The 128469-nt window shown below is 53.4% G+C and overlaps 2 protein-coding genes across 3 annotated transcripts in view; one reads left to right on the top strand and one right to left on the bottom strand.

Annotated features, from left to right (window-relative positions):
- LOC119105753 (UNC93-like protein) overlaps positions 1 to 9116 on the bottom strand; it is a 23395-nt gene extending 14279 nt beyond the window's left edge. The window contains exon 1 of the mRNA XM_037229249.1: positions 9006 to 9116. The gene's annotated coding sequence lies outside the window, so the exon portion shown is untranslated. The remainder of the gene's footprint in view (positions 1 to 9005) is intronic.
- Positions 9117 to 50549: 41433 nt separating this feature from the next.
- LOC119105747 (laminin subunit alpha-2) lies at positions 50550 to 121692 on the top strand (the record flags this gene model as incomplete). 2 transcript variants are annotated; one of them, XM_037229236.1, is given in 46 exon segments in its annotated part: positions 50550 to 50820; positions 69913 to 70001; positions 71710 to 71904; positions 72562 to 72804; positions 73564 to 73824; positions 74027 to 74260; positions 74610 to 74771; positions 75429 to 75584; positions 76453 to 76593; positions 77030 to 77287; positions 77698 to 77802; positions 78002 to 78138; positions 79025 to 79250; positions 79628 to 79845; positions 80838 to 81046; positions 82176 to 82282; positions 82724 to 82904; positions 99073 to 99179; positions 100329 to 100512; positions 101533 to 101672; positions 102266 to 102357; positions 102775 to 102907; positions 103409 to 103549; positions 104751 to 104861; positions 105781 to 105954; positions 106452 to 106624; positions 106854 to 106988; positions 107612 to 107726; positions 108127 to 108267; positions 108631 to 108827; positions 109696 to 109889; positions 110346 to 110584; positions 111490 to 111601; positions 112177 to 112475; positions 112790 to 112954; positions 113348 to 113508; positions 114492 to 114630; positions 114994 to 115092; positions 115362 to 115488; positions 116080 to 116256; positions 116869 to 117023; positions 117253 to 117417; positions 118121 to 118275; positions 118513 to 118689; positions 119708 to 119809; positions 121616 to 121692. In XM_037229236.1, coding segments are annotated over 46 exon segments (7387 nt in total), but the record flags the coding sequence as incomplete, so codon positions are not given.
- Positions 121693 to 128469: the final 6777 nt, after the last annotated feature.

The raw sequence follows: 128469 nt of genomic DNA on the forward strand, positions 1-128469 counted from the left end.
GGTGCGCCGACTCCACCTCGCCAGGGAGCCCCACTGCCGGTGCCCGCTCCGCCTCATCCAGGGAGCCCCTGCCGGTGCGCCGCCTCCACCCTCAGCCAGGGAGCCCCACTGCCGGTGCGCCGCCTCCAGCCTCAGCCAGGGAGCCCCACTGCCGGTGCGCCGCCTCCACCTCGCAAGGGAGCCCCACTGCCGGTGCGCCGTCCACCTCCCAGGGAGCCCCACTGCGGTGCGCCGCCTCCACCTCAGAGCGCGAGGCCAGCGGCCTGCCCGGCGGGAGGCGAAAGGAAACCGGTCGGCAAGCCCCTGCTGCTAGTATGAGCTCGTTACTCCGTGTCTCCCCGGCTGCAGACCTTCGGTTGTGCACATGCATTCACCTGCAACCGCAAGATGTAGGCGACGGCCTGGTGTCAGACGTTCTGGCTTCGGTTCAAGGATGCCATCAGATGGGCAGCGGCCGGGATTTTGAGGCGCAGTAACAGCGGTGATGTCGTATGTACGTGCTGAGCGCAACATGCCGCTTCTTCGGCGTGGGGATTGGAGAAATAGGCTGACTTAGGCAGCTTGCACATGCCGTTCTGTAGGGGGATAGGACAAGGCGCCAAAGAGCCTCAAGGTGCCCTCTGTCGCTCTGTGAGAGATTTGCATAACTTCCCCGGCCCCAGATACAAGCCCAGTGTCGCTTGGCTGTAGGAGTATATTCTCCTAATCTCTGGTTCTCCGAAACCGACAAGTTTCCTCCAAGGAGACCAAATGGGCTACGTCCAAAGAAGTCACCACATCTGGTCGAACATATAAGGATATGCTTAGGGCGGTATACTCAGTCGTAGAAGATAGTAATACGTTCAGTATGTCAGAAATGTTATCACACAAAATGACTGCCCATATCGACGAACATTTCCCCTGAATGAACTGAATTTGAATTTTCTGAAGTTTCCTCCGAACGCCTATGTTCTTCTGAACACGTGTTATCATGTTCTTACTTAAATGCCCTAGGTACGCCTCTAGTAGATACGTCTGAAAGGAAATAGTAGCTGCACATCCTACACTACCGTCTCAATAATGAGACGACTGAAAATATTCATTTTCTCTCTGAAATGTATTTCTGTGTGTTAGAAGTGAAAATGCCCGAAACCAATGGAGGCAAAATGCATGCCGTATGAGAAATACCAGATCAAAATGCTGCATTTTTTTAGACCAACAGCCAGCATTAGGCAGGCTGAACATGGCACGGCGTTGGAGGCCTTGAAAACTCGTCGCGAGCATGCCCACCCTTTCTCGTCTCAGTGGCTCCACCATGTAAAGTTGCACAGATCTCTGTGATAACGTGTGCCTCCATATGGCGGCCTTATGTCTTTCGCTGTTTGACATTTTAGTCGAAACCTCTTCATCGGATGAATTTTTTTCTAGATCAGCGTGCGCGATAAGCAGTGCTCGCTACACAAGCTCGAAGCCCATTATCCGATCGTGAAAGTAGAGTTCAAAGGCAGAATTGCCCAGCTTAAGCTTGACACGCCACAAAGCCCGGCACGGCCCGTCCGGATCCACAAAGCCCGGCACGGCCCGTCCGGATCCACAAAGCCGGGCACGGCCCGTCCGGATCCACAAAGCCCGGCACGGCCCGTCCGGGTCCACAAAGCCGGGCACGGCCCGTCCGGGTCCACAAAGCCCGGCACGGCCCGTCCGGGTCCACAAAGCCCGGCACGGCCCGTCCGGGTCCACAAAGCCCGACACGGCCCGTCCGGGTCCACAAAGCCGGGCACGGCCCGTCCGGTCCACAAAGCCCGGCACGGCCCGTCCGGATCCACAAAGCCCGACACGGCCCGTCCGGGTCCACAAAGCCGGGCACGGCCCGTCCAGGTCCACAAAGTCGGGCACGGCTCGTCCGGTCCACAAAGCCCGGCACGGCCCGTCCGGGTCCACAAAGCCGAGCACGGCCCGTCCGGGTCTCAGGGCCCACCTGACCTTCAGCGCGGCTGCTGCCACCGGCCGCGGGCCATCCAGTCAGGCACAAATAGCGAACCTTTAAAGCGGCTCGAACCTACCCCACCGCAAGTGTGTTAGCGGAAGGCAAACGCCCTAAGCAACTGGGCTATCGGGATAGACAAATTCCCTCTGTTAATATATCAACAAAATATGCCACGCAATTGAACGTTCCCATTTCAAAAGTAATACCATTTTGTACTACCTAAATTTGGTATTGGGTGCGAGTTTTCAAAATGACTCACAACTACAGTGGCTGAACCGAATGGACAGTGAATCATGATTTTTAATTCCATCAAATGCTTTCTCGTCAATAATTTTGTCACGTATCTCGAGATAGTATGGGGACAAAACCTGCCCCGCACGTTGTTGTGCTAACGACATCGCGCAGTGATTGGGCTTCAGGCAAGGTCGGGTCGCACCTGGAGGTCGGATAGGGTCAAACAACTATTCCCTCAAATGTGCACTAAATGGCACGCCTTTCGGTCAGAATGACAATAGGTGCTCCGTTGAAGTGTTTACAAATTGCAATGGCGGCCTTTAATGGCCTGTGGCATGCGATCATCATTGAGATTACATCCTGCCCCGTTGGCTAATTTCCAAATTAGAGCAGCGTTTGGACAACGTACGGAACGATATACTTGAATATTCCAGTCCGCGTCGTGTTAACAGCATAGCAAAAAAGTTGCCTTAAGGGAAACATGTCATACTAGGCTATCTGCGAACGTCTCTCTATTGTCTTGTATACGATCGACATAATTTCCTGGTTGAATTAGGACGTTCATTTCAACTTATCGTAATGTCTCATGAAGATGTCGAAAAACACTACATGCCTATAAGGTGGGTGACTTACGAGCTAAGGGCACCCGAGTTTGACTTCTGCAAACTTCATCTAATGTGTCAAAGCGTTAGATATTGAGGAGGCAAGCAACAAGGAAAATCGGTGCTAAAATAACACCAATGACGTAATTTGAACCCAGCCCGGTGTTATTTGCTGAACAACATTTAAACGGTGACAAGGTTGGTGTTGTTTTAGGGGTATTGACGTCCTAAGAATCTGGCACAGGACACTCGGAAATTATAACAGAAAAGCAGAGGAAAACGCCAATGGCACGAAGTTTGTCACATTGCAGTTAACTCGCATGTCTACTTAGCTACTATCATGACCATTATCCGATCAACTCCGCAAAACAAAACACAGCTGGCCGACGTAAAATGAACATTCCACGGCCCGATTAGAGCTGGCGTCGGACAAGGACGCCGACCGGGCCGCCTGGCAGCGCGAGGAGCCGGCTCGACCCGCCCGCTCCCCACTCCTGCTCACCACAAACCGGACGCCATGGGCGCACCAGCCTTCGGCACGCGGGGAGAAATCCACGTGCCACGCCGGTACCGTCCGCCGAGAAGTCGTGCCTCTAGAGAATTTCAAGCCCGTGGTAACACAGGTTTGGATTTTCTAACGACGATGTGCGCTTTGGTATATTAAAGTTTCGAAGGTTACATTACCACAGTAATGCTGGTGTGAATTGACCCCAAACTAATGTTTGTCAGTCTGCTGCGTGCTTGCTCGAACATTGTTAAGTTGCGCTGAGTAAGCTCGAACTGTTGCACCAGATTGGCTGGCGAAAGCAAACCACGTGGACTTGAAATATGCGACTCGCGGTGATATCCCCTCCTGCAGTCACTCGGACTGAGCGCGTGCAAAATGGGTTGTGTCCCAACGCACCATTGCAATGGAGCGTCGGTTTTATGACCTGTCATAACGCGTTGAAATGTCCAGCACTCCATCACTACTGTATATGGCCACGAGATTCGAAAAATGTCCCAAAGTTCAGATTGCTTGGTAATGAGTCCAGTATTTGGCCTACAAGCCTTGCTTGAAGAGGACTTTGACCGCAAAACAACCCTAAATGACAATTCTTTCGGACACCTTCGCATTCCAACTGCTCACAAACAAGGGCACATCAGGTCTGCTTTTAGGAACGTTTCACTTATTTGTTGTTCACACTGGGGCTCAGTCTTGATGTTGTCTCTGCGCCTGGTTATCCCGGTTTCGACCCATGGGCTAGTCATCATCTTGCCAGCTGAAAGCTACCCACAGCAATTATTCGGTCCCACCGCGTTACGCCATCATCTGTTGGTGGGGTTAGAGAACAGTCTTTGCCAGTGCTCACCAGAAGAATATTACATGCGCTGAACGATATTTCCTCTTTTTCTTCAGCTGATTCCATTGTGCGTTTCAGCGCCGTTACAGGGGAGACACTTATGACCCTAGGTTTTAGTTGCATTTATACACTTTGCACCTATACACCACGAGTCTATCCAGGCGAGCCAAGCGACGCCTCGTCGTCTGCAACGTCTAGTCCTCAACGTCTCACCACCTATCCGGCAGGCACCTGGATATCGACGTTCACATAATGCCTTGATAGCGACCCAGGGAGCGGTCGACCAAGATTTCGCCCAGGAGGGGGCCAATTAGGGTCACAGGGACCCTGCTAGTCAAGAAGACCCCTCTTCATGGCCTTAGGTACTATTTTTCCTTGGGGGATCTTTTGGGAATCGGGATTCTATTTTACTGCCTCGGTGGACGTTTTTATGCTGTAGAAGCGCGTCGCGCGTTTTAAGCTGCTGAATCATACTGGGACCCGTGCCTCCAGGGGGTGGCGAGACGCTGCCCCTTGGTCGACCATTGGTTATGAGATTCTTGGCCCTGTGGCCCACAGATTTTCTCGCATCCTTTCCAACAGCCATCCATTGTGTCGGCCACAGTGTCATCCCAGCTGTGGATAGGCCAGGGGCCGAGAGACACGCGCGGGGTCGACCACCAGCGTTCAGAGGTGGCACTGGGCTGGACCTGAGACCGCCGCCCGGCAGCCGACAGCACCAGAGCTACTCACTGGCTGCCAGTGCACCAGTGCGCCGGTTCGCCCGGCCTTCCGTCTGCTGTTGTGCAGGACCTTTCGGCTGTCGTAAGATCGGCAAGATTGCTAAGCGCGTGACGGGGCCCGGAGCGGTATTAGTCAGCGGTGTCCGCCACGGGCGGTTTGCCCAGCGGCAGTGCGGGCGGATCTTCCAGCTGATGCAACAGAACGTTTTGTGCCGACAAAGCCTTGATTGGCATCCTTACGCTAGACAGACGCAACTGTCGGGCGTTGTTGGCCACAGAGGTTCGTTGAACGGAAACAGAGGAGATTAATGCCATAAATGTACCGCTTGGTCCCAAAACCGACCATTTTCTTGAAAGGAGCTTGTAGATAGCATTATCTGAGATGCTGCCAAAAATAGAACCTTCCTACTTTGAAGCAGCAAATCAGCTTACGGAAGGAAGGGCAAAGGACATAGTCGTGTTTTCCCTGGGAATAAGACCAGCAAAGAAATGTAATCGCGTTGTCTCAGGACGTGCAGTCCTCCACTGATGGTCTCCACGCTGCCTAAGGATGAGGGGACTCACTCCAGGTGAGCTCACGATCCGTTTTGGAGTCACAAAGTCCAAATATGCCAGCTTAGGTAAAGATTAGCGTCGAAGGAATCAATGATGTTTTTGTAAACATCATTGATTATCTTGACCCGCCACTACCTGAGGCATTGCAGGCAAACCACTACGTCTTTGAGTATCGGGTATTATTGCCGCCGCGTGTCAGATCTATCTGGCACGTCAAGTTCTGAAGATTAGGTAAAACAATCTTCAGATCTTGTCAAGCGATGAAATTGACACCTCACTGAAGAAACAGTTCATATATCTCGACAGGCCATTGGTCATTAGGCTAGCAGTGAAGTCTCGCATGGGGATTTTTAGGATGATTTTGCGGGGCTTTTGGCATAGCCGGTCACGTGAGAAGCATAAACTAAAGGATCTCTGGCCGAGTTGATCAGAGATGTAGATTGTCACTTAGCTTTTTTCAATTCAACCATTATAGTTTGGGATGCCAGGTGGCGGGTGGGCAGGCAACTGGGGTTGTATGGGGGAGGGGGCAGGGGGGACTTTCCCCAGTCGGCCGCTGGCTGCAGAACACTTCAGACGGTTCCGGTTCGAAGGTGATTTGTTCGTTGGTAGGCGGTTAACTGTGGCGAAGAGCCTGATACAAGTCCGATACACAGCGTGCCTACCCAAATTAGAGCCAAACCTCTTACGAAGTCGCTCCTGAAATTGCACAAAAAGCTTTTCCACCTATTCATGCAGCACTATTCACAATGAGTAAAAAACGCATAACTTCACGAGCAAACTTGCCAGCTCCCTTTACGAAACCTGTGCCCGCTGCAGAGAATCTCACTATCACAAAGTATATCTTAATACTACGCCAATAGAGCCACACAGAGTGCATCAAACACCCGGGCCGGCTTAGCGCCCTTCCCACTCCCATTTCCAACACGTATTAGTTTTTTGTTTTGTTAGAGGTTCAGCGACCCGTCAGTCACGTTTGACTACTTACGCCTAACTCACCGCCATCCGCACACAAAGGCGCGTCTGCATGTACTTCGCGGAGCAGCGCCTAGACGCAGAGGTGCCGCATAACTCTTCCCTAGCCCGCAGGTATACAAGTATATATATATATATATATATATATATATATATATATATATGCCTGTATATGCACGTATACATATACACACCTGTATGTCTATTCATATATGTATTATGCATCTATATATATATATATATATATATATATGTGTGTGTATATATACATTAATTTGCCCGTTCATAAGGGGCAAGTTACATGCACCAACCAGTAGAGGGCGTTAACGGGCATTGTCTGTGTGGGTGCTCAGGCGTGGCCCACTGACGGTTGCCACGCCTGAGCACCCACACAGACACCGAGAAGGGTCCCGGTGCGGGCTGAGTCTCGGTGGTGGAGAACTCCGACATGCATGTAACCAAACCCCACCACTCTCTCCTCTCTTTAATCCCATATCCCTGCAACACCCCATAGCTGGATGAAAGGCTTGTTATTCCAACCCACGGCAAACGCCAAAGGTACCGCCCCATTCCCGCACGCCCCGCCGGACCCCCACAATGGAGCTCCGCGTCCGGGTGCGGCGCAGGGCCATGCGCCTCCGAGCCGTCATCGCCACCAGTGTATGCAGGCACGCGCGCCGGCGGCCGCGCCGGGCCGCGCGAGGCTGAATGCGCAGTCTTGCACGGGCTGGCGGCCGCGCCCGTGCCCGTGCACCTGAGCAAGGCCGGCCTGGCTAACGGTCGCAGGGGGCGGCGCCTCGCGGAGAGGAACGCCGCCATCACGAGCGGGTCTTGTTTTGATGGCGTCTCAACAGTGGGACGCTTGGTTGTGAGACGCTCTGGTTGTATATCTACACAGTAACGTTAGTAAATCGGTCGCAATGCACTGAGATGAGTTCACTAATTCGAGCAGTCAGGCTACAGCATGTAACGATATTCAGAGTCGTGAACCGACTTTGAGCCTCCGAACATACCACGGTTTTGAGCTCTGGCTGCTGCTAGTCCAGCCCGACATGAGGTGGTTGAGCTGTACCAATGACCGCTGTATAATTAGCCAATTAGTCCATGCCCATGTGTGCCTAAGTTACCTCTGCATTACACTTCCCAGCAAAAGCCGAGATCATTTTCCATAAAATGTCATGCCATGACGAGCACGCTTAGGCGATCAAAGCCTGCCAGTCTCCGGACGGAGCCGCATCAAGCCACATTTTTGCAGCGGTGACTTATGTCTTAGTACTAACACCGCAACGCTCAGAGACCGTTAAGCAATGGTTGATTTCTCTGGAGCAAAGTCGTTTGCTTGGGTCAAAAGGTGGCACTGCTGGCTTAGGTCAAAGAGGCTGTGTGGGGCGTCCACTGGTCCTGCAGCTTGCCACTCAGCCGACGCCAGCTGCGTATTGTCCAGACTCCGACTTGTCTGCCCCACTGCACCTTCAGCGCGCGCCAACTGGACCACCAGTACACGTCACCTACCTCAGGGCCATACCCACCCGGCTGGATTCCAAGCATCTGGAAATCCCTCTGTCCGGCCACCGAGGCGGCCGGCCGTTTCGTGCCAGTCGCTTCATGGAGACAGTCGGTGATGCCACTGGGAAAGCCGCCCCGCAGCGTAACGCGACCCGCCCACATCTCCACGGGAATCACGCAAACAGACGACAGCCCGCGCCAGCGGGGCACCCTTCTGAAGCGGGCTCCTTAGCATGCTGAATTGCTGACGCTTCCGGCCGTGCGATGTTTCGTATGCGCGACAGTGCGTCGCGAATGTGCTTTCAGCTTCGTGCTGTCGTTATTGAGCAACTTTCAAGACGGAAATGCGCAGTCCGGCTGGACATGCGTCACAAAATGATCGACGCAGAGGAATATACGTAGTGAGAAAACGACACACGACGCACTGCGGCTGTGGGGCAGCGATTGAGTTTCGATTAATGACGTCAGCTTGAAGACGACGCGCAATTTAAGATAACAGGTCCAAAGTAAATTTAAAAGTGCGAAACGCGAGGCAATGAAGGACCTGATAGGGGCGGAGGGAAAGGAATACAAAAGCCATAGATGGATGAGAGAAAGAGAGGAAAGAGGAGTGCGAGAGAAGCAGGAATGAGGAGGTGGAGGAGAGCGCTCCGTTTTCTACATCGTGCAGCCTGCTGTTCACTTTTGCCGTTTTCATCCACCCTACTCACTCCTACGCTGCTACTGTTATGCAGTGCACTATATGTCGCCCTCACATTTACGGCATGCAAGCATGAGAGCATCGGTGGTAAATGACAACCCAATTTTGGCATGAACATATGTTTGCATATTGCTATCAATTCCCTCGAAAATATGCCAGTCTATATCAGCTCAAAGTAAAGTTTGCTTTGAAATCTAGCAACAGCCAAGTTGCCGACATCAAAAAGAGCATGCCGTGCACTAAATAACGTGCGCAATCCCTAAAACAACATTTGTGTCGAATTGACTTGGGGTTGGGCATACAAGCTTCGTCTTTGGCATCAGCTGCCGCCCAACTGTTCCGTGCCCATTCGGCGCACCTCTGCCCTGTACCGTGTTCCCTACAGCGGGCAAATCGACTGACCGTGCGTCGGTGCGGGATGCGTCACTGCCTTCAAGTGTCGGTCTCCGGCCGCTCTCCCACTCAGCAGCGTCACGCACGGCCGTCCAGCTTCTACTGCGCGGCCGCCGCCGCCGCCGCCGCCGCCGCCGGCGCCGTGAAAGTCACCCGGTCGGACGGGCGGCTGGCGGGGAGGCCGCCGGCCGACCCTGGCCTCGTCGGCCACTCAGGTGAGCAGGACGTGCCGAGGGGCCGGTCCGGCCTCCCAGCCCCGTCAGCCGCGGCGCCGCCCTTGCACAGGCACATAGCTGTGCTGGCAGGCAGTGCGCCGGCCCGACGCCGAGCCGTGGAGGATGTGCGGATCAGCAGGTAAAGCTGATGAAGCGCGGCGCCTCGTCGCGCGGGCTGTCGCACATTGGTGAGCTCTGGTAGCTCCAGGTAGTCTGACGAGGACGCACGTCACACAAACAGCCCTGTGGTGAGGCGGCTCAGGTCGCCCCATCGCTCCATGGCGGTCAGCTGTGACGGGTTCCCTCGCGCGACGGCGGCGGACACCTCGGCAGGACTTTAGGGAGCTCCTGACTCCTGTCGAAGGTTAAGCCATGGCAGGCTTTAATCTGGGACCTGGAGGTCAAATATTACCATCCCTCGGTCCTGGACTGAACTCATGTCTATGTAAATAATAACAAGCAAATGTTTTATGAATGAGAATAAGGCAAACGCAGGAATTAGGACATGAACACATGAACATACGCATATTACATCGGCCAAGATGTAAATGCCAGTTGTTCAAAACTGACTTTAAGGGAGCCTAGAAGGCATCATCATAAGGAAGCATTCGTCCTGTTTCTGTGCGTTTTTTGATATATCATGAGAATTTTGCGTCTTTTTTCATGATCACCAGCTCGAGTTTTGGCTTTGCGCTCGGCCGCATTTGACTTAACTCTTAAAAGGTTTTACACTGGCTGGATGGATTTCTGGGATCAGAGCTGAAGCTGAGCAGTGCCTGCTGTCTGAAGGGCCTGAGCACTGTGATCCGATCGCGCCTTTCAAGGTCAACGGCAGAATCTGGTGGCCAAAGTTGCAGGTGCCGCACGGCTCGGCACGGTCCGTCCTGCTCCCTGACGTGTCCTGGTTTTTAGCGCGGCTGATGCGGTCGGCCGGAGACATATCTGGCGTCAAGGACAAACAGCGAGCGCCTAAGGCGACTCAAACCCACCCCACCACGGCTGAATGGGTCGGAGGGCAGGCGCTCTAACCAACTGAGTCATCGGGACAGACGAACTGCTTTACTTTGCCGTGAAAATTAACAGAACATGCTCAACGCATGTGTTACGCGGCTGTTATTTACGTGGTTACGCAGTAACGCCGTTGCTATTTACGTAGCGTAACGGTACTTTGATGACTTTTTTCGAGGTGTTCATTTCTCCTCTGTGTCAGTGGGAGTGGATAAGAGGTTGTAGCTGCTACTGTGTTCATTTCTCTTCTGTGTCAGTGGGAGTGGATAAGAGGTTGTAGCTGCTACTGCGTTCATTTCTCTTCTGTGTCAGTGGGAGTGGATAAGAGGTTGTAGCTGCTACTGTGTTCATTTCTCTTCTGTGTCAGTGGGAGTGGATAAGAGGTTGTAGCTGCTACTGTGTTCATTTTTTTTTTGTCAGAGACGGAAGTGAGCGTCTGTCTATTGGCGCATGTGGCGTTCGACAGTTGAAGTCGTTGGCTACCCGAGAATGAATTAGCCCGCAGTGGCTGGACTTACTGATGAGTGGGTCTTAGTGGCGAACGGTTGCAACTAGAGGTGCGTAAGTGAAAAATGCGACTGAACAAATTTACAATGCAACTTACAAAAAACTTAATAGAAAGCTTCCATGAAATGCGTGCGTAACTAGGAAATGTATGTTGGCTTTAACTTGGAAGGCAAGTTACCGTTTATAAGGCCACACTGGTGGAGTCTTTCCGTACTGTTGGTTCATTTTCTTCTCCCAAAATAGAATGATAAGTAAATACGTTCATTTTGGAGTTCTATCTGGTGACCACGTTTAGCTCATCCACCACAGTTTTTAATCTACGTTAACATTTTAAGAAGAACAGTTTTTTGAGGACTCCAGCAGGTACCATCTCGGACAGATCTTTGAAGTTGTTTTCCATGGTGTAGGCATGGAGGATTATAACCATAGCAGCGCAGGAGGGCATCGGGCAACACCGCAACGACTCACTTCAAACCTCCAACTGTGATTGTTTTGCGTTAAAAATGAAAACGGCATCCGTCTGTATAAATTAACCGTATTCATATGCACCTTACCTCAGGTAGTGAGACCATGAATGGCTAGAAGAATATGACAGATTTTCAAAAAGAGCTGCATCATTATTTGACATGAGCTAACACTCAACGTGAGCACGTGGTTAGCATGCGTCACCTGTCAGAGAGAGGCAAGCCGCTCACTATGCGAAGAACCGCTGTCCTGCCGCCGCACGCACCGCTAGGGCCCAGGTTCTGATCCATGCGGGTAGAACAGTCCCAGGTCTGCGCGTAGGCGTATGCTTGAAACACACAGTCAAGATCTGCAGGCTCCCCTCGTTTAGGGGCCAAGTGCACGGCGGTAATAGCTTGCACGTCACACATTTGGCGACAAGTAGTAAGGTGCCAGCCATCCAGCGCAGCAGACATGCGGTCGTACTTTTGGAGGCCAGCTACTACTCTGGTAGCAAAGTTAGCTACTTTCAGCGGTTGGTGACGCTAACAGCTGACCCCGTCCATAAACTGAAGTGCGATGTCTCACGCGCGAGATGACTAGACCCAAGATGGTCAGCAACACTCGTGGGAGGGAACAGCCATGCTAGCGTCACCCTCAGGCATGGCCACCGGCATGAACGCACATGGGCCTCCAGCTGGTGAGGTTTGGCTGATGACAACACTTGCTGCAGCATCCAGAGCATTCGATAGCGGCCTCCATCTGGTGACGCTGAGAAAGCAGTGGTGCTGCGAGCACCTAACTGCTCCAGTCACCACCCGCATCGATTCAGCACCCCGCTCCCACGGCTATCGGGACCGTTTTGTCGATATTTCCCATCTCATTTCGTTATCATTGGATAACAATTTAGTTTTTTTGCAGCGCTTGGGACCAACACATTGATGTGATTTTTGCTTTCTTAGAACGGCTCCACTACCAGGAGGTCGGAGAACCGGTTCCTTAATGTCTGCAGGATATCTTAACACCCCCACCTAGTCCCAAATTCTAGTCCGTGGGCTTTATACCGCTGATTTAAGATCGAACCCTTTGGCTTAAGGATTCACTTAAAGTCTTGACTAGACTCTATCGTGCGGTACTTTTGAGATACTCCTTGGAAGGCCAGGGCGGAGAAACATTCGGAAAATGGGAAGCTGAGCAAAGCCGCCTTTTAACCGCTACTCGTGCACTGCCCAGTACTTAAAGGTTTTCAAAAAGTTAGGGTTCAAAGCTTTCCATAAAATATTTCTAGCTACAAACTTTGCCAATTTTTCATAGTTTACGGTCAAAAGTACTCCGGTGTAACCTTACCAAAAATAGTATATATACATATATGAATATATAAATATACGTATATCATTCCGAACGATATATCGCCTTCCGCAAATGGCTATCCCTCCTTTATGTCATGTGGACAACTCAACTGCGTCCGAGCAACGGGACGGCAATGAGCCACTTCTCACGAGGGGGGGGGGGGGGGGCAACGTTATCAGTTCTAATCCCGATGGGTGCGCAGGATCCCACTGTCCCGCTCCCAGCAGTCTCAGCAGTCAATATTTTGACTGAGGCACGACATCCATATGCAGGCCATTGCGATTACATTTTTTTTCACTAGTATGAAAGCAGATGTTCGCTTTACAACATGCATTGCCCTACCGACAGAGGTGAGAGAGCTCGAATGATCGATGATTTGAATATGTTTTTGACGACTGAAAAAACAGATTTAGGTGCAACTACTGCTGACGTTACGCCGCGAGTAGCCATCTACCCGAGCATAGCATTATCATTTCTCTAGTTATCCTGATGACATCATTGCTCGAGTTATCGTGCTGCGGCTTCTCCGCCTCATGACGCGGCCCGTTCCGACAACCGGCTTGCCGAGCCAACACCAGTGAGCGGAGCAGTGGCTACTTCGCTGCGCGCGTTGCGCCCCCAGTTCGACGAGCCCGACGAACAAACGCTCGGTTTTACCAAAGCGTCCTCGGTCCTCCGCTCCATGCGTCATACGGAGCCCGATCCAGAGGGCAGGCACGCCCGACCTTGCTGGATGAACGGGGAACTCCAGCCTGGAGAGCGGTGCCGGCCGGACAGCGTGCGTCCCCCAGCCCTGGCGGGGCGCTCCGCCGCAGCACAGAGCCGCAATGCCTGACGTCAGGCGGTCTGTTTACGCCGCGTGACGTAGCCGGGCTTCCTGACGCTTCCTTTCGGATCCGCTCGGCGACGTGAGCCCGGGGAGAGGCATGCCCTGCTCGGAGACTGCCGCAGAGCCCGGGGAGAGGCATGCCCTGCTTGGAGACTGCCGCAGAGCGGCCAGCAGACCATCTATGGGCCCTATTTCCTACCCCTGTTGTGGACGGAGTTGTTAGGTTCGGGTTCGGGTTCGTCCGCACGTCTGAACACACGAATGCAGGGAGGTCGTTTTGATCCGACCGATCCTGCCGGTGGGAATGGCACGTTGACGAAGTTCTCTATGATCTGGTGTCTTGGAACATGTAAGGTCTCTGAAGTAATCCACCAACCTTTCGACGTTAATGCATATAGACCGTCGAGGCTAAAAATGAAAGGTTTGGCCACAGCGAGGGATTTTGCTAGCGGCTGTTCGAGCCACCCACGGCACCAAAATAAAAAAGCGTAGACTCCCTGCCTATTGAGGCAGTAAGCTGGATTGACCTACGGGATTTCGTCACGGGGACGAGCTGACACTGGGGTCAAGGGGGCGAAAATACAAATATGCATGCATTTAAAAGTTAGCGGAATGCAGTCAGTTAGCTATCAAATGACCACATCGAATAAATCACCGGCTTTTTACACCTGGCATTGGTTCATTCGTCCCATTCTATCAGACGATAATCGTGAGGGGCGTTACTGGATTTCCAAGCGGTTTTACCAACATATTGAGGGGCTCGTGAATTGAATGATAATAAAATCGAAACCTGGTCAAATATTTATATTGAGCTCTTGCTTGCCTGTGCAAGTCATCCTTTTTTAGAAAGCATCACCGAAAAAGACCATAACATCTTCTGAGCATACGCTATCGCAGTCTAGGAGAAAGAGCACCGACGCCTTGCGTTGCAGTATCCATGGATCGCGCGGGGTCGGCTCTTTTTGACATGCGACTAACACCCGGCGGCGGTCAGCGTGCCAACATGAATGACCATGCATCGGATATTTTGAGTGCTTTATGAAATCATTTCTTTTACGTGGAGAAGGGATTCCGGGCGGTAGGTTTCAGCAACGGCGAAATCTCTGTTGATTGTGTTGCTATCATTGCCAATTCCGTTGAAAGAATCAACCTCGAAAATGCACAGGTGAAATTCCTGGATCCAAACCTACAGATGCATCCGAACTCAAAAACAGCATTCCAACAGCGATGAATAGGGGTCTATCGACTGAAATGGCTCTCCATGACCTGATTTAGGCCTCTCCTTGGAGAAATCCTGGCTACGCCAATCATCGTTATGCCTCAATAAGTTAGTGGCTCAGGGTGTGAACGTGCTCATATTGCATGCAGGCAAGCTTATAGTGGGGAAGCAAGCTAATAGTGGTATGCTGATGTTCAACAGGCCTTGCCAGTCGATTGCTGGCTTTGACGCCAAGTGGCGCCCTCGAGTCTGACTGCTGACCGCCGTCTGGTGGCCGAGCTGCAAACGTAGGCGTGCTGTCGCCGTTAGGCAGAACCAGGCCCACGAGTCCATGTCTTCAGCCTTCAGTCTTTCACTTGGCGATTGGCTTGTCTCTTCTGTTGAATATCGCACACATCTGCCCTCGCCTTATTATATATTCGTGGGCCGGGAAAGGGCTTTCCAGAGCCAATCATGATCTCGAGAACGCTGCACGCTAGAGAGAAAGCGAACATACTGTTGAAAAGCCTGCGTCGCGCAAAACCCATCTCGCAGTCAATCCAATCAGTTTCATCAGCCGACTTGGCTAGACACTTGCCCTGCTGCGAGAGCCCGCTCCGCTCGCAGCGATTCGTCACCGGGCTCCATTTCTCTTCATCTTTATCGCTGCTTTTCGGTTCGTGCACCATTCAAAACACGCGATTTATCACTTAAGTGTTATATTGCCTTGCTTTTTCCGTTCAGTGAGAAAGCACGGTGAGCTCAAGACGAGTAAGACCGACTAGGACTCGAGCCCGGGCTTTGACACTGATGCTCCTCTAGAACCCTCGCGTCACTCAGGCTCACTCCATTGGACCGCCCTTTCCCGCCGGTGTCTGGATATTCTACGGGCGCAAAGATCTTGGGCTTTAAACCCTGATGAAATCCTGTATCGGGCTCTTGGGTTGGAGGGCACCAGAATCTTCATTTTGGGGAGCCAGGACTGTTATTTCCAAGAGGTGATAAATCCAAACAGGGCATTTAAAGGGCTGAATCTGTGTCTGTAATGAACATTAAGTCGGTCAGGGACACGCTCGCTTGACATGGACGTAGGATGAACACCGAATGTCGAAGGGCCTCTCCGTTGGTGGGGGTCCTCTTGACATTGAAAGGAGGCATGAGAAATGAAAACGCAGCGGTTTATACTCACAACGAGGCAGTGAAAAGACCGTGTGCCAGCCAGAGGCCCCCGGTACCAAACGAAAGGCTCTCCGTACCATTTCAACCAGTGGTCGATAAGCCGAATCGGTGTATAGGTGCCGATTTCTGGATTCCATTCACCGGTATGGAATCCTTTTGTTTTTTGTTGTTGTTTTTTGCGTCAGTGAGGGTCCTTGCGGCGATCCGATGCCAAACGTCCCGGTCGGAGGGCCTGCTGGATCACGGAGGGCATCGCTGCGGTGTTCGATGTATGCCTCTAAGGGCCTCCGGATCGCCCAGGGCGACCGGATCGACTGGGTCAACCGGTCCCCTTGCGGTCAGAATGGCAGCCACTAGGAGCTCGCGCTGAGACAGAAAGGCCGATGTCCGGGATTAACGCAGCGTTTCGCAATAGGGAGTGTTCTGTCCGTTATCGAGATATCATTATGACTTGCAATGCAGATAATGCCCATCTCATTTTTTTGCGTACTAATTGACGATTCAAAACTCCACGGTTAGCCAGTGTTGCATGATGAGAAATACGTGGAAAACACAAGCCTAATTATATCGCGTACGGCACACGCACAAACTAACCTCAATTGTGCAAAATTCGCTAATGTACGTGCAAGGCATCATTTGCATCCCTTCGTCCCACGTGGCGTCACTAACACACCACAGCTCGCGCATAACGGTACAAACGATTACACGATAAGACAAATATGAGTGGATGAAGGTAATCTGTTTATCGGCATACACATTTCTCACTTAGCTATAACGTGCACACACTTCATGAGAAGAGCGTGGAAAAGAACTCATAAAATGTTCGGGAACTCTGCGCAATGCTGCGGCTATTTTTAAACACCAGACGCTATAATCTTCAAGGCCATCTGGCTACGGAGGAGCTAATAATGTATGATGCAATTAATGCTAATAATGTAACAGCTAAGCAGTAAGGCTGAAAATGGCATCACCGCGCTGCGTAGGTCTGACACCCCAAAAGAAGAAAAGGTACAAATCACATCTTAACACGCGCCCGGGTGGCCGGCTGGATACCCTTCGCTCGGGGGGAGGGGTCAATTTAACTCCCCTGTGATCTCGGGAACTAAGAAAGTTAGAGACACCAAATTTACCGGCAGTATTGGCCTGCATGCGAACTCACTTAGGTCAAAGTTTGATCTTCTTAGATCATGGCATTAGGGTCAAACAAGGTCAAACAAGGCGAAATTCCAGGTTGGTCTCCAAAGTGCCCTCAGAACCTAGATAGCTGTTCATAAGCAAAATATAGCATGCCTATCTAAGGTCAGTTACCTGGTCTGACCTTTTGAAGGTCACGGTGACCTGGCTTATACAAGACTGCTATGATTTCTGCTTATAAATCAGCGACAAATATTACGCCAGGCAGTATGTTTCTAGAAAACAAATTGTTGGCCTGGATCATTGTAGGTCAATGATCTATTCTGGCCTCTAAGAAGTCCATGGAAGATGTACAAGGCGGCTTCTGCTTTCAATAAATTCGAAATGAGCACCGGAAACTATCCCATTCAGCAAGCCCTAGAGTGATAAACCAGACTGGTTTTGACCTTGTTCTGACCTTTATACCTGACCTTAGGTCAATTTAGTTTGCTCATTTAATTGTTGTTTTGCCTTAGAAAGCATCTCAGGGATGTGTGGCTTTGTCTAACATTCCGTTGTTGCATCAGATTGAACGATTTCTTAGAAATTGCCTTCGCTGAAACCATAGCCTAACTTTGACCTCCATAGGTCAGCGACCTTACAAGGTACATCCAAATTGTCGTATCAAACGATCCGCTATTTCATTGTGTACAGCTATGGAAAATTTGACGCGGCTACACCGCGCCGCTCGGAAACCATTCAGAAAAACCTTCGGGGGGGGGGGCAATTTGACCCCCCACCCGAAGGCGTGTTAACCAAATCGTGTCTACGAACGAAACCAAAGACCAAGCCAGAAAGCCCTGCACCAACCAAGCAAAGAACTGGGGTTCGCGCGGCCCCACTCGGCCGGCCAGCTGTGCCTTTACTGGGCTTATCCTTTACAACGTGTGATTGCCCAGCGGTGAAGCTGTTAACGTCAAATGCGCCGCTTTTTATAGCTGCGCTTTAACACTTCCAACGGAGTTCAATAATTAGGCGAAGCTGATGTCAGTCGTGGAACAATATTGGGTAAACCAAAAACCAAGGTAGAATAATGGGGGAGGGGCGATGTTAACATGCGCTCCCGTGTGGGTTAATCTGACCTCCCCGAGGGTTTTTCCGGAATAATTTCTGAACGGTGCGACATTGTGGCGCCAAATTTGACGTATTCGTCGACAATCGAACAGTGGATATTTTAGCATCAGAAATTTAGGTGTACGGTGAAAGGTCACTGATCTACGGCAGGTAATATTCAAGCCATGGATTCATCTAAAACAATTCCTAGGGAATCGTTCAATCTGCTGCAACAACGCAGTGTCTTTCTGACAAGTAGGTTTGGAATACTTTGAGTTGCATTGCATTTCGTTTTGTTCAGATTAGTTGCAAAGTTATCATGAATGGGTAGCTGTTGGATTGTATCCAAGTGGGTTCTCGACTTAACTACGTGTAAAAGTGAATGACCTACAGTATGGATAAGGGTTAAGGAGCATTGTGCCGCAAATCCCCATGAATATGGTTAGAACTCAGCAGATGTAATATGGGATAAGCAGAAACTTCAGCTTTGTTTGAAGCACCACAAATAGATTGGTAGATATGACACCAAGTGAGAAATGAATGAAGTAAAATACATTAAAGGGGTAGACAAAAGGTTAGGTTTATAGCAAATTATTACTTTTGAGCATTCCCACTATAGAACAAAGTCTGGGAGTAGTCACTGAAAGCTTATCTTACGCCCAGCAGATTGAAATACGACGAAAATGTTCCTTCATTTTTTTCATTCCATCATTCCAGCGAGTTCATAGCAGAAAAAGCAAATCGAACCTGACTCACGTCGTAGTAGCATTTTTAGACTTAAGACTTGAATCCAATCTGGACTTTGATTGCTTCATACGCGCCTGGGTGCCGGTTGAATGTTCACTGTTCGGGTCGGAGGGATGGGGTTGGAAAATTTATTGCTAGAGATATTAAATTCACAGGGTGGGTTGGCCTGTGTGTACGCTCCCCTTGTATCAAAATGCAAGGTTTCTATGCAATGAATTTTGGGTCAAATAAGGTCAAGCAAGGCCAAACTCCAAGTGGTGCTCAAAATGCTTTCGAGACCACCCCCATACAACCGCTTTGGATCTTGATGCCTTTTCTCAGCAAAAGGTCACTGGTGCTAACTGCAAGTCAGTGACCTTGTTTGGCCCTCAGAAGTTCATGATGACAAGAAGCCTAAAAGCTTGTGTTGTTCCTTAAATTTTAATAAGTGTCAACTATGGCATGTTTCTAAAAATCGAATGTTGATCTTTGCCATTTTAGGTCAGTGACCTACTCAGATCTTTATTAAGTCCATGGGAGATGTCTATTGTGGTCCCTGTTATGAAAATTGAAATGAGCATGAGAAACTATCTCACAAAGCAAATTCTCCAGTAAAAAATAGGTTCTGGTTTCGACCTTCGTCTGACCTTCATAGATGACTCAATGTCAATGGAGTTTGTCGTAATCACAACTTCAATTGTAAAATTGTCTTAGAAGCTATCCCAGAGATTTATGGATTCGTCTAACACTCCGTTATCGTATCAAATTCAGCGATTCCCCGGTAATGCATTTCGCTAACAGCAACGGTTTGACTTTGGTCTGCCTGACTTTGGCCTGGCCTGACTTAGGTCGGAGACTTTACAAGATACACACAAATTTCTTATGCCAAGAGATCCACCACTCAATTGCCCAAAGATCTGAAGACTTGGAGTGACCTCGCCATGCCGTTTGGAATACTATTTTTGAAAAAATTTGGGGGGGGGGTGCGAACTGACCCCACCCAAGCATTTGATAATTGTCATCGAGTTTTAAAGGCGCGTCAATTGTCGTGGTTGCTTGCACCCTGCTGAGTAGTTTTTCAACTTTGTGGCCCAACTTTTAAATAATCTTGCTACTTGGTGTTGAAAATGTTGCGACGGTACCACCGGTGACTGAAAAGGTACAACGCCAGCAAAAGCGTGTCTGAACAGACCGAGCAAGCCTACTGAAGTCCTAGCAAATTCGCCATTAGTTGACGTTAAGATTCGCTCGGCCTGCGTCCTTGCTCGTAAAAAACACATCATTGGGCACGGATTGTAGTAAAAAGTGCAATACGTGTCGTGAAACCGTATGTGACATCTCAGGTTTTCAGCCGTGCGAAGTTGCGGTGGTTCTGATATGACAACGTGGTGTGCAATGTGGTCACCGGTTCTGAAGCCACCCAGATGCGCGGCACAGTTCTCGATCGACTGGCACATCAGCTGCTCACTTCCTCCGCTGGCAGGATCGGATCACACAATCGAGAATCTCGACTAGGGTTAGCAGGGAGCCGCCCAGCATGAGGCCCAGGCTGCCGCCCACCTCCGCCATGAAACTGCGGAACGGGTACTCGTCGATCTCGGTGATGTGCACCTCGGTGTCGGAGAGCCAGAGCTCCAGGGAGGCCACGCTCCGGTTCCTGAGCCACGGCACGTCCAGGTACATGGTGGTCTCGGCCATGTGCCACTTCTCGTGGTACGCGACCTCGTAGTGGTCAGAGGTGCATGGAGGCTGACACTGGCAGCCCTCCGTCCATTGGAGGAAGCTGTTCTCCGCGATGCCGAGGACCGTGTCGCGACTGGCGTTTCTAAGCTCCGCCAAGCTTCTGCAGGACCGCGTGCCAGGTGGGTAGTAACTAGGTACGATCCATGGGACTGAGCATGAAGTGCTGTTCGCATTCAGTACGCTAAATATGCACGTCCCAAGACACCACTCAAATTCACTGAGGCTTGACGACTCGAGGCTACATCCGTTCGTGCGGGGCTGGCGAGTGGTAGTTACACGATTCAACTTTAAAAGATGCTTTCGGCCCGGGTAAACCCGCACGCGGCTCGCCTGGCCCGTAACTGCTAACAAATCGCTGTACAATATGCCTTGTTCGTGGAAGTACACCCACCACCCATCGTGTTCAAAATCCTCCAGAGCTTCGTGTTCCCGCAAATACAGGATAATTTGTCCGATGGTGAAGCGCTTGGTGACCGTCTCGTTGGCGCTAAACGTGGTGCACATTCCATTTTGTACACTTGTTTTTTGTCGATAGTTCCCTGTCTGGTCGCATGGATTCCCGGCCACCTCACATTTGGCCACCATATCCTTCCACTGGTAGACAGCCTTGCCGTAGAAGTCGTCCACACCGTCGAAGGTTGTCCAGTTGAGCATGCTGAAGCCGTGGTGACGCCAGTCTGACCACGTGGTGTTGTCCAGGGCGTGGCGCAGCACCTGTCTCTTCTTGAAGGCGTTGCCGTGGCAGACGGTGATGGCCGGCACCCTGATGTTGGTGACCACCTGGCGGGACCAGGTGCGCATCGTGCCGCCGGCCGAAGCCCGCTCGATGCACTGCTTTAGCTGGAAGGACAGCCAGGCTAGCAGGCTGCTGATGACCAGAAGCCAGACGACGCGCCGCAGCCAGAAGGCCCCTGTTAAACGCAAGAGGTCATGCGAGTTTGATGCACTGAAAGGGATTTTTGGCCTTTGAACAGTTATCACAAAAGGACGAAATATGTTTGAAATACGTTGGAAATAGGTCTGCCATTTGTTTCACGATAAGTTGGGGAAACACGAACATTACTTTCGGAGAAGATACGTAGATACGTACTCGCGGCTCATCGCCGGCGTGTGGGCAGCTTCCGGGGCAATGATGAAGGGCTGTTTGGATACCTATGTTTAGTGACATCTGATGGATTTTACTCGAGATCTTAGTATCTCCTTCCGGAAACAGGAGTGCATTGCCGCCTGTTATCAACGTTTCATCGACAGTTTAAGATGTTTCGCATGATGTAATTTTGGCAGGCATAAATGAGGCAACACTAAGACAAGCATATAAGTGGGGCCTTTCGTGTGGTACTGAAACAGCGACAAGTCATTATCAAAAACATGGATGTCTTAGTAAGACCTAGAGGATCACGACGTCCTATACGACTACCACTCAGCTGAACGCCAGGTGGCGCACATCTCTTCTGGGTAGAAACTGGGTATCAAGTAAGGAGCAGAGCGGGGAGCTGTAACTGAGTGCGCTCTACTCCTATTTTACAGCGATAGCTTCCTTGGTCCTGCCAGCCCAGACATGAATGCGAGCCCTGTTGCGCTTACAACTAACTCCGACATGCATCTTTCCCACACTGCATCACGGGGCTGCCGGGGAACGGGACCTCGGGTAAGGAAATATCGTTGGAGATATTTAATGTGGGCGGAAGCTCATGACCAGTGCTGATGAAGAGAGCGGGGGGGGGGGGGGGGGGAATGCAAGCTGCTGATCGCCATCACAGTACTTTAAGGAGCAATTATTTCGCGGGGTGCAAATTTACCAACGCCATAATCCTGACGCATACTCATCGCTTCTCTGCAGTCGCTCTCCCAAATGCCGGGAAATGAAGAACATTTAGGTTTTACTTCACAACCAAAAACAGAGGCATTCGCGCACCAGCATGACACACTCCACATTAATTTTCGCTCTGATCCTGCATTGCGACCGGGAGGTAATGACAAAAGTCATTCATTCGGTTGTTCATTGCTTAAAGAAACAAGAGCGGGTCTCTTCTCTCTGCCTCTCTGCAACGTGTGTTCTCTCTGTCTCTCTGTGTCTTGTGTTCTCTCCGTGTCTCTGTGACGTGTGTTCTCTCTGTCTCTCTGCGACATATGTTCTCCTTTCTGTTTCTCTGTGACGTGTGTTCTTCTCTCTGTCTCTCTGTGACAAGTGTTCTCTCTGTCTCTCTGTGACGTGTGTGGTGCTCTCAGTAATCAAATAGTGCGCAGTCGGTACACGTCACACGAAAAAATGCCAGCACACCTCAAGAAAACTTAAAAGTGTTTTGTTAGGAATGCGATCCCATTAAACTTAGTCCACTGATGAGTATCAAGTGCAAAAATCTATCGTTGCCAAGTGTGGACACAATTGCTATGATACATAACGCTAACCACATAACTATTACTGACGCACGGGTGCGTTGAAGAAGACCACAGGTACCGATGACGAAGACCACAGGTACCGATGACGGAGAGCGTGGGTGCCGATGACGGAGAGCGTGGGTGCCGATGACGGAGAGCGTGGTACGGTGGGACGAAGAGCGCGGTGCCGATGACGCAGAGCGTGGGTGCCGATGACGGAGAGCGTGGGTGCCGATGACGGAGAGCGTGGGTGCCGATGACGGAGAGCGTGGGTGCCGGTGACGAGAGCGTGTGCCGATGACGGAGAGCGGGTGCCGATGACGGAGAGCGTGGGTGCCGATGACGGAGAGCGTGGGTGCCGATGACGGAGAGCGTGGGTACCGTGACGGAGAGCGTGGGTGCCGATGACGGAGAGCGGGGTGCCGATGACGGAGAGCGTGGGTGCCGATGACGGAGAGCGTGGGTGCCGATGACGGAGAGCGTGGGTGCCGATGACGGAGAGCGTGGGTGCCGATGACGAAGAGCGTGGGTGCCGATGACGGAGAGCGTGGTGCCGATGACGGAGAGCGTGGGTGCCGATGACGGAGAGCGTGGGTGCCGATGACGAAGAGCGTGGGTGCCGATGACGGAGAGCGCGGGTGCCGATGACGGACAGTAGAGCTGACGGATTCAGAGCTCAAGCACATTTGCCCTATAGCGCTCATTCTCGTTCGCTACATCTTAAAGGACTATTCACCCTTGCAACTGACGACTTTTGGCTGACGGGGGCACGTTGCCTTTGTTGCCAGAAAAGCCACCACGAAAGGTCGGGATCGAACAAAACGGCATGTTGCAGAATTTCTTACCGTTGGCCAGTTTATTTGAGTGTATTGCCCCATCTCCAGTCGATGGTTAGATCTCAGTTGACTGTCTTTTGACATATGACCTTTCAGGTGGTGTGCTGTGCGGTGTCGAGGCACACACACACACACACACACACACACACACACACACACACACACACACACACACACACACACACACACACACACACACACACACACACACACACACACACACACACACACACACACACTCGCACACAAATACGCACCCACAACCACACCCCACACACCCCGATACACCCATCCACACCCACATCCACACCTTCACACAAACGTAGCCATGACCTGCTTTGACACGCCGACACAACACTTCATCACGGGCGTTAGCCTACTACTTTTCCTCGTCACAACACTGGGCCCCCTCAGCTTCAAACCACCCGTAGCAACCCTCACTAGCGAAGTCCGCTCCTCTCCCGTAATGAAACGAAGCAACCACCAGTCGACACTGTCAGTCTCCTTCCAAGCAGATGGGCCTCCAGTTTTGCACGCGCTCATTGGGAGACGTGAGGTAAATTTAGTTGTGCACCGCACTCTCCGAAAGAGGACTTTCTCCCATCCTAGTATGTGTTAGATAGCGAGTAATAGTCATTTGTTACCTTAGAGAAAATGGTACCGACATTGCTTTGAGGCAGAGTTACTCATTTCAGATCTGTAGCCGCTCTATTGAGTTTACTCCACCTCCCAAAATTTCAGCGCCGTGTAAAATTCGTTCAGAATTACTCCGGAAATTCTTGGGAAGTCTGAACATCAGATCCGCCTTATGAGCGCGGCTTCAGACTCTAAAGCCACCCTCATGGCCCATGACCCATAGTCTCATTCCCTCAGACTTTGACGCCCCCCTCATGAGGTGGGTTTAATAGTCCGAAGCATCCAACTGCAGCTCTTACACAGGAGCTGAGCCGAGGCTGGGGCCATCGCACTGAAGGCACTGCAGTGCGCTTGAGGATCCTCCCAGAGCAGACTTGCCTTAGCTTAGATGTTTCACTCCTCCCCAATTCGCGCGACGATCGTTTACCATCACCCAGCTCTTAAATACGCATGCGTCGCTCGCTAAGGGACCGTGCTTAAAGCCAGTGGAAGCGCGTCATCTTACCTGGGTCGCATACAATTGATAGTCCAGTTATGCTGAACTGGCTGGTCCGATGACCTTGGTTTGTGTCCGTCGTGGTCTGCTCCAGCCGGCCGCCTCTGCTGGCCTCTCTCTGCTGGCAACAAGAGCAGTCCTGATCTATGGCGGAACTGTCCGCTCAACAGTTCAAGTATTCTGCCTACAAGTTGTTCTATCAACACACAGAGATCAGGCACGTCGAATGCGGTTTTCGTGGGTCACAAAGCACATGCTGTGGAATGCGGTCAGTTTGACCGCGTTGTTCGTGTTTTTAGACTAGTATATTTGTTTCTACTTTGCTCGTTCCAGTTATGTGTATCGTATGGATTTTAGGCCTTGAATAAAATGACTAGATCCATTCTGAAATGTTAAGTTGAGCCATCCGTATCCAGCTCCGTTCGTACCCGGCATTAGATCCCTTTTAACGTTGGTTGGCGTACTGCACAAGGTTGGCCGGATGACGACTCGGACACGTCAGTTCGCCAGTGCTCAATTTGCTCGTCAGTTTGCTCCATTATACGCCAGTGCCTGTCCACCGGCCTGTCACACGACTTACGCCGTGATTTATGGAAAACTGACCTATAGGCACTTTGCTTCTAAAGCGGTATGCCACTTCTTCCACAGTGGTTTTGTGCCGCTCGATATCACTGTTCTTTCCGGGCATGATCTGACCAGGCATACTCCAAGGGCTCCCCACCATCCATGTTCAGGCTTCTAGCTGAGACCACAGAGTCGATTAGGCTCCGTTGGAATTACGACATGCGTTATGTGCCGCCGTCTTTAGTGGCTTACATCATGTTTATCAGCACAGATATAACAATGCGCTTAGCCTCCGTTCTAGCCCCTGGCTATCCGACTGATAGAGCTCCGAAGACACTCAACGCTACGCCACGTCATTTAACCTGATGTATTTCCATCACAACCGAAGCATGCGCAGACCGCCGGAGCATTACGACAAAATAAACAATCTAGGCAGGCACATCACAATCTTGCGCATGCCAGCGTCATCACCTTTTGAGCTGCGTCGCCGTGCTGGTCCGCCGTTTCTGTGTGCGGCTGGCCGTCGGGCGCGCTGGGCGCCGGTGTCGACCTCCGGCCCCAGGCCCCTGCGGCCGAGCCCATCGGTGCTGTGGCTGCTCGAGTGTCGTGTCGTCCAGGGTGTTCCACTGAGGCCGCGCGGAGCTACTGGCGCCGATGATCCGGGGCGGGCTCGATTCGTCTGCCCTCGACGCGGCTTTAAGCCCTCCAGGCGCGCCGTTCGAAGCTTGCAAATAAATAGAAATCGATAAGGCCGAAGACCGCACCAACTTTCAATGGGCATGCGGGTTTAAATTAGGGCTTTGCAAGTTATGGTAGTTTGGTAGTGAAAGCCCGCGCCTCTGAGTGATGGGCGGCCACCACCACCAAACGGTAGTCGTGTCGCATCGTTGCGCAAAGTACTTGTTGCTTGCACGGTGTCTGCTGTACCACAGCTAAAAGAGATCTTGCGCCAGGTGGCACGATCGATGTGTTCTGAACAAACCCGGCGTGTTCCGACCGCCGTGAATGGATGACGGCCGCAGTCCATCCATGCCTTCAGACGAGCGCAGGCATCGAGCGGTACGGTATTATCCGAACACACTGGTCAGGAAAACGTACATAGGTGCAGGGGAGAGCCAGAGTCTTGGCAAGAGGGGCACAGGGTTGATAGAGCCCCCCCCCCCAAAAGCCGGAAATGACCCCTCTGTTATTGACGACATGTTATATATATATATATATATATATATATATATATATATATATATATTACAATGTCACCTCTTATAACTGAAATGTAGGCCACACGCTACCGCGAGGTCAAGTTCTGCCTCGAGTTTACAGTAAGTAAATTGACAAAAGTATGCATTGAATGCCTGCATGAAATAAAATCGCCGGCACTCTTTATTTCATAATGGTTCAGTAAACTTTTTTAAACCGATAGAACTTAGAAACTTAGCAACATTTCTATCTGGGCTGTACAAAAATAGCAAAGACTCCGTGAGTGTAGACTGCAGATCGAAGCGGGTCAACGATTCATATTAACGAGGTCAGCCCATGTTTGTCCAGATATCTTCAACATTCTGTCAGAATTTATAAGTCGATGCGTTGCATATCGCATAAGATATGCAACGTAGTTTTGAGCATGCGCGCTCGCATGTCTTAGAAACAAAAGACTCGACGCCAGGCGTTGCAGTTGGTTTAGGCCGCGCAGCTTCAGTTTCCCGGACACGCAGGGGTTCACGCAGGAGCGATAAACACTGCACAATTCGGCACCCGTCGCGCAGGTTCAAACGTTTTGATGGTGTTGGCTTCACTAGTCGATTCTGCAAAATAATGAACATTCTCAGCGAAACACGGGATGGCCTTGTGCATTTTGAACCCATTTCGACCCGCTCCATTCAGCGCTAATGAGACCCATTATGTTTTGCCGGTAAAAGGACCCCCTTGAGTAGAATACTACGGGACACATTGTTGTTCCCGATTAAGAGCTGATGGGCTATTCCGTTCCACCGCGGTGTGTTTTCCGGCCGTCATTCTGGTGACGTGGGGCGGCATTCCCCGGCCGATCCAGAGGCCTTTAGAGGACTACACCATATCACATTGGTCCGCTTCCTGACGAGGGAGGTCTTTGGACTTGCGCAGCTGACCCCGGACCGACTCATGAACCGTCATTAGCGCAACAACATCGAGGCCCCTTGTTGACACACAATGCTCTGTAAGGCACTGTGGATACGGAATATGAAGGATGGATACGGATACGTCTGAGGATACTGAAGGATACGAAAGGATACGGAAGCCCGACCAATGTAAATCGCGGGCCTTACCCTGTCTCTGCTTGGGAAATGGGGTCCCAGAGCCCAGACCAACACGGAGTCGACTGTTCGTTGTTCGTGATGTCTGGCCGAAAAAGAGGAACGCTCTGTCTCAGAGGTACCTATCGGTGCAAGAGATAATCTTACTGATATTTGAGATCACAGCCCTATGGGCGGGATCCTTAATGAGACCTGCAGCCAGCACTTTGGACCATTCAGCTATCCTATCGGGACCCTGATCTTTGGTTTCGCGAGACCCTTCGGCCCTCTTCGGGCCCCCTCAAACACAGTTCCGACTCGGCGTACTTGTTGCCACGGGACCCCTGTACGGTACTGTAGCCCCTAACCGACAAAGGATACCCTCATTGTGTCAGGAACCCCGAACGTTGCAAATCACAGACGCCAGACTCGTTTCTGCTTGGGAAATGGGTCTCGAGTGGTCAGACGGACATAGAGCCGACTCTTTGGTGTTCGTTGTCTCTGACCGCCTTAGACGCCCGCATTGTCTCAGGGGTTCCTAAAAGGGTGCAAGGGGACCGTTGGCTGATATTTCAGGTCACGACGCTACGGGCCGCGATTCTTTATGTGACCTACAGCCAAACCTACTTGGGGCCCTCATGCCCTCCAACCGGGCCTTTGACAGTCGGTTCCGGTGGGCTGCCCGGGCCCCTCTTCGGACCTCATCAAGCCCTTTCCTTGGTCGGCCCGGGGCCCTTGCGAGCACGGGACCCCTGTTAGGCGCTGTGGGTCCTGACAAATACAAGGCCCCCAACCAGTGTAAATCTTTGGCCCCAGTTTTACAGCTGATTGGAAAGTGGGTCCTCAGGCTCATACCGAGACGGAGCCGACCGCGTGGTATGGTGGTACCTGGCCAGCATATAGGCCCATATCGACTCAAGGGGTCCTCGATCGGCACAAAGAACCCTCTGACCGTTATGTGAGGGTCCGTCTTTGCGGGTATAAGCCCCTGAATAGGACTCCGACTAGGCCTTTTATGCCCTCAGACCCTCTAACCGGGCTCTTGATCGTCGGACCAGATGGTATCTCTAAGTTTTTGGGCCTCCTCGAACACTGCCTCGGGTCGAATTGGGACCCCTTGACAGCACAGGGCCTCTGTTAGGCACTGTGAGGCCCCGAGCAATGTAAATTGCTGACTACGGCTTCGTCCCTGCTTGGTAAATGAGGCCTCAGGCCCATGCCGCCACTGATCCGGCTGTGCGTCACTGGTGGCATCTGACCGAAAGATAGGTCCTTACCGACTTCGTGGGCCACTGATCAGCGCACAGGGCCCTCTGGCTGGCATTTGAGTGCCCGGCACTGTGGTCCGGAGCCCATGAATAAGATCCCTGGCCGGCTTTTCGGGCCTTTAATCGTAGGCTCCGAGGGGCCCGAAGGGCTCTTCGGAACCTGAGGGGGAGGGGCACGTGCCCCCTGTGCCCCCCTGCCTGTGCAGCTGCATAGGTGAGGAATCATGGCGACTGACGGCTTCTATGACTCATCCATCAGACCAACATCTTTTTTGCAGTGAAGCGTTGCTGAGAAGTGAGATAAAATGCCGGCGGCTGTAGGAAGCAAGTTTTCTGGTGCAGACGGGCGCATCCCAAATTTCATCAAGAAAGGGAGCGCGCTTCACTGTGGTGCACCCTGAAATTGGAGCCTCACCCGCTGACCAAAGTCTCCGGATTTTGAAAACTTTATGTTTATATTTATATTGTTTGATCCGTACGTTATCTTCCGCTGCATTTGGTGGTGGCTAGCCAAAGTATGCAGACATTTACATGCCGCGCGTTTAGTTTTGTTTCCAGAGTCTAATAGATCCTATTATTCTGAGCGAAATATATTGAAAAAAATACGGCAAAACACGTTAAAGATGGCTCCCAAATACCATTGAGCGGAGGCACGACAACCCGACTCGAATGACCAATCATGAACAACTTACGTATGACGAAATCAGCAGAGAGTTGCGTTTTCAAAGATTTCACTTGACTTTTTCAAGGATTTGACACACAATTTAAGGAATTATTGATGCCAACTAATCGAGGGAGGGGGATCAAAGGGCAATTGCAGTAATTTACGGCGTCACGTTGTCCAAGTTCATCCGTTATGTCCTGTCTTGTTACGCAATTTTGTAGACCAATGATCTGTTCTGAATCAGAATCCACAGTTTCATCAATTTTGCCTGTTTTTCTATTCACCACCTCTCACCCACATTATAGATTTATACTAGCAGCTGTGTGAATCACAGATTGTGGAATCATTTTATGAACACCAGGCCATTGTGGCATGGTGAGTAAGAAAACTACTGACCGGGCTGCATAGGGAACCTTTTCTCTTGTCCATCTACCTGTGGCTTCAGTCAGCAGTCAGTCAGCTCACCTTGCGGGCTTAAATCTTTCATGCATCACGTTTCGGAAATGGCAAAAGGAGTGATCTGACAATACCGCCATGACTCAGATGAGACCAATCAAGTCCTACTTTGAGGACGAGTCTTCTGGCAACAGAGCACACACAGGAGAAGACGAAAGATTACCAGAAGATTTTGTATCGGTCATATGCTGCTAACTCATAAGTTTACTTATTTACAAGCTCGCCCATGGTGCGTACTTTGTGACCGTCCTCTCACAATAAGGGCATGCCATTCCCACGTACAGAATGCATTCCGTCATAGACTTTCACTCGACCACATTGGTGCCAGAGCGCAAAAATCCCCCTTGGATAAATGCCCTTCCATCCAGCGATAAACAATATGACATTTTTCATCCACTTTTCACATTTCTTTGGGCAACAAACATTTCCGATGGAGCTTAGAATAGGTTTCAACAATAAGTGACAAGAATAGCGTATTGATGCATTGATTAATTCTAGGCCCTTTGAGTTAAAGCACCTGAAATCAAATCCAGTAAAAAGTGACTTCATATCGCAGCAACTTGCTCGTTACAATATTTCACCGATGGAAGCCTCACTGCACGGCACAGATTCAGCGTTAACGCATGGTAAAGCACCGAGCATCCGTTTTGCATCATACATCTGCCATCTGCCTTCCTCAGCTCTGCTGATCGCAGCAAACAGGAACTCGATGAAATCTGCAGGTTCCATCTGCCCGTCACTCAGCCAGATGTCTCAGGCGCCGCGAGCATCACGGCCGCCGTTTGGACAGCGCTCGTTACCTACAAGCGCGAATCGATCGACTGCGAGAGTGATGCCGCCTGTCGAGAACACGTCAGAGCGCGGTGATGTCCCTCGCGCGCTTTTAGCGAAGGCTGGAGCCGGCCGACCCCTATTTCTGCCCCATCAATCCAGCCGTAGCGTCTGACTCCTCACTCGGTCTGTGGGCTGGCGCTCCTCGCCACACTGCCGCCCACGAACCACCTCGAGGTCACGAACTTTAGGTCATGCATAGTGTTTTAGAATCCTTTTCAGCAAACCAGTCATTCCGCGAACAGAGACAATCATCGTTTGGCAGACATTTTTGTTGGGCCTGATCTCTACCGAGATGCTGATCTTGCCCCAACGCGGTCGTAGGCTTCCATGATTTTTGCTGAAGTTTTACAAGTATTCATGTTCAATTTAAATAACGCACAAAGCATGCTTCCCATGACCGTTAGCTGGTAGCCATAGCCGCCATGCTGCTCAAGGAAAAAACTGTTTGATGAATTCTTATAACGAGAGCTAGAAAAGCCCTTGCTCAAAGTAAGGCCTGCTAAATTATCAAGACACATTTTGAGGAGGCAGAGTTGTCGAATTATCAGCTCGCCCACCCCCCTCCCTTACATCAATCAGGCGTTATATATCTGCTTTTACAAACATCCAGTAAAACTTCAGTTCAAGTTTGTTGCGGTGAACATGTCGATGTGAAATTCAGTGCAGCTCAGGCGATATTCATTTGCACAGCTGCACGTGACAAATAAGACCCCAGTCCTGTCGACATCCTCTTGTGAGCATCTGACGCATTTCGGTCCAGTCGACTGGCTCATTCGCACTGGTCAGATCTATCTCACAGAGGTGGAAATCAGTACTGGTGGCACGCCACCGGGCCGGACGGGCCGCTTGTGTCTGTGACGCCGTGACTTGTCACGTGACGTGAACAGCCGGGGGTTTAGCTCGCGCTCCAAACGGCCGGCTCGGTGGGATCATAACACTGGCTGGCATGAGCACTGGAGTCGGCTGGTGCAAGACAGCATGCATTCCGAAATAAACTTTGTTCCGTGCAGATAAAACACCTGCCACTGCGGACGGATTCATCTCGATAGCGACCTCTCCCGAATAAGTATCTAACCACATCCGAACCTGAAGTCCGTATGATCCGATGAAATTACCATCACACTTAACTTCCTGGTAAGCAATCTCCGATAGCATATAAAGCCGGCGAGGTAGTCCGCTTCCTTAGCGTGCCTGTAAAGCTGACCTATCCTGATTGGAGCTCAGGTCCGGCGGAGCCTAGCTGAGAGCGTCCCGGCAGTAGCGCCGAGGCGCTGAGAGCGTCCGGGCAGTAGCGCCGAGGCGCTGAGAGCGTCCTGGCAGTAGCGCCGAGGCGCTGAGAGCGTCCTGGCAGTAAAGCCGAGGCGCTGAGAGCGTCCCGGTGGTAGCGCCGAAGCGCTGAGAACGTCCCGGCAGTGGCGCCGAGGCTTCATCACCCCGCCGCCTCTAGTCCCACCACCTGAACAGGGCCACCACCAGCGGGCAGTAGCGCCGAGGCTTCATCACCCTGCCGCCGCTGGTCCTACCACCTGAACAGGGCCACCACCAGCGGGCAGTAGCGCCGAGGCTTCATCACCCCGCCGCCTCTGGTCCCACCACCTGAAGAGGGCCGCCACCAGCACGGACGTGAAGACCGGCTGCCTGCCGAGAGTGGAGGACAGACCAGGTATCTCGCCGAAGAACCGCGAACCATTTCCATGCCGCCAGCCGTGACTAAAACAGTTGAACGACTCGTGCCCTGCCAGATAAGCGTTTATTCCGAAAAGAATCATTTGGTTTCGTCGGTATCGGTGCAGTTCAGTTTATTTCGTAACCGCAATAAACTGAACTGAACTGAACTGAATTCGCAGAGTGCGAGCGTGCGCGGGGATACCCCGTTACTTCGATCACAAAGCCATCACAGTACGGAGCTTTGAAGACTGCGCGTTTATGTACCATCAATAAACACAACACTTTTTCACCTGTAGCTTTTGTTGATATCAAATCTCATCAAATACACGAGCCAATTGCGCACATAACAAGATAATTATAAACGCATTCGTTCCCTACCACCGACAAAACATTCCACTTTTCTACAAATTTGTCTACCGTTTTATTTTTGTAAGCAATCGCTTTTTAGGTCCGAAAATATGTTTAACCTGACACAGCACATCAACTGACAGAGTGGTACGAGACCACATATTCACAGTTATATGTGACCGTGTCTCTTGTGTTGGTCGCCCCGTTCCTGGCCGCGCGGCGCGTCCTTTCCGCTCGGCGGTCGGAGGTCGCGGTGCCCGGGGCGCTGTGACCCGGCCGCTGATTGGTTCTCGGCGTGTCGGCCGCTTGGCAAGCGACCTGCGGCCCGGGCCCCCGTACGCCAGGAAAGTTAAGGACGGACGTGGGCCCGGTGCGGACGTGGCTGTGGGCAGATGTGGGCAGCAGGTAATGCAACCACAGTTCGCTACGCTTATGGGATTTGTATATAATTCCTCCCTATCAAGAGGAACGTATCGAAAGATACATTTCCCTTTCGAGACTCAAAAATAACAGTGGACTGTGAAATATAGCAGGTGCCGAACAAGACAGAGACCATGAGTGGACGCGTGTGGCCTTACCCTTTAAAACTGTGCGTTAACGATTAACCGGCATGCAGACAGACAAAGTCTCTGCCTTTCCGTTCATAGTTTCATGATAGGGAGTGCATCTTCATAAACTACCCGTGCTTTCTGGCAACGGATTATCAACCGTGTTAAATTAAGCTTTACATTTTTATATTTGAGAACGATTTAGAGCGTACAAACTACGCAGTGCACAGGATACTATCTGCAAGGTCATTTCCAGGACCTCGCAGACCACCTACCGAAGGAATGCTGTGCACATCTGTCCACGAACATGCTTGTAACAATGGCGTAGCGACATCCGTCACATGTGTTGATTTTTAAAAAAAATAATTAAGGGATAAGGCATCAAATGCAGGAAATATTGCGCCAAAGTAGCGAACCAGAGTACAGGTCGCTCTGCGCTTTCTGAAACAGCTCGATTCAGACTTAAGGCATACCTGGGTCAGTTCATCAGCTGACTTACGGAAAATAAACAAAGTAAGAACGTGCACACATTGATTCACTACCACTCATCAGTTGATAACGCAAGACTGAGACAGCCAGTCTGCCATTGATGGAAAACACGGTACACAAATGAAAAGTAATTCTATCATCACCCAATTCATTGAACAACATAACCAAACCATGTACTAGTGGTATATATATATATATATATATATATATATATGCTGTCTTACAGCTCGATATATATTGTATATGCAGTGGCCGCCATTCGTCCGGGTTATGCACATGCACGTGAGAAACATCTGGTTACCGCTACGCTGAGAACCAAGGTGCTGACGAAAACTATTAGGAGGAAAACGTGGGACTTTAAATCTGTAAAGGGTGATTAGAAGCAAAACTTCGCTGTGCATGACTAAAACACAAAATGAGCCCGAATATTATTGCAAATGTTTTAATGCGAGTTTGTGCTGGCTCTTCTTGAGAGCAGCAACCTATAATCAGGAGTGTGTTGAACTCATTTGGCATTACACGAAATATAGTTAATTTACAAATTCATGCCTTTTGCAAATGAAAAGCACGTTCCATAAGCACACTCCAGCACGAACTACATCGAAAGGTTCACACACACACACACACACACACGCAAGCACGCACGCACGCACGCACGCACGCACGCACGCACGCACGCACGCACGCACGCACGCACGCACGCACGCACACACACACACACACACACACACACACACACACACACACACACACACACACACACACACGCACGCACTGTACATATATATATATATATATATATATATATATATATATATATATATATATACTAAAATGCACCAATGTAGTGTATCAATTCCAATGCAACATCGAAGGCTGCAAACTTCGTCCCATACACTACATTGGTGTGACCGCAACGACACTCTCACGACACCTGACAACGCACTTACGTGACGGGGCACCTCTGGACCGCATGCGACATGACATTGACACAACAACTGACAGACAGCACTGACATTTTACGGACGTGCAGTGACAGAAGACGCCTTCAAATTTGGGAAAGCATATTCATTAATGAACTCTCTCCGGCCTTAAACAGACAGGCAAATTTTTGCAGAACTCTTGAACTACTAGGTGGTGGGCGGTGAGCACTTCTGATGTGATTGTGACAATAGTGTTCCCATTGTGTTTTTGTGATGTTCCCATTATGGGTGTTTCTTACATGCATGAAAATGAAAGTACCAATCCGTGTTACTTCAGTTAGTTATGCTTCATTTATGTTCACCGTACCAAAAGATGTTTTCCAACAGAAGTGCACGATTTTTCATCCTTTAAAACTCAAAACTTATTTGTTGTCCAATTCAGTCTTCTCCGAAGATGAGATAAGATCTCGAAACGTTAGAATGGAAGCAGTGATGAATATATGAGTAATTTTGTGCGAACCATCTTTAATCTAAGCGATGACGCCAAGTCAAAGGCCCGGAAACTAGAACGATGCATCAAAAAGCTCGTCAATGCTGAGTCAGCAGTTATTTTTAATCAAACATGCATCAAAGAAAGAATTCTGCCAAAATATTCCAACATAAAGCTACATGACCAGGCAGTTAAGAAAGAGGGTTTTACCAAAAGGTATAGAGAACGACTTGTGAATCACCAACTGCAGCAAAAGAAGACGGCCTGTGAAATCCTGAAAAGAAAGAGAAAAGTTTTAGAACAAGAGCTACAAGTATGTTGCCCTGAACATGAACTAAAACAAAAGGTACTTGATGAACTCGACGTGATTGAATGTGACGCTAGACGTCTTACTAGAAACAGAATCGTGAAAAAGCTCTCAAGGCTCCATGGTGGACAAATAGTATTACCGGAAACTGCCGACGGTTACATCAATTTACCTCAGCATGATCTTACTGAGGAACAAAAAGAGGTGCTTAATCTTGGACTTAATTGCCACGTGTTGTCCAAATATGACAAACTTAAGAAGAAAGTAGAACTAGAAATTATTTACCAGGATATCTTGAATTTGGAAAAAGAGAACAAGGTTACCGTGGACAAGGATCTAAAGAACAGCTTACTAGGAGAGAGCGCGAACAAGCGTGGAAATGATAGGAGCAAGATATTCGCGGAAGGACGGCGGCAAAGGAACTTCGAGAAAAAAACATCATCATTCGGCGAGCGGACAAATCATCACTCTACGTAATACTTGACAAAAAGGAATATCATGAGAAACTAAACTGCATCTTGAACGACGACAAGAAGTTCCGGCGCATCACAAAAGATCCAACAGACAAACTCAAGACCAAGCTTAACAAACTAATCACTGCTGCCAATGCCGCTGTTGATGGCATACACTTTTCCAAGATAACGGGTGAATTTGCGCCTGGTTATGCTTATGGGTCTGTGAAAACTCACAAAAACGGCAACCCCCTTCGTCCAATAATCTCACAGATCCCTTCACCAACCTATAGAATTGCAAAACGTCTTAATGGTCTTCTGTCCCCATATCTTCCCATGTCTTACAGCTTGTCATCAACGGATGAGATTATTGATATAGTGCGATCTCGTCAACCTAGGGGCCTACTAGCCTCTCTAGATGTTGAAAATCTATTTACAAACGTGCCCATTGAAATAACCATATCCATCATCCTTGACCGCGTCTACAATCAGCCTAAAATTCATCCTCTCAAAATATCAAGAACAATTCTTCTTCTTGAACAATTACTGAAAGCCTGCACGTTGGAAGTTCCTTTCGGCGGACCTGATGGCCGAATGCATTGCCAAATTGAGGGTGTTGCGATGGGCTCACATCCAGGACCTCTATTCGCTAATTTCTTTATGGGACACGTAGAAGCCGACATACTACAAAATGACGACATAAGACCGGACATTTACTGCCGCTACGTAGACGATATCTTAGTAGAAGTTAGGGACATTGACCAACTAGGACATCTAAAAAAAACCTTGAAGAACAGTCTGGCTCAAAATTCACAACAGAGCTAAGTGTGCAAAACGTAATTCCCTTTCTTGACGTGGCTGTCGATGGACAAGGACAACAATTCAAAACGACTGAATACCGAAAACAGACTAACAACGGACGGTGCTTAAATGCTGACAGTGAGTGTCTTCGACGCTGCAAAATTAGCGTCATAAGGTCCTTTCTTAGACAAGCATTTAAACGCTCTCTCTATGAATACTCTACAGATCTTTCAATGCAGTTCGTGCTGGTGTGTTCAGATACAGCATGTTTTATGCAATATATATATATATATATATATATATATATATATATGCACATATGATATACCAGCATACCCGTTCTCAATTTGTTACATACACATTGTCAAATGTCAAAAGTACTTTATAATGTAGACAGCAGCGATACCATTTTGAGTACCTGTGCATGTACGGTATACTACTTTCTGGCCACAGGAAACCATCGCACTGGCCACATAGACCCGGCTAGCAGTTCACATCTTTTGTTTGGATGGTTTTATAGGTTTGACCTATGTTGAACGCAAAGGACTTCTAGATTAGCTTTGAATAACATTTTTGTGTTTGGGATAGTTTTGTCCCACAGCTGCACTTAATAAAATAAACTTAGCAACACATTCTGAAAGACTAACGTTGCTGTAGGCTATTGGTAGGCCAAGTTTGAGCGGTGACCTAATGTGACGTGATCCCTGTTTGGGGGGGGGAGGGGGGGGGACAAAAATGGTCGGAATGGGCTCCACACAGTCTAAGCGCTTATTTTTGTGCCCTCAATATCTGTCTTGACATGTTAACATAGGTTTGAACGGTATCGATCGGAACGACCGTTTCGGCCTTTCGTGACCTCTGGTGACATTATAGTTAACCTAAAGTCAAACCTTGATGTGCATTTTGCATAATCTGACAAGATCTTTAATGCGGTATCTTCGTTTTTTTTTTCTCACACGGCGTCTGGAAGTCGGAGATCCCCAGGGGAAAGTCCACTCCCCTCTCCCCTAAGAGCGTAGTTGTCTCACACCCCCGGCCGGGTGCGGCTTAACGTACGAATTAAAGCCCAATAGCGTTTAAAGGTATGCGCCTATTTCAGAAACGTCTTAATTTTCATTTGCCCGTTGACCGCCGGCCGAACGTAGCCGCAAGGTCCACGACGGGTGACCCACGAAGACTGCAACGCCGGGCTTCGGGTTTTTTGTTTTTAAGACTTGCAAGTGTGCATCTTCAAAGCTATGTCACCTAACTTTTCTCAACGATCCATTCTAAGTGAAGGTTGAAGATTATTAAATGATCATTGGTTGGCCATGTTAAAGGGAATGTTCAACGTTTGAAGATATTTAAGCAAGTATCAAATATGTTAAAATAAGCTCACTTATAACTAATGACATGCTTCCAAGTGGGAAAGGCTGCTCTAGGGGACACAATTTATCGGTTTAGTAAAAATGCTCCTCAATGCGTCATTTTTAATAACGTCGTCGCACTTTGCACAGCATTTGATGGAGAGCACTTTAACGGCCGCTTTATGTGAAAATTGATACGCTCACTTACGCCAGCTATGAATGACTCGACAACTATATTTTTCCTGGCCTTGATCGCCGCATGATCCATAGAATGGAAGAATTTGAATGCCTTTATTATGGCGTCATGGATGCCTAAATGACTTTGAAATAGTCTTCCCGAAAAAGTATGCACATCTTTTCGTGCATGAGGTGCAGAAACTAGAAACGTTTAGGTCCTAAGAAGGACAGGGCTACGAGCTGCGCCAAATGATCTTTAAGGAGGCTATTTCAGTTTTAAATCCCATACAAATGTGGAACACTCTCTTTAATACAAATTTGTGACTCCATTTTGATCCGCAGTCTACGTTCACGGGACCTAAATATATCTGTATAAACCAGAAAAAGTATGACAAAGCCCCCGAGACCTGTCTTTGTGTAAAGACCATTGTAACATGCACGTTGTAAAATGTGTAGCTCCGGTGAATGATTTCCTGCAATCATTTAACGTCGGCATCCTTCAGTTTATCTTAACTTTAAAATGTGATTATGATTTTATTTCCGGAAGCTTCTGGCCTTTGTTCCAGTTGAAGAGGGAAGAAATGCGCATCAATCGAAGAGAGATGTGCATCCTAGAAACCAAGAGGACTATGCACGTGCCAGAACGATTTTTTACGGGGGTCCTCATCAGGGGAGAGTCAACCCTGCGCCCCCTCCCCCTTACCAAGACTCCGGCTGCGCACTTGCCCCACCAGTATTCACAAAGGTAATGACAAAACAAAAGATGTGCCTACCGAAAGTGTAAGTGCCAAAAATGGGTCAAAAACTTTGCTTAAGTTAAGGTGGATAGCTCATAATGTTTGCATAATGTTTACATAATGTTCGGGAATGGACGGCATGGTTGGTCGCGCACGACAATGTATAGAGGGCACCAGTATCGCTTCAGAATGACCCTTCGCTTCGCTTCAGACGCTTCACGCTGCGATGGCCAGAATGATGCGTGCAGGCGCTATAGCCGCGTCCGGGAGAAACGATGTTGTTTCTCTAGTGCATACTAGATTTTCTGCGGCTGCGCTGATTAGACACAAATTATTTGCGCTATCGGAGTCTGCTTTCAGATATGCTATTCAGCGATATTCGCTTGCACTCCTATTTTCATAATAAGAGCAAGGCGTTTAAAAAACAAAAACCAAATTATGGCAGATAAGATATGTTTGGTTCGATGGTGATGGGAATGACCATCACCACGGGAACCAGCATGGTATTAAGTAATCAACATTGACAGAGAGAAAAACTGGATTATTAGGTTGATCATGGTGGCCTCACACATGACATTGGCTAACATCTCATCAGCAGGCCAAGCAGGTGTAAGCATCAGCCCGATATGGCACCCAGTTCTGCAGAAAAATCCACAAGTATCCAAGAAATAAGCGACATCAAGTTCGGACACCGAAACATTGTTCTTCCCCGTTAGCTCTGTTGACAGAACACTAGACTCTCAGTCAGGAGATTCTGGTTCGAATGCTAGCAATTCTAAGGAGAGAATTCGGGTTGTGACGCATTCGTGGCTGGGCGACATGCACCATGCAGTCCTTCACGGGACTCCATAACACCTGATGACGTCCGGTGAGTTAACTGACAGAAACGTTGCGTGCATGCTAACACACCAAGTGAGGACCATCGTCCGAGCAATTATTCCATCGGTGAAAGCAAGACGATATTTGTATTAATCTTGAGAAGCGACTGCACGAGCAATATTGAGGCAATCCTCGGGGATAAGCATAACATAAATGAGGTTTAAAATTCTAAAATATCTTCAGTCGCACCACTTCATCTTGAAGTGGCGCGATGACCCGCACCCATGGTCCCATAACCAGCCTGGCGGTCAGCAGGCGGGGCTAGTGGTGGCACGAGCCTCTTGAAGCCTCTCGAGTTCTGACGCACCGGTCAGCACCCGGTCGGTGACTGGCAAGCTCAAAGAGCAGCACGTACGCCACACAGCGTTGACTTTGTGCAAAGAGAAGGGGCAGACTCTGGAGTCGCTAGGTACCGCCTCCCAAATGCAGGGTTGCAGGGGGCCGTGCAGCGACTCGAGGAGCCACGCCGAAGCGGTTAGCCACGCCGCGCAGTGTGCACTTGCAGGTTTCCCGCCCGGCAGAGAAAGTCGAGAGGCTCTGTCCGCCGTCCCGCAGAGAAAGTCGAGAGGTCCTGTCCGCCGTCCCACAGAGTAAGGCGAGAGGTCCTGTCCGCCGTCCGGCAGAGTAAGTCGAGAGGTCCTATCCGCCGTCCCGCAGAGTAAGTCGAGAGGCTCTGTCCGCTGTCCCGCAGCGTAAGGCGAGAGGTCCCGTCCACCATCCCGCAGAGCAAGGCGAGAGATCCTGTCCGGTGGCGGAGAAGTTCACGGCAATGTTGAGCTTGCCTCTGAATCGCTCCTACGGCGAGAAACGCTGCAGGTGCACCACAAAGTTACACGTAGGCTTATGAGTCAAGAGGCTTATGGAGCACCTTTAACGGTTCCGACATTTGGAGCACTGATTTTGCGCCTCTGCGAGGCACTCCTCTTTAATAGAGGTCGAACCACGCCTGCAACTACACCTGGCCCGCCTCGGACGGAGTCAGCGGGCGCGGGTCTCAGAACGGGTCGAACGTCACCGACGCGTGACCACACTCCGTGCAGCGCACCGCGGACGTGAGCTGTGCGACGAAGGTATCAACTAACTTGCCGTTCTTCAGGAAAGGAAACGCTTCCAGGCCTCCGTTGACTTCCGGCTGCTACCGCCGAACTTGTTGAGGTAACCCGGAACACCTACAGCTATCACGCTGTTCACGGTTGGCAGAATATTAGCTTCGCTAAAGTCAGTGCAGCAGACAGGCTTTGAATATGGACTGCAACAGTAATTTGTCCTTTTTTAAGACACGCTCAGATGGGGGTCAGTTTGAACGTGTGAAGGTTTTCCAGAATGATTTCCGAACGGCGGAGCGTAGCTGCGCTGTTCTTTAACTTTACCAACTTTACACAGCTGTAGGTGATTGAATAGCGGATATTTTGGTATAAAACACTAGATGTACCTTTGTAAGGTCTTTTGATCTATGACAGGTTAACTTCAGGCCGTGACTGTCAGTGAAAACCAATGTCACTGACCTCAAATGAACACAACTGACCTTTTGCTTAGAACAGGTATCTAGGTATACGATAGGTGTAAGGAAAGGTCTGAGAGCACTTTGGACACCAATTTGGAGTTTGCCATTGCTTGACCTCATTTGATTCCAATGTCATGATCTAGGAACGTCAAATATAAAAAGTGGGCTTACATGCCGGCCAACTCGCCCCGTAAATTTGGTGTTTCTAGCTTGCTTGGTTTTCGAGATTTCAGGGGAGGGGGGTTAACTTAACCTCCCACGCAAGCAAAGGATATTTCACCTGTTCACCTGCGTGTTAATTAAAGCGCTTAATCCCATCCCGCTGCCTTCCCGTGGTTCCACTGTCTCATTGCTACTAGAAACGAGTTGCGCTCCTCCTCCCAGACAAAACATATCGAATGCTTCGCATGACCGGTTTTCAGTTCAGAGCACTTACCATGTGGAGCTTGTCGCAGGTGCCGGGAGCCTACCATCCGAAAAGACAGCAATACATTGTGAATTCAAAATGGTTGTGTTGCGTCAGTGACCTTCAATGTACCAGGAGATGCTGGTTTAACGACGTTGTAGTGCTAAGCAGCAATTCAGCGGCCATGGAAGAGTTTATTTTCGACCATAACGTATATTTTATTACAACAACGAGTGATGAACTTGACGAGAGTGTAAAGAGCGCCGCCACAAGAAATCTTGCGAAGGAAGTGGACGTTGCGGTCCATATTGGGGCCGACGATGTGCTGAATCATAGTGCAGGTTGTGTTCTGGAGAGCATGGACAGCACTGTCAACCATGCAAAGTTCTTGAAAAATATCAAACGAGTCTTCATCTGCTCGCTTAAAAGAGATGGAACAATGGCATTATGGTTTATGAAACAGCAAAAACCGTCATCAGTGCATTCAGCCAACTGTGTGCCACCCATGGAGTAGGATTCATGGATATGCGGCCGAGACTAATGTCCTACGTTTTTGAAGGCCTGAACAAGACAGATATCTTATAAACGTTTGAAAGCGCCAGAAAAGTATCGCAGCATATCACCAGCCAAGCGCTTGGTTTTTTAGACTAGATCATAAGTTGATCTCTAGTTCTGATCAGTTTCATGAGAACAAATCACTTGACTCGAAGCCTTCCGGAAATTTAAGTTTTCTTGCAGCCAACGTGGATGAACTTTGTACAACCACTAAGCAAATTGAACTTGGCATGATGCTGCACAAGTACAAGATAGGTGAAGCAACAATCACAGAAACCCATTTAGACAAGACCGTCCATGACAACCAAATTTTCCAAGCCGGATATGAAGTAGTACGACGTGACAGAAACTTATTGGCGGTCAACAAAAGTAAGGGTGGAGGAGTCACCATATACATGAAAAATAACTTACCATACACAGAGCCCAAAATTGAAGTCCCGGACGAGCTGGAAGTTTGCTGGAGCATCATTCGACCTTTGCAACCCGACAGCATCATAGTAGCTGAAGTCTACCTCCCTCCTGACGCATCAGTCTGTCGCCTGAAAATGCTATCTGACCATCGTCTGGAAACACTTGATTGTCTTCGATCCTCAAGGCCAAGAGCAAAAACTGTCTTGGTGGGAGACTTTAACAGAACTTTTGATGTATAATTATTAACGCGTCAACTGGGTCTATTGCAAATAGTTATGGAACCCACTGGAGGTCCAGCCGTACTGGACAAGATACTGACTAGTTTTGATTCTCCAAGCTCGCCACTAAACCTATCACCCACAAAACTATTGGCACGACAGACCACAAAACTATCTTATGGTTGGCTGCAAAACAAGTAGAACAATCTCAAGGCTATCGCTTTGTCCGGTCTTTGAAGGACTCATCCATCAGAAGTTTTGGCAGATGGATTTGCTGCCAGGACTGGCAAGATATAATAACAATAAATGATATAGACCAAGCTGCTGCTCGACTAGAACTGCTACTTCAAAATGCTTATGAGGAGCACTCCCCTGAAATTAAATACAAATGCAAGACAAGTGAGCCTCAGTAGTTAACAAAGCGCCTCAAAGAACTGATAAAAAACGCAATAGGGCGCACAGTCGTCATCAAATGGACAGACTACAAAAACTTAGGGCCAAAGTAGGCCTAGAAATTACAGCTGCGAAAACGGCATGGTACAGGAAACGAATCCAAAGAATTGCTTCTGACGGAAGAGGGTGCTGGTACAGACAAGTAGCCAGCTTAACCAACCAAAAACCAAAACCATGCAGCATTGATCTTGCGGAAGCCAATGACGATAAATCAAAAGCGGAATTAGTAAATCATTTTTTTCAGAAATATGCACAACGTATGGGCCGCTGCGCACAGAAGAGCTTCCCTGCTATCTGCCTGGCGATAACATTCCTGCTGAGATGCAGCCGTGGCAAGTTGCCTTTTAGCTATCGCAGTTGAGTAAAATATGGCTGTACCCACTGGACAACTTCCAGCGCGACTACTAAAGGAATTTTCTGTGGAACTGGCCGCACCACTTACTCGTATTTTCAACCAGTCATTGTATGAAGGGCGCGTGCCATCGGTGTTGAAGAGAGCAACAATCACCCCTGTGCCAAAGAAAACATCTCCCAAGTTGCCAGGAGATCTGCGACCGCTAAGCCTCACATCGACTTTTCGCAATGTTTTGAGAAAATATTGCTCCGTAAATTCTGGCGGATATAAAACCAAGCATAGATAAGCGCCAATACGGAAATATGAAAGGCGCCTCAACGTCACGCTATTTAATTAGGTAGTTGCATGATTTGCTGACGGAGTTAGACGAAGCAGATCAATTATTTTCTATGGTTATGTACGATTTTAAGAAGGGATTTAACCTCATTGATCACACAACAGTTATCCAGAACATGCTTGCAATGGGACTTCGCTCCGGGTATGCAAAGTGGCTATGCTCGTTCTTGCAGGACCGATAGCAGCGGGTCAAGATGCCAGATGGAACCATGAGTCGTTGGAGAACCATAGCACGCGGTACTCCGCAAGGCACCTTAGTTGGCCCGGTTGCTTTCCTGACAATGGTTAACAGTGCCGCTGCTGATATTGGCAACCGACTGAAGTATGTAGACGACCTTACCATATACCAGGCGTGTCGAATTGACCAAGTAGATCGGCACTGCCAGTTGCAAGAGCATACTGACAAGATAAGTGATTGGGCAACGGCAAACAAGATGATATTGAACACGGACAAGTGTAAAGTCATGCATTTTTTCACAGACAAAAAACCATTAGCACTACCGGACATTATGATTCAGGGCAGAAGCCTGCCGACTGCATCAAAGCTAAGCTCTTAGGTGCAACAATATCGAATGACATGTCATGGCAGGCACATGTGGATGAGGTTGTAACCAAAGCATTGAAAGCTCTATATATGCTCCACATAATGAAGAAGTACCATCCACCACAGAAACAGCTTGTTCGTGTGCATGTTACTTACATCCGGCCATTGCTAGAATATTGTGCACCGGTTTTTCATGCGGCATTCACTTCCAAGCAGACGCAACACCTTGGGAAAGTGCAGGAGAGCCTTGAAAATCATCTTTGGCCATTCGGAAAAGTACTCGCACATCTTGCAACGCTTGGGCATGTAAACCCTCGCTGACAGGGGAAAAAAGCTATGCCTAAGGCTAGGAAAACAAGTGCAAACGTCTCCCATGCATAAAGGTCTCCTTCCGAAGCAACGAGTGGCGATCTCCGGCAGAAATACCAGGAGCGCAAGCGCACTCCAAACGTTTTGCTGTTGTACGCGACTGCGCAAATCAAGTATTCCCCATATATCCACTCTTATAAACACAGATATATTGTATTGATATATTATTGCTTCTTGAAATAAACCGTCTCTCTCTCTCTCTCTCTCTCTCCTCGAGCGAAAAAGGGAGAAGAAGGAGAGGGAGAGAGAAGAGAGGAAGAGCGAGGAGAGAAGAGAGAGAGATGCAGAGAGCTGAGCAGAGAGAAGAGAGATGAGCAGCGAGAGACTCGAGGAGAGATCTCTAGAGAGAGAGGGAGAGAAGAGAGCCTCCCGAAGAGAGGAGGAGAGAGCAGGCGAAGAATACTCTGAGAGAGGAGAGAGAGCAATTCTCGAGAATGCTCTCCCTCTCCCTCTCTCTCTCTCTCTCTCTCCTCTCTCTCTCTCGCTCTCTTCTTCCACTATCTCTCTCTCTCTCTCTCTCTCTCTCTCTCTCTCTCTCTCTCTCTCTCTCTCTCTCTCTCTCTCTCTCTCTTCTCTCTATCCTCTTCTCTCTCTCTCTCTCTCTCTCTCTCTCTCTCTTTTATTGACGGTGCTCAATGTTATTGATATCTAGCATTACAACATCGTTTTGCCAGTCCTCCTGGCATATCAATAGTTGTTGACGCAAAATGATAACTCTGAACTAATAATGCGGAAAACCAAGAGGCATATATTATAGGCAAAACAGGCATTTATTTTTTATATCAAGACAAGAGTCAATACAGCTCACCAGATAATTTTCGCTGTGATCCGTTTGCCAGACAGGAATGCGGAGGACTTCACTTGTCGAACAGCACTACAACCGTACCGCAGCAGGCTGTGTCGGCACAACCGTACCGCAGCAGGCTGTGTCGGCACAACCGTACCGCAGCAGGCTGTGTCGACACAACCGTACCGCAGCAGGCTGTGTCGACACAACCGTACCGCAGCAGGCTGTGTCGACACAACCGTACCGCGGCAGGCTGTGTCGGCACAACCGTACCGCAGCAGGCTGTGTCGGCACAACCGTACCGCAGCAGGCTGTGGGCACAACCGTACCGCAGCAGGTGTGGGCACAACCGTACGCAACTGTTGGGTCAGGCTGTCGACAACCGTACCCGCGGCAGGGCTGTGTCGGCACAACCGTGCCGCAGGCTGGTCACAAACGGCGCACAGGCGTGTTGACACAACCGTGCCGCACCAGGCCGTGTTGACACAACCGTGCCGCACCAGGCCGTGTTGAACAACGTGCGCACCAGCCGTGTTACACACCGGCCAGACCCAAAAGACCGTGTCGACCACCGTGCACAGGCCGTGTCGACACCACCGTGCCGCACCAGCCGTGTTGACCACAACCGCCCGCCAACAGGCACGTTGTCGACACAACCGTGCCGCACCAGGCCGTGTCGACGCAACCGTGCCGCACCAGACCGTGTCGACACAACCGTACCGCAGCAGGCTGTGTCGGCACAACCGTGCCGCGCCATGCCCTGTCGACACGACCGTGCCTCACCAGGCCGTGTTGACACAACCGTGCCGCACCAGGCCGTGTTGACACAACCGCGCCGCAACAGGCCGTGTCGACACAACCGTGCCGCACCAGACCGTGTCGACACAACCGTACCGCAGCAGGCTGTGTCGGCACAACCGCACCGCAGCAGGCTGTGTCGACACAACCGTACCGCAGCAGGCTGTGTCGACACAACCGTGCCGCACCAGGCCGTGTTGACACAACCGTGCCGCACCAGGCCGTGTCGACGCAACCGTGCCGCACCAGACCGTGTCGACACAATCGTACCGCACCAGACCGACCCTCCATGGCCAGTTGCCAGCTGGTCGTTCCCTGTTGGTCGGACAAAGCATTGCGTTGGCTCCAGGACTCGCACTTGGCATCGCTGGCCATCAGTCAGCACGTTGCTCTCAGACCGGGGGATACGCGGCGCCGGGTGTATTGCACTGCTCATGCTACGCCTATGCTCCTGTTCCCAGATTAGCATTGTAAGCACAGATTCAAATTAAAGCGGTCCAGAGCCCTTTATAGATCCAAACAATCCAGTGTGTACAAACTAAATGCCAGTTTAGTTAGTCCAGGCAGGTCCCTGCCTGCGACAAATCTTCTGCGACGCCCCAAACCACACAGTCGAAATCGTGGCCGCGGGTGTCCACGGCAAACGATCCTGTTTTGGGCTACGCTAAGTATTGCTGTTGGTAAAGCATCTCTTGTCTGAGACACAGACAGCGGGAGCAGCCTTATATTCACTGATATTGGGGTAAGACACTTCTCGCGCGCCATCTTGAGCAAGAAGCCGCCAAGGAATGCTTCTATTAACGATACAAAGTTATGCATCTTGGGTGCGCTTGTCCCAAATTGGCCGGTACCTCGCTTGTTTAGGTTTTAGCATGTGCCACAATTGCGTTCGATTTGGATCAATGTTCAAGCCATTATGTTTCCTCACAGGTCCACGCGTGATTACACGGCATAGTTAAGTACGTAACAGAACCGGAAAGGCATTATGGCGGAGTGGTTAGCGCATTGGACTGGCACGTGTTGGCGGGGGCTCGGATTCCCACCCCGGCTGCATCATAGCCCCTCAGCGCTGATACGTCCAATGCCGTCGTTGGCGTTCCATAAGAAGGTGCGTGCTGGCGTACGTCGTGTTGCCTTAAAGGGAGTGTTTCCACATTTATATTGGGCTTTGAACTGAAATAGCCATCTTGAAGACCTTTCGGTACCGCTCACAATCATGCCCTTCTTAAAGCCTAAGCCCCTCTAGTTTCTGAGCTACACACACCCGCCAAAATGGGGAAAGGTATGTCGGTGAGAGTATTTTAAAGTCACCTTGGCATTCACGATGTCATAATAACATCATTCAAATCCTGTCATTCCATAAGCCGCGCAACGATCGAGGCCAAGAAAAACGTGATTGTCAAATTGTTCGTATCTAACGCTCGTGAGCGCGATTTCCAGATATAGCGGCCGTCAATTGGCTCTCAATCAATGCTATGCAAGCTACGATGACGTAGTCAAACAATGACACTTTGAGGAGCGTGTTAACTAAACAGAGAATTGTGTCGTGTAGTGCAGTCTTTTAACTTAAAAAGTATACCACTAGTTATAAGAGAGCCTGTTTCATCATGCTTGATGCTTGCTTCAATATCTTTAAAATTGAAACATTCCCTCTAAACACAGCATAGCGGAACCGTCATCCCCGTCGACACCGACCATATGACCTCCAGGAAGTTAGGGGTCAACAGCGAGATCACGTTACTTCGCTATTAAAACATGGAATCCAAATATGAAAATGGTCTTGTACTCGCCACCACTTTCAGGTACATGGCAACGTGACCCTCTCCGCTTCGGCAAAGTGACCTCAAATGCTCACCGTGTAGCCTCCTGGAAAATGTGGATCAAAAATGATGGCGCACGCCCAACTTCGCCATTGCTGTATCGAGCCAAGTTTTGAAGAGCCGTGTGCTCGCCGTGACGTCAGATGCATGCGCCTCCGACCTCCGACCTCCGACCTCCGAGCGTACTGACCTCCGAATGTCACCCCATAACCTCCAGGCGGCGGTAGGAAAAACTGGTCACGCATAACGTCGATGATGCACTGGCTTTTAAATCCAAAGGCGACCACGAGCGCGCCATGGCGTCAGGTGTAGGCACATTTGGCAATATGCGCGCGAGCGCGTCGGCCACCGCAGCGAGCAACTCATCGTCAATCCCGTGTTACTCACCGGCCTCATCGGCGATGAGTGCCAGCTGGCCAGTGCGCGCGCCCACCGCACGTCACCCGTCTGAAGCGTCGCCTACCCCGGGCAGGAGCTAGAGCAGGAGTAGAAACAGGAGCAGGAGCAAGAGTCGGGCCTGTAGCCAGAGCAAGAATCAGGGCCAGAGCCGGTACCGGAGCTCGGCCGGTGGCTCCACGTCAGTGATGCGCACGTGGTAAGGATTACGGCGGACAAGGAGCTCAACAGCCTTCCGTGCAGGATTTTTTTTTTTTGGTGATACGTTTTCTGAATAGTTCCTTCTCAGAACGCTTTAAACCGGAAAATTAATTATTCAACTAATACGCATGTCAAGAGGTTTGCGCAACTTGAATATGCCAACTTTGTTTCTGAGAATATTCCGATGGGAAAATGATGACTCATCCAAATATCATACACAAGTCCGGTTATTTTTCCAATGTCATACGACAAACTAAAATAATGACGGGGACGTGACTTTTGGTTGTTTAATAATGGTCCCTACCACTGTTCGTTTTGACCTTCAACTGCTGGATGAGACGCCAATTTTGTTTTGTTGGAATACTATAAATAATTGAGGAATGGTGACATAACACAAAGCTTAAGCTATTGGGTATTTTTTTCTGGCAGTGGCTACATTTTTGACCCACGAAGTGAATGTAAATTATATAAAACCTAAAAGATATGAACTGCCGCTCGTCAACATATGATAATCTAAGCCCGTTTAGAAACACATATTTGGAGGAATTTTTGTTTACGGGCCCCGGTTACGAACCCCTCCCCCTTAAATCATTTTCACAAGTCAGCACCTTCGGACAGACGCCAAATTTTGCCTCCTAGATCAGCTCTTTTATCCTAAAATTCATTTGGCAATACGTTTCAGCAGAAAATGCCTGAATTGTTTCCTTATATGATGCGGTCTTTTTCACTTTCATACCAAACCCACGTTAATCTATTTTGCAGACATAAGTCTTCAACTGACCTTCTTGCGCCACCATTCAGCTCGCTGAGGTCTTGAAATTACGAGAGCACACTATATGCGGTCATCGGTGCGACCAAGTTTCAGAGTTTTATCTTAACCGGGTGGAAACTGCGCCGAAAACACTTTTGTTTCTTCCCTTTCCGCTGAGTTCAACACCGTCAACGAGACGCTCCGCTCGGAAGGCGGAATGGACGTGCGCGGCATTGTAATAGGTCATGCAACATGCATCAAAGCCACAAGAGCACTATTAATCACTTTTGTATGGCGCTCCAAGACGCGCTCATTAATCAGCTTGTCAATGACGCGTGTCTAGCAACTGATCTTATCTAACGTCACCAGCCTCCGGCTGAGTATGATGTACGTTTTCCGTGATGTTTAAAGTGCGTCGCCCATCCACCAGTGTCTGATAGCTCAATCACATCCACCAAACACGCCCCGCTAAACGATCCGCTCAGAGATTGCTGCGGTCTTGTTGGCCATCTTCGGGCGCCGCGTGGCGCGCAGTGCGGCGCGCCGTCCCACTGTGCGGCCCAGGTGAGAGTGCGGGCGGCGGCCGCCTCGAGAGGTCGGCCCGAGCCGGCGCGCGCCGTGCCCGCCAGCCGCGTCAGTCTCGGACACGCCCCGCACCGGGCAGCGCGCGCCGGCACCGGGCACCGCGCCGCTCCTCCCGTGCGTCGTGTTTCGTGCCGTGCGCTCCGCGGGCTCGGGTTACCGTGCAGAGGTGCAGGGGCACATCGGTGCTGCGTCACCGCCGCCCTCAGGTCGGCCGCGTGCCGCTGGTGGTCTCGCGGGGGGCGCGGGAGCTCGCCCGTGTCGAGATGGGTCGCCGCAGCCGCTGCGCGGCACTCCTGCTGTGCGCGGCGCTGGTCACCACACAGGGCGTCGCCATCAGCACAGGTGGGTACGCTCCGAGCTCTCACGCAGCTCTGACGAGCGCGCGAGAGCACGCGCGCCCACGATGACGGTCACGGCCTGCCGTATTCCATTTAATATGTCCGGTGCAGGGAATTGATTCGATACCTGGCTGCACGGAATAGTGCAGCAGATAGTGGAGAAGGTAAATAGACATAGCTGCCTGTAAGAAACGGCAGAAGAAAGGGTGACAGGCGGTAACAAAAACTAGGCGCGTGCAGAGAAAGAGGGAGACAAAGTGAGAGGGAGAGAGAACCGATAATTATAGATTGGCCAGGGCTGTAACCATGGAGAGAAAGTCACGGAAAGCGCTGAAGAATTCGTCGGCGCATTTCGTCAATAACATGGCGAGGATTCTGGTTGCGTGTTTCCAGTTTTAAACGGCTGCCAGGTGGAGGCCGAGAGGGTTCGCAGCTGCGAGGCGCCAGGGACAAAAGGTCCGTTTTTGTCCGTCTGAGGAGTGGGCGAAGAGGCGGAGAGCCTCCTCAGAGGGTCACAAATCGGACCCAGGTGACGCCTGGGCGACAGGCGGACGTGGCCTCCAGTCGCCTGTGTCCCGTTTCATCGCGTCCCACGCTCCCACCCTGACCTGTCGCGTGGAATGTGTGACCCAGGCAGTTGGACCGGAGTGGAACAAAGCTCAGCTTTCTCGCTGGACATTCGTCTAGAGGCAAATGAGTTTTGCCCTGTCGCCCACGGCTGGTTCGCGTAACGTTTGTCCTCGGCTGAATTCAGATCACGTTCCTGTACACCACCCTCCATTCCACTGTTTGATCAGATCACTCGAATGGCGCCGATCGCTGACCGCGGATGAATTGAGCTAACATGGAGTCGTCTTAACCAGCGAGCCAAAGTGTGCAGTAGTCTCTACGGTGCCAGTCTCAGCCTGGTGCACGACTGCAGCGCGGTTCGCTGCCGGGCGCCTGTCACGCCGCGCCCGCCCCGCCCTCCTCAATCAGTGATCGGGGTGGAGGACCCCGGAACAGGGCCCGGTCGGCGGCCGACCGGGCGGGCCAGGGCCCCTGAGGCCGCCCCGGCTGGGAGAGGGCGCCTATCCCCGGGACGTGCGGGGCGTTGTGGGTTTGCAGCAAGAGCGCCGGCCGCAGCGGCGAGGCGTAGTGGCGGCGCTGCGGCCCCTATAGTTGGGCTACGCCGCCGGTGCGTCAGATATCATCGCTCGAATGCGCTCACTGTCGTGTCGGGAATCGGAAGGAATCACGTGGGGGTAGCTATCTGCCTCTGATGTGAAGCGGAATCAGCGAGGTTGTGCATTCGTCACTGGGAGAAATATGTGATCGCCAGAGCTGGATTGGCGTTGGAAGAAAGCATACGCGCTACGGTAAACTCGCCACAACTGTTCCGCGCCTGTAAGGGTTGTGGCTCGGTGTTCTGAAAAATGTGCTGCTTGCTCGTTCTGTCATCACCATGACATGTGCAAAGCAGCTCTCGACCAGCCAAAAACAGTCGCTGCCGTCCGGAGCATGGAGGTCTAATCGACCGAATTAACATGGAGCCGCTCGCGAGCCTGGGGTCATCGGTGCACGCCCACTGGCCCGTGTGCAATGCTGCAGGAACCGGTGCAGTGGAGTCGGGAAGAGCTGAGGTGACCTATCTGTTGTAGTGCCCGGTGTTTCAATATTAGACGACCGCATAGCTCAGAACTCAGCGGGGCAAGTTATAATGGGTTCGATCGAGTCCAAATAAAATTGGTGATAAGACTGAATTACTCCGAGGAGGTGCGCATTTGCCTGACATTCTTCAGAACGGCGGAAAACATTTGGATTGTGGATGGTTAATCTCGTGTTCAACTCTTCCTCAACGCCTGCTCAGAATCCGTCCTATGTTTACAGAATCCTTGTCTGGCAAAATCCTTTACAGGATCCTCACCTGGACTACGGAAATCGATCTGTGAGACACATCTGAATGCGATCGGTCTCCGTCCGTCCATTTCGATGGCCCAGTTGGTTAGAGTGCCTGAGGCTTCGAGTCGTTTTAGGCCCTCGCTGTTAACCCTCGACTAAAATGGTCAGATTCAGTCAGAGACAGAGGTCCGCTTGACTGCAGTGGCCTGTGGGCGGGTCACAGGTCCCCTGAAGGTCAGCTGACGTCATAGGGTAAGGTGGACTGTGCTGGACATAGCGGCCAACTTTCAACAACCAAACAACAGCCGAATTTTCGCCGCACACCGTGTCGTTGATCTTGAATTTTACTATCGAATTGGAATGGTAAGGCAGGGTTAGGTCTCACCTGCCAAGCACTGCTTAGTGTGGTCGCTGAGCCTAGAAATTCATCGGATCAAAAGACTCGGACTAAATCTTTTTCAAAGTTTTGATTGTCCAAGATGTGTACGGGTAATCAAAATGTAACACGAAGCTTCCCTCGTGTCAGGTATTCGATGTCCATAGTGAGACAAATATTTGTGCATACCAACGCATGAACCATTACATATCATCCTTGGAATTTTGGAGCTTCCCAACCTAGGAGGCAGTGAGAACAACATGATATTAAAGACAACTGTTAAGCGGAAAGTATGGATATGTGCGTACTTACAATCAGAGACCTACAGTGTGAGTTAAGTTCTGCTTTAAATTTATCCTGTAATTTGGATGTATATTTTTAGCATGACTGTAATAAACGTGAAGTATAGTGGAAAACCTTTACTTATGTTGATGAAATGTGGCAACAAAAAAAGAAAGCCAATATATTTCGCTTTGTGCTTCTCCAGGACTAAAAAACAGGCGTAGAAAGAACAGAACTCTTTTGAAACATTTGTCGTGCGTGCAGTCCTTTGCTGAAATTCTAGTTTCGCTGACTTTCAGGTATGCATGAGGCACTACAACCATAAAGCATGTGCATATCATGGAAACGACGGATCAAATAGCCATAAAATATGGCACGTCATCGGCGTCATCTTAACCTTACAATCATTCCGTTTGTTTTTTCTTCTTTCTCCTCCCCACACAGAATGTTGACACCGCGTGGAAATGTTGATAACCGTTCTCAAAACAACGGCACAAACAGAAACGCGCGCGCGCACGATCTGTTCGCCATGAAGCAGCGAGATCCAGTGATAGTGTCGCGTTGTTTGTGTCATGTGGTAGTGTTCAGAGGGTTTTTGACCAATATCCAGGAGGATGTCGTAATGTTCAGGGTTTGGCCTTCTGTTTCGCGTTGTCTGGTGACTGTGATTTTCGTTAGCATCATATCCTTGTCTTGTCCGCAGCATTGTTGCGCGGGCCATTCTTTGGCACTTTATGTTGGGGAGATGTGCGTTTTTTAAACACTCACCTTCTGTGAGTACTCAAATGTGAGGGTTATGGCTTCGATGACGTCCGTAAATATGATTGCTAGTAGCGATGAAATGATGTTCCCACAGCTATGCCGTTTTTTCCTGAAGTATTTGCTGTTTATTTACGGCACAAACAATCTACAGGCAAAAACACAATGAGGAAGCAGTTCAGATTTGAAAAGAATAAGCACTCCTTAAGATATTAAATCCCACCTTCGGTGAGATGTGAGATCCTGAACTGTTCAGAGGGATGGATGTAGGAACAGAGGGCCGGGGGGCATGGACCCCCGCTTTTCAAGGTTGGGGGGGGGGCAGCGATGTTAACCGCCCTACCCCACTTTTCAGATTAAGGCTGTGTTTAGCTTACGTTTGCATTACATTAAACATACATGCCGATTTACCTAGTTCACTAGCCATCTTCCACAAGATGCGTTGTCTTTTTCGTTCGCTCATTGGCCATCGCTTAACGTCACAGCCGCGAAACCGGTGCCGCACGGCCCATGGAGACTGCAACGCCGGGCGTCGAGACCGTTGTTGCCATGGCTTGCGAAAACACACGTTCAAAACCAGATCACATGGTTTTTTCGATAATCAATTCTGACTGAATCTTAGAACATTTTAAGGCGAACATAGATTAACTATGTTAAAACAATTTTGGGACCCCATTTCATCCACAATCTACGATCAGGGGTCCTCAGTATCTCTGAAGAACACATAGAAACATGGAGCTGGAGTCTTTGTGACAATTTTTGAACCACCTGCAGCGATCACGGATAAGGTTGTGTCATGATGATGTGAGGGTTCTGTGCTGCTCTGGGGCCAACTGCGCGAGTCAGAAGGCCTCCCGTGTCAGGGAAGGGTACAATGTGATCTGATGTATCCTTCTTGAGGTGTCCAGATCAACCAGGAGATCCCGCCCCGTGTCACCAGAATGACAGCCAGAAGACACTTCGCGATGGGACGGAATGGCCCTTCAACCCTTGGCCGGAAACGGTCATGTGCCGCTGATGTTAACTCAGGGGGCTCCTTGCACGAAAGAAAGCAAGGAGTTGCAAATTTTTATAATAGAATGGGGTCTCATTAGTGAAAAAATTACACCAAAAGGTTTGAACATGCCCGCCCGCAATCTCGAGAGAAAGGACAACAATGGCCAGAGTTACATCTTCCGTCAAACCGAACGGCGTGGGCCACTGCGAGCGTCACCAGACGACGGACGCCGTGTCAATCTGTCTTCTGGACAGATAGATAGCTACAGAAACACGAAAAATAGAGATTCTACCCTACTCTTTCAGTTTTACCACCAGATTCCAGCACCACTTCGTGCTGCTTTAAGGGCCAATCCGTTCTTATCATCAGTCTAAAAATCGCACACGTGAAATATATGCCCAGCCTGACTTCTGAATGTGAGGTTTGATGTCCTGAAACGTTCGAAGGCACTTCTTTCACTTTCGTGCAGTCGTTGGCCGCGACTCAGTAATCGCTGCTGGGCCAAAGTGGCACGGCTTCGGGTGACTGCAACGCCTGGCGTCAAGGTTTTTGTTACTAAGACTTGCGAGTGCGCATGCTCAAAACTACGTCGCATGACTTGTATCACTAATTGCTTTAAGTGTTTTAAAGGTAATTATTTCAGAAGCGTCATCAGTTTCGTCCACCGGTGGGCTACGGCTAAAAGTTAGCCACTGGGCTAGACTGAATGTTGATCACTTTCAGACAAACATGGATGGGGCATGTTAATGCACATTGCTGGCTACTTCATGTACAATCAAATTTTCATCTTCAAATTTCGGTTAAAGACATCCATCGACGGTCTACCTTCGCAATGTCTTTAATGTCTGTAGAGCCCAGACACAAATTCTGACTAAGCTTCTGAATTTTACCGCTTTAAAAAGAGTCCACTGAACCATTTTGAGTTAAGGGCGCTGGTGGATTATTCCATGCGGTCGTTCAACGCCTGCTTTTTGCAGTTTATTGACTTCAAAATACAAACAAAACTGATCTCACGGTAGCTTCTGGTTTCTGTTCTGGTTACAAGATAGAAATGACAATAGGACAAAGAAAACCGTGTCTCTTGCTAACAAGTAAGCTGTGTCCGGTGATTTTTTTCTTGGGGGGGGGGGGATCATAATAAAAGGCGCTATTGTCATCCCCGGGGTTCCCCCTTGGCGAGGCTCTATCAAGTCGGCTGCGTTGAATGATGGGGCATTGAATGTCCGTTGGACCGATTCATACCCAAGGCAGGCAGCTTCCCGGGTTTTTTTCTGCGGTGGTGTGGCGTAAAGGAAGATAATTCGGGATACTGTTGCAGGTGTCCAACATATGTTTTATACACCACTTAGTAGTAAAGCTGATTCAGAAATATGCAACAAAGCAGCCATACGATCAATTCGCAGTCAGCCATGCGGGAGACAGCTGGGCCAGGGTAGTGGCCACCGACGGCGGATGTTAGCAGTGCCCAGATAAGGGATATATGACAAAACGGCCTTCATTCTGCGCGTTGGTTTTTAAAGGAAAATCTCCAGTTTTATGGCTTTATCACATTTTTCGGCAGTTTCGAGTTCCCAAATTTGTTTTTGGCCTAAAACGCTTGGGGCAGGTCTTATCTCTTGAAAAGCAGCTAGAATAATGAAGGCGCATGGCAAATCTGTCACATTGTTGCCTTAGATTCACTTTCAAAATTCTCACCAGCCTATGCCTGGGCCATATTTTGGCATCTACCCTGTGGACGCAGATGCCTCTCAATGACCCAAAATGCCTACCCGTTCGTGGAATTTTGCCTCCCCAGGAAATATGATGTTGAAATGGACGAATAATCTTGGGAAGCTTTACTTGCCGATTGACATAGATGATTCGAAAAGGCAAGATTGTGAACTAGCGAGAAAGAGCTCTAGATCCATATCTACCATAGCGGCCATGACATTTGAATAAAGAGCGATAACAACCTCCATCTGTCCCCCCTTCCTTCCCCCCGGTCATCGGGCTTGCTTTCCAGGAAAAGTTCCTGAAGTACGCACTGAGCTTGGCCCCTCCACTTTTTGAAACGCCCCTTCGCCTATGTTTAGAGGACCATTCTTATTTTTATTCTTTGCATTGCGAATGCGCTCGTTGAAACGATCCATAACCGTTCTACGTATTTGTTTCGCCAATGCACGTAGAAGTTTGACATTGTGGTTGTCTTTGATTGTATGGTGAGAATGAATGTCCTTTTGTCTCGTAAAGCTGATAGATTACCATATAAACGGTATTTCTGGTATATGGCACCTGCCGCTTAGTCCTGCCGAATGGACACGGGTGGGTCAAACGCCTCCTAGGTGAGGTGCCGCGCAAGTGTCCTCCCACTGGACCGTGCCAACCGAAGGGAAATCCTCGATTGTCTCACTGCTGCTGTTATCTTCTTGGCTAGACTATCATCGATTACTGGGGGCTACGTATGTGGCTTCCGACTTGTTGGGATAGGCCGTGATTGAACACGTATTTTGTGGCGCATTTTTAACTTATGTTTGGCGGGTATCCGGTGGAAATAGATAACTTTTTAATTTTGAGCAACTCCTGGTTTTGAGCTGCTGGTCCGGAACTAGACTGTTTCGATCTCAGCATCTGTGAAGCTAGGACGGACTTTTTGGTGTGAATCGGGCGGGCTGAGGTATATGGGAAGATAATGGACGCAGCCATGGACTTATGTATAACTCTGTTTCGTATATCCCGTTTTCATTGACAGTGACGAGTATGTCAAGGTGAGGTATCTGACTATGAGATAAGATATCACCTCCTGTGGGAAATTTCAAAGCCGATTTAAAACTATGTGTGTGTTTGAATTAGTCATCCAGGGATTTTGTACCGAATGTCCGAAAATGTTTTCAGTATACCTTAGGTAGAGAATGGGATGAGATGTAGACGTGGATATAAGCAGCATGGCTTCGATGGCGTCCGTAGATATTATTGCTAGTTAAACAACAATGCTGTTTTTGCCTGAAGCAACTTTCGTGTATTGTTTATTTAGGTCATAAACGGTACACAGGCAAAAGCCCAATAGGGAAAACAGTCCAGGTTTGAAAAGAATAAATACACGACGCACACGCAGGCAAAACACACGAACAAAAAACCTGACCATGCACACACATGCACATTAGAGTCACACATGCACCTTACTTACTCAGGCACAACGGTCATCAAAAGAAAGCTCCAGGAGTGCCGGCGAACCTAAACAAATAAGCTCGAACGATTTTGTTGGCTGGAAAAAGTGAGTTGAGGTAGAAGCTGTAGAAAACGGTCGCAGGCAACGGGTAGACGTGTGACAAATCTATTTTTAACAGTGATGACTCTTTCAAATGGCTGGTGTAAAAGACTGGTATGTCCGGAATACCGGACGGGTGTATCCAGGCCGGACAGTGATGTTACGTAAGCGCAGTCCAGCCTGTGATGATATACGTTGTGTACAAATAAGATGTCAGATTGTAAAGCGTGTCTCGATAGCTGTCGTCTTGACATAAGCGAGAAGATTCTCACAATCCAGTGGAGGATACCGGGACTGGGTATTCGAACCCAACCACATGGGAAACGCTGCTCAAAACATAAGGTAGTATTCTGCACACATTGCTTTAGGGTTTTTCGGATATCTTCTTGGTTTATGCCGAATAAATCAATTTTGTGTTCATGCTTTGACATTAGGCTCATAGTAGGATATATCGCCTCATGTATGAGGAAGTTGCTGTATTAATTAGCTGCATTTGCCGTGAACACGTTGGATCCTGATGTGTGGCCAGAGGTGAACTGACAACTCAGTCGGCTCAGATAATTGTGGGAATGATTCAGGTGATCTGGCACAAAAATAAACATTTGGTTGGTAATTTGTTATAAAACTACGTCAATTTGTATAGAGGATCATTGCAAGCTGAAACAATAGGTCTTAGGGGATTTCTGTTTTATAAGTTTTCGGTAACCCGTACAGCTCTGCTGTTTGGGAAGACCTTGGAGTCATGGGTTGACCATATTGTCATGAACTTTCCCAAATAAAACCTCAGCTGTGTTTTTTTTGTGGCTGCTTGAAAGCTTTTGGTACGACTATTGCCAATTTATTCATATTCCTCTCTCATAATACTTGCCTATTCTGTGTATTGTGGCCAAGGTAACATAACAAAACCTTTGCATTCATCCAAATTCTTGACAAGTTTAGTCTTCTTTTGATATATGAATATTATTTTGTAGTGATAAATATATGTTAATGTTGATAAAGATGGTTCGTATTTTAGGGTGATAATAACCCACGTCTCACGCAAAATGCAATGGCCGCCTTTTTACGCAATTAAATCTGCCATTTAAGTGTTAGTTGCATTGATTTACTTTTGTGCCATTGGTACACTTTTGTGCTTGTCACACCATTCCTGATCGTAAAATGGGCACAAGTACTGTTGAACCTGCTTACCAGAGAGACTGGAGCCATCCAAATCAAGGACTAGCGAGCAAGTTGGCGGGTAATTAGCACCAAGCCGTGGCCCACATTTTGTCCGCGCGACCTCGCGGTGATTTCGTGCCGACTCTGCGGTCCGGCTGATACTGAGCTTATGCTCCTGGTAAAGACCTCATATTCGTGGTACTGAGCTCATACTTCTGGTACTGAACTCATACTCCTGGTACTGAGCTCATTCTCCTAGTACTGAACTCATACTCCTGGTACCGAGCTCATACTCCTGGTAGTAAGCTCATGCTCCTGGTACTGAGATTATGCTCCTGATACTGAACTCATGCTACTGGTGCTGAGCTCCTGCTCCTGGTCAGCTCCCGGTGGCCCCGTAGGCGTCTGGCGGAGATTTGGTCGGTTCCTGACGGGTTTGTGGCCAGCTAGCGTTGACCGAATGGTCAGCTCGGCTGTTCACGAGACTCTGTGACCTTAAACTTACCGTTACTCTTGCCGTCTGAATGTTTATATATGTAAAGGGGCCGCGTATGCCATCGCGTACCGCTTCGTTTACAGCTGTCCACCGTCGAGCTCGCGATATTTACGTCTGTCTGAATGAGCCTCAGCTGGCGACCGGATTGCAATTTGTTCATGGACATCGGAGAACATTCTGCCGAAGTCGATAGACTCCCCTCCAGTCATATCCCTTTACGCTTCGCTCTTTCACGGTTTGACAAAGTGACATTTGTGTGGCTGTAAACGTGCAAGTTTTGTTGATCTTTTCCTGCTGATAAGAGCCTCGCCAAGTTTTCAGGCGCATACAGTGTGATGCAGCGATATAAACCTGTATGGAAACTTAGACCGGCTGTGTCCATTTCTTTACCTGCGGAGTCTTCCTTCGGCAAACCTTCACCATGCTCAGCGGACACCCGTCTGCAAGAACTGATGTGCTGTTGCAACCTCAGTCATTTGTAGGACATTATCATGCTACCCTCAGCCATTATGCCTCCATCGCCGAGTGCATCGTCACTATCTAATATTACGCCCGCTCTCCCGTGCCTGTTCGGAGCTGTTTCGTTGCACAATTTTCCCTGTCCCGCTTTCGCTGGCTCCAGCACAGCCTTTTAAGCAATGCGCCATTAGCGTCACTCAAATTGCCGCACCGTCAGCTGACCGCTCGACATGACAACACCGTGTCGACACAAGACACGGTGTCATCAGTTGGCGCTGCTGACTGTGCACCGTACGCCCGAGCGACAGCTGAGACGCCCCCGGGCTGTGGCCGACACCGGGGACAGCTGTAACCCGGACGGCGCCACGTGCCACGGGCTCTGGCTCGCCCCTCGCGGTGGGCGTGATGAACTCCATGCGCGTGGCGCCCTGGCGCGGAGCTGGAGCTGCCCTGGCGCGCAGGTGGAGCTGGCGCGGGCGCGGGGCAGCTCCAGCCGTCCTGGCGCGTGCCGGGAGCTGCTCTGGCTGGAGCTGGAGCGAACCCGGGTGCGGAGCTGAAGGTGGAGCTGGACATTCTGTCGAGCGCTGGTGCACATAACATCTAATTTCTGAACTTGATAATCGTCTCCATGGATGAGGAGACTGAGCTGATGGCGGAGCGGGACTGACCGGACGCGGCCACGGGGCTGGAGACTTTGCGTGATGCGGAACACCAACCAAAGCTGAGCAGGGCAGAGAGCTTCGTAGCAACCGTTGTGCGCGGAGCCGAAGGCATCCAGAAAACCGTTAGGCTTCTCTGAGGTCACGGGAATGCCTATGGATTATCCGACAGGCACGTTTTCGCGCATTAGGTAGACGTGGACTCCCCCTCTTCCTTTCCCCATTGGTTCCTGCGTGAGCTCCAGCTGTTGCTATTTGCTCTTTGTTCGTAGGAAGCATCGTATGCGAATCACACATCACCATACAGATGTTTCTATCGGTGAATCTGTCTTACGTACTACACTGGGATTGACTTTTCTACTACCTTCTCACAACTTAATGCGTAACAAATGGTGCAACAAACACTCTTTAGATGTCCCCTGGCTGTCATGAAGCCGCCATTGTGTATGTAGCACATAGTAGTACATAGGAGCATACTACGATCCTGCACTGTGTTGGCATTTTGATTGTAAGAAAGCATGCCAGTACAAAAATACAGCTTCATAGCTGTTTCCAGTCAGTCAGGAATCGTACAACGTCCTGTCCTAAAGTCATGCGTACGTAGTGAGGGCGAATTTATGTGGTATGCACTCACCTATGGATGCTTGCATGAATGTCACGCCTGGTATGGTCCTCGCCTGCTATGGTCTTCCACGGCTGTCAGTCCCAGCTCGCATTCACTATGTGCGTGACAGCCTGCTGGCCCACGAAACGGTAAACGGCGCCACAAGTGCGTGTGCATGCGGAACAGTCAAAAGCTGCGTGACCTACAGCAGTCGATGCGCCGTGACGCCCCCCTCCCCCCCAAAGAACACTCAAAAGCTGCATGACCTACAGCAGTCGATGCGCCCTGACCCCCCCCCCCCACCCCCCCCCCCCCTCCCAGAACAGTCAAAAGAAGACATATGATTGACATCGTCGGTCCAGCACGAAAACCACAGAAACCGGCTGATACGCTTTTTAAAATGGAATGTGAAACGCCCCCGCCCCCCCCCCCCCCCCACCTACCTGGGTACACCGCTGCTGTAACCCCGATACACAAACCCCTCTCCCACCTACCTAGGTACACAGCTGCTGTAACCCTGATACAGTAATCTCTCTCCTACCTATCCGGGTACACCGCGCTGTAACCCCGGTACAGTAACGTCCAGACACGGCTCGTTGTTCAGCCGTCGCTGCGCTTGGCCTAGCGAATGGAATGTCGCGCCCGTGTTCGTGACAGTGCATTTGTTGACTGGAGCAAGGCCGCACCGCAGGACGGTGACGGCATCAGCTGTCCTGTGGCGCGCTGAAAAGTTCGAAGGGCTTTGCAGTGCTGAAGAACGGCGGAATTCGTCCCGGATCGCGCCTGGCTTGTAATCGCATACATGTATATGTGCGTTTACAGTGGAAAGCACACACAACAAGACTTTGATGCGATGGGCAAGCTTTGGCCTCGTTTCATTCATGGAAATTAAACCACAAGATGGTCCTCTGAACTTGACACCAGGCTGTGTCGTCATCAACCGTACCAACTTAAACCCGTAACATGGATCCGATCATATTAAAATCCAATTGGAAAGCGGCCACATTAAGTTTACTGTAAAACCTGTGTCTGGTTTAAAGCCCCTCCCCATTAAGCGTAGCTTGAGACGAATAGGCCAGGTCACGAGATCCCGAAGCGTCATCCCTCGCCTCTCGCACCGTCCCTTGCCCTGATCGCCGTGAGCACCAGTTCCCGTCGCCAGTCCGGCGCCATCGGCGGTGACCTTTGTCGCGGCCGGCTGCAACCCCAGCCGTGCCGCACTGCCGCTGCCGCCGTCGCCTCCCAGGTCATTTACAGCCTGTGCCGGGCAGCGGCGGCCGCCGGCCGGCGCGCCGTCACCCGGTGCAGGGCATCGTGCACGGCCCGTAATCCACACTGGCGCGCGTGTGGCGCCGCGTGCACGGCCGGTCCCCGAACCCGGCGGCGGCGGCGGCGGCGGCGGCGGCGTGACCTGCCCGCGCTCCGCGGCTCCTCGCCGCCGCTCGTCACTCGCCGCACCCATACCGGGGCCCGCCGGCGCTGCTTCTCCTGCCGCCCGCGCCGAGGCCCGCCGGCGGGCCGCCGCCGAGGCCGCCGGCGCCCGCTCAGCTGCGGCGCGGACCGGCACCGCTGGGTGCCGCTCCTCCTCCCGCCCGCGCCCGGCCTGGGGGAGAGGGCTGAGACGCGGGACCGCCTGATCGGAGATGGGATCGGATTCTGTCGGTTCGGAGCTGCGCGGGCAGCACGCGGCATTGTCCGAGCTGTTTGGCTTGCCGGCGCGGTTGCGGTCGCGCCCCGGCCACGCTCTGGACTGTGTTCCAGGAGCCCCGCCGGCCATCAGCGGTGCGATCTGACGAGCGGGCGGCTCCGGTCGGACCGCACAGTTGGACTCCCGGCGCCCGCCATTCCAGGCATTCCTGGTGAGGGTTGGGTGGGCTGGAGCCGCCCGAACGGTACGCAGGTGGACCGAGACCCGGCCGGTCCGACCCCGACCCGGCCCGGCCAGGGTACACTCGGAGCGCCACGCGCAGGCCCCGGCCCCGGCCCCGGCCCCGGGCCGACAGCAGCCGGGGCCGGTTTTTGCCGCCGGTAATGGATAGCAATAACAACGGACGAGCGCGATCGGACGTCAGTTCGCCGTTACTGGCGGTGAGTCCAGGCGACAGACAGGCGGACAACGCCGCTCTGGACCGTAAACAACAAGGGCGCGACAGTGGCGAGGAATGCAAGGCGTCCGACCCGGGTTCGGACAGTCGGCCGGTGACAATCTCGCCGACCATATGTGCAGTCAAAAAGCCGACCGCAGCCTATTGCTGGAAAATGCCACTAAAACCGTATCCAGATTCATGTGGCATGGCTGCAGCAGATTTGGATGGGAAGTCCATCTAAAATTGGCTTATCGTCAGCTTACGCCTTTTCATCATATCGGAGGAAAGCTCGACATCACAGTGGAGCAAGCGTATCGTCTATCACGTGAGTCGAGGTGGCCTGATGGCCAGGCCTGTCATAGCGCAGTCAGTGATGCGGGGGTCGCGAGGTCGGATGGCGCTGCTGTGCCTTTAGGTAGCAACCCCCGGGGGGCACGGACTCCCCTTGTGAAGTCAAGGCATGCATTAGCATGTGGATTATAAATGCTAGCTCTTTTTAAGAGCTAGCAGTTATAATCTCGAGGTAAAATTCCATAGATTGAGTGCATACGGTATTGTTTTATATCATTTAAAGGAATCGCGCGCTCGCGGTGTGCCAAACTGAGTTGTCGGTGAATATCTGTGAGATGTGTCTCTCCCCCCTTGTGAATTCCTGCATACGCCCCTGGATGGAAGCGTCACCAATGCATTTATCGGTGAGACATGCCATCAGGGTGACCTGAACAAAAATTGTTTGATGGTAAGGTAAAAGCCACTCATCTCGTTCGTTTGGCATGAAGACGTGTTTGTGCTTGGGCCGTTTGACCTCTGAGTCAGATATCCACCTGAACTCACACGGCACCAAAAAAGGCAATGCCCAGGGACGCCGACCATCCCTTTTACATCGATACATGAGTGAATTCTCTTAAAAGCCATCGAGGCCAAAGACTAAATGTCCCTCATGTGAGCGTTGAGGTTTTGATGTTCAAGTGCCTTTTGGTGCCTTATGACGTTTTCCTTCCAAAGTCGACGGAACCGAGGCGGTAATTGCAGGGCCAAAGCACACCAAAGGGATAGGAGCTCCATCGGCTTTGTCGATGCACTATGGATATATCCCTTGGATCAGGTAAATAGGAAGAGCCCACTCGGCTCTTCTGTCATTTGATTCCGGACCATCCAGCTGATGGTCGCCTGCGTTTGACCGCTGGCGACCGTGAGAGGCGGCCCGTGCTGTCGCGGGCCGTATGCCGCAGACCTTTCACGCCGATGTGGTATGCGTACCGGGCGAGGTCGGCGGCCGACCAGCGTATCCTCAGACGGAGCCGCGCTTCCGGCGACGCGTCGGCGGCCGACCCTCCCCCGGCAGCTGGCGGACGCCCGGCCGCGGTCTGAGCCGCGCACGTGTGACACGCTCCTGTACCTGTCCTGGGCGGTTAGGCCGCCGCCGCTCCAGCGGCCGCCGGCCGCGGGTTACTCACGCGACCGGCTGCAGCGCCGGCCACGGCCGCGGCCGACCCGGATCGCTCACCGACGGCCGAGCCAGCAGGGGGGTGCTGAGTCTGTCGCGAGCGAGCCGGGCCCCAGAGGTCGGAAGCGCGGGGGGGGGGAGGGGCTGGCGGTGGAGGCGGGAGGCGGGGGAGGGGGGGGGGGGGACTAGCGGTGGAGGCGGAAGGCGGTAGGTAGTAGAGACTAGCGCCGACCGCCGGCGGTGTTTTAAAACATGCACGCTGCCAATACCAGTTTCTTGCGTCAGAGACCTCAGAGGTCTCTCTTAATGCTCGCCGAGACTCGGCATTTCGCCAACTCCGATGCCACAGCGGGTTGGTTGGTGCGACCGCCGCTGGTTGTGCACCCAACTACTACCGCGAAAATACAAAGACGGAACGATTGGCCTTGCACGTAATCCGCGACTATGGTAACGTCATTTTGCAAGATTTCTTTATGCTGACCAGCCATGTCATGTGAAACAAGGTCAAACCACATTTTCGTCTTCTGTACACGGCTTTTGCGCCTGTCCGCAGAATAAAGCTGTTACAAGTCCAAGTGTACCTCCTTAGCTTTCAGGAAATGTGAGGTCATCTGATGTGACTCCATGACCTGCATGTCCGTAGAAAAAAGCTGTTACAAGTCGAAGTATGCCCCCATTAGCTTTCAGGAAATGTGAGGTCACTGAGGTCCCTCCGTGACCTGTCATAACCTTGATCTTGGAAAATAGTAAACATAAGATATCGATGTCTGGCGATGATATTGGGTTGTCGTCAAGATCTTACTGCCCACTATTGGTGGTTTTGAAGCGTGCCCCTTTTGTGAAATCAGTTTTGGGCGGTCCTTACACCATCGCTTGCGCTTCAGTCATGAAAGTTCCAAACATAGCGTGTTTGCGGACTGATTTGGCGAGATTTCTACGCCTGACCTGATGCCACTTTGGCTTAAATGGTCCTAGGAAAGGTGATAAGCAATGATGACGTTAATGATTTGACCACTCGGCACCTTTGGGACACAAGGCGCATTGGCATATCTGATGCACAAAGAGCAATGCTCGCAATGCTAGCAATGCTTCGCGGAGTGTCAAATCGTTACATATTCGCCCCTAAGAGCTTTGAGGGCTTGAAGTTTAGAGGACTGGTTTTGCAATTTTTTAACCCAAACTATGATTCGTTCCATTCCCGTGCATCTAGCTGTCCTGGAGATGCTTCCGAAAGCCGGCCTTTGCACCAAACCGTCACCAATGGCCGTTAACTGTCGCCTCGCCCTCTTCTGTGACCTGCCCGTGATTGAGTCGCCGCCGGCCGCTCCAGCTGACCGGCACGCTCCGGCCCGTCACGTGCCCTGTTTATCCCCGCGCCCCCTGCTGTGACCTGCCCGTGACTGAGTCGCCGCCGGCCGCTCCAGCTGACCGGCACGCTCCGGCCCGTCACGTGCCCTGTTTATCCCCGCGCCCTCCGCTGTGACCTGCCCGTGACTGAGTCGCCGCCGGCCCGCTCCAGCTGACCGCCACGCTCCGGCCCGGCACGTGCCCTGTTTATCCGGCGACCTGACGCGGCGGAGCGGCGCCGACAGCGGGGCCGTGGCCGGGCATGGCGGCCGCTGGTTATTCGGACTGTGCTCCGGCCGAGCACGACCTCGACAGCCGTGCGCATGCCTATCCGGCCCCGACTCTCCGAGGCCACGGTCGCAGGTCTTGGCCACCCGGGCGGACTCTCGTGTCGTCCTATGAACTGTTTCGGTCGTTAATTGCCGTTGTGGATCATGTTTTCTGGGGGCCCGACCTCCCTAGTCCTCGTGAGGGTGTCCCAGCCGTTTGTGGGCGTTTGGCTATTTTTGGGAGCATGTAAAGGCGGCTCTTTTGTTCACATATACTTTTTCAGTGCGTTATAACGCACGACAGAGGAGGTGGTGTCATGAGAAAAACCAATGCATAAAAACGTGCAATGCGTACCTTAAGTTGCTCAAACTGAGAACCGAAAGAGTCGCATATGAAACAATTTTGTCGCGATGTGATTCGTACCTAAGGCCTTAATGCCGGCTTAAATTATGTGGAATAGTCTGGCATACAAGAAAGCTCGTTTACAATAAGTCGCTGCTTATCGTCCACAAATATAACAGATGTGCTTATATTTGTGCCAGGTATCGCTTGCCAAGTATTGGAACATGCAGCTAAAATTCATCGGGCCCCTGTGTTTTGAAGGACTGCCCGGCGTGACCAGACGTGATATGAGAGATGAGAGCCAATCCTGTTCATAGCGGCGACACCGGTCAAAAAGTATGACGTATTCAGCAAAAGTTTTTGACGTAGGCAGATGCACAGTTTATAGCCTGTGGCTATGCATGCGTATCCAACGCTGAAAACAGCGCCTGCGTGAATGGACCAATAGCCCCGCGATGCTAAACGGGACGCTTTAAACACGTGTACTTCTTATCCGTCTGCAAGGCTGTCTGAAACTTTAAGGCTACTGGAGTCGCAAAGGAAACGACGCAATGACAGAAAGCTCTTGCAGGTTCCAAGAGACAGAAGCGCTAAAGGTTGTTTAGTTTCTTCTCAGATGTGCTCTGTCTGAATTGGAGTGATGCTTATCTGCCCTTTACCGTGGTGATCACCGCACCGGGCACATTGTGACAGGGATGCCTGGTGAGGTCATGTCAGGGGACCCTGATTCTCGTCTCGGGTCGGAACTTTTTGTGGGTCCTTGGTCTCTTATTAATCAGACGTATCCGATAAACTAAATAAACCTGCATAATGTACAATGCATGATATATGATACATAATCATACCAATTAACGAATGGGTTACGGCCATAAGGCGCCTGTGTGTCCCCAAGCCCTACCCTCTCCCCCACCCACTGCCTGACGCTGATCTCTGTATGAACTGCCTTGAACTTCACAACCGCTTGATTTCCCCATGATCGATTTAAGTAACGTCGTTTGAAGTCTATTGATGGATTGTAATTCCAAAACAGTCTTGAGCATGAATATTCCCTGATGCCTGTTTCCCAATATAACCACAGTTTCAAGCAATCGTTCTTGAACTATCGTTCCGGGTTAGTTCTTCGGACCCAACTGAGCTCTGAATCCTGCTTCACTTCACTCCATTGACCATTCCGAGCTCCAGGCGAGGAGCCTGGGTGCCTTGACTGATCGCACCGATTTGAAAATTCGTCTTCACTGGACTTAAGCGTACTACCTGATCTCGCGTGGTCCAAACGTTAGCGCGGCCGTTCACTGAAGTTAAATACCCGTTGGTGGGGGGGGCAAGGGCTTCCACTGATGTTCTGCTTCGCAACATACATGATTTCTGGATTCTGGGTCTCCTGTGGGGCCGACGCCGGCCATTGCTGACGTGTGTAAACATTGCTGACGTGTGTAGACTTGCCCTTGGTAGAGGAGTTAAGCAAAATCCGACTCTATCCTTGGCACGCACGCCTTCGCGACTTCGATCCAACAGGGCTTCTGCCGATACGCTCTAAATCTTGTCCGGGTGATATATTTGTAATGGGAGTCGGTGCTTCGGTGATATCAGCCTTGTTAATAAACCAACAATGCGTTGATTGCACCATTAGGTAGCTTTTAAAAATGCCTTTAGAACGGCTAGAGCAGTGAGCGATCCCGCCTGGCATCGGCGGAGTGCAGACCAAGCGCGGGGCCCAAATTAAATAGTTCACACTGCTAGTGATTTATTCAGCTGCAAGACAACCGACAGCTCATAAATCATCAATCCATTAAAATATGACTGAAATTACACGAAACATGGTTGCTAATTAATTGGGCCTCGGCAGTATGACCGGCCGTTTTGACGTTGATGCCTTCGATGAATGATTGCGGCGCTCGTGTTGGTTTTGAGAGCGAGCAAGCCTCAGAAGCGGGCAGGAGGGCTTCATGCTGAAGCTGTGTCGTCAGCGGTGAGGGGCAGCTTGACTTGACTTGGGCCGCTTGCAATTAGTGCCAATTCATGGCATGCAAAGAAAACACGTCTGTCAGGGTCTCATTAGTGGGAGTTTCCTGAATCGATGCCAGACGGCAGATAAGATGTGTCGAGCGATCCCATGCATTTCGTGAAGTTCATAATTGTTGAGTCGTCTTAATGCCCACAAACTGATCCGGGACTAAACTGATCGGGCGGTCATTTCTCTAATGATCTGTGTCTTATTGCGCACCGTCCACGAGTCACTGGATCATTATGCTGTGTACGTTGTCATGCCTGCATCCGCAGTAGACTAGCGCACTTGATAAACCCGTTTCATACGGCAGCCATTGAGACCAGGGACTCTAAAAGAACATCTGTGTTTTGGCTGCAACCTGAAACGTGAAAAATTCGATCTGTTACCTCTTATGTTATCTATTAATTGATCTTAACCGATCTCTTAAAGGGATCTTTTTCGCCAGCGCATGTTGTGACGGCGCGCACGCGCAGCTGACCGCGAAGAGTGACTCCCGCCCGCCACTGTGTCCGGCGCCCCGTCGAGCGCTACAAATGAGCAGCGGGTGCCTCGTGCACCGTGCACTCATGCAGCTTTTGTAAACTCCTTTTGTTGGCACCATTGCTGAACAACAGGAGCTGAAATGCAAGTTCTTAACATCGGCACACACCATGTTTACATGTTTCGCATGTTGGCCGCAGGCTCGGAGGCCCTGTATCCGAACATCTTCAACCTTGCTCCGGGAAGTGACGTCAGTGTGAACGCCACTTGCGGAACAGAGGCCAGCGAGGTGAGTCAGCCCCCCCCCCCTTCCCCTCACCCTCCCCGGCATCCGCCGAGATGACCGAGTGTTGTGTGTGGAAACATCCAGGCGAGGAAGTGGAGCCCGGCAGGCGGCGGGCGTTGCACAGCAGACTGCTTTAGCTGGCCACAATATGTGCCGTCCCGACTGCCTCTACGCAGACGTACTGGTCGCTTCAGACATATACCTGGTGGCAAATAGCTGTTCCTAAAACGCCTTCTGTGAATGACATCGGAGCCGCAGCGTCCACGTATTTGGATGCGTCTTCCGTGCCATTTTCAAGGCGTTCCGGAGTATTACACGCAAAGCGAGTGTATAGTGTGCACGGTGCTCCGGTGCTCGCCGGCTTAACTCCAGGCTCGGGAGCTAGTCGGTGCGTGGCCGGAGATGCTCTGCAGATGACGGTGCACACGATACACCCGTGTCGGACACGCCGACACGCTGTAAAGCAGCTCTGTGCAAGGCTGACGGGCGCTCCGAGCGCCGGCGCCAGAGACGCCGCCGCCGCTCCGACGAGGCCCGGCGCGTGGTGGTCCGGGAGATGCCGCCACAGATAGGACGGTAGCGCCCCGCGCCGACATCTGTCCCGGCGACAGGCGCGGCCTCAGGCGACGGGCAGCTGTCTCTGACGCCTTATGTCGGCCCTGTCACAGGAGCATGGCTCCTGGAACACACTCTGGTGTGAGCTCGGGTGTGAGTGCGGGCGTGAACGCACGTGTGAGCTCGGGTGTGGGCTCGGGTTATGAGCTCGGGAGCTCTGGTGCGAGCTCGGGTGTAAGTCCGGGTGTGAGCGCGGGTGTGAGCGCGGGTATGAACGCACATGTGAGCCCGGTTGTGAGCTCGGGTTGTGAGCTCGGGTGTGAGCTGGGGGATGAGCTCTGGTGTGAGCCCTCTGGATCGGGTTTGTGTGAGCATATGTTACTGTCTTGTGTATGTCCTGGCCTATGCGTGATGCGTTTCATGAGTACGTCTGGAGGAAACCTTATGCCAAGTGCACATTGTGATAATGTTTGCGCTTCATCGTCGGCACGCCTACACACTGTAGTGGAAACTGCCACCGTCAGTGGCGCGTAGGGAAGTGATCGATGTTCCGTGGAACGAATGTGTGGCAGGATGTCAGTTTGGAAACCGAGGTGTCAGAAGGGCTTGGAGATCAGGAGCGCATTTGCCATATTCTCAGCGTATTCCGCGGTACGTTGACGGCAATTATCGAGGGATCTAGCGCGCTCGCTTGCGGACGGCCCGCTACATTCCCTGGTAGTCAACCCCGCGGCTTCTTTCCTGATGTACGTGCTACAACGAGGATCTTGCTCCGATTCATACATCCCGACTACGTCTGCAGTTCCTCCTGCGGCCGCCCGTTGCATGTCTGCACACGCTGCGCCGCTTGTCCTGGCCGCCCGGCGGATCTGATAGGCGGTCGACTGCGGGTGTGCGGCCGCTGATCGTGACCTTTGCGATACCCGCCGGGTGTCGCGATCGCTGGTCATAGTCAGACCGTCCGTGTGACACAGAGGACTCAATCAGCCTCAGTAGAACTGCCAGGATACGGGCAGGGCAGGGCAGGGCAGGGCAGCGCAGGGCACGGACAGGACAAGACAGTATACGGCATTTTTGATGAATGTGCTGTTGACGTGAGAGCCAGACGAACAGCGCTTACCATCGTGTTCTCTCACCACTGCGATTCTCCCACCAGACGTTCTGCGAGCTTTCCAGCATCGTCTACATGACTGACGACGACTGCCAGATCTGCGACGCATTCAGCAGCGATGCCGGCCGACGCCACCCCATCGAAAACATCATCGACGGCACTGACGCCTGGTGGCAGGGCCCGACACTGGAGCAGGGCATGCAGTACCAGTGGATCACCATCGAGATCGATCTGAAACAGGTGAGGCTTCTCGCTTACGCCTCGCAGGAATCTGTAAGCGTAGAAAGTCTTTCTTATGAAGGGCTCCTACACTTATTGCAAGATATCAGCAGGCCGAGGGCTCCGGCATCTTATAGAACCCGCCGCACGTTCTGAAGCCCACACATCTAAGCTCAATGTCCTGGAGCAGAGCGGAACCAGATCACACGCAGTGGCCTGACTCAGGCTGGCTGGTTTGTCATCCATGAAGTCACCGTCTGATGTCACCACGTGTGATGTATTGTTCAAACCAACCGCAAACTGCTCGATGCGGCCGAACCACTGGCGGTCATGCCCACACCGCAGAGGAACATGCTCAGCACTGCTACAAACAGCGCCGCCAAAGCTATTTTGAGACCATCGCCTTGGTTCCGTCATTGGGAAAACAAGCTCAAAGGCGCGTGCGATAGCCCGGACAGTGGCACGCTGCTTTTAATGCACATCATCAAGATCAAGACGCCACTTGCGACCACGCTCACGCACTTCTACACTTGTCATGATGAGGGATTAATGTGGGGGGGGGGGGGGGGGGGTAAGCAGTATCTCCACCAAGAATCTCCTCAGCCTGGCATGCGCTGTCAAGGACTTCACGGAGTGCACCTTTATCTGAGATCGTCCTCCTTGTCCCGTGCTGCTCAGGAGTACGAGGTGGCGTACGTGATCCTGAAGACGGCCGGCTCCCCGGCGCCGGGCACGTGGGTGCTGGAGCGCTCGCTCAAGGGCGACATCTACGAGCCGTGGCAGTTCTTCGCCGGCAGCGACTCCGGCTGCCGCGACCACTTCGGCATGAAGCCCACCTCCGGCAAGCCCAAGTACCGCTCGGCCTCGGACGTCATCTGCACCAGCTACTTCTCCAAGTTGAACCCGCTCTCCCAGGCAGAGGTGGGGCTGGTCGGCGAGCATCTCGAGCATTGGATGACCGTGATTACGGAGTTCCTGCCCCCGGGGCTGCAGGCGATCTGCTTATGCACCCTTTGCCGCGTTACAGACATCTTGATGCTGTGCTTCAACTATCTGTCCTGGCAGGTGACAGCAATCTGAGCAAAGACTAGGCTGATTTTATTGAAAGCGCCTTGGCTTGACTCACCTTAAAGTGGTTGAAACACATGTAATATGGCGTATGCGTATGTCGTTAACTTGCGGTGACTTATGCCAACGCTGCCTTGTGGTGTAATTTGTATAACGTTAATTTGTGATGTAATTTGCCAACCTTGTGTGAATAGTCAAAGTTTTTGCCGTGCGTAACCTTTAGCCGGGAAAGAGACTTAAAGCGCTGTGACAAGATACAAGCTATATGTGAAGACACGACCACTCTGTCAGGTAAAAGGATAGCAACGCTTTCGCCAGCCCCAACCTTATTTGCTGCGTAAGCAAACTTCCGCCGTCTAGTGGAGATCATCAACCGCATGTGCTGAAACAATACGGGAGGCGGAATGTATGCTTTAGAAAAGTATTCCACATCATAGAAGAACAATATCTGGGCTGTCTTACTCCGTGGCTTTATCCGTTTTAGATCACGTGTTGTCCACCAAACCTCATCTTGTACCTGAACAAATCCGGTTTCGGCCTGCGTGGCTCCCTGAAGTGCGCCGCCGTCAGGCGGTGCGCCTGGCTCGTCTGACCGGCCTCGCCCTGCTCCAGATCTACGTGCCGCTGATCACAGGTCGGCCGACCTCGGAGAGCCCGTCCGCCGAACTGCTGGAGTTCGTGCGCGCCCGCTACGTCCGGCTGCGGCTGCAGGCCGTACTCTCGCTCAACTCGCACCTGCTGGCGTTCTCCGGCGGCTACGCCGAGCCGGACGTGCTCCGCTCCTACTTCTACTCGCTCCGGGACGTAACCATCGGAGGACGCTGCGCGTGCCACGGGCACGCCGAGGAGTGTCCCCTGCAGCAGGAGGACGGGGTGAGTGCATGTCCCTGGGTGCCCGCCGGAGAGGGAAGTGCTGTTTCTCGGCATTGTAGTTCCTTCGAACTTTATTACCATTGGATTGCGTGGCCACGTTTGGCTCACAAAGGTCCTATAGTTCAGAGTATTTGTTTAAGGTCAAGAACTAGGGAACGCTCCAAGACTCTAACCTGTCTTTCTTCGCCCTCACCATCCGCAGACGCGTCAGTGCTTGTGCACCCACAATACGTGTGGCGCCACCTGCGACGAGTGCTGCCCTCTGTACAACCAGCGGCCCTGGTCGCCGGGCAGCGCGTTCCCTGGGACGTGCGAACCATGCCAGTGCTACGGCCATGCCGACGAGTGCTACTTCGACGACGACGTGGCCAGAGGGAAGAAGAGCGTCAACATCGCCGGCCACCACGAGGGCGGCGGAGTCTGTCTTAACTGTCAGGTGACCGACGACGGGGGGCAGCACGGCGCTGCATTAGACGGGAAACACTTCGAAATGCTCGTCTTCGCTACCGCGAAATGGGTATAATGTGTGGCCGTCCGTTTAATGCAAGATCGGCGGAATTTTACCACTCTAGTCTATGTTAATCGACCTTTTTGCTCATATTTTTGTTTTCGTTTTGGGGGCAGACGCTATTGAACCTTTTTCAAATGTTTGACAAGTTATTATGCACTTGAAGAATTCGCTTCCCGATGTAATTTTTTATTTAATTTCCAATTGTGACATGTGAATGAGTTAACCATGGTGAGTTTTCTTGCCTTGTCTTGACCTAGCAGCACTTTGTCGGTAGCATTTCACGGCCGGCATCAACTGCGAGTCATGCCTGGCGGGGTACTTCCGTCCGGCCGGGCTGCGGCCCGACGACCCTCAGCCGTGCCGGCGCTGCCAGTGCACCGCTCCAGGCGCCACCGGCCTCTGCGTGCAGGACGACAGCCGGCTCACGGACGGACAGGTCAGTGTACAGCCTGATCACAGACGGGACAGGTCAGTGTACAGCCGGCCCACGGACGGACAGGTCAGTGTACAGCCGGCTCACGGACGGACATGTCAGTGTACAGCCGGCTCACGGACGGACAGGTCAGTGTACAGCCGGCTCACGGACGGACAGGTCAGTGTACAGCCTGATCACAGACGGGACAGGTCAGTGTACAGCCGGCTCACGGACGGACAGGTCAGTGTACAGCCGGCTCACGGACGGACAGGTCAGTGTACAGCCTGATCACAGACGGGACAGGTCAGTGTACAGCCGGCTCACGGACGGACAGGTCAGTGTACAGCCGGCTCACGGACGGACAGGTCAGTGTACAGCCGGCTCACGGACGGACAGGTCAGTGTACAGCCGGCTCACGGACGGACAGGTCAGTGTACAGCCAGCTCACGGACGGACAGGTCTGTGCCATCAAATTCTCAGTAAAATTAGTCATTTGTTAACATTAGACCAGTAACATCAGTTTCTGGTGATGATAGCCAACACAGTTTTCTTGTTGTTGTTGTTTTAGGGTCAGAAATACAGGCAAACTCACCCGTCCGCACCTTCCCGAGATCCTCCCCCCCCCCCCCCCCCACCTAGCTGACCAGCGCACGTGACAAGTTTGCCTCCTCTTCACAGGTTCCAGGGGCCTGCATCTGCAAAGAGGGGTTTGCCGGCGAGCGGTGCGACCGGTGCGCGCGCGGCTACCAGAACTACCCCGAGTGTGAGCCGTGCCCGTGCGACGAGGCCGGCACTCTGGACGCTGAGTGTGAGGGCCAGAACTGCCTCTGCAAGGTGGGCACCCGCTTCAGCAGTAGTCGGTCACAGATGTCGCCTCGGTCATTCGTCGTCAACAGTACGATGAGACCTATGCCCCGTGTCTAGCAAGCTGAGCTTAGTGGTGTGATCCTCGGCGTTGTGCCTAAGACTTCCGGTCATGGGGCTGGCACTGGCACGCGAGGCTTACCTGTGTGGAGGCGATCTCCTCTTTGTTGCCGATCGTCAAGCAGTGCTCTTATGATCGCGGCACACAAGCCGACTTTTACAGAAAGCTTTGAAAAAATCACAACTCAACTAAGTCAGTAAAGCAGTCTCATTTGTGAACCCCACAGCTCCAGCAAGCGGTGTTCTCTTCATTGAAACCCACACTTCACCATTTATAAACGCATAGCACATGTGTCACTGGATCCGAGCTGTCCATTCTGAGGTAGGCACCGTGCCCGTCCCTGACGCACCGTGACGTCATCAATATCTCAGACTCAGCACCTGCCGCGGCGCGATGCTGCGTCATCACGCCTGCGTCATCATATCCTTACAAATGCACCTTAATCCGTTCGCTCTCGACGATGACCATGACGTCCTAGCGAATCACGCAGTGGTTCTGCAGAGTGGTTCAGAGTGATCCACTGGTCAAGTTTCTCGCTTCATTTCCCATGCGCATACTCCAAATCGCTCGTCCCTCGATGCGTCACGGTTTCACGCACAAAGCTCATGCGCCGACGCCTTCGGCCAGCTCGTGGGTGTCTTGCTATGAGTTCACCGCCGCGAGCTCATCACCTGCTGTGGCACAGCTCCTCACGATACGTGAGCGCCGACGTGCCTGGCTGTGGCCCAGCTGCACACGAGGGCTCCACCTGTCCTGACCTGACTGGCCCCTCCACAGCCTCACGTGCGCGGCCAGCGCTGCGACAGCTGCAAGCCGGGCTATTATAACCTGCAGGCGGACAACCCGGACGGCTGTACCGAGTGCTTCTGCTTCGGCCTCACCAGCATCTGCACCAGCTCCTTCCTCGGCGTCGAGAACGTACGCTCACCGCTGCCACCTGCCGGCAGTGATGTGTACAGGCCAATGTGGAATGTCCTGATCTCGCTGCAGTTAATACATTTTGGTAAATGAACGACTAAACTGTTGCCCCTGTCCCACACAACGCCACGTCAGGTGTGCTTTGATTGCACGCCATGATTTCTGCCTCTGCTTTGATTACATGCCATGATTTCTGCCTCTGCTTTGATTGCATGCCATGATTTCTGCCTCGCTTTGATTGCATGCCATGATTTCTGCCTCTGCTTTGATTGCATGCCATGATTTCTGCCTCTGCGAATCTGGCGTTTGTGACATTGTGATTTGGTAGTAACCTTCAAATACGTGTGGCCAGGTGAGGTTGCTTCCTCTGGGAACGTCGACATTGCAGGAAACCGAGCACGCAATGATGTCACACTCACTGCGTCGTTGTTGCCAGGTGACGACGATCGTGCCGTGGACAGTGACGTCACTAGACGGCTCGATGGAGGTACAGCCGTACCTGGACGGCACCACCCAGCTGGTGGCCAACGACGAGATGTCGGACCTCAGCGGCTACTACTGGCAGGCGCCGCAGGAACTGCTCGGTCTGCGCGTCTACAGCTACGGCCAGACGATGCAGTTCGAGACGTCCTGGGTGGTGCGGCGAGGTGACACAGCCGGCCGGCCTGTGAAGGGGCCCGATATCATTCTGGAGGTACGGACACGCGTTCTGGCCAAAAGTGCTCTCAAAGTGCGTCGTTGCGCTGATGTTCTCTTGAAGCAAATCGGCAGAGACGTCCCGCTAAGACTGGCGAAGTCATGTAATAGCGGGTGTTTAGTGGTATGACAAGAACGATGCTTTTACGTTTTGTGCCGCATTGTTTACAAGGTCTAGATGCTGATTTTGTTCCATAGTTTTGTAAGCACCTGGCCGTCTCCTCCCACTTTCCGTGCTCCCCTGAGGTACTCGTATTCACGTGAGCAGGGTCGTCACGGGAGCACGTGTGTCTATGTCGTCATCTGTGCGTGCGCTGTCCGTCTGTTACGGCGGACCGTATCGGCGGCCCATGGCGCTCGATGCCGCTGTTCGGACGTGCTCGGCGTCCGACACCGTCATCTCCACAGGGGGCCGGCTTACGCCTCGGCTACGGCCACAACATGTACCACGGAGGCAGCGCCAGCATTAGCGCACCGCTGAACGAGAGGAGCTGGTACCGCATGTCCACCAAGGTATGCCAGCTCTCCACCGGTCTCAATACGATCACAAGCATAGTGCGCATGCATCTTTCCACCAACGCATGAAACAAGCTGCTACAAACCTAGTCTGGCCAAAACCCACGATTTAGCAGTCTCCTGCCTATGTCATTTGTTTGACAAGTGAGTCGTATGTTGACACCTTATCTCCCTGACACACTGCGGCGACGGCCAGGTGAATGACATAGTGCGCAAGAAGCGAGAGAAGTACGTGCGAGGTCCGGTGACCCGGCGGCAGCTGATGCGCGTGCTGGGCAGCATGGACCGCCTGCTGGTGCGCGCCAAGTACCACAGCGACCAGATCGAGGGCGGGTGAGTGACCAGATCAAGGCCGAGTGAGTGACCGATCGAGGACGGATGAGTGTGGGGGTGAATGACCAGACCAAAGGCGGGTGAGTGACCAGATCGAGGGCGGGTGAGTGTCCAGATCGAGAGCGGGTTAGTAACCAGATCAAGGACGGGTGAATGTGAGGATGAGCGGCCAGATCGAGGGCGGGTGAGGCTGCATGACCAGATCGAGGGCGGGTGAGGGTGAGTGACCAGATCGAGGGCGGGTGATTGATCAGACCGGGGGCGGGTGGGGGTGAGTGACCAGGTCGAGGGCGGGTGGGCGACTAGCTCGAGAGGAACGGGTGAGTAACCAAAGATTGAGGGCGGCCGGATTGGGGCTTAGAGTGCAGTGATGGCTGCATTGCATAAAAAACTGCTGATGCCTCTTACAAGGAAATTTAAAGGATCTGTGGTGATGGGAACGTTGTGCTCGCGCGGTATTGCGTCACAGCTACTCTGTGTGCCCGCATTTCAAGACGATACGATGCGAGGCACGAGCTCTGGCATTGGCCGGATGGACGACTTACAGAGCGCCCGTGAGCGCGCGCCAGTTTTGCGTTATGCGCACTTGCGTCTGCATGTAAGAGTGTTTGCATCCAACTCCCCACGTGCCACTTGTATGCACCACTGAACAGATGTGTTTGTCCAGTGTTTGGCGTACAACCGGCCATCGTAGGTAACATTACATGAGTGATCGCACTAGATATGACCCCACAAGCAAGGTGCTCGCATTCGCCTCCTCCCCCCCCCCCACACTGATCTGCACGAATTACCACCATGCCTCCCCGCCGTTCGGGTTCTCGCGTTCGAGAGCGCCGCGACCCGCGTGTTCTCTCACCTCCGTCCACCGGGGCGCTGCCGCCACCAGGCTGCACGACTTCGTGCTGAAGATCGCCTCGGAGAGCTCCGTGAGCTCGGAGCGCACCACGGCCGTGGAGCAGTGCCAGTGTCCGCCCGGGTACGCTGGCTACTCGTGCGAGCGCTGCGATTTCGGCTACCGCCGGCGCAACGGCACCCTGTTCCGCGGCGAGTGCGTGCCCTGCGACTGCAACAGCCACGCGGAGAGCTGCGACCCCTTCAGCGGACAGTGCGGGGTGAGTGGGCGCGCCGGCTCCGGCAGGTCCTGTCGCGCCCCGCGGCCGGAGCTGACCCGGGCCTGTGCGATATCAGATATTTGTGCTGTGTGATAATGGGCCGGTTACGAGCTTCGGCGATCTTCTGTATCTTTCCACTATAATCGTGCCATTTGTGCGATATCTAACCGAAATCGGTGTAGGCTTTAAAGCCAAAATGAACGATGTCCCCGCAAGCGTCACAGCGAAACAACGAGAAACCGACTCCTTTAACTGTAGAATGGGTCCATGACTTCATATGCACGTACGCCAGCCCGACACTTCGCCCAGGACAGCGTCCTCACACCGCCACAGATGCTTCAGCTCCACGTTACAGCCGCACTGCGTCTCTGCCTCAGGCGTGCCTTCATAACACGATGGGCGACAGCTGCGAACTGTGCGCGCCCGGTTACTATGGTAACGCTCGCCGCGGCACACCGGACGCCTGCCGACCGTGCGCCTGTCCGACCGAGCTGGTCGGCGTCGACTTCACGCCCAGCTGCGAGGCGACGCCCGGCGGCGAGGACTACGTCTGTACCAGCTGTCCACCGGGCCACGATGGCGACCACTGTGAACGGTGAGGCGTCCAACCGGTCCCCGTTCCCCTCCCCCCCCCCATCTCTGCTGTCCACCGGGCCACGATGGCGACCACTGTGAACGGTGAGGCGTCCAGCTGGTCTCCCCCCCCCCGTCTTCCCCTCTGCTGTCCACCGGGATCACGATGGAGACCACTGTGAACGGTGAGACGTCCAGCCAGTCCCCCCCCCCCCGTTCTCCCCTCTGATGTCCTACAGGTCATGATAGCAGCCACTGTGAACGGCGAGACGTCCAGCCAGTCCCCCCCCCCCCCGTTCTCCCCTCTGATGTCCTACAGGTCATGATAGCAGCCACTGTGAACGGTGAGACGTTCCAGCCAGTCCCCCCCCCCGTTCTCCCCTCTGATGTCCTACAGGTCATGATAGCAGCCACTGTGAACGGTGAGACGTCCAGCCAGTCCCCCCCCCCTTCTCCCCTCTGCTATCCTACAGGTCATGATAGCAGCCACTGTGAACGGTGAGACGTCCAGCCAGTCCCCCCCCCCCCGTTCTCCCCTCTGATGTCCTACAGGTCATGATAGCAGCCACTGTGAACGGTGAGACGTTCAGCCAGTCCTCCCTCCCCGTCCTCCCCTCTGCTCTCCTCCGGACCTCAATGAAGATCACTGTGAACGGTGAGGTGTCCAGCCGGTCTCCCCCTTCCCAGCCCCGGCCTCCCCTCTGATGTCCGCCAGGCCACGAGGATACTTCTGCGAACAGCGAGACGTCTGGCCGGTCACCCTGTTCTGTTGTCATTTTCTTCCGCTGTCTTACGAAACGCCAGCTTATCTGCTGATGTCCCCAGCTGAAACATTAGGGTCTCCTGCTGTCTGCTGTTTAGGGCTGAAAGCAGGTGACACCAGTCCTACTTGTTGGATTCTGACCAGCAGTTTCATGAGCCTTAAGTTCGCTATCCGTGCGCCAGCCTTCATGCGTCGCTGTGATATACTATGGCCGGAGCGCCGCGCTGCCGCTGACCTAGGACGTGCACCAGGTGCGGAGCGGGCCACTACGGCTCGCCGCTGGCCCCTGGCGGCGGCTGCCGGCCCTGCCAGTGCGGCGGTAACGTCGACCCTTCGGACCCGGCCGCGTGCGACCCGCTCACCGGCGAGTGTCTGGCCTGCCGCGGCCACACCGCCGGCTGGCACTGCGACGTCTGCGAGGACGGCTTCTTCGGCGACGCCGCCGCCCAGCAGTGCCGCCGTGAGTGTCGCTCCGAGTGCCGTCCCGATTGCCGCTCAGGGTGCCACTGCGAGTGCCGCTCCGAGCGCCGCTCCGAGTGCCACTTCGAGTGCCGCTCAGAGTGCCGCTCAAAGCGCCACCCAAAGTGCTGCCCGAGTGCCACTCCGAGTGCCCCTCAGAGTGTCGCTCAGAGTGCCACTCCGAGTGCCACTTCGAGTGCCGCTCAGAGTGCCGCTCAGAGTGTCACTTCGAATGCCACTCCGAGTGCCGCTCAGAGTGCCGCTCAGAGTGTCACCCGAAGTGCTGCCCGAGTGTCCCTCCAAGTGCCCCTCTGAGTGCCGCTCAGATTGCCACTCCCAGTGCCACTTCGAGTGCCGCTCCGAGTGCCACTCCGAGTGCCGCTCAGAGTGCCGCTCAGAGTGTCACCCGAAGACCTCCATAATGCTGCTCGAAGTGCCATCCGATAGCTCCTCCGAGTGCCGCTCAGAGTGCCGCGTCAGAGTGCCACTTCGAGTGCCACTTCGAGTGCCACTCCGAGTGCCGCTCAGAGTGCCGCTCAGAGTGTCACCCGAAGACCTCCAGAATGCTCCTCGAAGTGCCACCCGATAGCTCCTCCGAGTGCCGCTCAGAGTGCTGATTTGAACGGCGGTACCAGAAGAGTGCTGGTCTCAGTGTCTCGTAAAGAAATTCGCGCCATTAGCAGCGTTCAGTGAAGCCAAGTGGATACCCAACCCTCCTCGAATGATTAGCGCACATGCAAGCAGTTTTCTGCCCAAGTTACCAGCTGCATTAGCGGTTGCACACCTAATCGTATGTGGGAAAGTAAGTACTAATTTAGACCGATGAAGTGCCGGACTTTGGCGTCGCTTGCTTTACGTCTACCAGATTCGGCTTTTTTAATTACTACCAAACCTCGACACTAATATTGCGTGGAAGCAGGATACTTTTGACCTATGCCTAGCACCAAAAGTATCTAGAAAATGTTCAATGGCCGTTTTTTACTGAACTGAATCTGAGTGAGGTGCCGTCGAACACAGTGTTCTCGCCAGTCTCTTCACCCCGCGCTCTGCCGTGCTTGCAGCGTGTGAGTGCATGTTCTGCCACAGTGTTCTCGCCAGTCTCTTCACCCCGCGCTCTGCCGTGCTTGCAGCGTGTGAGTGCGGCATGTTCGGCTCGACCAGTCCCGTCTGTGACCACGTGACAGGCCAGTGTCCCTGCAAGGAGCGCTTCATCGGCGAGAAATGTGACCGCTGTCAGGTCAGTGGCCTCGCCGTCCCGGCTCGGATCTAGGTAGCGCTCCGTTCGATCAGTCAGGTGCCAATTGATCTTGTTTTGATTATTAATGGCATTGGAAACGTATCCCTGCTTTCAATGAATGTCTCAGGGAGTATACTTGTACGTTTGCTGGCGATCGTTATGCGTCGTTTTTGAGCGGTCTGATCTTACTCGGTCATGGCATGAGCTGGGGCTGTGCTGGGGCTGGTTCAGCGCAGATTGCATTCTGCGCTGAAAAATGTTCATGCTTTGATCAAGAACAATTTTACTCTAACGTTGCCAGGAAACATCGAGCGCAGATTGTTTACGCTTTTGTATTCAAGCATGCTAAGCCAACACGAGTTTCACGAGTGCTTGCGTGCATATACCATCCTTTATTTCTTCCTAAGCTGCTCGGCTGTTACCAGTGCGCGCTGCTCGCAGAACCCGGGTGGCAACATCGAGGCCGACTGCCTGGAGTGTTTCTGCGACCTGGCCGGCAGCCTGGGCCCGCTGTGTGACCCGGGCTCGGGTCAGTGTCAGTGCCGCGCCGGCGTGGAGGGCACCAACTGCAGCCGCTGCCTGCCGGACCACTTCGGCTTCGGCGCCGAGGGCGGCTGCAGAGGTGAGTCGGCGGCGCTCTGGCTGGTGTCGCGGCGGTGGTCTGGAGTGTAGGGGCACGTCGACTTGACTGGTCGCGCAGCGCTGGTGTCGCGGCGGTGGTCTGGAGTGTAGGGGCACGTCGACTTGACTGGTCGCGCAGCGCCGGTGTCGCGGCGGTGGTCTGGAGTTTAAGGGCACGTCGACTTGACTGGTCGCGCAGCGCCGGTGTCGCGGCGGTGGTCTGGAGTTTAAGGGCACGTCGACTGTGACTGGTCGCGTGGCGCCTACACCAGCCTCCCCTGTGAAGCCTTCTCCCACTTTGGAGGTTCATTGCGTCCTCAGGCCAGCTCCGCCTGTGGAACTGACTCGTGCAGCCTGGTCAGTCATCGTCATAATACGACCCCATCTATTGACACTTCACCCGGCTCTTCAAACACAAATTGTTTCCAATCGCAAACTGCTCAAGATAATTCAGACGAATCCACCTCTGATGCCGTAGGCAGCCTCGGTCGCACCATAAAAACAACGTGTTTTGTTTGAAGGTCAGTGGCTGTTGATTGCCCTTTTAGCTTTCGAAATCAGTCCATTACTTCTTCAGACTGAGAGGAACTATAGCCCACTGCCAACTACTCCCGGATGGCTACATACCTCGGCCAGTGCCGGGCTAAATGTAGGTGCGCTCAGAATGCACGACAGGGGAAGTACAACGCAACTTAACAAACAACGAAATCAGGTCCACATGTTCCATATGAGAAACGTTCGGGGGTTTGGAAAAACGACAAACATGACCTGTCCCGTGTAAAAGAACTTGCGAGTTGCGGCCTTGTGAGGTCGGAGGTATGCGTGACGAGCTTCATCCGATCGTGTATTGCAGGAGTGGTATTGTGTCTCCATCCTCATTGCCTTTTAATAATATGGATCAGCTTGAACCTGTCCACTTTTGAATGTATATTTCAATGCATACTACCTTCACTTTGTTTGATATCGCCTCCCTTGTTAGTTCCCTTAATTAAGCTCATGACAAATTTTTATTTTAAGTAGTCAGGGTAAATCAGGTCACAAGAGACCAGTTGTTCTCACTCCAAAGTCTTTACTATAATACATTCCGAAATAAAAAAGGGAGCCGAATCGACCCCTAGACAAAATTAGCATATAGAGAGCCAGCCGGGAATGGCTGAATTAATGCCAATACACTTCAACCCATGCCAGCGGATTAAAACATGATATTTTAGTGAACGGTAACAGATGCTATGCATTTCGTCGAAACAATTGGGAATTACAATAAGCATGCAGGATGCATAATACAATGCTGTTCATGTTGGCATAACGCAAACAAGAAGCTTTCATGCATACATAGAAAACATTCAGGAAACGTGATAACAATTGAAAACACAGTCATCCTCAATAATTGAGGATTGGGGGGCACCATTTTTGTTTGAGCGCACCGTATGTGACGATAAACTTTCGACAGCGTGCTGCTTCTGGATCTCCGAAGGGAATATGTTGTTGGATTCTACAGCTAAAAATCATAGACCATAAAACCTATAAACCGTAAAACCCATAAACCATACCATGCCACAAAAAACTATAAAACCATTATCCCATAAACCATAAGGACCACAAAGGACCACTACACTGCGCAGTTGGAACCTTGCCCTCGCGTGTGCAGTATGCCATTGTGCACAGTCATTGGCTTTCATGGGTGTTCCTCTGTCAAGCTATCATATTTTATGTTGTTTACATTTTGAAGTCATAATATTGGAATGACGACTGTTTCGGGCGTTCCACTTGTGACATGCAAACAAATGCATGTATCCTGTTAAACCCATGTCATGCCCCGAAAGGATCGCCCGAAAGGTTACATGCGATACCGTGTTACCGCCCACGAACGCTGTGCGCCGTGGTCACCGACGCCGGGGCGTTATGGCCGCTGCCGCTGCCGGGGCGGTGCACTGGGAAACGCCGCCGAATTAATGGCTCTGTTTGCCTGCAGTCGCAGCCCAGTTCCATACAATGGGGCCGTCCTCGCGCACTCCGCACACAATGCGCGCCCGAGTGGGAACCGTGGCTCTGCTCGGCGTCCCCGCCCTGCAGATGCCGCACCTGTGACGTCAGCGTCCGGGGCCGCGCCAGGAGAGCACCTGGTGTGCGCTCTGCCTTCAGCTGCACCGCTCTCGGCGTGTGTCAGTGGTCGCCGCATTCGTGCGAGCTCGCTTGCTCACCGGCTGGAGATTCCAGTTGGTGTGATATTCAGCCTATGTCGTGACGTCCAGGATATTCGGGACGTCGTTAACAGTTCCAGGACGTCGTTCACACAATTCCAGGACGTCGTTCGCACAGTTCCGGGACGTCATTCACGCAATGCCGGGACGTCGTTCATACTATTCTGGGATATTGTTCACACAATTCTGGAATGTCGTTCACACAGTTCCGGGACGTCGTTCAATAATTATGGGACGTCATTCACACAATTCCGGGATGGCGTTCACACAGTTCCGGGACGTCGCTCACACAATTCCAGGACGTCGTTCGCACATCTAGACGTTAGTAATAAAAAAAATAAATGCAAGGACAAGTTAGCATGAGCGCAAACTGTCAAGTGCTGGGCCATGACTATTGGTCCATGAAATGCACCAACAGGTAGAGATCGGTAGCCTCGATTAATGCTAGACACGTCCAGCTTTTGTACAGCTGCGATAGGCGCTTCCGCGAGGTGGTATTGTGGGCGAAAAAACCCACCGCCGTCAGACAGGATGCGGTCAGTTTGCCGACGGATTGGCCATCGCGCGGTCGCCTTACTCGTATCATCGGTCAGATAGTGCTTTGATTGATGATTGATTGATAGTGCTTTGATTGATGACTGCCAAGACTTTTGTAAACCGCTAACTACTCCATGTTACTTGGTGCATACGAGAAGAACGATGTCTCCAAGTAAAGGTATGGTACGTTTTCTCCAATGCAAATTGAGATAGTTCCAGAAACAAGGTCAAAGTGGTAGAAGTCCAAAAATGGTCGCACTTTTCTTGAAACGATTTCATCCGCACAAAATAAAAGTCCTAATTTCCCGGTGATGCCACCGCCACCTTCTGCATCGTCAGCTGATGTAACGCTGTCCATGTCTAAGATACCAACACAAATAACTCATTTATTTATTTAACGTGCAATTCTAAGGTTTTTAATTATCGTTCCACTAAGATATGCTTCTACAACATTACACCGTTGGATACATAGAATACGTAATTTGATCTAAAATGGGTGCTGGTGCTTCCAGAAGAAAAACACGACCAAACAAGGCATTAAAAGCAGCATTGAATAAACTGTCAGTGCTTTTCAGTTCATGATAGTTCATTCGGCTTTTTCATAAGCCGATAGAAGTCAGGCGCTTTGTCGGAATTTTAGGACGTCCTACAGAGATATCGAATGTGCTGCAGTGTATTTAATAATGAAGATATGTAACACAGCTTTCAGCGTATGCGCTTGCGGTCTTTAAGGGTAAAAACCTTAACACCCGGCATTGCAGTCTTCACGGGCTCCCACGGTGTTGGCCCCGCAGCTAACAGGCGGCGGTCAAAAGGCTTCGATGCACCGGGGAGTGTAGTGTTTCTGAACCCTTCATAAAAGCGATGCGCTAGTTTGGAGAGTACCGAGTCGTAGATTTTACTGGTTAAATTTTCATATTGATGCCTGAAACGGTTTCATTTATGGCACCCAGAATCCTTGATGTGGCGCCGAGATGAACTATACTGAATTCATATTGCCGTAACTGCTACTCCATTCAGGTTAACCATGATCATCATTGTAAGGATTATTAGTTTGAGGTTTATCAGTATTATCTGGATTAACCTCAGGATTGCAGTCTTGGAATGTACGTACCAATCTTAACCTTGAACGGTGCGAATAGCTTTAAAAGGAGAAACAATGACTCCGGGAGGCCCCATTTTTCGACGCTCGGTCATTTTCGCCGCCGCCGCTCGCCGCCGCCGCCGCCGCCTAGAAACAACTGTGCCAGCCAGCGGTGCTCGGCTCGATGGAGACTGCAACGCCGAGCATCCACGTTTCGTTCTTGAATTGCCAGCGCGCGTGCTCAGAACTGGTGTATATGATTTTTTAATTCTATTTTCTAAAAAATGATATTCTTCCTCAAGAAAACGTGCGTTGGCCAGGTTCGTGCAAATATTTGCTTTGTTTTGATACACTCTTATTGACACAAAAGGAGCACGTTTCCGGGGCTGAGGGCCAATAGGAGGAACATTAGGGGGCACATTACCTTTCCCGGTCAGGGACCAAAGAACCGCTCCGTGCCAGCCTGTAAAACCCACCGGCTGATAATTTGAGGACATGGGAATCGAGGATCACTGATCCGGAGGCTCTCAGGGTAAAATATCATGCATTGGTCCCCTCCCTTGTGCGGGAGACTTATTAACCGGAGCAGTCGGTCCCCGATTGGCCTGGGGCACTGACTGGTGCATGATGATCCTCTACCGGCACAGAGGGTCTAATAGTATTGGCACAGGGATCCAGTTTGGCTGACAGGCCCCTGGCAGAAACAGGGCGATTAGCCCTGGTTCGGGACTGTCCCTGACTGCACAGGGCCCTTCCATCGTCTGATTGTGTGGCCTCGCGTTATCCCCTCTTACGTCCACTTTAATTATCAGAGGACCATAACCCACGAAAGGGCCCTCCGATATTCGGGGCCAATCCGCTGCCCCATTTAGCGAATGTGCCCCCGGCCAGTTCAAAGCCTTTTGGTGACATGGAGTCCTGGTAGGCACTGTAAGGCTCTGGCCGACACCGGGCCCCCATTGTGCCAGAGGTCTCGACCAATACAACGAGCATTCAGACAATCGCAGGTCCCGGCCCTGCATCTGTTTGGAAAATGGGCCCATGGCCCAGACCGCCCATTGGTTTTTGTGGTTTCTGACCGACTTAGAGACCCTTACCGTCCCAACAGACCCCCGGTCGGTGCAAGAGACCCTCCGATTCACATTGCAACGCCCAGTCAGGCGGGCCGGATCCTTCGGGCCCTCCAATTGGCTTTTGGACGATGGTCTCGAGGAAAGAAGGGACCCTCGGGACGTCAGGGGGCATGTGCTGTCTGCTCTCCCCCTTCCCCCACCTGTACCACCGCAGATGACATCTCACCGGTATGTTGTGTATCGCGCCCAAATCTTCAGCAGCCTCTGGGAACATTCGTTGTGTGTGTTTCTACGCAAATAACATGTCTCTAGCATGTTTGCTCTCTGAGAAGCGTTGTTTTTGGTGAGAATAGTGCACGGCGACCCGCGGCCAGCGCGGGCGGTGGGCGACGAGCCAACGAATCTGCCGACCGCGGACAGTGGGAACGATATTGTTACATTAGCATGGCTATACATCATCAAGGTACTCTCAAAATACACATCAATATGTATCGATATGCTTGGAACTAAACAAGGAACAAAGCTATGAAGGTTTCATGCTGCTACGCGGCACGAATTCGTGGACATGGCATGCAAAGCTGAAATAACCTGATTTTTAGGAAAACTTGGCATCTGACCTGGCTTAGTTTTTGTCGAATGTTGATTCAGCAAAATCAAAATTACCACACATTGCGAGATCTCGCTAACGTCAACTAATTGCTTTCTTTCCCCGAAGCTCTTTCATTCTTAGTTTAGACACGGCAAGGAGTCATTGATCCTCTATCTGTTCCGTCATAAAAGCGTCGAATCAGGGCGAGACTGAAGTGCCGCCGCACCCCACTTACCCCAAACACACGGCACGCGCCGCCCGGCGGCCTTCAGACACATCGTCGGCGTTGGTTTATCTGCCAGACGGCGGCGCTATCTGTCATCCGGTGGGCCGCTGTTGACTCTGTCCTATCTGGCCCGACTGCGGGTCTGAGTCGCTCGCCAGTGTCACGGCGGCTATACCGCCCAGGGCACAGGCCGAGCGCCAGTGTCACGGCTATGGCGTCCAGGGCGTGGGCGCCCGAGCGCCAGTGTCACGGCTATGGCGTCCAGGGCGTGGGCGCCGGAGCGCCAGTGTCACGGCTATGATATCCCAGACATGGGCGCTGGAGCTCCAGTATGACGACCATGGTGTCCCGGGCATGGGCGCTGGAGCTCCAGTATGACGATCATGGTGTCCCGGGCATGGGCGCTGGAGCTCCAGTATGACGACCATGGTGTCTCGGGCATGGGCGCTGGAGCTCCAGTATGACGACCATGGTGTCTCGGGCATGGGCGTGCCAGAACTGACCCGGGCAGCGTGAGATTATTTCACATTTGGCGGAGTTTGCGTGCCATGTGCGTGGCATAGCAAGCAGTCATTTACATGGTGAACGCCTACCAGTAACGCGCTCATCAGTATGAAGCTTCCTGCAGTAACTATGGCCTGACTGGTTGAAGAAAGCATTCCTGTTTGAAGTCTATTTGTTTGCAGGTGTACGACAAAACTGACATTCGTTCCCCACATATTGAAAGTCACGTTTCTTTCGCACTTTTTTACGCATTTCGCCTACATTACAGTCATCGAAAGCTCTTTAACTTGACCGTAATGGTTAAAGCCACCAATCATACGGTTGATAACGTGGGGATAGCACCAACCGAGTGACATGCCCGTGACGCGTCAACATCATCAAACGCTGCGACTCCAGAGTTCATCATTATGCTGGACCAGCTTGTGATTGTAAATGTTATTGCCGTGGCAGGTGTGTTTAAATGACTGACAACATCTTTTACGCTATTTGACGTTTGTAAATGATGAAATATACCATCAGATTGCTGCTATAAATAAAACAGAGTTGTTTATAGAAGCACCAATGCAACAAGCAAAACAGAACCCTCCGCAAGGAATAAAACATGCAGTTTACAGTTTGTCGGTACCTTTAATCTTCCTTTAAACTACCAATCGTTTCTCTCAGTAAGTCGTTAGATGCGTTTCAAACGCCTTCTATTTGGCATACGTGTCTTGGGCTCAATGAATGCCTGCGCGGAAGAGGTCGGAGGGAGAAGAGCATTCAGTGAGCTGAAAGGATACAAACAAAACGAACAAACACACCATTGACCACTCTGCGCGGCTGCGTGATAAGCGTATTCGGGACTGGCGGGAGAGAGAAGGGGGGGGGGGGGGAGAAGGAGCAGGCCACCAATGAAAGCCGCCGATCCAAAAGCAAACATCACTTAAGCTAACACATCGCATTACGTTTTTCAACTGGAGTATAGTCTTTCGGAATGAAGGCACATGACTGACATCAGCAGAAACCCTTATCTGCAACTGGGAAGGTGCTCTGGAGGCTTTGCAATGATTCGACAAAGACTTCAGCACTTATTTCCTAGCACCCGAAGAAAAAACCGGGGAGGCTGGCTAGAAAAACGGTACTAAAATCGCACCGATGCCGTCAGCATCCTTTAGGACTCTTATGGTCATGGCTGTTGCAGGTGTCGTAAAATGACGAACATGGTATTAAACCTGTCATTCTCAGCGCCGGTAAGCAATTTCGACGATTCGGACTCAGCGCGAGCCCCTGTCTCCTATCAGGTGAGCTGTCGTAGCTCACCTGGTGACAGCGTTGCCATGGCGAGTGAGACGCGGTCACTGCGGTATCTCGGCCAGCCATTGGTCGTCTGGCGGGGAGGCGGCCGCCGCGCCGCTGAGGCGGTGGGCCGGTCGGCAGGCGCAGGCGGCGGCGGGTGGGCGACGGACGCCGTCTAGCCTGGCTCTGCAGGCGCGGCAGGCGGGTGACGGGCGCGGTCTGCCGGTACCGGTGCGGAAGTGAGCTGTGACTGAGTGAGCTGTGCCAGTCGTGACGGGGCGAGATGTTGTGGTGCGCACTGGTCACCGCCGCGGCGCTGGCGGCGCCGGGCATGTCACAGTACCTCAAACCTGGCTACAAGGACGTCTACAAAGACTGGCTCGGATATAAATATTGTGAGTAATCTGTGAACCTACACATAATTGAGCCGATCCCGGTAGCAGCGATAAGCTGATGGGTCATGGTGTAAATGGATTGGTTCGTAAGCATTTGTTAATCAAGTTAGCAATAAGTCACGTACAAGATTACCATCACCTCTAAAAATGTGATAAGATATCAACACCACATCAGCTGTTTCACTCTGGCTGAAGTAGACTGCAGCGGAGCCAACTGCGGCATGTAGTCGATGGCGAGTGATGCGGGCCTGCACACATGGACAGTCCCTGCGGACACCGGCGTGGAGCTGACGTGTTAGCGACAGGAAGGTTTGCACGGGGGCATCTTGCTGCTGCGTCCGAGCTTGCCCGAACTGTTGTCGCTCGTTAGCAGACTTGGGCAATGTACATGTTTTTATTTTTTTTGTTTTTCAAAGGACTTGCTGTGTCCGAATCAAATTCAGGATCTTAGTTCCGAGTTATGTGTCCTTGGTAGACGTCTGAGCGAGTTCAGATAAGTTACGTGTCTTTGGTAGATGTCTGAGCAAGTTCAGATAAGCCTGCCGGCTGCGAATCGATGTCGGTAGTCGACTCGGTTGAGACAGCTGTGGCTCACGTAACTGGCACGTGTTGAGGACCCACCCGGAGCTGCAGAGTTGGATGTCTGGTGAAAGGGAAGCATTACCACCCCAACTGATGCGTGATGAAAGCCCTCAAGTGACGCTGGGTATGGAAGGTTTAGGCCATTCAACTAAAACATTCCTTCGAAATATATTTCTTGTTTTCCTTACAATTCCAAGGTTACGCGCTAGCGATGACTTTTTTGCATTTTGGGCCTTGTCGGTGCATCCACGAATACTTCTATTACTATACCTCATCGGTAGGAACACAGCGTGGCACGTTACGACCAAACGACACCACGACGTTGCCTTGTTACTTGTTCTGTTACCTGCTGTCCGTTGGTGCATAGTCGATAAGATCTGGCATTTTTAACGTGCAGTGCTACATATGCGTGCACAGTCGTATTTGCAGTCGTATACGCTGAGTAAGCGTGCCTACAGACACCCGTCTGGTGCAAACGTCAAACAACAGAAAGGTTTTGCGCAGGCGCAAGACGGTTTACAGCTACTTTCGATCCCTCTCTCAAACACCACTGGTGTCGTTCGTCTCCAGACTAAAACGATGTAGTAAAACGACTTCATCCAGTTCACCGTCACCAGGGAACCGCGTGAGGACATGGGCAGGGGCAGGGGCGACTGACCCTCGGAGGGTCAGACTCACTGTGGCCACCTAGCATTGCAAGAGCAGGACCACTGTTACCGCTACGGAGACGCGAAAAGCTCCGGTTGTTTGCCCCCTCCTCCTCTTCCATCAACGACGCTCCTGTGTACCGTTTATGAAACGAGCCGTATATCTAGGCCAGTCTCTGCTTTCGCCGTTATCTCTTATTGCAAACATCCGGTTACTCATCGACGCGATGAGCCTGCTTGATGGACGCTCTGCCCCGGCCGTGGTCTGTACACACAAAATCGTGGTCTGCAGCCGTCGTCGGGTCCGGCTCCTGACCTGCAGACCCGGCCCGGGTCTGCCCCGTCCGCGGCCATGTGTCAGTACTGACTTCAGTGACTGTCGGCCAAGTGGAGCACGCTCGTGTCATTTGAATACAATGCCAGCTGTTGATCGGGCGGTCCCTGGGGAGGAGGGCTGGTGGGATCGGCCCGCGCCCTGCAGCGGCTCACCGATCAGCCGGCTGGTCCCCGTCAACCCGACAGAGGCGGATGGGTCGTCGTCATGGATGGCTCGCGGCGTGGCCAAGGCGACTGAATCTCATGGAAGGAATTGTATCTGTGTTTTTTTGTGAAACTTGCTTGCAGTGATGTTAAAAATGGGGATTTTTATCTTCCAAGACCAGTTTCCATGGTATGCTGAGGAATTCGTAACTAAAATTCCCGGTTTTAAGATGGCTAACTTCAAATACATACAAACCTACACCTTTGCATCCTTCACCTGGTCTCCGTTTATGAAGGCGGGTTGTCTCGGGAGCAGCGAGTATCGAGTTGTCATGAGTGAACGTTTGGAGGAGCTTTAAATGGGCGTGGCGATCAGAGTAGAAAGATGTCTTTAGAAAGGCTATAGGCTTTTGCTTCATTGAACTCCACGTGAAAGGAGTCAGTTCTGACACGATATAATTGAAACCAATCCATGATTCCAATCAGACGTGCTTCCGACCAGCAATTCATATAAACTGCTAATACACGCGAATTAGCAAAAGTGGTTCCTACTGTGGTATTTAACTAAGGAAAACAGTGACTGAGTGATGATACGAATTATCATGGCTCGAAACCAAATAAATTTTTCCGCTATGTAGTTATCATGGGACATATGTTCAACATGTTCGACATGTTCTCGTCGTGTGGCTATTGCTACGCTGGTAGAGGGTTTAGAACATCCTTGCATTATCCGCACCATTAGCATTCTCTGATGACTTCTTTACAGTATGGCGTAACCACGTGTGAAAGGAGGTTTGACTATTCCACTTTTTCAAATGCCTTGCTTGCTGCAATATTGTCTCCACGAAGGCACATGGCCAATATTTCAGCGAGCGGGAGAGTCCCTGCTTCTGGAGAGAATCCCGCGGTTTCTCTAACAGCTGTCGGCCAAATTTGCTTGTGTTGTCAATTTGAGCCCATTCTTGTCCACATATGAACGCTTTTTCATACCCAACAGGAACCTCTTGGCCAATAGCATTCTAAAAGACCTTGTAGAAGCTTCTTCTGTCGTTGTTGCATTTTAATTTATCAAGAGAGACACCTATACATTACATGAAAGCGCCGCCTTTGGACGGCGTTTGGTTGTCCCAGGTGATCCCGTCTCCCCATTAGGGGATCGCCCCTCCCCCCTCCCCGCTAGTCAGTGCCGTTGTCTCCACGAGCCTTATTTCCACGTTTTGGGTTGAATTGTGTGTTATCACTAGCGGTAAGAATCCATTTAAGCTAGTACTGATTCCAAGGCATATTATGATGCATTTTGTCTTTCACTGTCATCAGCTATCGACATTGCTATCCGTTGAATCCTCCGTGATAGGTAACTATGATCTGATGCTGAATAAATTTGAGCCATTGTTGATTCAGGCGATTCGAGTATCATGAATCGAATGCAATTTTACTTCGAGGCACGTCAAAAACTCGGGATTCGAATCAAGTCTGAGTTGAAGAATACTGGTGTAATTCTGCATTGGACTTCGCATTCGAACGGAATTAGGCAGAAGTATGACACGGGACCCCGTTGCCGACTAGCCGTACCGGCAACTGCCTAGGATCATCCCGGTCAAACGGGCAACGGCTGGCGATGCTGACGTCGATCCCAGCGTTTAATGTGATCAGTGCAGTTAGCATTTGTCTGGTCACTGCGAGTTCCGGCATCGACCTCTGGGCTCCGATGCATCCGACACAGCCGGTACTGACGCCGGCCGGCACGGCACTGATATAGGGAGCTGGCGGTGACATGGCACAAAGTTTTATATTACTTGGTGAAATAACTGGGCCATTGAAGATATGAGCTGTCGTATCTGCTGAGTTGCTGTTACGTGGGTTATCTGGAGGAGCATGTCTGCTTGCTTGCGGATTTGTCTCAACGAGTGTTGGGATCACGCACAAACAAGCAGATCCGCAACAACCCCTGAATAATGCACATGACCGGGAATGCATGACTTTCGAAGCTGACGGCTGCCCATCTAACCAAGCCTTTCAGCTGGGCACGGGTGGTCGGTGCAGTTGTTGGTGCGCTGTTTGCGCGTGCGCCCAGTTGGTCGGCTGCCGCGGGCCTGCCGTGACCCGGCGGCCCCAACGCGCCATCCACCGCCGACCGCACTGTCTTATGGAGCGCTGTGTGGAGCGGGCCGCCGACCGTCGGACCGTGTGGAGCGGTCGGCTGATGCCGGGCCGGCGCCGAGGTGGGAGACCGACCCGGCTGGCACCGGCCGTGTTGACGGACGGATGCGGACGAGTGGGCTGCAGTTTCCGCCTGCTGACGCCCCGCACTCGCAGCCCCCCCCCCCCCCCTCCTCCTCCCACTCCGGGTGCAATTGGGACACATCTGGGCGCGGGCTCGGCCGAATTTGTGCAAGTACGGCGGGCTGCTGGAGGTGCGATCGCTCGGCTGATTCATATCTCGTCAGGTTGGGGGGGGGGGGAGTCGGCTCCTGGTGCACTGGAGGGCATGGCGAAGATAGCTGGCTTAGTTGTATTCCTCATTGATTTGTTGAAAGCACGGGAAGCGCACAGGCGTGACTCAGCAGGGCGCTCCTCTGAGATGAAGAGCACAGTTGCCTTTTGTGCGTGACATGGTTGAAGCACAGTCTTTCCTCTATAGATCATCGGATTACGCATGTATGTGCATCCTGCTGTGGGCAGAATTCGCTATTAGCCATAGCTAGCCACCTTTCTGCTGTTCAGAACGCACAGAAGGTTCGGACCTCAGCGAAAGCCCCTTGAGAATGGACGCAGCCCGGCCCTCTGAACTCGCACCTCACCAGTATAGCGGCCGTCTGCCCGCCGGCGCCGGTGCGGTGTTCCGTTTCCGTCTGAGCGCGTCTCGGTCACGCCTGGCCGTGTCTCTCGGCCGCACCGTCGTCCTCGGCTCGACGGCGACCGTCTGCCGCTCCGGCTCCCTAGCCCTCCCTCCCTCCCACGCGGCCGCCGGCCTGTGACAGGCGGCCCAGCGGAGCCGACGAGGCGCGGAGATAGCGCTGTGCCCGCCTGTGTGGCACTTGGGCTTGGGACTGGCTCGAGGTCAGAACAGATGCATATAACTGTGATTGTGGAAGTTCCGATGTGATGTTCTCGATCTGTTTGGTCTCGGTGTTTGTGTGAGTCCGCAGTGGAGTGTGTATTCCTTCACGGTTCAATCCGGCTGTTGCTAGCAGCTGGCATGCTTGTGGTTTAGTCCTTCGGAGTCTGTGGGCGATACTCTAGTGCGTGCACCAGAAGCGAGGATGCAGGAGTCCCGTGTGGTGCGTAAAATACGTTCATGCAGGCTCCTCAAGCTTGAACTCATTCCTGGACACGTTTGACCCACCTTTCTCAGCCCTCTCCCCACGTACACCTGGTGACTCAGCATCGACCTTGGGTGTATCCCCGGGCGGTACTGGCGGCGCAGCGCGTGCCTGCAGGTGCCGCCTCCCAGACCGCAGAGCGAACGTTGCGGAGTGAGCGGCGCGCACACCGAGACGCCGTCCCAAGCGGTGGCCGGCTTTGAACTCTGCCGCCGTCACACGACCCGGCTCGTCGCGTTATCCTGGGCTGTTTGGAGAGTGGGCGGCTCGCGCTTGCCCCTTACTGCAGCCGATGGACGGATCTGGGATAGGGTTACACCGGGCGGCGCGGCGCGGCTGCCGGCTGCTGTTGAGTGTACGGCATCACCGTTGTCGGCGGGAAACCTTTGCAGGCAGAGAGAGCGCGGCACACTGGTCTGCAGACCTAGCCGCGGTAAACGGTGCCTTCACACCTGCGTCGCTCTGTGAGGGAGGCTCGCTGTCTCCCGCTGCGTGTCCGCCGCACGGCGTGTCGGCCCCTCAGCACACACGCACACGCACACGTGCACGTACACGTAAACGTACGCGTGTATACACAGGCACGCACGCACGCACGCACGCACGCACGCACGCATCGCCGGTGCAGGTCGTGGGCTAAGAAACATCAGCTATGGTTCAGCTCAGGCTCCTGTGCCTAACTGAGCCTTGGATGCAGTGCCCTGACCGGATGAGGCGGGTCGGAGTTAACTGTTCAAAGTAAATAAATCTACTGTTAGAAGTTGCTACTGCCACCACCTGCTATTTTGCCACACCCTGGCAACAAGCTTGCTTCTAGAGAGCAGGTGGTGGAGGTGGCGGCGTGGAAGCAACAAGGCCTGGATGCTGGTCTGCTCCTGACAGTTCGCAGTAATTAACCTGACGTTGCTCAACACTCTTCTAATTGGGTAATGAAGTTACGGCCCGCCAGTTATCTTTGAGACTGGCTGCTTCCAATTATCTCTTAATATCAGATGATATCATGACAGCCTTAGTTGTGGCCTTCGGTTACGCTTCATTTTTTCTTTAACAGGTTTCACATTTTTAGCTAGGAGTGCTGCAGACGTTTCGTTTACTAATGCTGGTATGGCTCAGAACATAAGGTTCTGTGTGCGGCGGCGGTGGGTACTTCTGGGCACTCTGGGGGACGTGCCAATAACCATTGCAGTTGACGTAATTAGTTATTATTGTTATAACGGGAGCAGTTAGTTATCGAAGCCCAATAACTGCCTGCTCCTGGTGATGATGGGTAGGTAGATAAAAAAGAAGTTTCTCCCCGTGGAAAATTCCTGAGTTCAAAGCGCTCAAACAAATCACAGAGTGATATTCACAGCATACGACACAGTCAGTGAAGTGATCACAAAACCCGGTTTCGCAGCTGTCAACTTGACCGCAACTGTGCATTGGCATGAGCAGTAAAACCGTTCTCAGGATAACGATGTTTCCTCGTTCTGCATACGATGAAATTTGAATCTTTTCACTTCAAATGTCGATAGAAGTTTGGCCTCTGTTTAAGTCAGCGAAGGGGTCAGCTGTGGCATGATTTGGTCCCAGACCCTCACGGGCTCGTATAGCTGCAGATGTGGAAACAAACTAACGAATAAATGAATGAACGTATGGATGAATGAATGAGCGGAATGAATGGAAGCGAGCCTCCTCGCCCACTAGTCGCACATGTAGCACCGACTTATTGAGAATACGTTTGTACCACGTTTGTTTGTTATTCATATCTTGCCTGCGTTTTTCGTTTTACATTGTGGGTTACATTTAAGTCATCAATAAATCAAAATCCAGAGTGAGTCCATCGGCTGTGGCTCACACTCCCGCCGGTTCCATGCCACCAGCTGCCCATAACCCGCTCCATGAAGCACGTGACGTCCACGAGCGGCAGTGGCGGAGCGCCGGGCCGGCCCGGGCCGGTCCGATGGCTCCGCCCACCGCCGGCGTGGTGTCCGATTGCTCCCGAGCGGCGCGCATGAATCATGGAATGTGGTCCGCACTCTGGCGCGTGGGGCACCGGAGCTGGTGCGCGCGACCCGAGCTGCCGTATTGTGTATACAGCGCCCGCTGGCCCACTGGCTGCGCCGCCGCGCCCCTTCCCTGCCCTGCCCTCTGCGCTGGGCTGGCTGCACCACCGCTGGTGCCGGCGGAGGTGGCAGATGTCGTTGCCGAAGGAGGCAGATGCTCCTGCAACATGGGCGACGTAAATGAAACCCATAGTAAATACTTCTGCATGGCATAGACATTTTAATTTGATCCTGACGTTATGGTGTACAACTCGTACATCTCATAGCTTTGCAGCTCGCACATCCGTCGAATCGCATAATTGTATCATAAAGTCACGTATTTTAATGAAGGCCGGCAGGTCCCATTAGTTAGGGGCTCGGGGCTCAAATCCAGGTAGGTAACATGTGATCCGTTTCAGCAGATTTGGCGCTCGCCATCTGGGTAAAGCGTTTCACTCGTCAAATGTGTTGGTGCCCAGCCATGGTCTGTTCTGCTGTGTGGTGATGCCTGCCACATATATGATCGCGGACACGGACCGCTGCAAGTGACAAAACTCGGGGACTTTATGTCAGTGACGATTGATTATTGTGTCTGTTGATAATAAGGTAACAAACTGCGTCGCTTTTGCTCGTTGACGTCTCATAGGATGGTTTTTGCTTCCATAATGCTTTGCCATATTCAAAGGCGTGTTTACTGGTACACCTCACGGGATTTTCTTTCTTATATTTCGGCCTTATGGCATGCTTACTTAGATTTTCCAACGCACCAGAATCTATAGCCGTTTAAAGTGAATGCTTCTGCAAACCTGAAATGTTATTTGTCGTAGAATTGCAAAAGTGATTATTCCAAAAATAGTTTTACGATCCCAGCAGACCATGATCAACTGAACTTCGCGATTTTTTGCGCTTCGCCTTCGGCTGAAACACTGTGGGCTAGAGCGCTGCCACAATGCCAGTGACGTTATTGCGTACTCATTGATTGGGTCCCGCTGGCGCCAAAACGTTGCAGAATTATTGCAACGTAAAAATAAAAGTCCTGGGAAAATACCAAATGGATCAAGGACGCGGCCTGGTTCCCTCAAACGTCGCCATTTTTCATGCTACGTGGCATTCGTATGGGGGGGGGGGGGGCGTCTTTGGCGTTCTCCTGTATTGCCGGCTCCAGTGGGGCGGCCTGTACCACCACCGCAGTTTGGCACCGGCTCCCTGGTGATGTGGCTTCTCTGTTCCAGTGTGTCAGTGCCACCCTGTCGGTGCTGAGGGGAAGAGATGCGACCTGGTCACGGGCGCCTGCTCCTGCCGACCCCGCGTGACCGGCCGGTCCTGCGACCGCTGTCAGGTACGGCCCGGCCTGCAGTCGCCGCAGGCGGAGGTAGACTGGTCTCGCCCCTCGTCCTCCGGAGGGACGGACGGCCGGTCCGTGCCAGGCGGGGAAACACGGTCGGCGCGTCGCGCTCCGACCGCAGGCCGGCCTGCAGCTGGTACACGGAAGCCAAGCCCGGAGAGCCGGCGTCATGGCTGAGTCCGCAGGCTCGAGCGACGCCACATGGGGCGCGCTGCTCGTGTTATACAGGACATTGGAGCTAGTTGCATACTGAAGTTTGGCGCGGCTGGTGTCGAATGAAGCTCAACATTGCAGCTTAGCGCTGGCACGCTAAGGGGCTGTGGAGGGCTGGTGGCTGTTAGCTGTTACCGAGTTTCATCAGCTTGTTTTTTTATGAAGCTCAATTACTTAATTGCATGGCCAAACCTTCTTTGTCGTCCTATTTGACTCGGCTGAAAGATTGTTGTGTGCCGTTCCTTAGTGTGCTATTGGTCGTTTTGTGACCACTTGCACTTGCAGGAACGACAGCAAAATTTACTCGATATTTGTTTCATTGGCTTGGACTGGTTACCAGCATACCTCTTCATGAACACTGCGACTAAGATGTGATCTTTGACGTTAGTTCTTTTTGGGGGGGAGGGGGGTCTGTAATCGCGCGGCGGCCGGAGATGTCTCACGTAGCGAACGACCTCTGGTCTAATCTGCAGGGCAGCGACCTATGACCCAGGGGGTTTCTTCGGCTTGAATTCGGGCACCGGCTGCAGGCCGTGTGATTATGACCTCTAACCCAACTTGACCTGGCTCTGTGACGGTGAACTCTGCACAGTGCGTGTGACTGTGACCTCTGACCTACCCTGTGACATTAGAAGGCTTCTTTGGCGTGCCCTCTGGCACCGGTTGCAACCCTTGTAATTGTTACCGTGACCTACGGCCTGTGACCTCGTTAGGGTCTTCGACCTGGAGTCGGGCGTCTGTAGCACACGCCGGCGTGACTGCGACCTCTGCCCTGTGACCTCAGGATGGGTCCTTCGGCCTGGAGTCGGGCGCCGGCTGCTGCCCGTGTGACTGCGACCTCTGCCCTGTAACCTCAGGATGGGTCCTTCGGCCTGGAGTCGGGCGCCGGCTGCCGTCCGTGTGACTGCGACCTCTGCCCTGTGACCTCAGGATGGGTTCTTCGGCCTGGAGTCGGGCGCCGGCTGCCGCCCGTGTGACTGCGACCCGGCCGGCTCGCTGCGGGACGCCTGTGACCCGGTCACCGGCCGCTGTCGCTGCAAGCCGGGCGTCGGCGGCGAGCGCTGCACGGCCTGCCTACCCGGACACTTCCGAATGGGAGAGTCCGGCTGTCAGGGTCAGTCCGGTCCGGTAGTGCCACAGAAACTGACCGTGTGATTGTGGGGCGGTCGCTTGATCCACTAGACGCATCTGTGGCCTCATTGTTTGCGGCCATGATAAGTTATTTTGTTAAGAAGCATAATGTTTGCGAGCTGGTAAGCGTATTTTCGATTCGTTAAGCTATGAAGCTTGTAGCAAGGATGTGATGCTGGCAGCCCGCCCACGCGGAGACCGTGACTCGGTGCCCTCTGTCGGACAGCGTGTGGCCAGTGTAGTGTTACCCGGTGCTCCCCTGTCGGACAGCGTGTGGCCAGTGTAGTGTGACCCGGTGCTCCCCTGTTGGACAGCGTGTGGCCAGTGTAGTGTGACCCGGTGCTCCCCGTCGGACAGAGTGTGGCCAGTGTAGTGTGACCCGGTGCCCCCTGTCGGACAGCGTGTGGCCAGTGTATTGTGACTCGGTGCCCGCTGTCGGACAGCGTGTGGCCAGTGTAGTGTGACTCGGTGCCCGCTGTCGGACAGCGTGTGGCCAGTGTAGTGTCACCCGGTGCTCCCCTGTCGGACAGCGTGTGGCCAGTGTGGTGTGACCCGGTGCTCCCTGTCGGACAGCGTGTGGCCAGTGTAGTGTGACCCGGTGCTCCCCTGTCGGACAGCATGTGGCCAGTGTAGTGGGCCCGGTGCTCCCCTGTTGGACAGCGTGTGGCCAGTGTAGTGTGACCCGGTGCTCCCCGTCGGACAGAGTGTGGCCAGTGTAGTGTGACCCGGTGCTCCCCGTCGGACAGTGTGGCCAGTGTAGTGTGACCCGGTGCCCCCTGTCGGACAGCATGTGGCCAGTGTAGTGTGACCCGGTGCTCCCTGTCGGACAGCGTGTGGCCAGTGTAGTGTGACCCGGTGCTCCCCTGTCGGACAGCATGTGGCCAGTGTAGTGTGACCCGGTGCTCCCCGTCGGACAGAGTGTGGCCAGTGTAGTGTGACCCGGTGCCCCCTGTCGGACAGCATGTGGCCAGTGTAGTGTGACCCGGTGCTCCCCGTCGGACAGAGTGTGGCCCGTGCAGCCAGCCGGGTCACCTGTGTGACCCCATGTCGGGCCAGTGCGTCTGTCCCCCGAACACGGCCGGCGCCGCCTGCGAGAGCTGCCTGCCCGGCCACTGGGGCTGGAACAACCTCGCCGGTTGCCAGGTGCGTCTTCAGCTGTCAGATCGGCGTAGAGACGGTGTCTCTTATGTACCCACGAGCTCACAATCACATCGTAGTTTCACTGTTTGTGTTTCACTATCATGCGTCGATAAATGTTCGATATGCTGCCTAACCAGCTCATGGAAGACTGCACTCTGTAAAAATGGAACAAAATTAGATGTTCATTCTTTCACTGGGCTTGATAACAAGCGTAGCCATTAGCAATTCAGGCAAAAATAGACGTTTTATCTCTGGTGCCAACTCTGGCTGAGTACAAACACCTTTATCCGTGAAATGTTTCTGAAATGTTCATTGTGCTATGCCAGCTCAGTTCGCTGCGCATATTGAGGATAGAGCTGTTTGGTTTAGCGTTGAGCGTGTATGGCAAGACCTAATCCGAGGCTGCCCTGACTGGGATTATAGCCTCTAACCACGTCAAAGACTCCGGGTGTAGTGCTCAGCTGCTCTAACGGGTCCCGAAATGGCACTGCCATCGGTCAGAAATGCTGTCCGTCCCCGTTCGTTGGTCTGTCCGTTGCCTGTACGACCCGATGCCGCCGTGCTGACCGGTGTTGTTGCTGCGGTCGGTCGGGCAGCCGTGCGAGTGTGACAGACAGGGCTCCCGCTCCGGCGACTGCGACCGCATCACCGGCCGTTGTAGCTGCTTCGACGGCTTCGGAGGCCGCAGGTGAGAGCCGCGTCTCGTCTCGCCACCCGAGAGCGAGCCAGTGCAGCCGAAACCGGTGGCTGGCGGAGTTCTCACACCTATAAAGCTGGCAGTGCTCATCGCCCTGTGTTTATGCGATGTGTCACGTCACTCCCGTGCGTGGCCCAATATGGTCTAATAATGGTCTCCGCTAGGCGTGCCTGGTCTTGCGCCGTGACACATACGAAGTAAGCAGCGCCGTTAAGCCCGTCCGGGAGGCTTATTTTTATCAGACAAAGCCGTGCCAACCGTTCTGAAGGGCATTGGTACCCTGCACAGCCACCAGCACCCAGACGTGGTTGTACCCCGACCGCCCCTGATCGGCGCTGTGACGAGGTCTCGGCCACTGTTTGCACCGTGGGCCAGGACCTGACCTTAGCCCCGCCCATTGGCCGGCAGGTGTGACCAGTGTCAGCCCGGCTTCTACAACTTCCCGGTGTGCCAGGCCTGCCGGTGTGACCCGGAGGGCTCGGCAAACTGTGACGAGTGGGGCAACTGCCCCTGCGACGAGAGTGGCCAGTGCCAGTGCAAGGTGATGCTCCAGCGTTTCACGCACGGATGTTTGCTATGTGTCCATGTTTTACTGTAGGCGTGGTAAGGCGATAGATTTTGGAATTAAGCACATGTTTGTCACTTAGTATACTATATATATATATATATATATATATATATATATATATATATATATATGTATGTGTGTGTGTATATATACTCTCATGTCTGTTCTCTATCTGTCCACTCCCACAGCCCTCTCTCTCCCCTTCTCTGGAACTCATGATACACCCGCCCACCTGCCCCTCGATCATCACCTGTCCCCCGAAGGCCTGGCTTAAAGTAAAATGGTGCGGGTGTTTATCCTGTTTGTGCTTATAGCGCATCACCACACCGCTTCACACCATTGCCCTTGCATGAGGTTGCTACATCCCAGTGTATGAGGCTGTAAAATGTCATCTAGTGGACGATTTCACCAAGCCCAGCCCGTGAGACTATCGAGGCTGACCAACGACCACACCGTCCTATCGGCCGTCTCCAGACGAACGTGCGCGGCGATAGCTGCGACCGCTGCGTGGACGGCACGTTCGGGATGAGCGCCGACAACCCGGACGGCTGCACGGCCTGCTTCTGCTTCACCCGCAGCGGCCAGTGCTCACAGGCCGAGTTCTCCTGGGTGCCGGTACGTGGAGGAGGGAGGAAGGCGAGGCAGAAATGCTAAACCCCTTAGCTGCCGGTACGTGAAGGGGAGGAGAGTGTTTCGGGAGACTGAGTTCTCCTGGTGCTCGGTACGTGACCAGGAGAACTACGAAGTGGTGTAGCTTCCCTTGCAGTTGCGAGGCTCCCTCCTCACACGTTGAGGAAAGTGGGTCAGATTAGGGAAACCCCTTTTTGTGTGGTTTGGTGGTTCTGTAAGTCATTTTCCCAGCTCAGCCCCCGACCCTCCCAAGCTTATGCTGCGAAGCCACGCCCCTGTGAGGGGCTGCCGTCTCGTGTGTGACAGTTCGCTGAAGGACGCCGGAGGAATCGGTTGTTGGCCGGGAGGAAAATCCTGATACCCGGACTAGTTTTACCGGTGCAAGCTCATAGCGGAGTTAGAAGTGACATGGGGGGAGGGGAGTTATTTCGATGCCCCCTGAGTCTGCTGGGCTGCTGAAAACGGAGCGTTAAGGGCTACGTGACGTTTGTGGTACATCAGCCAAATGGGATAGCATCTCACGCGTTCATTTTGAAGTTTTCCAGGGTGCTTTTAGTTTCAAAACGTACTTACTGTGCGGAATGTGCAGCATGGCACATCGACGTCAGCTAAATTGGATAGTTGGAGCATCATTATTTGGTGGAAAGACTATATCAGTAGGTCTTTGTCATTGGTTCTTCTGGGCTGCTGATCTGGTGCTGTCGGTGAGTAGTTGTCATTGGCTCTTCGGGGCTGGTGATCTGGTGCCGTCGGTGAGTATGGATCGTTGGCTCTTCTGTTCTGGTGATCTGGTGCTTGCTGGCGTGTTGTGCATTGCAGTGCGGAATATTTTTATTGGTCCGTCTTTTTCGGTCACGGCGCCTGCGCTGTCAGGACTAATTAGCTGTGGTGTTGTGCTACTAATTATTGCCCCGCTCTTCTAGTGGTGGGATGGCCGTTGGCCGTGCATGGTAGCCATTCTGGCGCGTGGCGAGGCGAACCGACACGGCTGCTGCTCGGTGCCACATCTGGTTACTGTACATATAAACCTTAACACAGATGGCCACGTCAGCCATGCTAGAGTGATAGAGCGAACGAAGACTGTTGCATGTTGTACAGAGGCCCAGCGCCAGGTCCGGCGTCGCGTTTGACTTCGGTAGCGGCCCCGCCGCCGCCCGCGCTGCTCGCACGGTCCGTGTTTCAGCAGCAGGTGATACGAGGCTCGCGCGCCGTCGTGCTGGACTATGACGAGGCCGCCGACGGCTATCGCACGCTGCCGGTAGTGCCGTGGAACACTGAGGAGATCTGCTACATCCACGTAGGGCGGCCGTTTTGTGCCCACTTGTCTGCCTGCACACCGCACTGTGTGCACCGGCCGAGGGCGAGCACGGGGCCCAAAGGCCGAGCGGGCGGCCCATGGAAGAGCGTCGCGCTGTCAGTGCCAGACTCTCCGCTCCGCACCCGCTCTGGACTCGGGGTGACTGCGGCCGAGTCATGACTCCAGCAAGCACACTTCTTGCAGCCACACCTGGGCCGTATCTGTCGCTTCAGCCGTAACTGCACCGCCGCACCCACCGTCGCACCCACCGCTGCACCCACCGCCGCGCCCACCGCCGCCTGGCTGATGCGCACACCGATGCACCCGGCCGGGTGTCCGCAGACAGACGCGCAACGCTCGCCTGTATGTGGCATGCGTCGTGAATCGTGATCACATGCGAGGCCTGTGTGGCCGTGGACGCAGTGTACCGCATCCGTCCCGGCGGCGGGCCGGAGCGCTGTCAAGTGTCGGCTCAGGCGCGTCACGGCGAGGCGGGGATTGAGCGCAGGCCTCTCAGCGACCCACAGATCGCCTGAAGCCTGCTGTGAGAGGCCAACACCGTACCTATTTTCTTCTGGACGTGAAGAATCGTTGTGGGGGGGGGGGGGGGTAGAGGCTGGGGTCCAGGATGAACATTGATAAAACTGGCAACTGAGCTTTCATTCCGTCAAAAGTCGCGGCGCGGATAGGCTGATCACCTTTGTTGCCAGCTGCCTGCTGAGCTGGGTGATCGCCCGGCTGCAGACCTGTCTCACCAGCTGACTGTGCCCTGTGCCGCCAGCTGACGCTGCCCTATGCCGCCAGCTGACTGTACCCTGTCTCACCAGCCGACTGTGCCCTGTGCCGCCAGCTGCCTGTGCGCTGTGTCGCCAGCCGGTTACATTCTGTGCCGCCACCTGACGCTGCCCTGTGTCGCCAGCTGACGCTGCCCGACAGCCGGGCGGTGACGCTGTCAGCCGGCCAGACGCGTCTGAACGTGACCAACACGTTGCGGGTCATCCCGGGCTTCAGCGGCGATGTGCGGCTCGGCCTCAACTTCCCGTTCGACGCGCCCGTCTACTGGCAGCTGCCTCCGGAGTTCCTCGGTGACAAGGTACGGTGGGCCCGACGCGGTACGACAAGGTACGGTGACAAGGTACGGTGGGCCCGACGCGGTACGACAAGGTACGGTGACAAGGTACGGTGGGCCCGACGCGGTACGACAGGGTACGGTGACAAGGTACGGTGGGCCCGACGCGACCGACGGCGACTTGGGCGGCACCACCGAGGAGTCCATGTCCCCCAGCTCCCAGGGGCGGCGCGAACTGTGTTGAGGAGTGCTGGAGGCTGTGAGTGCCCCGTGTGAGGAATCTGTCACTCATTAGTGGGACTTTCGATTACAGTTTGATGACATGGTGCCGCGCAGTTTTAACTTACCTGGCGCCTTGAAGAGACCAACGAACGCGGAAATCTTGGGGCATGTTTGTGGTTAGCACTAGTACCATCTGTTACAGTTCCCCACCGCGCGCTTCCTGTCCCACATAGCAGTTTAGTTCCGTTGTGTCCGCTCCCCCGATGGGTCCGGCTTCTTCTGACCGTGCTCCGACTCAGGTGCGCTCCTACAACGGCCACCTGCGGTTCCGGTCACGCAGCACGGGAGGTTCACGCCCCTTCCCGGCCAGCATCCTCTCCAGCTACCCGCTGGTGCAGCTGCAGGGCAACTACCGGCTGGTGCTCGAGCACTTCCCACCCACCACTCAGCCGGACGGCTTCTACCAAGTCAAGTGAGTAACACGGTCTTCTGCCGCGGTGCATTGGCGGAGAGGATGTCTGCTCAGCTCTGAGATGCCCGAACTATACCCCATGTACGTGAACGGGTGAAACTTACTCGCCGCTTCCAAAACCGTCGGTTGTCGTGTAGGGCTGAGGAGTGCGGAGCCATCCTTGTGCGGTAGCTTATGACGGTCAACCTGTATTCACTGGGGCACATCTGACAGCCACCGGCTCCGGCAGGCTGCACGAGAGCTTCTGGCGCGTGAAGGGCGACCGACGGGCGCTGGTGACGCGGGAGATGCTGATGGTGGCCCTGCAGAACACACAGCACGTGCTGATCCGTGCCACCGAGCTCATTGACGCCACCCGGGCCGAGTGAGTCAGCCGCGTGGGATTCCGAACGGATGGCAGCGTGATGGTTCGGTTAGATTCCGAAGATTCTGAACAGGATGTGAGTGGCGGTGGGGTTGCGCTGTGGAGCGCCTGTGATGCGGCGGTCTTGAGTCCAGATTGATAATGTTTTGGTTTGGGGAGCGGCTAGGTAAGATCGGATTGGTCGTGTTTTGGTTTGGGGAGCGGCTAGGTAAGATCGGATCGGTCATGTTTTGGTTAGGGGAGCGGCTAGGTAAGATCGGATTGGTCGTGTTTTGGTTAGGGGAGCGGCTAGGTAAGATCGGATTGGTCGTGTTTTGGTTAGGGGAGCGGCTAGGTAAGATCGGATTGGTCATATTTTGGCATTGGGAGTGGCTAAGCACGAGTCCTGCTGCCAGATTATGTTTCGACTGAAGTTTGCCCAATTTAGTTTTAATCTCAGGAGGTATATAGCGAAATGCCTTATTTGCTACCGAGGAACATCGCTATTTCCAATTCTCATCTTCACCTAGCGATAATCTTCATGGACTGAAACACGGCGTCGGTGTGAGCCCACTTGGAGCGGGTCTCCTGACCCAGGCGGCCCTGACTCTCACTCCACTGACCACTGATGATGCTGCGAGCAGGCTGTCGGACGTGAGCTGGGACATCGCCGAGCCCACGTACGGACACTCGGGCAGCACGGCCGTGGGCATCGAGAGATGCGCCTGTCCCAAGGGCTATAACGGCTCCTCGTGTCAGGTGAGAGCCAGGCGGCAGCCGCGTCCAGCACACTCTTCTGTGGCCGAGCTCGAGCCTGCTCCAGCTCTGGCGATTTTCACATGACTGTGTTGCAATGTCATTTTCTCATTACTATCGGACAGCGCGTTGTTTTTATATGCGTGTGTTTGCTGTCGGCTATCGCTTGTTGTCTATTTCATGATCCTCTGAGCTGATCATCTGCTTCAGAGACGGGTCTTTCGTCGTGTAAGCACTGGCGGTGTATGAGACATCTGCCCTGCCAGCTGATGTCCTAGGAACCTCGTGCGTTTATGGGTACCAGTTAAACCTTCCGCTGTATAAATTCTCTGATGATTTTCATTGTTGTTAGGGCAACTATTCATGTTGTTTGCGGGTGAGAGCTGTGTCACTCCCTCGCCAGGACCCGAGTATCGGCTTCTACCGCACGTTCACGCCAGGCTTCAGCAACAGCGAGATAATCATCGACCTGGTGGGCGAGTCAGTGCCCTGCCAGTGCAATGACCGCTCGGAAGTGTGCGACTCGGACACGGGCCACTGCCAGGTGGGCGAGGCGGCGACCGTCGGAGCTCGCGGTTGTCGCGTCACGCAGGGCTTGGACAGGGAGGTCGCCGCGAACCTGGCGTAGTCTGAGTCGCTTAGACCGATAAGCTGTCCCGAGCACCAAGCTGAAATGATAATGCTCGATGAACATTGGCTGATATATTGCTTAGATGGTTGTGTGGAGCTTCGATAACATTTACCCGGATTAATCGTGCATAGGGGCATGAATATCTTTGCTGGCTGAGCAAAGGCGCGAATAAATAGAACGTCAAATATAAGCGACTGGCTACAGACAGTGTGCGAACCGTCTTCTGTCAGAAACACCCCCTTCCGTACCGCTCACTGGGACACCGCTGTCGTTCAGAACTGTACGGACAACACGGCCGGAGAGCACTGCGAGGTCTGCGCCGCCGGCTTCTACGGTGACCCCGACACGGACACGTGCCGGCCGTGCCTCTGCCCGAGCATCCAGCTGTCCAATGCACAGACGTGCGTCACCAACTATCGCGGCGGCTTCCGCTGCGAGTGCGACCCCGGCTACACCGGAGAGCGCTGCGACCGGTGAGAGGCACCCCGCCGTCGGTGTTTGTCCTCCGTTCACGTCTGTGCGGTCGAAGCTGTATGGCTGATGTGTTGTATTTCAAGCTGCCGTTAGTCCAGAAGCGGTCACGCTTCACTGGAAGTGCTACCAGAAGTTGTGATGTGACTGCTGCTGTGATGTGGCTGCTGCTGTGATGTGGCTGCTGCTGTGATGTGGCTGCTGCTGTGATGTGGCTGCTGCTGTGATGTGGCTGCTGCTGTGATGTGGCTGCTGCTGTGATGTGGCTGCTGCTGTGATGTGGCTGCTGCTGTGATGTGGCTGCTGCTGTGATGTGGCTGCTGCTGTGATGTGGCTGCTGCTGTGATGTGGCTGCTGCTGTGATGTGGCTGTTTTCGGACAAAGCAGACTGAGCTCTTAGCCAGTAATCGCCATCCTGAAAACTGGCCGGAGGGAATGCGCTGAGTGTGATCCTGTTAAGCTGCCCACGGCCCTGTTCACCTGTCCGCGGCCCTGTTCACATGTCCCCGGCCCTGTTCACCAGACCGCGACTCTGTTCACCTAGCCGCGGCCCTTTCCACCTGTCCGCGGCCCTTTCCACCTGTCCGCGGCCCTGTTCACCTGTCCGCGGCCCTGTTCACCTGTCCGCGGCCCTTTCCACCTGTCCGCGGCCCTTTCCACCTGTCCGCGGCCCTGTTCACCTGACCGCGGCCCTTTCCACCTGTCCGCGGCCCTTTCCACCTGTCCGCGGCCCTTTCCACCTGTCCGCGGCCCTGTTCACCTGACCGCGGCCCTGTCCAATTGTCCGCCGCCCTGTTCATCTGCCCGCCGCCCTGTCCAGCTGTCTGTCGCCGGTCAGTGCTGGGCTGAGCCTCTCCCGGCGTCCTCCAGGTGCGCCTTCGGGTACTTCGGCTCGGCGCTGGACCGCTCCGCAGACTGCCAGCAGTGCGGCTGCGACCCGGCCGGCAGCGTCAGCGCCACCTGCGACCCCGACTCTGGCGTCTGTCAGTGTCGGCCCGGCGTCGTCGGCAGGGACTGCACACGCTGCGCTGAGCGACACGTGCTCACCGAGCAGGGCTGTCAAGGTCAGAGGCCGCCGAGCTTCGGCTCGGGTCGTGGAGATCGCCGTACGCGTGCTTCCGGGCGGCTGTTGGTGGTTGTTAGCCCGGGCCCCACGTTAATATTCTCGTGCTCACCTCACATGTCGCCCTGAGATGACATGGTGTTGCCCCCGTTGTCCTGTTGGGTCGAAGTTAGCTCGTCGGCTTGTGCTGCCCGGGCTGTTACCACCGCGGCGGCCGAGGCTTGTGACGCGCCCTCCTATTGGCTGCCAGCTCGTGTTACCCGGGCTGTTACCACCGCGGCGGCCGGGTCTTGTGACACGCCCTCCTATTGGCTGCAAGCTCCTGTTACCCGGGCTGTTGCCACCGCGGCGGCCGGGTCTTGTGACACGCCCTCCTATTGGCTGCCAGCTCGTGTTACCCGGGCTGTTGCCACCGCGGCGGCCGGGTCTTGTGACACGCCCTCCTATTGGCCGTCAGCTTGCCAGGACGGCTGCGTGGAACGGATGTTCGAGGACGTCGACCAGATGGCAGCACTGGTGGTCACTGTTAACCTGACCGGCGCCGGTGGCGCTCCCTGGCGGAAGCTGTATAATGTCACCAACGTGACAGAGCGGCACCAAGAGGAGCTCGAGCAGTACACAGAGGGACAGCTGACGTTGCGTGCCCTCTTAGATACGATGGACCTCACCAAGTTCGCGAACACCATCCTGATCAATGTACGCGTGCCCCGCTGTGCTGCCGCTGGTGTTTGGGCGTGCAGTGTTGAATGTCTGTTTGTCCGGATGTGTACGTCCGTGGCCGTTTTAACGTCCGCGAACATGTGTGTAGACTCCGTTTAACGTTTGTCTTCTCTCTCTCTCTCTCTCTCTCTCTCTCTCTCTCTCCTCTCTCTCTCTCTCTCTCTCTCTCTCTCTCTCTCTCTCTCTCTCTCTCTCTCTCTCTCTCTCTCTCTCTCTCTCTCTCTCTCTCTCTCTCTCTCTCTCTCTCTCTCTCTCTCTCTCTCTCTCTCTCTCTCTCTCTCTCTCTCTCTCTCTCTCTCTCTCTCTCTCTCTCTCTCTCTCTCTCTCTCTCTCTCTCTCTCTCTCTCTCTCTCTCTCTCTCTCTCTCTCTCTCTCTCTCTCTCTCTCTCTCTCTCTCTCTCTCTCTCTCTCTCTCTCTCTCTCTCTCTCTCTCTCTCTCTCTCTCTCTCTCTCTCTCGCGTGCGCGTGCGTGCGTGCGTGCGTGCGTGCGTGCGTGCGTGCGTGCGTGCGGGCGTGCGTGCGTGCGTGCGTGCGTGCGTGCGTGCGTGCGTGCGTGCGTGCGTGCGTGTGTGTGTGTGTGTGTGTGTGTGTGTGTGTGTGTGTGTGTGTGTCATCCGGTATTTTTTAATTATTGATCAGATTTGATCTGCTTTTCTTGTGCATACTCTTCGCCATGCCTTGAAATCGCGTATGTTGTTGACGCAACATTAGGCAGAACTTAACTCGCAATAAGACGTGTATGGCTTAGCCTGAGCTGGGTGACGCTGCCTGTGAAAGTTATTGACTAATGAAGACGTTTGCTTGGTGCCTAGTGATTATCATAAGTCCGAACTTAACTAGCATTGGCTTTCTTGAGCATGAAAGCAAAACCTCTCGCGTAGGTGGAGGATCTCGTGCAAGTTCTACCGTCCCAAATGAACGAGGCCAGAGACATCCGGAACGAAATCGACTCCATCTACCAGTCGGCGCTGGTCACCAAGTTTGAAGCGGAGGGTAAGTCCCCACGCATAATGGCAATCTGCTGAGAACAGCATTAAATCGCATTCGACTAATAGATCCACTTGTTTGCAGGTTCCCGTAACGGGGAAATAATGGTCGCACAATCGGCGTTGGTTATCCTCGCTGTTCCCATTTTGACCAGATTGTAGCAGTCGATCGTGTTATGGCGCGGACAACTGTTATGTCTCGAGCGTTACATACTTCTGTGAGATTTCGGCGCGGGAAAGCTTATCAGCGATGTTGTGAATCGTAACGAGCATTCTACAAGTATTTTGTTTTTTCCCGACCAGAGCGTTTACAGAGAGCCCATGACAATTATACACCACCGGCGCTTCGCTCTGCGCAGCTTCCGCCTCTCCTGAGCGCAGCGACCGCCTCTCCTGAGCGAAGCGGCCGCGTCTCCTGAGTGCAGCGTCCGCCTCTCCTGAGCGTAACATCCGCCCCTCCTGAGCGTAACGTTCGCCTCTCCTGAGTACAGCGTCCGCCTCTCTTGAACGCAGCTAACGGGCGTTTGCCTAGCGTGCTGCGTTTGACCCCCCCCCCCCCCCCCCGCTCTCCCGCTTGAGCAGAGACGGTGGCACAGCTGCTCAACTACGCGATCGGCGAGACCTCGTCGGCCGGCGTGGAGAAGCCGCTGGCGGAGGCGGAGGCGCTGCTGGCGAGCATGCTGCGCCGTGACCTGACCCCAGCGCTGCGGGAGGCCGAGGCCGAGCAGGCCGACAGCCGCCGCCTGCTGGAGCGTGTGCGGGCCATGCTGCTGGACGGGCCCGTGCTGGCCGAGAGCCGGCAGCGGCTGGAGCGGCTGCGACAGCGGCTGCTGGACGCGGCGCTCCTGGTCACCGACGGCGTCAGCCAGCCGGTATCCGAGGTGAGGCGTCGAGAGGCGCAGACCCGGGCCGCCAGGCGCTGGGTCGGACGTCGTGAGGGCATGATGCGAGCCGATTTACCGTCGATTTTCTTCGATGATCGGCTTACAACCAATGTGAGAGCGGATGGAGCCTGGACAACACCACTGCGCTCTGCACAGAAAGTCTCACATGGTTGTCTATAGTCCTGGCGGATAAAATCGGCATTTTTGCACCGCGAGATTCCATCCGTTATTCACAGCTCTTCACGCCGCTGAAAGTGTCACGTCGACGAGAGTGCCGTTTCACTGTCCCGCGGGCCGGGGTCTGCCGACAGGTGGAGGTGCTGATCCGGACCCTGAGGGAGAAACAGGACTCACTGGCGTCGAGCCGCCAGCAGATCCAGCAGGTCGGCGACATGTGCGAGCAGAGGCTGTCCGGCTCGTCGGACATCCAGAGGCGCACACGGCGGCTCTACGACGACGGAAAGGGCAGCTTGATCGTGAGTGTGACGCCCTCTCATGACTCGGGAGGATGTCGTGGACGAGTGCAGATGACTGTGAGTGGCACGTCTATGGGCTGTGGCATGTCATCGTAATGCTCTTGCAGGTTTTGCTGTTGCAACAGAACAATCAGTCGCTCCTCTTGAGGCACTAGTGATTGCCAACGCATGCATACGTTCTGTTTAAAATGCAGGGTATGAGTGATACCTAACATGGCTTTTACAGCTTAAACTCTAATTGCGACGGAAAGTGATTCGAGTTTGACCGACTGCACACATTTGTATCACATTTTCGGTGATCCGGTCCATTGTTGGCTTGTTATTTCTGCTGAGCGCACTGACGGGCAGGCTGGGCTTGGTCTAATGCGGCGAACTCTGTGGCGGTCGGCGCAGGACTTGCGAGACATGCAGTTCCAGCTGAACATGACGGAGGAGCGGCTACGGCGGCGCACGGACGGCCTCAACCAGCTGACGGACGACTACCGGGTGCGGCACGTTATCCCGGCCCAGGTGCACGCAGCCAGGCTGACCTCCGAGGCTGACCGGCTGGTCAGGTGAGAGCTACTGTCCTCGTGCACGCCACCAGGCTGGCCTCCGAATGTGACCGGCTGATCAGGTGAGATCTGCTGTCCAGGTGCACGCCGCCAGGCTGACCTCCGAGGCAGACCGGCTGGTCAGGTGAGAGCTGCTGTCCTGATGCACGCCGCCAGGCTGGCCTCCGAGGCCGACCGGCTGGTCAGGTGAGAGTTGCTGTCCTGGTGCACGCCGCCAGGCTGGCCTCCGGGGCCGACCGGCTGGTCACCGTACGGTCCGACCGACCGGCTGGCCACCGTACGGTCCGGCCGACCGAAGAAAGACGAGCGAACTGAGGCGTGACTTCGACAGACTAATTGAAGCGTGTAGGTTATATGCATTGGGTGGTTGAAGTAAACATGTGATTAAGCGACATGTGTGCTGCGTAAGCTATGGGTAATGAATAAGCTGGATAGAACATATACCTTTGCTACATGATTTGCGACATGCCTTGACGAATTGAAGCTGCGTCCAGTGACTGTCCGACCAGGAAGTGAATGTGCCGCCCATTTCAGCTTCACTGTCATCTGTACGTCAGATAAATGTCATCTTACAGTTCTCCAGCCTGTTCCAAACCACTTGTGGCTAACTCAGGCTCGTGCCTGTCTCTCCAGTCTGTTCCAGCCCACCTGTGTCTAACTCAGGCGCGTGCCTGTCTCTCCAGCCTGTTCCAGCCCACCTGTGTCTAACTCAGGCGCGTGCCTGTCTCTCCAGTCTGTTCCAGCCCACCTGTGTCTAACTTAGGCGCGTACCTGCCTCTCCAGCCTGTTCAAGCCCACCTGTGTCTAACTCAGGCGCGTGCCTGTCTCTCCAGCCTGTTCCAGCCCACCTGTGTCTAACTCAGGCGCGTGCCTGTCTCTCCAGTCTGTTCCAGCCCACCTGTGTCTAACTCAGGCGCGTGCCTGTCTCTCCAGCCCGTTCCAGCCCACCTGTGTCTAACTCAGGCGCGTGCCTGTCCCTCCAGCCTGTTCCAGGCCACCCGCCAGGAGGCCGACCTCTCTCTGCAGGCGGCCGAGGCGTACCAGAACATTGTGGACGCGCTGAACTCGGCTCGCCAGGCGGCAAAAGACGCCAGCCAGGCTGCGCAGAACGCTTACGAACAGGTGATGGTCGCACCGAGCCCTCGGGACGGAACAGAGAGGGGCGAGTCGACAGGGAGGTTTGCTGCCCGGGCTGCGAGGGCGGAAACTGTGTGTGCCTCGAGTACTAGGTAGTTCGGCTTCATTCATGCTAGGTGTGATTGCTTTACATATACAAATACTGATATTTGTTCAGATATCTTCAGTATTATGTGGCCTCGGACATTTCCCTGTCGTTATCTATCGTACACATGTGATGTGGGAACCGCGTGAGGTGGCAGGGCTTGAGTTGTGTTGTCATGTTGTCTGACAGTATTCGGTTGAGGTCCGACTCCAGCATGTCGCCACCGTCTAACGACTCTGACGTCGTGACGTATGATGTTTCAGGCGTACCCGAGGTACACCGACTCGCTGGTGTCCCTGGGCACTCAGGCCAAGACTATGTCCGAAGCGCTCTCTGAGCAAGCCGACGACCTGCGGCACCAGGTGAGCTCGTGACGACCAGGGGACTATAACAGAACTGGGGTAAGTGGTGTGTCTATGTATGGCTTAGATGTGCAGATGAGACTCATAGATATATTTATTACACAGTGTCTGTAGAATCTAAGGAGTAAGATGATTATGAGAGTTCCGTCCCTCGGAAATTCAGACTATCCCGATGTCCAAGCCGGAGGCCAATGTTGTTGAGTGACACACATTTCGAATGGCCAATGTTTGTCTTTTCCTGTGACTGATGTTTCCCGTGCCGCCGCCAGGTGGTAGCGCTGTCGGACCAGGTGGCGACGAGTGCGGCCGGTATGATCAGAGTGAACGGAACCCTGCGAACGGCCGGCTCTGTCAACGATGACGTGCGCAACTTCCTGTCCAGGAACAGCCACTCCGGTGAGCAGCGCGCCCCGCCGTAATGAACATGAGCCTGGGAACTCAGGGAAACTGCCACTCCGGTGAGCAGCGCGCCCCGCCGTAACGAACATGAGCCTGGGAACTCAGGGAAACTGCCACTCCGTTGAGCAGCGCTCCCCGCCGTAATGAACATGAACCCGGGAACTCAGGGAAACTGCTCAATATTCATGATGCATAGATGCCAGTCTTTTTAGGTGCTTACCTAATCCACTGTGGCTTTCCTTATTCTTCCATCCATTACATAGTCAGGTGTGCTATGATCTGCTCGTAGTCTGTGCGTCAGAAATGCACTTTCACCACAGACTGTATTCCGTTTAAGTATTACGGCAGACCACGGTCTCGGCATGCGGCAGACCATGGTCTCGGCATGCGGCAGACCATGCTCATTTTCTATCTTGTCAGCGTCGTGTCTCTATTGTATGCAGGCTCAGATCAGTCCAGTTTTCGTTTAAGTCTTGTGTCCAGGCGGAAACGAGGGCTGCTTGTCAGCCATCGCCGCTGACTCTTCCGCACGTGTCTTGGAGCACGCAGAGTACGCCATATTCCGTGACCCGCCCCACCTGTGCCCAGAGCTGACGAGCGCGGCGCGGGGCGCCATCGCCCTGGGCCAGGCGGCTCTGGACACGGCCTCGGCCGCGCTGCGCCGCACAGAGCGTGTCCAGGGCGGCATCGAGACGCGCCTGCTGCCGGGCCTGCAGCGCCTGCGCGCCGGCGGACGCGACGGACTCGGCAACGTCACCGGCATCAGTGAGTGGCCCGGCGGCGACGGCAGAGCGACGCGTCACTGGTGTCAGAGTGGCCCGGTGGTGACGGCAGAGTGACGCGTCACCGGTATCGCAGTATGGTGACGACAGAGTGACGTGTCACTGGTGTCGGAGTATGGTGCCAGCAGAATGACGTGTCACTGGTGCCGGAGTGACGTTTCATTGGTGTCAGAGAGGGACGCGGTGACAGTGGGTGGTTGACAGACGAATTGACATCAGTGTGTCGCCCGTGATAGGGATACTATCAGATAACCTGGAATCAGTGATCCAGTGACAGATTAGAAACTTGAACACTGGCGCGTACTGGAAAAAAGTGCCGATAAAAACGCATAAAGGAAAGCAAATATAGCCTGAAAACACCGTTCAGTTTTAGCAAGACATTGGGAAATGCCCCTTGAGACGGTCGGTACTGGTGAAGGTGTTTGCTTCATGTATGGTGCTTGCGCCAGCTGCAGCATGCCATGTATATTTCGGCACAATTTACGAAACTTTTACCACAAAAATTGTGTTTTTATGTAATTTTAGAATATCAAGCAGGCAGTCTTCTCTGTAAGTCATTTTGGCCGATTGGTTTGATCGATCTGCTTGCCGACAGTCGCTTCTGCTCGGAGGAACATCGGGAAGGCCAACATCCGGGCGCAGGCGGCGGAGGAGAGGCTGGACGAGCTAAGAGTGCTGGACGACACCGTCAGTCTTAAACTTGAGAGCCTGCGGAACAAGATCCTGAAGGCTCGCCAGGCCGCCACCAACGTGAGTGCCGCACGACTCCGGGACTGATCGAATGGTGTTGCTGTTCCCAAAATCTAATCAAAAGCACGGTTTTATTCACATGAGCAGCACTGTCCGAAGATCTTTGAAGTTTCTCTCTTTGCTACTAGACCCGCGCGTCGCAGCGTTTTCGTCACCGATGAAGTGCCTGGACCACATGAATCTGTGCTCTGTGGACAATGCGCCGAGACCGGCCGCCGCCTGCTGTCAGATACGCGTCTCGCTGACGGATCAGCCGCCGCCGAGCTCGTGCAGCCGCACGTACCGGGCGCCGCAGCTGCAGCCCAGCACGGCCTCCTCGATCCGGCTCAACTACGCCATCTCGGACCCGGCCACCCGCGACGCGCTGCTGATCTACCTGCCCTCCGAAACCCAGGTCAGGGCAGGTCCTCTGCCCTCCGAGACCCAGATCAGGGTGGGTCCCCCTGCCCTCCGAGACCCAGGTCAGAGCAGGTCCCCGTCCCCTCTGCCCTCTGAAACCCAGGTCAGGGCGAGGTCCCCCCAAGTCTCAGGTCAAGCAGCTGTCTGGACCCAGGCTCAGGCTTGGGATGCTCCCGTAATGTATTGTAAGGACTGTTTGATGCGCTCGCTTTGTCGGTGCCTCCTGGGGTATGTGGGACGGATTGTTGTCAACAGAACAGCTCATAATGCGGAAAAACAATAGCGTAAAAGGCCCTTCTTTCTACGCCGAGTATCATATCGAAATTATTCCCGTGAGATTGCATGGACATACATGAAGACAATCATCACAATTTACAGCCTAATTATTTCGTTTTTCCTATTAAAGCATGAGGCTTATGCATAAATTCCTTAGCTAATAAGGGAGCTGATTGCGGTGCTGTTGTGTTAAAAAGAACACCGTTATTGTTCTTGGGGTGCAGTGATCAGGTTCACTGCCTTTATATCACATCAAGGCTCACGGGATGTCCCCTTTGCCAGCAGAAGAATGCATCGGTGCTGTATTATGCATCCCGATGTTCAATGTTTGATGATTGAACACTGTTGGCTTACCAGTCGAATCCGTCGGGAATCCGTCATCAGAAGCCTGCTCCTCACCTGGCTGTCCTGTACGCCTCCAGAAGGACTACATGGCCGTGGAGATGGTGAACAGGAGGATCCGGTTCACGTGGAATAACGGCGATCAGAGCCAGCGGGTGGAACATCCTCGCAGGCTACAAACCAACAATGATCAGCTGATGAATGATCAGCATTGGTACATTATCGAAGCAGAAAGGTACATTGGCAAAGGTCCTTACTCACGGACCCTGGGAATTGAGTGTGTGCACACTCAGCATAGCTGCCCGCCAAGATGCCATCCGTGTTTTCGCGCTATTTTAACGTGCAAGGCACTGAATAAACACCGGAACGCAACAAAACCAAGGCTCCTATCCGTCAAAGTGACGACGGCCCCACACAGGCCGCGCCCGGTTCTGGGTTGTCCCGCGTCAGCCCCGCTGCCCGCTGTCGCCAGGATCGGCGGCCTGGGACGGCTCTCCGTGCGGCCGGCCTCGGGCGGCTCCGGCCGCCTCCCGCTCACAGTCGCCAACACCACTGGCGACGGCTTCTCCATCATGGACCTGACGCCGGCCGATCTCGTCTACGTGGGCGGCCTGCCCGAGGACGCCGACAGCGGCATCCGCACCAAGAAGTGAGTGCGCTACCCTGGGATCTGTTGAGCTGTGCCGATAAACCCGCGTCGATTGGCACGGTCACAGCGCAGCTGTACCGCCGTTTGACTCCAATGCTTGCATGTCCTCTCACCCTCAGTCATGCTCACGTAGTTAAATCACGATCTCGTGTTCACTTCAGTCAGCGCGCGCCATTTTAATGCAAGTCTAGGAATCATTTGCACACGGGTTCAACCGCAGGAGTCATCGACGATCTCATTCGGCGACGGTTATCACGGTGGAGCCAGCAAAGTCGTGTGTCATCCGAGCGGTCACACAAGCCGCCGTGATAGCTGGCATTGTCTGTCGAAGTTGCCACTCACCTTGCACTTCCACTAACCTGCTGCTGTGTTTTTATGATTGAATTGCCCGGCTTTGTTCATTGATTTATCATCTATGATTAGTCAGTGGTCCATATTTAATCACCGCCATAATGCGATGGTCGTCATGCTCATGTGAACTGCCCCGTCATGCTCATCACACTGTCCCGTCATGCTCATCACACTGTCCCGTCATGCTCATGTGGACTGTCCCATCATGCTCATCACACTGTCCCGTCATGCTCATGTGGACTGTCCCGTCATGCTCATGTGGACTGTCCCGTCATGCTCATCACACTGTCCCGTCATGCTCATCACACTGTCCCGTCATGCTCATGTGGACTGTCCCGTCATGCTCATGTGGACTGTCCCGTCATGCTCATGTGGACTGTCCCGTCATGCTCATGTGGACTGTCCCGTCATGCTCATCACACTGTCCCGTTTCCCGCTGCACCTCGCATGCTTACCGCGGCCAGAGTGCGTCGTACCATGCTCTCAGTGCCATGGCACCACCCACCCCGCCACGTGTTGGACTCCCCACCCTCTCCCGCCGCCACGTGACCGGCCCCATTCTCAACCTATGGCCTGTCACAGGTTCTCCAGCTGTCTGTGTTTTGAACCCTTCCCTCCCCCGCCGCCACGTGACCCGGCCGCGCTCTCGACCCTCGACCTCTCGCAGGTTCGCCGGCTGTCTGTACGAGGCGATGGTGAACGGGAAGCCGCTCGGTCTGTGGAACTTCGCCTCGAGTCAAGGCTGCGGCGCCTGCCGCGCCGGTCCCAGGTCAGTGGCCCCGCTCGGTCTGTGGAACTTCGCCTCGAGTCACGGCTGCGGCGCCTGCCGCGCCGGTCCCAGGTCAGTGGCCCCGCTCGGTCTGTGGAACTTCGCCTCGAGTCACGGCTGCGGCGCCTGCCGCGCCGGTCCCAGGTCAGTGGCCCCGCCGACAGTCCGCCGGCTGTCCCGGGGTGGCGGCTAGCAGAGCCCAGCGCGCCCTGTTTGATGTTTGAAGGGTAGTAAAGGCCGCATGGTCCGACGTGAGTGCGCAGCGGGCGGGCGTGGATACAGAATTGCATCGTGTTTATATCCAGATTGGTCAATATTGATGTATGTTGAGCCTCGTGGTCCATCGACGGTAGACTGCACATCTGCTCCCGTGCTGTCCCAGTTGTCTGGTGGGTGTTGGTCTGGGTCTGGGTCCCGTGCTGTCCCAGTTGTCTGGTGGGTGTTGGTCTGGGTCTGGGTCCCGTGCTGTCCCAGTTGTCTGGCGGGTGTTGGTCTGGGTCTGGGTCCCGTGCTGTCCCAGTTGTCTGGTGGGTGTTGGTCTGGGTCTGGGTCCCGTGCTGTCCCAGTTGTCTGGCGGGTGTTGGTCTGGGTCTGGGTCCCATGCTGTCCCAGTTGTCTGGTGGATGTTGGTCTGGGTCTGGGTCCCGTCTGTCCCAGTTGTCTGTCAGTTCGTCTCATCTCAATAGCGCGTAGCACGTTGTATGGGCTTGTGCTTCAGTAACCCGTGAAATGAAACCCCATTTGGACGTTCCTATTGCCGGGAACCAGGATGGGTTCATTGGGATGGGTGTGGTAACATTCACGACCGGTGGTGGCGGTGGGATCTTTACCGGGCGCGTCTCAGAACGTGCCACAACACCGCGTGGCACTGACTCACTGACTCTGTGCCATTGGCCTTATTAACCAGTGTGGCACTATATTTGCTTCAAATTTGCTCTAACCCGGAGCGCTACTCACCAAGACCCGGAAAGATGCCACACACAAAGGCCCGTCTGCGGTGCCGGGGAATCTGCCACCCCGCCTCAGATAGTGGATGTCGTGCCGTCTGCCACCCCGCCTCAGGGAGTGGGTGCCGCGCCATCTGCCACCCTACCTCAGGGAGTGGGTGCCGCGCCGTCTGCCACCCCGCCTCAGATAGTGGGCGCCGTGCCGTCTGCCACCCCGCCTCAGGGAGTGGGCGCCGTGCCGTCTGCCACCCCGCCTCAGATAGTGGGTGCCGTGCCGTCTGCCACCCCGCCTCAGGGAGTGGGCGCCGTGCCGTCTGCCACCCCGCCTCAGATAGTGGGTGCCGTGCCGTCTGCCACCCCGCCTCAGGGAGTGGGCGCCGTGCCGTCTGCCACCCCGCCTCAGGGAGTGGGTGTCAAGCCATCTGCCACTACGCCTCAGGGAGTGGGCGCCGTGCCGTCTGCCACCCCGCCTCAGGGAGTGGGTGTCAAGCCATCTGCCACTACGCCTCAGGGAGTGGGCGCCGTGCCGTCTGCCACCCCGCCTCAGGGAGTGGGTGTCAAGCCATCTGCCACTACGCCTCAGGGAGTGGGTGCCGCGCCATCTGCCACCCTGCCTCAGGGAGTGGGTGCCGCGCCGTCTGCCACCCCGCCTCAGATAGTGGGCGCCGTGCCGTCTGCCACCCCGCCTCAGGGAGTGGGTACCGCGCCGTCTGCCACCCCGCCTCAGGGAGTGGGGGTTGCGCCGTCTGCCACCCCGCCTCAGGGAGTGGGGGTTGCGCCGTCTGCCATCCCACCTGACACGGAGTGGGGTCACGCCGGCGTGGTCTGGGTCGCCTCTGACTGTCGACTCTGCCCTCAGCTCGGACGACGCGACCACCTCGTCTGGCTACAGCTTCAGCGGCGCCGGGTACGCCGAGCTGCCGCCGCTGCGGCCCGGTCAGGTGCCGGCCATGCTCTACTCGGTCGTGCTCAGCGTTAAGACGTTCGACGAGGACGCCCTGCTCTTCCTGGCCGTCAACAGGCGGAAGGTAGGGTGGTTGCGGATGCCGGTGGGCTGGTTACCGGACATGGAGTGTAGCGGGCGGGCTTCTGGACTTTAGCCTGCTAAGCTGGCGGGTTGAGTTGCGATTGTCATAGTGCCCGATTGATGACTTTTTGTCTCGAATTTTGCATGCTCTGGGTTATCACGCTTGATGATATGCAGCCTTCAGTTGTGTTGATTGGAACATTGAAGTCTGTCAGCTGGTGTTTGCTTGAGGTATGTGGTAAACGGCCGTTGCAGGAGCAGTTCTTCAGCGTTGAGCTGCGGGGCGGCCAGGTGGTGGCCCGCGTCGGGTTCAGCAGGAAAGACGTGCTGGTCGTGACGTCCAATGGCAGATACAACACCGGAAACCGCACGTGGATCGAGACCACCAAATCTGGAGGCGACGGTCAGCGCCATGTGTTGATATAAAGCTGTCATATAATTTTATGTTAAAAGAAACAACGAAAACTGCTTTTGATAGGCCGGAACTCTGCCGCGGAAACTTTTGCCAACCTTTATGCTGAAGCATCGATGTTTGGGCGTACGCGCTAAGCTCAAGCCCAACTGTTTGCGACTAGGAGTATTCCGCAAGCTCGTGCAGACTCCACACTAACTGACCGTCCCGCACCGCCACAGTGGGCCTGAAGATCAACAACGGCGAGGAGTACCAGGCCAGCTCGTTCAGCCCGGAGGTGGCCGGCCGCCGGCGGCGGCGCCAGTACGCGCTGGACCTGGACGGCTCGCCGCTCTACTTCGGCGGCGTGCCTCCAGACTTTGACCGCTCGGGCTGGCCGGGCGTCTCGTTTGTGCCGCTGCTCGGCTGCGTGGACGACCTGCAGGTCGGCCAGACGGCACAGAACGCGCTCGTCGGCAACTCTTCAGGCGTGACGCGCGGCTGCGGCGGTGAGGTGAGACTGCCGCTGGCGCGTGCGGTGACGGGGTGAAACTGCCGCCGGCGCGTACCGTGGCGAGGTGAGGCTGCCGCGTGCGTGTGCGGTGGCGAGGTGAGGCTGCCGCTGGCGCGTGCGGTGGCGAGGTGAGACTGCCGCGTGTGTGCGGTGGCGAGGTGAGACTGCCGCGTGCGTGTGCGGTGGCGAGGTGAGACTGCCGCGTGCGTGTGCGGTGGCGAGGTGAGACTGCCGCTGGCGCGTGCGGTGGCGAGGCAGAACCACCGCAAACCGGGCAGCTGCTCAAGCCGGCAGCCTTGTACCACGGGCAGATTGTGTGTAAAGGAGAGGACTTGTCGTTTCACGGATGCGTTGTGATCAGGCCCGTATATTTATGTTAACCGTGGCTAATGATGCGCAGTCATGGAGCGAGGTCGACATCTATCTAAGGGACTTGTCACTTTTGAAACACTTCCAATAAGCAACACGTCACGTCACGTCACTGGACGACATTTGCTACTGGCGTCGTAACCATGCTCCATGCGGACAGCTGCTGAAGACCGCCGGCTTCCGCGGCAAGGGTTACCTGGAGCTCGACTCGCGGCGGCTGAAGAAGACCGCCACCTTCGGCTTCACCTTCAAGACCACCACCTCCGATGGGCTGCTCATGATGTCCACCTTTGCGGCGATGGTCAGTACTGGACGGCGGCCCAACCTGCCAGGGTCTTCGCCGTGGGCAAACCACTACCCGCGGTGCTGTACCAAGTGTGTCATCTTAAAGCTCAGCGAAAGCTGAGACCGTTTTTTAAAATGGGACCGTCCTCACAATGCATGAATAGTATTGTAGCCGCAGCAGAAACAACACCAACTGCTAAGGAACGAGTTCAGGCTGCTCAGTATGTGACGAACCTGGCCGAGTGAATGATACCCTCCTGTTGGAGGTCATCAGATATTCAGATGGGCACTATCTGGCGTACATTCAACCTACCGTCTTAGTGGGTCGATCCATGAGTATGAAAACATCTTAAGCTATCCTGTTCATATGCCGTGTGCCGAGTAAGGGCGGCGCTTGCGTCCCTGCTGCCTAGTCCCGCGAAAGGTGTACATCAAGCCTGCCGTACCGCTTGCTGTCCGATCGGTCGTTGTTCGGTCCATGGGCTTCGTCCTGAACGAATGTAGCCTGTGCCGTCACCGTGGCGTCCAGTCGCTCTTGACGCTGTTGATGCCCGGCCTAGCTCACGTTGTCCACGAACGGCTACGCTGTCGGATCCCGCTCGGCTGCACCTATGTACTGGCCTGTGTGACAAAGGACAGGCGCTGCCCGGCTCGCCGCATGCTCGCTTACGGTGATGGTCGGGAGCGTCGCGGTGCGTGATACAGGCCCCGGTCTGTGTCCACGCTGCATGGGTTGGGCTCTGTTTGGGGACCGCTCTCCCCTCCCCTCGACCCGACTGAGTACGGAGCGGCTGTGCGCATGCGCGGTGCAGGTGGAGGAGGAGGAGAAGGAGAAGGAGAAGGAGGAGAAGACTCCGGATACGGAGCCGGGCAAGAGTCGGGCGCGGAGAAGGCGCCTGGTAAGACGCCCGAGACGCCAGACGGCGATGTTCTGCTGGGTCTCCCGGAGAATCTCCGCGATGCTGGGTCTCCCGGAGAATCTCCGCAGAGCAGTGACGCATGCTTAGTGTGCCCTTTTGTGTGACCCTCGTAACATTGCACAGCCGCTTTGCGAGTGCACGGAATGAGCATGCCCTAGCTTTGTAGGTAGAAATTGTCTAACACAGTTCTGTCCTGAGCCTTCGACTCGTTTTCGTTTTCGCGGTATGCGCTTGACGTCTGGTGCTGACTGTCTCCCGAAATGGGCCTTTCGGTGCGAGCGGTAGGGTCTCGTGTGATTTGGTTATGTCTTCAGTGACTCCTGGTCCTGGAAACGAGATTCAAACCTGGGCTGGACTTAAGCAGACGTCTTGTTTACCCTTGGAATCTGTGAGATTTTGTTGCGTAAAGATCCCATTGATTTCTTGAAATATTTTGTATGAACAGGGGCCGGAACTGAGCCAAGCATATCGACATACACATCGATCGTGATCCGCATAGCTCAATCGGTTGCCTCACAGCCTCCTTGTGGCGGCGTGGGTGTGTGCGGATCGCTTTGGCGCTCTCTGCTTGCTTAACGAGATCGGAGAGGAGGCGGACTGTTCGGACTGATTCGGAGGCGTTGAACTGTCGCGAACAAAATTTGGCCGTTGAACTAAAGATTTACGATCGTATGATGAAGCCAGAGTTCACATCGCAAGCATGTTCAAGCCATGATCCAAGAAATGTATTCTGTCAAGATGTTCAGACTATTTTGTTTCACTAGAAACTTCCGTGAGATTACAAAAGAAGACATGTAAATGACAATAAATCGTCATATTGCAGCATATTTCATCCGGGTAGCAATTGCAAGACCGGATGCTTCACTATCGTGTTATAACACATGCCCAACACATAGCGTTCTAGCTGTGGAACGGCTTGCATCGCAATTTTTTGGCGACAGAACGAACACCAGCGTAAGCTTATCCTGGAATCGGCTTGGGCTGAAGGAATCCCGAAATCAAGGCCACCGTGTTTGATTTTCAATGAATCTCATAATTGGATGGTGGCGCTCGGAGTCAGGCTCGGAGTCAGCGTCTGAGGCTCAGGGTCAGCCGGGCGCCGGGGTCGGCGTCTGAGGCTCAAGGTCAGCCGGGTGCCGGAGTCGGCGTCTGGGGCTCAGGGTCAGCCGGGTGCCGGGGTCGATGTCTGAGGCTCAGGGTCAGCCGGGCGCCGGGGTCGGCGTCTGAGGCTCAGGTCAGCCGGGTGCCGGAGTCGGCGTCTGGGGCTCAGGGTCAGCCGGGCGCCGGAGTCGGCGTCTGAGGCTCAGGGTCAGCCGGGCGCCGGGGTCGATGTCTGAGGCTCAGGGTCAGCCGGGCGCCGGGTCGGCGTCTGAGGCTCAGGGTCAGCCGGGCACCGGGGTCGGTGTTTGAGGCTCAGGGTCAGCCGTGCGCCGTGGTCGGTGTCTGAGGCTCAGGGTCAGCCGTGCGCCGTGGTCGGTGTCTGAGGCTCAGGGTCAGCCGGGCGCCGGGGTCGGCGTTTGAGGCTCAGGGTCAGCCGGGTGCCAGGGTCGGCGTCTGAGGCTCAGGGTCAGCCGGGCGCCGGGGTCGGCGTCTGTTCCTCGGACTGGAATCCAGCACAGTTCTGATCAGGACATGCGTGGTTTCCGGGTTTGCATATCACAGCTCATCCTAACCAGTACAACTCTATGGAGCCAGCTTTGCGTGGGCCACAGCCAATGTGAATGGCGTGACTTTTCTATTGCAGTGTTTTCTTGTTTGCGCATTGTTGACCTAACACTTGCACTCTTTGAAACTTTACACGAGCACTCTGCACCTTGGCGTTATGATCTGGCTCCAAAGATCTGCTTTACATCGTGGTGAATTATTTCGCTCCGGCCTCGGCAGCATTAATCTTGTGAAACTGAGCCGGTCAGATATTGGCTCATGTTTGAAGCTTCACAAGCTGTGACTGTCTTCAGCCGATTAGCAGACGCCTTACATGGGTAGCAAGTGCGAAGGTGGCGTTCAAACGTATCGAAATACCCTTCAGTTGATGGTAACGTTTGCGAACGTTCTGATTCATGTCCGGGTGTCGTATCATGCCTGATTGTCCGTAACCTCACGTTTATCGGGCGTCTAAATGTTTGTCTGCTTTATTTTTACGATGAAGGCCCAGCTCACCTTAACCCGCATGGACGAAAAGTGTATGGCTGAATCAGTGTCCACAGCAGGCTTGTGGCGATACGTGCAAAAAGCCATCATAGCCACGAAGACGTCGTGCTCGGAGATGGCTATCACAACAGCGGGTGACGCCTCCACCTGGCTGATCCAGGTGCCGACCAGCTCGCCGCTGAACGAGGAGTACTACCTGCTGAGCCTGAGCGGCGGCCGGCTGCAGCTTCAGGTGAACGGCGGCGGCGGCGAGGCTCTGCTGCGCTCCGAGCGCTCCTACAGCGACGGCCAGCTGCACACGGTCACCGTGCTCAAGGAGCGTAGGCGGTACGTGTGGCAGCCGACCCGCTCGCGCCAGTACGCCGCTCTGCGAACCCACTCGAGCCAGTACGCCGCTCTGCTGAGAGCATGTAGCGCTCGCTGTCGCTGCTTAGTGACGGGTGCTCGTTCGGTACCGGTGTGGGGAGCATGTGGATTAGTAGCCTCTTTCCGTCCACCATCTGCTGTGCCAAATTCGGCAGCTGGTGCCAGAGCTTTTGGCGCCGTTTCCGAAGTTCAGGCCGTGCGCGCCTCGCACTGTACCACCGTGGTGTACCACCACTGTACCGCTGTGCCGACTGTCTGCCGTCACCGTTGTACCACCGTCACCGCTGCACTGCCGTGGTGTACCACCCCTGTACCGCTGTACCGCCCGTCCCGCCGTCACCGCTGTACCGCCGTGGTGTACCACCTCCGTACCGCTGTACAGCTGTCCCGCCTGTCCCGCCGTCATCGCTGTACCGCTGTGGTGACGAGCTCCGGGCCGCCGGGCCGTGCATACCGCAGTGTGCAGCTGCGAGTGTCGGACGTCGTGGTGGCGACGGGCCAGCTGCCGCGCGGCTCGGTGGCCGTGAAGGCGCCCGACAGTGGCGGCCTCTACCTAGGGGGCCTGCCGGCCGGCCTGCGGCCCCGGCTCGGCGGCGCGCGGACCGCGCCGCCGCCCTTCGAGGGCTGCATCTCTGACGTCATTTTCGGCGACGAGTGAGTGGATGCGGCAGCGACAGAGAGTGAATTGGCATAGACAAGGTGGTCGTCGCTGTCACTTGGAGGCGAGCGTGGAGTATAGAGTGAAAATAGTTTGCCGGTCTCCCCGCTTCTGCACCAGGCTGCGACGCCAGCACATCTCGGTGCGCCGCTGTAAAATGCGGCTCCGCTGTCGCATCCTGGTGGAGTTTGATGCGCCGCTGTCGGGGGATGATGGAGTTTGATGCACCGCTGTTACGTGCGGCCCTGCTGTCGCAGGCTGATGGAGTTTGATGCGCCGCTGCGGCACCAGCACGTCTCGATCGGCCGCTGTAATGGAGACCTGCTGCGTGGTCGTATGCTACATGAGATGGCAAGCGAACCCGACCCCACCAGCTGCAACAAGCCCTCTCAGATCACGCTGGAGGCCAGGTAGGCCACAGGGTGCTACGGCGAATCCTCCCAAACCACACTGGAGACCAGGTGACCCAGATCAGCATGCGTTACGTCACAAGGCCTCACATGAGGTAGAACGCTGGCCCAGACGTGGAATACGACGGGTAGGTAACACGTAAGTGTATGGGTATAAACTATAAGTAACAAGGAACAACTCGCTTGCGTGTATGTCACGCTCTTGGATTTCACGCTCACGAGGAATCTCTTGCGAGTACGTTACTTGAACATAGCTTACTGTAACTGTGCTTGTTTGCACGTGTCGGGTGCGGTGTGACTGTTGTTTATGGCGCCTTGTTTCAGGGCTGTCAAGCTTGGTGATGATCCCTTCAGTCACGTCTACGTTCCGGTTCGGAGGCGAGACCTGAAGGCCGACTTTAACATTACGCTGGACTTCAGGACGTTTGCCCCCAACGGAATGCTGCTGCACAGCGAGGTGAGAGCTCGCGGCGCGTCCACTCTCAGCCGAAGCTGGACGCTAAACAATCTGAACTGAACACGGAACTGCTGACAACGGCACGTAAACACGAAACTGCTGACAACGCCGCGTAAACACGAAACTGCTGACAACGCCGCGTAAACACGAAACTGCTGACAACGC

Source organism: Pollicipes pollicipes, unplaced genomic scaffold (assembly GCF_011947565.3).
Source record: "Pollicipes pollicipes isolate AB1234 unplaced genomic scaffold, Ppol_2.1 Scaffold_6138;HRSCAF=7277_pilon_pilon_pilon, whole genome shotgun sequence".
In the NCBI taxonomy this organism is placed as follows: Eukaryota; Metazoa; Arthropoda; class Thecostraca; order Pollicipedomorpha; family Pollicipedidae; genus Pollicipes; species Pollicipes pollicipes.